Genomic DNA, 117730 nt, shown 5'->3' with positions numbered 1-117730 from the left:
TTCTCTACCCACTAGTCCCTAGGCGCTGCAGCAGGCTTTGCTCCCAGCCAGCCGGAGCCAGACCATGGATGGACACCTCCAAGGAGCACGTTAGCAATGGTTCAGTACAGTCCTGTACGTGATCGGTGACACAGGGCTGTGGAGATGCTGCCTGAAAAAACCCCCACACTTGGAACCATTCCAGTAACTATTAGTGCTAAATCCCAGGGATTTTCAGAGGAGACTGTCCTGGTCACTCCCAGGCTGAGCTGCCTGGCAGCAGCACTCACCCTGCCCCAGTAAGCCAGAAGCAGTTTCATCATTAAAAACATAAGCTGGTTCAAACTCTCAGCTGGCTGCTGCCAGCCCAGGGCTGGGTGAAGCCTGCAGAGCTTCCCAGCAAGCTGGGGCTCTCTTGGAGGAGAAATCCTGGAGATGTTTGTGTTAATGTGTGCCCAGACACACAGAGGCTTCTCCTCTGCAGAGCGAGATCCTAAGGGGTTTGTTTTCCCTTCGGTACATAATCCCCAACTGCCTGAAAGGAACTTTTCAGTCTGGGAGTGACCCCACAGAGCTCCTCTCACCCGTGCACCCCAACTGCTTGCAGAAGCTCCTTGGCGTCTAGGCACTGGCCTGGATCGTGATCTTCTCAAGCACCAGCAGCAGCTGCTACCTGCTGTGGCGTGTGGGGCACATCGCTCTGCCCTCCGCCAGACCTTGCAGGTAGCCCACCAGCGAGCCACAGGGCCGGGCAGCGGAGAAGCTGCGAGCACAAACCGCTGGAGAAACCAGAGCACGGCCAACCGTGAGGGATCGCCCGCCCTCACGCAGGGTTTGGTCAGGCTCAGAGTCAGCAGCTCCCGTGCCGTGGGTAGTTATACGCAAGATTTTGGGAAAGACGGTTAGTTGGGCTGTTCGCCCTGTAACTGCTGTAAGGAAATCCAGCGTGATGGCCCCGAAATCCAGACGGCAGCTGGGCGTAGAGCACGGGCACACTGTGCGCAAAGCCTGCAGACGGGGCGCAGAGCTGAGATGAAGGCATCGCACCTGTCTACGTGCACGCTTGTTTGCGCTCCAGTGACCTCTCAGCAGCAGCATTTCTGCACACACTGACAGCGCTGCAAGGAGAGACGTTAACCTCTGAGCTATAGCTGTTGACAGTTTTCAACTAAATAAGCACAGAAAAGTTTTCTTCTCCAAGGTAAGAGATCTACCTGAGGTTTTATGGTGGGTGGAAGAAGAAAAGGAAATGAAATCCAGTTCTTCCTGCTCTGCCTGACCAGTGGACTATCCTTCCCACCTCAGAGCTGCACTTTAAACAAATACCACCAATTGCCCCATTTCCAGGAATGAGACTCCTGCAACCCCAGGGCACGGAACCGTGAAACAGCTTTTGTCTCGGAGCTGGCGTCTTTGTTATCAAGGTGAAGTCAACATGAACAATTGCTTTCCACACTTGCTTTTCCTCTCCATAATCAGCATTGTTTGCTCATGCTGCAATGCCCCAAGCCAGCAACTGATAGGGGTTGGCAATTCAGGTGAATTGCACCCATATTTGTTCAACGGAAAAACCTGTAAACCCTACTGCAACGGGGGCAGGGGGAGGATTCTGGGCACAGCCAGCAACGTTAATTACAGTTCTTATTGCTAATGGCAGGGGTGAGTAGGAATGAAAGGACCAGGAAGGGGAAAGGTAGAGCCAAAGTGTATTGAGGGCCTCCGGATGGGTGCAGCAGCAAAGGGTAGAGAAGAATAGGCTGATTATTGTGGGTTTACTGGGATAAAGTGGGCAAGGATGGTGAGATAGGTGAGAATCATTCGGAGCTGGAGGGCTGCCAGGGGCTGTGAGCGGGACGGGGCTGTGCTGAGGGCGGGCGGCTAGGCACGGCACAGCATGGCACATGCACATTTCCATCTTACAATGGCCAAACCCCATAGAAATCTGCAGCAGCCTTTGAAGGGCTGAGGATCAAGCACTCCCTCAGCAGCTCTTCCCAGATCTCCCCTGGCAGAAGAGTCGGGATGTGCTCTCAGGATCCGTTTTCCACACGGAGCCACGTGCTGGCCACGCACAAAGCACTCCAGTGCTACCTGGAAAGCGGCACCTTCCCCTCCGATCCCTTGTAGCCTGGGCACACATCACTGCATCGGACCGTCACAAGGTGCTTGCTTCACCTTTGTTTGCAGTCCAGGGAAACAGCCGGGCTGCAGGGGTGGGCTTCTGTGTGGCTCACATTCCAGGGGACCCAGAGACAATGAAACCATGGTTTGTCTGATTGGAAGCATTGCAAAGGGCTGACTCACAGCTGCTGACACTTGTCACGCTGAAAGCATTTTGATATTTATGGAAGGCTGCTCACATCCGCAGTGCAGGGTACGGCAGGGCCAAATGCTCCACATGCTTTCTCCACCCCTCAGTCCTGGCTGCGGTGCCCTTGCCTGACTGCTGCCGAGGCCGCGGGGCTCCTACGCTGGAAAGGCTCCTGCCCCGCTCTGCCCGTGGTCCCCCCATGAACTCCAGGCTGGGCCATTTCTCAGTGAAAGAGGCATCTCTTTGTGCTGGCCAAAGCCCTCGATACAAGTCCCATCCATCGATCCATCCATCCCTGTCCCACATGGTCCTGCAACACTTTGGTTTCAGGCTTTGCCCTTGGCTCAGGGATGCAAAGGGCTCTCCAACTGGGATGTAACTGGGAGTAACAACACGATAGCACAGGCAGCTCACAGCAAAACACTAGCGCCCCTGAAACCCCCTCTGCAGGGCACGCAAATGCCCGTCAGACACCACTTTATTAAAAATCTCTTGGTTTTTACGTGTGGAAACCCATCGCTCCTTCTCTTTCAAGTCCTTGCCTCTGCTATTGTCCAAATCTGCAGGAAAAGGAAGGAGAAGAGGCCCCCATGGTTCCTTCCGGCACAGAGACACGGCTGCCCGCAGCCAGGGCAGGTTCGGTGGGGCCACTCTGTGTGCGCCTGGCTCCTCTCCACGCCGGAGATGTGCTGCGAGCAGGCTCCAGCCTCCGGGACTGCCACGACAACACCTTTCAGCAGTGCTAAATTCACTGCAAGGCTAAAGGAAAGCAAGCTGCTAATGGACTCTAATGGAGTTGTAGTGATTCTCCTGGGAGGCAGATGAGCTGTCCTGAAGAAAGAAGCAGCGGCGAGCAGATCACTAGCACTTCCATGGTTGGTCTGGCTGTCACTCTCAGACATCCCCTGGGGGTCACAGCTTCAAGAAATTATAACAGAGGAAGATTTGCAACTCCAGGCGTGACCACCAAGGCAGGCAGGATGGGGAATCCAGGTGTCGGTGCCACCGCTTTGGAGAACTTGGGGTACATCACGTTCTGCCTTGCCAGCATCCCTGTTCTGCCAGGTAACACCGACATCTTCTGCAAAGGAGCTCGCTGGTGAGCTGGAGATGGATCCTGGCAGCAGGGATGGGCCTGACCCATGTGTCAGGCGTGACGTGCTGCCCTCTTTAATTTTTATCTTGCCATTAAGGAATTTTCAGTGCTTTTCTCATGATACGGATGAAAACGTATCATGGGAAAACAGAACAAACTGAAGAGAGATGCTCAGCATTTACCAGAACAAGATGGTTTGCCTCTAGTTTTGTTTGTGAATTAGCGCTTGCTTGCTTGCCCCTGTTCTCCCTCCTGCCCTGACCGTGGAGAACCCCTGATGTTACAGCTCACCAGCCGCACGACGAGCAAAGAATCAGCTCCTAGACCTCAGCCAAGAAACGAATGGCTCCAAACTACAGTGCCCTTCTAGCGCACCGCATGCAGGTCATGGTCTATTTATTGGTTCATTTCCATACCAGCAAGGGCTGCATTACTACTTCCTTCCCTGTTAAATTCAAGTGCCACGCTTCTGTGCCAGCGACACAGGCACGAGAATGAACTCATGACATTGGAAATACATGCCCAGCTCCAGGCTCTGCTCACACTTCCTAGCATCACCTCGGACTTAATTCTCTCCCTCTGTAACACACACTTAGAGCTTGGCTCTCATTTCCAAAGGGCCCTGAGACCCTCAAAAGGCACCAGAGGAACGTAAATCCCAACTCTCCCACCTTGTTTCCTAGCTGGGCTTTCCCACCATGTTGTTCACGGTTTGTAGAAGTGGAAATTGTGCCTCAGCGGCCACTGACAGGACACAGGGAGCCAGGATTTATATGGTGCAAGTCTGTGTTTAAAAAGAGAAGACACCGACTCTGCCAAGAATGTGTTGTTTCTGAATTTCTTGGGCATTATCTGACTCCCTGCAGCAGCAGCGAGAAGGGAGGTTCTAACAGCATTCGCCTGGGAGGTACGAGGACATTCAAGCATCAAATCGAGCTTTTAGACCCTTTAAAAAAATAATGAAGGGCACCATGCTGTTCCACTTAAACCAGAATAACAGGACACGCAGCTTGGAGAAAGATTCAGAAACTTTTTTTTTTTTTGGGGGGGGGCGGGAATAACATAGAGAAGAAAACACATAAAAGGCTAATTAGGGCTCGATCTCCCCGGCACGCTGCAGCTCCCTCATCTTTCTGCCGGGCTCAGCTTTCCCAGCAGACCTAGTCTGCAGCAGCGGGTTTGCTTTCCTTCGCCCTTCGTGCTCATTTTAGGTCTGCGGCAGCTGGGGCTGGCAGCACTGCCGTGCTCTGCTGTTGCCCTCCAGCGGCAGCGACTCACCGGGCACGGCCGGGAGACGAGGAGAATTGCTGCCCCCCACCCCCCCCCGGTGTTAAATATGCGGCTGATGAACACAGGGCTAATGAACACGGGGGTAACTCGCCCCAGCAGAGAAGAGCCATCGATCCTCTCTCCCTCCGCTCCCCAGGCGCATCCCAGCCGTGCACGACACCGGCCAGCTCTTGCTCCATCACCTGCCCGCTCCTGCATCTCCACGTGAACCTCTCCGGGAAGCGCCAACACCAGTTCCAGTTTTGCAATGGGAACGGCCCGATTTGTAAAGCTTTTTCTTCTGTTTCAGATCCTTTCTCGGAAGGGCCGGGTGATCGGTACGCAGCACTCCCAGGGCGGTGATGTTTTCACCGCAGGTGCTGTGGCAGCACAACCAGCCACGTGCAATTCTTCCAGCTGGTGCTTCCCTCAGCACAGACAGAGCCCAGCCGAGAGCTTCCCTTTAACCCATCAGTCCACAACACCCTATTTTCTGTTTTTCTCACCAACTCTTTCCTGTGTTTTCTCCGATAAAGACCTCCTAGATTAAATCTTACTTGGCAACCTTGCTTACTAAAGCATGGATCCCTGCGACCTGATGCAGATAACGACATTATGACAAACCCAATACCGTGTTACGCAGCCCACCACGGGAGACGAGCTCAGGGGAGCACAGCTCCCACCACCTTGGCCTGGTCAGACCCGAGGTGCCCTGTGTGACCTCCCCAGCATCGCCAGGCACCTCCTTCCCATTGCCAACCCCATTTTCCCCTCACAACAGCCCTTTTGCAGCGTTTTTGCAGCTCCCTGCCTGTACTGCCGCACACCCCTTCACAACCCGAGCTGTGAGGGCAGCGCTGTTTGTAACTGTCACCCATGCGGGCCCACCCCGGGGCCACCCAGCACCCTCAGCGGGGACAAGGGGCCGCCACAGGTACAGGCAGTCTGGTAGCAGCCCCAAACGGTCACAACCCTCCGGTACTCCGAAGGCCCTGGCACTCCGGCTGTCTGTACGGCCCCTGCGCTGCGCCCAGGCCCCACGACAAGCCCAGGCTGCCGTGGCGGGGGCTACCCGGGTCCTGCAGGCGGCACAGGACACAACGGGGAGAACGGAGGACTCTGAGGTACCACAGCAGCCCCCAGCCCCGTCCCGCCATCTCCCCTCCACAGCGCCGGACCCGCCCTTTAAAGCCCGCACGACCCGGCCGCGCCCCCTCGCCCGGACTGCTCCAAGTCGCGGGGGTGGCGGGGTCCCTCGCCCCGCTCCGATCGCGGACGGATGGTGCCGTGCTCCCGCCTGCCCCCCCCCCAAAAAAAACTTGGCGGGGTGGGAGTGGTCAGGCCTGATCACGTGGCCCTGCGGAGCCACCGCCCTCATTCCAGCGCTGCGGGCGTCGCGTCCCGCCAAGGGCCGCCAGGGGGCGCCGCGCGGCAACGGCAGGTGAGGGGAGGAGCGAGGGCGCCTGCGCGCGCGGGCGGGGGTGTGGGTGGGCGGTGCTCGCGGCGCGCGCGTGATCGCACGCGGGTACGCACGTGTGAGTGCACGCGTGCGCGCGCCTGCGGGTTTGCGCCTCCGCGCGCGTGCGGGTGCGAGTGCCCGCGTGTGCCCCGGCGTGTGCGGGCGCGAGCCGGTGAGCTCGCAGCTGCGCGTGCCCGTGCGCGCGCGCACAAGGGTTGGTGCGAGTGTTAAAGGTGGGCGCGTGGCAGCGCACAGGCGCGTGCGCATGGGGAGGCGTGTGATTGCACGTGTTTGCGTGTGTGCGCCTGTGCTCGAGCCCGCGTGTCTGTCTGCGTGCAGGGGGCGCGTGTGCGCGGCCCCGCGTGACTCCTGCAGTGCACACGAGGAAGGCGGGGGCAAGCGTGCGACGGCGTGAGGGGATGCTGTGCGCGGGCGGGCGTGTGCAGTGTGCCCGTGGGGTGTGAGGGGCGTGCGGGGGGGTGCGGGGGGGGGTGTCCCCTTCCCTTCTCCGCCGCGTGTTTTGGCTGCCCCGCCCTTCGGGACCCATCGTGGCGTGGGGGAGCCCGACACCGAGCACGGCTGGCGTGCGAGCGATGGCGGCGGCACTCCACGTCCTCCCCAAAGCGCGGCCCTCGCAGCGCTTCCCGGCGCTGGCTGCGCAGACACGGGCGGGGGGCAGCCAGGGTGGGTGCTGCCTTCCCGGGGGGAGCAGCTCAGCGATCCGTGGGGGTGTTGATCCAAGCGGCTGCATCGCTGCTCGGTGTCTCTGTTCGCCCCCGAACGCGCGTTCCCCCCACCGGCACGCTCGCCCCCGTGCACGCGTGCTCGTGCGTCGCTGTCGGGCGCCGGGCTGTCGGCACGGCTCCTGCCTCGCCGCGGCAAAGCCGCCTCCCGTGGGGATGCGCGGATTTGGCGGTGGGAAGGGTTGGGCACGTTTTTGTGTCTGGAATGGGGTGAAACGCTGGGGGCTGCTCCGCGTGGCAGGGGCTGGCGGGGGGCTGGCGGGGCTGGGCTTCCCTCCGCCTGCTGTGGGAAAGGGGGTGACACGCGGAAAAGGGGGGTGCCGGCAGCGCCGCGTGTCGCTTGGACGAGTCCGGAAAGCTTTGTGTGCTTGTCACCCGAGGTGCCGTGGGGAGGATGCGATGAGAGGGCAATGGCGGTCGGGTGCTGATGGGATCCCGACCTGCCTGGTGGCGTTCGGCACGGCATCCCGGCTGTGGGTTTGCAAACCCTTCCCAGAAAAGCGATGGAAACCTTGCGCTGCAGAGCTCGGCAGCCGCCTCGCTGCCTGGAGGGTGTTTATTTTCGTCGTTAAAAAGCAAGCATGTGTTTCTCTTCTACCCTCCTACAACTGCCTACTGGGGATTTTAAATTATTTTTATTATTTTATATTTCATTTATGTCTGGAGCCTCTCTCGTACCAGTCTGTACACACATAGTCCGTCCTACTGAGTTTACAACCTAGCCAGACAATGGATGAGAGAAATTAAGTGTTAATGGCCCCGTTTTATAGCTTAGGAATGGAGACCTGCTGTTCCTCAGTGTTTGGTTCTGGGATCCCGCAGGGAACGTGTAGGCAAACTGGGAAGGGAACCAGATTCCGAGCTGTCAAAGCTGCAACCGATGCTTTTAAATGGTTATTTTGCAGGGAGAGCTGGTGGATGCGTGTTGTCCGGGAGCACCGCGGCAGCGGAGAGCACTTCACCCGGGAGACGAGACTCTGGAAAACGTGACAGGTAAGAGATGGGATGACCTGCTCGAGTCCTTCGGCATCGCTGTGTTTGCTGACAGCGTCAGGAATCGCGTGAGGATTGCCGTCGCCGAGGCGAAAGCTGTGGGGAGCGGGTTGGGAAGACCCCTTGGGGGTCGGTACTGGGACCGGTGCTGTTCAACATCTTTGTCGGCGACATGGACAGCGGGATCGAGCGCACCCTCAGCAAGTTTGCCGATGACACTGAGCTGTGTGGTGCGGTCGACACGCTGGAGGGAAGGGATGCCATCCAGAGGGACCTGAACAGGCTGGAGAGGTGGGCCTGTGCGAACTGCATGGAGTTCAACAAGGCCAAGTGCAAGGTCCTGCACGTGGGTCGACGCAATCCCAAGCACAACTACAGGCTGGGTGAGGAATGGACTGAAGGCTGGCCTGAGGAGAAGGACTTGGGGGTATTGATTGATGGGAAGCTCAACATGAGCCAGCAGTGTGCACTCACAGCCCAGAAAGCCAACCGTGTCCTGGGCTGCATCCCCAGCAGCGTGACCAGCAGGTCGAGGGAGGGGATCCTGCCCCTCTACTCCGCTCTGGTGAGACCCCACCAGCAGTACTGCGTCCAGTTCTGGGGGCCCCAGTACAGGAGAGACATGGAGCTGTTGGAGTGAGTCCAGAGGAGGCCATGAACCTGATCCGAGGGCTGGAGCACCTCTGCTATGAGGACAGGCTGAGAGACTTGGGCTTGTTCAGCCTGGAGAAAAGGCGGCTCCGGGGAGATCTAATTGCGGCCTTCCAGTACCTGAAGGGGCCTGCAGGAAAGATGGTGAGGGACTGTTTATCAGGGAGTGTAGTGACAGGACAAGGGGGAATGGGTTCAAGCTGAAGGAGGGTTGATTTAGATTAGATGTTAGAAAGAAATTCTTTACTGTTAGAGTGGTGAGGCACTGGAACAGGTTCCCCAGAGAGGTTGTGGGTGCCCCATCCCTGGAAGTGTTTAAGACCAGGTTGGATGGGGCTTTGGGCAACGTGGTCTAGTGGAGGGTGTCCCTGCCCACAGCAGGGGGGTTGGAACTAGATGATCTTTGAGGTCCCTTCCAACCCAAACCATTCTACGATTCTATGAAGAACACAGCAGGGACAAGCAGGGTCAGGCCACCGCTGCTGCCACCCCACTGAAGTCCTGTTGTCCCGACAGCTTGCCTTGCAGCGCCTGTGCCCGCCCCGGGTGCTGGACTGGCGTGGGTGATAAAATCCACATTTCCTGAGCGGTGGTAGGACTCACGCTCAAAGCGTGACCTTGGCTGCTCAACGGGCAGACCCAGCGTGACCCTCAAAGGACTGCGGTGGTCTGTCGTCCTGTAGCAGAGCTTTTTTTGGGTGTCTGCTTGGACATTTTTTAGAAAATAGCAGGAATTCCTCGCATCTTGCATGTATCCTAGATTTTAATGGTCTTTGGAAAACGTGTAGCGAAACATCTTTAAGGCCGAAAAGGGATGTCTGATTCCATATCTGTCGCGCACGTTCTGGTTTGCGGGGGAGAAGCGGGTTGGCAGCATCTCGGAGAACAAAATATTGAAGTGTTTTTGTAAGGGGGTGTGGGGAAACTTTCCTTGATAACAGATTTAATGTCACCGTATGTTTATTTCTTTTAAGGTTTGGGTAGGTGGAGTGTGGGCTGTGGGCTGTATCCCTTTCAGGTAAAAGCCATCTGCTTAGGCGGAGCGATCTTTGTTGTTTTTGTTCATTTAGCTTCTGCAGAAAGCCACAAAGAAAAAGGACTTCTTTTCTATGCAAACAGGGGAAGGAGGCATTATGGTGCCAACCCACATGGAGCCAGGGAGGTTTCAGTTTGCAATAAGCATGTTTGAAGGTGAAATGGAGGTAGCGACTTCTGGTGCTGGTTACGATTGAGAGCACTGGGATGCGCCCACCGGCTGGTTTGGCTGGTGGAGCCCCCCTGGGATGAACGGGGTGTTTTTTTGGGAGTGAACACTGGAAACCTGTCCGGTGGAGGAGTTTTGAGGTATGTGCTGAAAGCAGCGATCGCCCCAGTGTTAGCCTCCGTTAAAAAACAAAAAAAACAACACACAAAGTTAAATTACGCATCCCGCATACTGGAGGAGCGTGGAAGCGTGGGCTTCACAGGAAGAGCATCCAAGGGGTTTGGCCACCCCCCTGAAATAAGTGCCTGATATAAGCACGTTTCTCCGCTCTGTGAGAAATAAGCTAATTCCGTAGGTTTTCCTGTGCAATTTTTGCTGACAGGTCTAGGAATTGCTCCCTAACGTAACGCCAACAATTTTGTTAGTATTGCTGGGGTTTTAGGGAGATAGAAACTCTCCAGCAGTTAGCACAGGTACCGTCTGCTGTGGAAATTTCTGTTCTAACTTCTGCCGGCTGTGGCTTTCCTATGGTGCAAAATTTACACCTCTGCTGAGTGTGTTCTCACCTCCATAAGAGGGACTAAGTCTTTGAGTCATCAAGTGCGGCCTTGGCTGAAATGACACGTTTTTTTTCCTTGGTTCATCTACAAAAGCTTGGAAGCTAAGGCTGTCCATTATTTCATAGTGACCAGGAAGCAGCGCAGGGGCTCGAGGAATTTGGCTCGTTGTGGGGTTTTGTAGAAGTTGCGGTTATGCTCAAGCAACCGTTTTGCACCGAGCTGCTGCCGAAGCGCGGGTTCCGGCGCTGCACGTGACAGCAGAAATTGAGCTTTCCACGGGTGAGATGGGGGAGTGATTAAAAAAATCAGTGAGGCCTCGTGGGGAAAAAAACGCGCCTTTGTGAAGTTAACTTAAGAAAAGCTTCTTTCTTCAGCTGCCTGAAAAATCACCGCTCCCTCGGTCGGGAAGGGGCCGAGCCCCGCTCACACCACTGCTCGTGCAGCTGAACCCAGAGCAGTTTCCCGCAGGGTTGTGAACGGTCGGAGGTGATTGGAAAAGGCCGTTTACGTTTTTCAAAGTTGTTTAGGAAATTTGGGTACGGAGCTAGTGGAAGGTGATACCTGGAAGATGTCATTTTTACGGGAAGATGCGAGAAGCGTTATGAAGTTTAGCATTTAAAATGGATTATCGAAATCGCATGGAAAAGGCATGGGCAGTCTGATTCTGAGGTAAAAATAAAGTGAATGAAAGCCATTTTACAGTTGCTTCCAGTACATTTAAATTAAACCAAACTAAAAATACTCTACTTTTTAACCTGATTACCCATAGAGGACTTTAATGTGATTCAGATAATACTATTTGAACCCACACCTTTGTTTCTGGGGTAAGTTTTCCCGAGTTTTTCCCGCAGTCCCGGCTCGGTCGGTGCAGGGTGGACGTCTGCAGTGGAGCATTTCTCAGCCTTTCCCACATGGTGTCAGCATCTCTCAACGCCGTGGCCGCGGTCGGTCCTTGTTCGCTTGTGGATTTACCCAGCCGTAAGCGGAGATCAGAGGTTTGGTTGGGAACCTTCTCCCAAGAAGAATGTGCTTTTCCATCTGCTGCGTGACTGAAGGGAAGGACGCGGAGGAGATCATGTTCCTGGTCTCTTAAGAAGTCAGAGCTTTCTGTTTCCGCACAGTTACCGGTGTCGTGTGATGACCACAGCCAAAAGGGGACTGTGACCGTGGACTTGTTCTGGATGCGCCGTGGGTCACTTGGAGCCTGGCCGGGCTGTCGTGTCTTTCCTGGAGCCTGGGGAGGTCGTCAGTGCATTGTGAGAGTGCCTTCTGGTACCCGTCTTTGCATGTAATCTGTATTTTTGGTCTTCAGATAGCGTCCCCTTGCAGGAAGTGTTTTCATCTTGGTTACCAGTCACCGAAGCTTTGTTCCAGAGCATGTTTCAGGCCACGCGACCGACAAGCTTGAGGCATGTCTGGAGGAGGAAATGCCTTGTGAAAAAAGACTCTTTTCGTATTACTGATCATAAAGGGAATTAATTTCCAAGCTGAAGATCACCGTTATCGCTTGGCAAGGAGATGCCTCCCTCCTCCCCAGAGTGCCGTGCCGGATCTGTGAGGCATGACCAGGGCCAGGAGGTCTTGGGCACGTCCAAGCTCCCCTCTGCTTCCACTTCTGCCCCCTGCCCACCATGTGTGCTTTGTGTGGCTGGAGGGAAGGTGCGGTGCTACTTGTGTGCAACGCGTCTGAGACACGGCTGGGTTGTGACTGCTCCTACCAGGCTGGCTAGACCATGATCCCCGGGGAGAAAGACTAAACCTCCCCAGGGAGAAAGTCTAAACCTCCCCAGGGAGACGTTATGTGTCCGTCACCGGGCTGCGAGCAGGGAGCTGTCTGCTCCGGGTGAGCCGTGCAGACCAGGTTGCAGTGCCCTGCGTGCTTCCCACCGGAGCAGGTCTCTGGGGTGGGCATGTACCAGAAGCCCCAAGTCCCCAGAGAGGAGCAGCTCTTCTGCAGAGCTGGTGTCTCACTAGTGCATCGTCTCCGTGCACTCTTGTGCAGGAGCGGCGGTGGCTGTGCTGCTGGAGCTGGTGCCACTCGTGGCAGGAGAGCTGTGTGGTACGGCTCGCGGGACGATGCTCCACCATCTCCTGGGGCACAGGGTGAGCCGGCGTGGTGGGCTGCAGCCCTCGTAACACCCCAAACAGGACGCCCACTGAGAAGGCAGGTGCTGGCAGCATTTCAGGTCTCGCTTGTGGTGGTGCGGAGACCTTTTCTGTTGTTTGTTATCTGCAGCACACTTAAAAACAGTCTCCACGTCTCCGCCTGCACGCCTCTTGGCTGTTTGCTAGGTTGTGCAGGCAGCGCTGGCACGTGAGGCTCATTTGTAGATGGGTGTGGAGGCCTGCCAGGAACTGCTGGCAATAAAGACATTTTAATGAGCCTTGTAAGGATCTGGTTACTTGCCAGGTCTGCTGCAAGCCCACCCAAAGCCTGGTGGAAGCCACGTCTGTTGGGGTACAGCTCCGTGACGTTCGGTGACTCTCACCCCCTGGATGCGGCAGGGTCATCAGGTTTGAGCAGAAGTGTTGTAGCTACCTGCGAGCCTCTGGCGAGGCAGATGAGAACCGACTGCGAACGTGTTAACCTCTTCAAAGCAGTTTTGTGCAACTCCCTGTTAAAGAGCAGGGCTGAGCTGCAGAGTGGCAATTGCTGCTGGCTGTGTTAGTCATCCAGAAAAAGACTTGTTTTTCCTTCTCCCCCTCCCCGCCCTGGCACAGGGGTAGAGATTCTTTCTCACTGCTTGGTGTGGCCTAAAGAAGAAGAAACGTGTTATCTCCAAGGGAATCAGTTAACTCTCCCCTAAAAACACAAGCTTCTATTTGTGCAGCTCCGGCAGCGAGATTTTGCTCTGGTGGTGTTGAATTTTGCTGCGATAGCCCCCGGAGTCTGAAACTCCCAGTTTTGCTGGGAGACCTATGCAAACGTGAACGCGCGTGTGTGTTCACACCTCCCTCCACATTAACGTTCTCGTGTAGATGGGTGCTTCCCTGACAATAACATGCAAAGCAGTGGGTATTCTATAGGAACCTGCAAGGTTGCGCTATCTGTGCTAATTACAGCAATAAACCGGAGAAGGGGGGGGGGGGGGCCTTTGTACCCGTCACCCTCTGCTCCTGCTGCAGAGGGGAATATTTACTTTACTTTTCTTGTAATTAAAATTGGTAAACCAGAATGCCTGCATTTGTAGACCACAAGAAGACCCGCGGGATCAGGATCGGAGGAAGTCACCAGTGATACCTTGGTCAGACAAAGGATTTTTTTTTTTTTGGATGTCCAACTCGCCGCCTTCATTTTCAGACAGCTGGGTGGGAAATAGGTTGCCTTTGTTGGGTGTGTGAAATGTGAAAGCTCTGGTGTCTCTTGGAAATGAAGGCTTGAAGGAGCCTTTGGAAAAGGCACTTTGACTTGTGAGTCACTTCTGCTTGTGAAGATTTTATTTTTCACTCCCTGGTTAGTTACGAGCATTTAAGAGCACCTTTTTCCTTCTCTGGAGCATCAGCCACTTGGAGTTTGGTTGTTGTTTGAGCATAAACCGGGACGTTGTCCCGTAGGAGTGCAGCTTTTGGGTCTGACGCTCCTGCGTAGCCTTCAGGATGGGTGCAGACTGAAAAGCAGACAAGAATTTGTTACCGACCTGTCACTGCACAGGGCTTCTGCAGCAGTTTTGCGGTTCTTTGAGCCTCAACACCTACACAAAATCCATCTGCTCTTGTTGCAAAGCCAATCAAACTCTCAGCACCTAGGGGAGAACATACCAAATGGTTTCTTTTTCTTGTGTTGTTCCAGAAGTACACTTGGTTGCACATGTATCGCCGTTGGGATTTTACCTCCTGTCCTCTCTCGTGTTGCACAACGTGAAAAATTCATGCCAGCTCCCCAGGTAACGCAGAGGCTTATCATATAAAGGTCCTCTTGCCATCAGTGGATTCTAGACCATGCTGCTAGTTAATGAAGAAGGAACTAGAATCTGTGGGAGTTCTGATTTTGGTGCGTGCAGATTCTGAATCCTGGAAGGCCTTTTGGACTATTTATTGCGCTGGAAATTTTGGGGCTTTTCCTCTCCTGCAGGAAGATTCTAGACATAAGAATTGGCCTTCAGTCATAGAAATTTCCTAATAAAGCACATAATCACTCAAGAATCAGAGGTTTGTGCAACAGTGGTCATCAGCAAAGAAAAGAAAGTAAATATCTGCTTGATATCTTATTTTAGACAATTGAATTAAAAAACCAAAACAGCAGGAAGGGAAGTTACAGAGTTTCAGTTCCTGCAAACCGAAGATTTGCATGGCTTCAGCAATGACAAATATATAAGTTCATGCTTAGATTGACTCCATTTCTGCCATGCATGTGATAGAGGTGAACTGAAAGTCTCCGTACTTGCTAAAACCTGCATAAGGCTTTTGTAGCGAGCTGTGGCAGGGGCAGGTGGTTGTTTAATACCAAGAAGATTTGACACTTTGCATGGGTAATACTCCTAGTTCTGTGAAGAACTGGGGTCTTACTTGAAGATGAAAGTGAAAAATAACTTTCAATGCAGCTTGAGGATAGGTTAGATAGGTTAGCCGGCTGCTGAGACCTCTGCGTGCATACTTGAAAACTTGCAATTTCTACAAAATCTAAGCACATGAGGTCATCTTTTTTTGTTTGAGGGAGAGAGTGGGAGGGTTCCCATACGTGGTACTAGTAACAGAGCTCGGTACTCTGGTTACTACTTCTGCAAAGTGACGTTTTATTTCTGTTTTAGTGCTTGGGGAAGAAGTGCAGGATTGACTTGAGTCGCTGAGGAGCAGAGCTAGGGATGCGACCTGTATCTTCTAAGTCTTGTCCGAAGTTTTAACCGTTGGATTGGACTGAGCTTCCTTTCTCTTAAATAATGCCGCTGGAAACGTACAAACATTCAGGCTACCTTGGCCACGTATCCTTTGGGTAGAATTGCTCAGTGCCAGCCCGGAGGTTCACACCAGCACAAAGGGGCATTCGAGCAGAAGGCCAGGTGGAGAGCAAATCCTGCTAGGACATCTTTTTTTTTTTCTCTAGTCAGCCACCTTAATTTTTTCATCTTCTTCCATCTTTGTCATTCTTCCCTTTTTGTACTGTGCTTTTAGCTATTTAATACAGATCGCCGCAAGGAATAAACTGCCCATTTTGGGAAGCGTGTCTCACTCAGCAAAACCCTGTTAAGATCCCGTCCCTTTGTGTATCTTTCCTTTTTATGGTCAGCCACATCTGAAGCTAGAGTTATTCATTATGTTACATGTCTGTTCTCTTTTCCCGCCCCCCAAAGCATACTCTCATCACGCCAGGGTCTAGCAGTGCATGGTGCTCCTGTCATTAAATGCAGTATGATGCCATTTATCTACTTATTTTTCCTCATATTCCACCTGCCTGCTCTTGTCTCGTCCTTTGTGCCAGCGGAATGCTCTGAGCTGGTCCTGCCTTCTTCTAATCCATCGAAAGTCTGTGCTTTTTGGTCTGGTCAGGCCCTTTGATCTACTCGCTTTGAGGTCACGAAGCTACTGGTGATGGTACAAACAAGGGGTGGCTGAGGTCTCGGCTGACCTAAGTTTCCCCAGACCCATCTTGCAGCAGCTCAGGAAGGAGGGGAGAGATCCCCTGGCGTGGAGGGAACCCACCACCGGCCGCTTTGAGGGGCGTTGATGCCCCTCGGGGAGGTGGCCCCCAGGCAAGGGCAGCTCTGCTGAGAAGCTGGGGAGGAAGATCGTTGGCCATGCAAGAAGTTCTCCCCCGAGATCTGACACCTCCACCCCTAGAATAGGAGTTTGAGTTATTTTTCCTTGTAAAAGAAGATGTGGGGAGAGGAAACCGTAGCCCACTCTCAGCTATTCTGATTGTAGCAGCATACCACCACCCTTCCTCATCACCCACGTGCATTATTTTTAGGGTTTGTTTGCATCACTTAACTCCAGCTCATTCTTTCTTCGGGTGACAAGGACTTCCCGCCTGCAGCTACGCAGGTGGCACATCAGAAACCACAGCCATGCCTGGAGAAGCTTCCCCTTCACCATTGTATTAATCAGTTCATTCACCAGCAAGTGATGGGAACCAGCGCCCGGGACAGCATGGGGAGGGAGAGGACAAACCAGTGCTCTGAGAGGGATGGGGGCAACTGCATTTAGTGAGGCCTTGTTCCAGTTTACATCCCTCTATTTCCAGTTTTCCTCCCTTTAATTCCAGTTTACCTCCCACCCAGCCCAGATCCATTTGGCACTGAGGGCTTTTAAACCGTGACTTAAAAATACACACATGCACAGATAAAGAACTGCCAGGGAAGGAGGAAGGGTTAGCAGCGATATTTTTTGCAGAGCAACGAGGGATTCTGAGCAACCAAGAGGTTTCCCACAGTGATGTGGAGAAGGGATGGCAGGAACCACCTGGGGTCCACATGACTATGAGTAGGTGGTAGGTGATGTAGTTTATTGCAGACCAGTAACGAGGGCCAGGCTTTTAAAATTGACTTTTAATTGACTTTTTAAAGAAAATTTAAAACTGAGATTGGTCCCAGTCCCTCAGTGTACTGTAAAAGGAAACTTCTTTCTTTGTCTTTCTGGTGAAAGGTAATAAAATAGGTTAAATCCATCCCAGAAATACACTTTCTTTTTTTTTTTTTCCTGTAATAGAAACTGTGTGATTTGGCTGGGATGTTCATGGCCTAAGGTGTGACCTTGGATGGTTGCTTGGTGGGCTGGTTTGAATCGGGGCTGTAAGTTGGAGTCTCTGTTTTCTTAAAATTCAGGAACTCCCATGTTTAAAGGTTTGGCATGTGGTCACCCCTGAGAAGTGCAGGGAATTGCTAAAAGCATAGCACCTTCCTGCAAAGCCTGAGTTCTGTTTTGGGTGCTCTAGTTCAGAGCTCCTGTTTCAGCAGACAGTGTCTCTTACACAAATGAGCCCCTTGGACTCGGGGCAGCTGAAACTTCTGACCTAGCTGCAGTATGTGAGACCTAATGTTTATTTAGGGAGCCTTGAGTTTAGGCTTTTATAGCCTAGAGTTGTATTGTGGTGCTGTGCTCTTGAGATGCTCCTTATCGCTGCTTGAACCTGTGGGCCAGGTGCTGAAACTAGCAGAAAACTCTCTCTCTAGGGAGAAACCGTGAGACGTGCCTTGTTTGGTGAAAGCAGAAATGGTCCTTAGTTTTGGCACTCCAATGTCAAGCTTCTGGTTTTCTTTGAGGTTTCTTTCTCTTTGATTCTGTGGTTGCAATTATAAGATGCTTTTTGTAAAGGATATTGATAGTTCCCATGTGCCTTGAGGCGTAAATTAACTGGGGAAGTCAGGAAGAAATATTCTGTACGCCTAAATGATGCCACGTTGGCTGGTTTGAGTTGCAGAGCTGCATGAGATGGACAGCTCATCTGAATTAGCGTGGCAATTACTGCTCTTACCTGCATGTTGGTGTGCCAGCCACCAGAGCTGTGGTCACTGCTTCTCCCCGTGAGCAATTGGCACAGTAATATGGTATTTCGTTACTGACTTTTAAAATTTTAAGCTGAACAATAAAATGTTACAATATAAAGGCTTTTCACTTATACCTGATGGTGACTTACAGGTGTTTATCCAGGAGTGGAGCAGGGTTAAGGCAGTTGGGTTGATAGTTAAAATAAAGACTACTGCTTCATCTGTTGGATGACTTGTTTCCTATATAATTTATCAACAGATGAAATAAACCAACTTTTTTTCTAATTAATTTATTTTACATGCTTTTCTTCCTGCAGGGCAGTACCAATATAAAGCTAAGTTGATCAACAAACAGCTCTTGACAGGACCAGAAGGGCAGGATACTAATTACTAGAGACGATACATCTTATGGAGGAAACACAATGGAAAAACAAAGGTATTTTTTTATATTGTTATAATTTATTTTCCACAAATGGCAAAATACCATCAGTTTTCAGAGTTTCAGTAGGGAATCTGAAGTTAGGATCTCAGGCCAGTGTTAGCATGATGCATCTAACCAAGTGGCAAATTTGTTCTGTCTGTCAAATTGGGGGGGAAAAAAAAAAGCTATGTACTCTGAAGTCACCGCTGTCTCATTGAGGAGGCACTAGATGCAGCTGTCCCAGGTGATGCTTTTAGTATCTCATCTGGATAGAAGCAGCTGCATATTTTCTTACTTAGAATACATCTAGTCAATAAAAACCTGAAGACTTCTCAGCCCGTAGAAGGGGAATGGCTTTTATCAAACAGGAGACAAGTACGATTGCATGCTTTGGTGAAGCAACTGTCCTTGCTAGAATAAGTTAGGTGAATGTATTTTGCATAAAAAGTTTCAAAGCAGTGTATTTTCAGGGTACATTCATGTACGTATTTAACATTTTCTGTGTAAAGCAGCTTTACATACCTGAATATACATTAAGAATGTATTGTTACTGATGAAGAAAACAAAAAAGACCCTGTGTTATTGGGTATTCCTTGCTCTGGAAAAGTTCTTGTTAGGTGAGTGTCTTGCCTGAGTAAGGACTATAGGAACAAACCAAGAATAAATGACTATTCAGTGTCAGTCATAACCCCCCATTTCATAGGACAGAGAAGCAGCACTTCTGTACACATTACACGGGCATTATAGAAGAAAATGCATTAAACGGTTGGATGGGATTGTACTTCAGCATAGACAGGTAACGCGGAGCAGAATGAGCTTTCTTCCTGAATCCCAGCTCTTGGCAAAATCCCATACCCCAGAGCCAAATGGTTTGTGAAGAAGAATTTATTTAATTATGATGGCAGCCAGCTATATAACTGGCATGTTGTCTGAAAACCAGCTAATTGAATTCTTTTCCTTGGAAGGCTGTTTTCAGTTCTCATGTCTCTAAAGCAATGGGGTTTTTTTTGACCTGTGATCCAGAGCGTTCCCTGTATCACTCCTAATGGATCCACGCATGGTACTGAAAAAGGTATAAATGTCTTTTCAGTAAGCGTGTTTTGCTCTGCGTGGCTCTGTACGTCCACTGAACAGAAAACTGTTCACCTGCCGCTCTGGGGTGTGAGGCTATGCACCTCTGCTGAACCAGCCCCTCCTGCCCCGCTCCGGTTCCTGGCCAAGACCTTCTGCCGTTGATGTCTGGCTTTGGGGATCAGAGCACGCAAATCAATCACAGACGCACAAAAAACTGCAGCAGCTCCTCCCCAGTTGCCGTTCAGATGTCCCACGACAGCAGTTCCCAGGGTGTTCATCTGTCAGCAGGAATCTTCGCTCCGAGTAAATGCACCAACTGGCATTACATTCTGGGCTTCTTTTCAAGGTCTTATTTTACATGACAATAATCTGTTGTTCAGCTGCCGTGTTCCTTTCACGTACGTGACCCTGGCAGTAATCTTCCACACGTGACTGTCCTTTGCATTTAAATCAAACCACAGTGAATGACATCTTTATTAGCGCTGACAGCACGAATGCAAAACAAGTTTTCGATAGCTTATAAGTGAAATATATATCTGTCTCAAAAGCCAGCTGCGAAAGTCCTTCTAGAAAGACGCGTTCATTGGGAAGGGAGAAGAAAACCCACATTCGTGTTTATCTCTTGAGGTCAGCGAGCAGCAGCGCAGAAGGCCCCCACACGTATGTGAAAATCGGCAGACTGCGTTCGCAGCAGATGACAAAGCTAGGTATGAGCAAACTTCAGATGCTGGCGGACTGAAGTGGTTGACCATAGGCACAACTGTATGCTGAATTTGAGTGTTTTGCCTTAAGAAATGCATATGTATTTGCCCTGGGTTTGAATCTTTAAAATTCTGAGGATTCTGGCACCTGTCCACTAAAACACATGCTTTATATCAAGCGAGTGAGTAAACAGTCCCACAGCATGTCAGGAGTAAGGACGGTACTGGGACAGGCTGGATGGCTGGGTGATAAAAATGTATTTTAAGCACCTGGCAGGATTGATGCAGAAGTATCTGTTTCTTAACCAATGTCTTTCCAAATTTAAGCTATTTGGAGCTTGCAACTAACTTTTTCCTTGTGCAAAAAGCTTGAATCTAGGCTGTGCTAGCTATCCCTGCATCAGCCTTGAGCAGGCAGATGCCCTTTCAGAAGCTAAAGGAGACTTTAATTCCAGAGTGGAGCAGCATTTCTAAAGAATTCAAGTCGATATCGGGATGCAGTAACTTGTGCTCCTTAGGACGCGCCTTCTTTATTGGTGAAACACCAGCTATCATTGTTACAGGCAGCAGCGAGGTGCAATTTGTATTTTGCCTAGCAAAGGTAAGAGTTGCCACAACAATATACAAAGTTATAGAAATTATGTATATGATATGTCTGGATTTGATATTAGTTATGGAAATTTCTCACGGGGAAAGGCAGAGCAGAGAGGTGTGTGCTAGGAAACTTCATTGCTGTTTAGTCTTGGAGACTGAGTCAGTGCAGCAGGGATCATATTTTTGTGGATATGGAAGAGCAAGAGAAGTCTTGTTAAAAGCAACGTTCAAAGCAAGGATGATGCTCTTGGAAGTTTAGCTCTAAACCAAGCAATTCTGTTGCACAAATGTCTGTCTCTCTGGGTGTTTGTTTCTTTAAAGGAAACTGTTCTACTCTGAGCATTTCTTATTTTGATAGGAAAGACTAAACTAAAGGTGAAGTGGCATGATAAATTCTAGACTCACCGGTCTCCCTCTCCCTTGTTTTGCTATTAGTCACAGCTTTACTGAAGTCTCTCCATCCACGGGAGTGTTGGCTAGCAGTGCTAGGTGCCTGAAACATGGGGAGGCTCCTGGTTTTCCTCTTGCAGCTGCCTTTCCTGCAGTAGTGGCAGGTCTCGCTCTACCAGTAGTTCAGAATAGAAGAAGTGTACAAAACTGCTCCACCTTGGTCAAAGCCTGTGTGGAGCTCAGCTCATGGGGAGAAGGTGGTGGTTGTCTCTGTCTCCATGGCAAAGGAAAATCTCTTGCTCTCACGGCAGGTGGACAACTGCCAGAGGCGCTCCTGGCTCAGGCAGCCCAGCTCCTTCAGAAGCTTGAAGAGGTCGTTGCGGAACTTGACACCGATGAAGGCGTAGAGGAAGGGATTGAGGCAGCATCGGAAGCAGGCTAGAGTGTAGGTCACGTCATCCGCCACGTCGAGCTTCTTGCTCTCCTCGCACGAGCTGGTGTGGTTGAAGGCTGAGATGGTCTTGGCCAGCATGACACCGTTGTAGGGCAGCTGGAAGACAATGAAGACAATTACCACAGCAATGATGACCTTGATGGCTTTATTCTTCTCAAAGTTGCGGGCCTGGAGTAATGTTTTGATGATGATGAGGTAGCAGACAGACATGACTACTAGGGGAAATAAGAAGCCGAAAACCATTTGGGACACTTTGATGCCAGCATTGAAAGTCTGCAAGTCATTAGCGATGATGGAACAACGGGGCTGGCTGTTGGAGTTATTTACACCACTGTGAACCAGCTCAGGGATTGAGAGGATGAAGGCCAGGACCCAAATGAGGATGCATGTGACTTTGCTAATGAATATCATCCGGGGACGGAAGCGGTGGGCCGAGGCAGCCTGGACAATGGCAAAGTATCTGTCGATGCTGATGGACAGGAGGAGCAGCATCCCACTGAAGAAACTCATTTTGCAGATGCAATAGACGGCTTTGCAGGCAAACTCCCCAAAAAGCCAGTGTATGGCTGCGCTTGTGGCCCAAAAGGGAAGGGTCAGCAGGAAGAGGATGTCTGCCAGAGCCAGGTTCAGCAAATAGATGTCTGTCATGGTCTTCAGCCTCTTGAAGTAGATGTAGGTGAGCATCACCAGCCCGTTCCCCAGCAGCCCCGTGAAGCAGATGAGGGAGTACATGGCTGGGAGGAAGGCGGCACGGAAGTTCCGGACTTCTTCCTTCTCGCACAGGATCTCAAACATGGTGTAGTCGATGGTGGTGTTGGAGTCATAGTCATCGGTGACGTTGTTCCCGGCACAGAGCTAGAACAGGGAAGAAGAGTGTTTGGGAGGAGGTACTGTGCCCCTCCGTGGCCGTGTCGGGAAGGGAGCCTGGTGCTGGCCGGTGAAGCAGGCTGTACTGCCCGGCCCCAGAGAAGTCCCAGGGACTTCCCGAGCATTGGCTCATGCCAACATCGTGAACAGAGTTGGCAAGGTCTCGTGGCTGAAAACGTTTCCCATAAGTATGTGGGGTTTGGGGGTTTTTTGGGGCTCAGGGTGGGAATTCCACAAGGAACGTTTAGGGCTCAGCCAAAGTAACACCTGCGAACTCTGAAACGCATGGCTGCTTTCCAGAATGGTTCAGGACCCACGTACAGCTGTATGTACATAGTCAGCTGTCAGGTAAAATGGGAAAAATAATACATCCTTCAGCCCTCTCCTTCCCTCAGCAGGGATAACATTTCCTCTTGACTGACTGTACTCGTTAGGCATTTTCTAACTCCAGTATCCCCTCCCTTCTCCCATCTGAGATGCTCCTGTTGCTCGTGCCCCCTTCTCACTCGTGGCAGCGCTAGCAGCGGGCGGCAGCGGTTGTGTCTGTGCCGGTGTCCTCCTGGGCTTCCCGGTCCTGCTGCCGCCCCGTCCCCCCCCGCAGCGAGGGGTGAGCAGCAAAGGGCTCCGTGGGAAGATGAAGCCGTAGCCTCCCTGGGCTCTTTTCTCTGCTAAATTAATAGAGGTGTCAATGAGACTGGGAGGAAACACAGCCAGTAAAGCAGGAAGCTGTTACTGTGCTGGCATGGACACGTTGCCGGTGTCTCATTCAGGCCCCTGCCCCTGATTTAGGTTCTGATTATTCTTGTTTCATCTTCCTACACTGCCATAACCTACAGGGCAGAGTGAGCTTGTGGTATCTGTGCCCTGCTTTCTTGTGACTTATTAGTCTCCAGTACCTTCTCTCCATTGCACGGAGATGAAAGGTTTCCCCTGGATACCTTTGCTTGTTATCACTGAATATCTTAGCGCGCGCTCTCCATCTCAGGCACGCTTGGCTTTCACCACATCCTGCCTGCTATCTGGAGGCATGTCACCAGAAGTGAAAGGGAAAAGAAACAGGGTGCAAAACTCTCCCTGCTGTGCTGGGCCTCTCGGTGAGCCTGAGCTGGGGGCCATGGCATGGCTGAGGCCGCTCTTGTGGTTGCGGGAGCGTGAGCAGTTCAGGAGTAGGTCACGGTACGGCTCGGTGCTTTGGGTTCTCCTTCCCGCTTCAGATTTACTCTGAGCAGGAACAGGTGGAGGAAGATGCTGAACTCGTCCTCCCTGGGCATGTCTTCTCTCCAAGCCCAGCACTTGGAGCAGCTATTTGCAAAGAGCACGAGCTGGCTCCTCACCAGCACTTGGTGTGGGATGCTCTTGTCTTAACTGAAAATGCTCCCTTGGTGCTAGAAGGGGACTTGGTTCTAACAGTCCAGGTCATCTTAAAATAGCAGTGTATGTCATTGTTTCTGTTCTCTCTTTGCTCTTGTTCCTTTTGTTTGTTTTGCCTCTGGCCTCTAGCACCTCTGTGCCCTCTCACCGCCCGCCTCGGGCGTGCTGGATCCTTGGTGCGAGCAGCCGTGGCCCACGCATCTCTGCAGGGCTGTGGGTGGCTGCTCTTCGCCCGTGAAAGTTGTCGAGATCTTTCTTTACCCACAACACAAATGCAGTGGGATTTCAACAATGTTGTTTTTAAGATCTTACCTGAAAAATTAGAGGAAGGCTGAAAACAAGGGTGACCTTTAACTGCTTGCCTGTAGAAGAAGGAGACGCTGTGTTAGTGTTAGCAGTTAGGAGGGGGTTTCCACATGATGCTCGCTTTGAAAAAGCAGTGGTAACTTACTTGACCATGGCATTCTCAACCCTGCAAAGCTCACCACAGCTGGGTAACTGAAAACCCGATGAAAACATTAACAGGATAACCCAGGGTCACGTAGCAAGTTACTGTCAGAGCACAGATTAAATCTGAGGAGTCTGGCCCCTTGTCTGTACAGGCCGATAGCTAAGGGCAGTGAGCTCGTGCATGGTGTACCCATTTTTATTTTATACATTTGATTTTGTTTTCCTGCAGTCAGCAGCCCGTCTCCTGTGCCCTGCTCTGGGCTGTGAGGGTGTAGCATACTGAACCCATGTAAAACCATACAGCTGTGAGCACAATAAATTTGGCCCAGCTGTTCCCCGACAGTGCCGTGGCTGGACTGCAGAACAGGAAAGCTCTGCTCCCTGCAGGATGCACATAACCGAAGCTGGCTGAGATTTATTGCTTGTCTCCTAAATGTCAGAGTTGGCTTCTGCTGCCTTTGGATGTGGAGATACAGGATGCTGACAGCTGGGAGGAAAAATTAAATTCAGGGCCAGATGCGATAATGATGAGAGCAATCTCAGACAAACAGTTCTTCCTGCTGTGGTTAATAGAGGCACAGAAGCCAGTGAAAGCTTTGTCTTCACTATTTAAAGCACACAACATCGTCTCCCCCAGGCAGTTCTAAGTGAGAGCTGGCCAAGCTAGAAGGTGATCTGGCAACTGTGAGGAAGCCCCCAACTCTGCTCTGAGGGAGGGTTGGCATCAGCTCTTTGGAGCATCACGCTGCTCACCCTGGGATGTCTCTCTAGGCACTGGCTAGTTCCCTGCGCCGCAGCCCTTCGCTTCCCTGCTGATTACCTGGTCCAAGGCTGGGGCAGGGGCAGAGGCTTCCAGCTGCCTGTTCTAGGGAGTATGACTTTCTCCTCATGACCTGTTCATTGATAAATTTGACTAATGCCTTTGGCTCTTGTCCTTAGCAGTCTGTTCTACGCTGCTCTGTTCTGTTTCCTCGCAGAGTCCATTCGCACCCTTCCCTCCTCCTGTTCAGGTATTGCACTGGACCAGGATGATGAACTTCCACTACTTCAGGTAACTGCGACTGTTGTGGCAGTATCCGCACTTTGTCACATGCAATATTGTTAATAACAGAAATACTTCGGTATCTGTGATTGGAGATGCTTGTTTATATGTGATGTGTGGGTGAGAGATCCTCAGCCACATGTGAAAATACTTGTACTTATCTCCAGAGCCTGTATGTGAGCTTCCTGCTATGACTTGTAGAAATTTGTGCCTTGCCTTCCCTCTTTTCATCTCTTATACTCTTATATGTAGCTGGGTCCTTAGTTACGTCCATACACCCCTCACCTTCTCTGAATCCTCCTGGGGGGGATCTGAAAAGTGCAAAAGCGCATCATAGTGCAGTTTAGTCAGGGATGGAGTATGCCAAGGCTGGATTTGAGGGATAAGGGGGGGAAGCATGGCTAAACGCTTCCGTCTGTGTTTTCGGTATGCCCCACGACTTTCACTCTGACCAGTCCCAGACTGCAGGAAGAGGTTTGGTGTGCATCTGCTGCAGCCATCTCCCTCCTTCAAGCTGCTGATCTAACTTTTGCATACAGGACATAAATGGAAAGCCCAAAGCACTTAACCCAGTAGGTTTAAGCAAGCCTAGAATTCAGTTGCCCTCCCTGCCTGGGACATGGGCATGGGGTGCCTGACCTCTGCAAACCTCCCCCCCGCTGCCAGCCTTTAGAGTCTTTAGTCTTCTGTTCCACTTTCTCTGTAGCACCTGGAGTTGGTGCTTTTGATGGATAATAATTACTGCTGCTGGTCCGTCTCATCCACGTTGGGCAGGGGCTGAGGTCTCGAAGGCAATTCACTTCCTAGAAGGTGTATAAAAGGAGGCAGGGGAGAGGAGGCACCAACCCCAATCCATCAGTGCCTCGCTCTTGGCATTGCCTGGTTTGCATTTTTCAGTCGTCCCATGCCAAGGACACTTTGCTGCCTGGTGCCAGGCTGGTGGTGCAGCAGCATGGCTGGGCACTGCCCCTGGCATGGGACCATCTTCCCCTGCTGCTTCTGCATCTCCCCTCAAGCACCAGCCCAGCCCCTGTTGAATCTGAAAAGTCAGGAGTGCGCAGCCCTGGCAAGTTGCTGATCTTTTTTTTTTTTTTCCTTATCACATTATGAAGTGCCTAACGAAATAGTGACTGATAAAGTGACTCAACTAACGATCCTGAGACAGGTCAGTTATGTATCATTCCTTTGAAGATCATCTCACTTTTTTTTTCCTTCTCAGTTGCTGTTTCAGGTGTCTTAAATGTCAAATGATTTTTTTTTCAAAATGTAAAAAAAAAAAGCTTGCGCTGTTTCTTCCTCTCATTCTGTGCCCCCACCTCAGCTTACACATTTGCGAAGGCATAACCAGAGAGGCGATGCGGCCCCGTGGTCCTCCCGCACGAGGTTGTTGCCTGAGTCCCTGTGTCACCAGTTTCAGGCAGACTGGGAGAAACGTGCTTCTCCCTGCAGCGCTCTGAGGGGTCCAGGGCAGCGCGGGGGAGCAGAAACAGATGAGTTGCAGAGAGGAAATGAGACGTGCTCTGGAGTTTAATAGGCAATTTTAGGTAGCTTTCTTTACTTTTCATTTTTTTTTTTTCCTCTGGCAGTTCTCTGTTGTGGGTATTTTCCTAAAGTTTTGTTCCTCAAAATATTAAGAAAAAAAAACCCCTCTCAAAAGTCCCCACAGTTGAACTAGAAACCTCACTTATAAAAAGAAAACACAAACTCATTACAGCAAATGAGTCAGACTTGTCGTAAAGCCCCATGTCAGCCCCCACGTCCCTCAGCTGGTGCTGCACTGCTTTGCTGCACGTTCCTGTCCTGGGAAAACGGGGAAAGGAAAATTACTCCACGCCAATGACAGCGGGAAGAGATCTGCTCTCTGCTGCTGATGGCAGGGTGCAGGGGAGAGGGAACAGCAGCCCATCACTTTGGAACATCTTCCCCCATAGAGTAAGCCCAAGGGGTGGGATTCATCCCACTGAACTCTAGCCCTTGACATCTGGTTAGTTGTTTAGGCTCCCTCGATAGCAAAGGGAAACACAGGGGTGCTTTTAAGGCATGGTTCAGCTGCCGTGGGGTGGGCATCTGGGGTGCGGTTCATTCCATGCTGCAGCAGAAGGGTTGGCGAAGTTGGACAGATGAATCCCAGCCAGTTTATCTGAATCTCCCTCAGCATCAGCAACCAATCTTACCTCAGATAAAAGAAGCTGTAGTAGCAGTGCATCCCCCAGGTATGCCCAGAAAAGCTTCTGACAGTAAGAGATATTTGGTAGCAGAAAGGAGGAGAGAGGAGCAGAGCCACAGCCGTGCAGGATGGTTAAAACTGGACAAGCACCATCCTGCAGAATGAAGCTCTGGGTCATTCTGCCCGAGCGGGTCGGGCTCCAACCGGGGCCAGCGCGGAGCAGCAGCTGCTCACTGCTGCCGAGGAGTGCGCCGAGTGAACAGCAAGAGTCGGGAATGCTTTAGGGAGTAGTGGAAAGCCGAGCAAACCTGCTGTGGCTAAACCCTCCCGCTGTAACACTATTTTTCTATTGGCAAGAACTGCAAAGCAAAAGTTTCAGTCTTGAGCACCTTAGCACATGTGTAGGCAGTGAGTAACGTACTGTTTGTATCTCGAAACGTACTGGTTTCTAGTGCCTCATCGTCATCTGTATAGTAGGCTCTTGGGGAAAGAACCAGATATTTCTGAGAAAAAATTAATCATACATAAATGATATACTGACTATTGGCAGTTAACAGTTTAGGGCTGTTCTCCCCCCTCTTTCCCCTCGACTTCTCACAACTGGCAGAGGAAGGATACCATCATTTCAGGAGTGAACAGACCCAGTGATACCAAGTCATACTCTTATTTCATGTGTTCATAGATCTGTTACAGAAGAAAGTTAATAATTATCTGCCTCCACCCTTTTTAGGAAACTGTGAATCAAAAGAAAAGATAAGCAGAGATAAGCAAGTTAAGAATGAATCTTTTAAGTGAGCCAATTGTGTTTCCTACATAACTGCTTTTTAGAATAAAGCAATAATGCTGTGCATCCGAAGTGCTATGAAATATTTCTTTTGGAATATTCTTCTGAAATATAATAGTAGGACAAAAAACCCCCAGACCCAAAGCAGGAAAATTGTCATACTCTTTTCATCAGGTTCTCACTAATTCTTTCTTTTTCCTGTCATAGTTAACCTTTACCAATTAGCTAAACTCAGAGTAACAGCCGTTCCCGCCAAATACTGAACCCCCTACAATGTGCCCGCGTGATATTGCGGAGGCCAAATATTTAAGTGAGATAAGACTGATGGGTGGTGGAGAGACCCAGCTGGGTGATGTGTTGGTTGGGACGCAGGGATTCCAAAATTCAGGGATTTTTCTAAGCCGTTGCTGCAAGGAGGCATCCGTGAGAACATCCTTCCCTGCTTCTGCCCGGTGGGTCCTATGGCACCCAGGACCTCCAGCCTGCACCCCTGGAGCACCCCGCACCCCCGGCTGCTCGTCCCCATTGTCACTGCAGAGAGACCCCGAGCTCCCCCTTCCTAATTCAGAGCAGGGTTCAGCACCAGCTGCACCGTACATGGCTTCACGTTCAGACCCTGCCCGTGGAAACCTGTCTGCTTAATCCAGACATCACCACAGACCTTTCAAGAGGAAAAAATCCCTGCCTGGGAAACGACGACTAGTTTGGGGGCTGAAACAGCGGACAAAGATAGAAGCAGCAGTCACTTTCCCGGCTGTACCAGACTAGCTCTCTGGGTGAGAGAGATGGCAAAAAGTTGCATGAGCCACTTTAAGTTTTTGCATCTTAATTTCTTCAAAAAAGGAGAGGGCAGTAGTCCCCCTTCTTGTGCTACAGCCTAAGGCACCTGTAGTGAATTGGGCGCTCAAATCTCAGTGTTTTCACAGATTATCTCGAGTTCTGTCTGCAGCGCTTCACACAGGACACCTACAACTCCCAGCCCAGGGAAATCACTCCCTTCCCAGTTAATGTAAAGCTTTGATTTGAAAATGTCAGAGCAAAAAGGCCGTGACCCCTCCCATTTCATCCTGCTGGACCACCCCTGGAACAGGGCTTTCCTGGGATGAACGCTGTGGATACGGTCCCATCCCTCTCCCCACCCTTATTTCAGCTCTGACCGTGCTCCCCGGCATGGAGAAGTATTGGTTGTGTTCTAAACCCAGTTTGGTTAATCTGGTTATAAACTAACTTACCCACCCGAGCTATTCCATTTGTCCCTCTTCCCTGCACCCCCCCCTCCCCAGTCACACGGGGATTAGTGTTTGCAAATATTTGAGCAGAAAAAAAACCCCCAAAACAACAAAAAAAACAAGTGAAAAAGGAATAAATCATGCGGTCTCAGAGGAACAAAGAGCCTGCATATTATCTGCCACATCTCCGACCCACAGCACCGTTCCCCTCCTGTGGCCGCCCACCTACTCAAGCTCCTAGAAGTAGGTGCCCGCGGAGCACTGGGTGCGAAACAACAGCAAATGGCAAAAAGACTTTGAAACTTTCAGCAAGAAACAGGAACAAATTGTCATCGTGCCAAAGCAGAGAGGCTTCTCTCACTTAACTTGCTCTTTTCTGCGTGTTTCGGGATGGGGTGATCCGTGGGAATCCCGACCCGTCCGAGTGCCCTCGCCCAGGGCTGGTCCAGCTCCGAGCCAACGCAAACCCGTAAGTTTTGCAGCAAAGTTTTGTTGCTGCAGTGAAGATATCCATTAATAGAAACAGTTTGCATAAGACTGGACAGATTTAGCCAACAAACTCAGATATGTTTGGTCGTAATTCCTTGGTTTATTCACTGAATTAAAATATTACCAAGGAGGTAGTATTATCCCTATTTTTATTTATTTTTTTTTTAAGAACATGGAAGAAGAGATACAAATTATGAGAACTCATTTGCTACGGGACAGAATAGCTCCTGAAATCCCCTCCAAGCCTATTTTTTCTGTTTCTGAAGTAACTGATTTGAGTTTTTTTTAATATTGCGCCTTTTTTTTTTTTTTTTTTAGTAATTATGAGGAGATGAAAGCCTTTTACATTGTTCAAGTACTCTGTTAACAGTGCTTCGTCCGCGTGTCATAGGGCATGAATTTGGGCATTATTAATAAAGCTGAAGAGAGAGCCAGAGGCTGCAGAACAGGTACTCACCACCATCCATGGTCTTGTTTCAATCAGAGATGAAGTCACAAGCTTAGCAAAAGCATCGCATGTTCCAGCGCAGCCTCAACGCGCAGCAGCTCCTGCCAGAGACCCTCTTTGGGAAATTGTCTTTTTATACTTCCTGTACCTCTTGAGGCGTTGCTGACATTTAGAACAGCCTCCTCCTCTTATCAGGGCAGGAAAGTTGTTCTGTGTGCCATGCTGCCTTCAGGCACTCGGGGGGTTCAGGTGCTTCCTCAGCATCTGCAGCCGATCGCTGCTCACACACAATTTATACCCAGACCCTGTAAAGTGAAGTGGGTTCAGCTTTTGCGCTGACACGTGAGAAATTGTGGTGAAGGGACAAGAGGGAAGAGTCTCTTTTCTTGTTATCTCCTCTCCACAGCAGATCCTGCTTCATCTGCCAGAGCATCCCCCCAGAACCCAGTGCTGTGGGAAACGGGGAAGATCCCGTCTCCTCCGCCAGACCCTTCCTGGGGAAGGTGTTCGACTACCACGTGACAAATCTCAGTGTGCAGTTCTGCCAGCGGCCAGCATCCCTTTGCCCTTCCACACGCTCACAGCATCCTCTCTAAATTATCAGCAGCTCAAGCAAGTAATTGGACTTCCCCCCGCTCTTTCTGCTTTTGGGTGTTTGCTGAATATCAGCATGCCCCATCTTCCTCAAAAGGTTTTGCGCTTTTTGCAGTCCCATGCCTTCCCCACCATCGCGTTACTGCAGGAGTTTCAGACGTCAGGACGCAGCCCTGGGAGGTTCCGCAGCACTCTCAGCTCTGGTCCCTGCCTTGACAGGGAGTTGCTTCATCCCGTCCTCTTCCTGGACGGATCAGCTTCAAGAGGAATCGGTGGCTTTTGTTTAGTGGCTGTCCAAGGTCCCCTGCTCTTGGAACAGACTCCTCCAACAGGTAGAAGCATCATCAGCTCCTCCTTCCAAGGTGACTCAAGGCGTTCGCTTTGGCACCTTGCGGTCTGCATCTTCTCGCAAGATGTCAAAGCTGTCACTGCAGCCAGGACAGATGGAAAAATAAAGCGTCACGGGATGTATCCTAGACAAAGCTCACCACCCCTGACAGGTTCAAAAGCACCTGGCGCTTTGGGGCTTACCCTGGGTTACACACGCAGGTAACCTGCTCCGGAGGAGCTGGAACTGCTCAGGATGGACCCGAACCAGCCAGGTCACTGAGCAGGGGACTTCCAGCCAGAAAGGCCTGGCTCATGGGAGAGAGATACAGCAACGCAGGCAATGCTTGTGTGCCTGGGAGACACCTAGGAAGGCACTATTCTACTTCAGCAAATTGAAATAAAGGAAAACTTGTCCTACCTATGATGCATTTAGGCTAATTTAGAGATAATCCATTACTCTGCATCAGACAAATAACCATGTAATTAAATAGCTATTATAAAAGGCAACTGTGCCAGACAGCCACTGTCTGGCTCTAATGAATCACTCTCCTTTTCAGAGTAATCAGTGTCTTAATTATCTGACCATTATATGGGATACGTATGACAAGGAGCAGATAAGCTGCACTAAATGAGTCCATCGGTTACGTCAGCACCAGCACCTCATATAACCCTCCGAGGCAGAATCCAGCTCGCTGCAAGTGCCTTCAGCCAGCACCCGAGCTGAAATCATTTGGTGAAGGATGCCTTTCCTACGCATTAAAACACCATGACCACCGAATGTCCGGTAGCTCTCGGGAAAAGTAAACACTTCTCCCTGCTGGGGAGAGCCGACTCGTTTCCCCTCTAGCATAGTTCAGCGCTGGAAAACCTGAAGATTTTGTGTCATTAAAAAAAAAAACAAAACACCCTACAGTGGGATGTTTCTGTTAAAATTATTTTAAGAGAATGTAACAGTTAACCACAGCCGAAACGAGACTTCAGTAGAATTTGAGTACAATTAAGAATCTGATGCTAAAACTACCGATCGCTTGCTGCCTTTAACACCGATGTGGAGCCCGATGCTTTGCTCCCTAGCTCTCTCCAGCCCAAAGTAAATATACCTGAAGCCGAGGAGCCCGCAGATGGTCTCAGATCCCATGTAAATACCCGGCCGCAGCGTCAGACCCCCTCAGACATTGTGCCAGCCCAGCTGCCACTTCAAAACCCTCTCAGTGGGTCCCGATCCCATCCCGGGGTACGTAATGTGCAGGATGCCGGATCCCCACATCCTCACCCAAAGTCAGGGCCTTGAACACTTATCAGTGTTTTTATCTGGCTTCACAGAAGGTGACCTGCCCTTTCGTTAGCACACATCTCCGGCTTTTCAGCACGCTTGCTTTTGACTTATCTCGGTAGGCATGTGCAGTTCACATCTCTGCGGCTCTATTTATTGCTCTATTTTCCTTTGTTCATCAATTATCCAAGCAGGTAACGCTGCCTTTGAGAGCATTATCTTTTAACCACTTCCGCCGAGCAGGACTAGAGATGAAAGCCTTCTCTTAGGTACAGGCAGAATACTTAGAAATGGTGGGTGTAAAGCCTTTAAACATAGTCACGGTGCTGTCGGTGGGGGTGAGGGTATGTAGAGCTCAGCACCGTCGCCTAGATCTCCTCGGTCCCCATGCTGCTACTCGCAGCGTCCCCGTGAATCCATCCCCAGGTCCGGGGTGGCTGAACCCAAAGATGACAAGAGAAAGGAGGCGGGCAGGAGGTTTGCAGTTTTTCTGACATACTGCCAAGCTTTAGCTTCAGAGTTTTGGTACATGCCAAGTTCTCTGTTGTCAGAGCCAATTCAAGCAAAATGTTTTCCTTAAAAAAGAATGGGAATATTTTAAAATAAACAATTTACTACATCGTTATGACACTGAGTCTTCTTGTACAATCACATTTTGTACTTAGGGAGCTCTCCAAACATTTATTAAAGCTTTGCTTAATTTGATTGTGTATATTTGCAGACTATTCCATGCCTTTGTGATTCTGTCTCTCTGACATATTCCCTTTCACACGTGTGCTCCATGAGCTATGTTTTACAGCAATGCGACCCTGCACGAGCAAACATACCGCACTGCTCAGCTCTAGGCCTGATCTATGCCCAAGAAAGCCACGCTGTGCTGTTTGCTCAGTAGGACGCAGTTCAATTTAAATTATCTGTAAAAAAAAATAATAATCAAGTTACCAGGTATTTTCAGTCTTACGTTAGAGCCTAGATTACTCTGCTCACCTCCACTGCAAGAGTGGAAATCAGTGATTAACGTTTGCTGCCCAGGTCGCAGTGCTAGAGCTGGATGGTAGTTGTGCATCTAGGAATTCTCAAAAGAAAGTGCAGCTCCCACAGGAAGTTCTCTCAGAAAGAAAGATTTCAGTTCACATTGGTTCCACTTGAACCGAAACATTGAATTTGCTGAACTGAATTGAAACATAATCTTGAGTTGATCTGACATTAAATTGCAGCTCATTCAGCAATGCAATATCTCATGGCAGTGCAGTTTCTGTGTTTCACACCTATGCCTCGCGTGTAAAATCCGCAGGCTGTCCTTCAGCTCGGACGTCCCTCTGCGGGAAGGATCCCAGTGCCTCAGGAGCCGGTGTCTGGCCGCGCACGGGCTGTACGATCTTAGAAAGCAGAACCCATAAGGCTCGACTGCACTTTAGCAAGTCGGAATTCATTCTGAGAAAAGCACAGCACAAGATGTTTTTACATCCTGAATGCAAAGCCTTCCTCTATTTCCCACTAATTTTGCTTTAAGCAAATTGAGATGAAAACAGACTTTGAAACATCAGTTTCTCAGCAGCTGGAGAGTCCACGCAGCTGCAGCCAACGCTGCCCGTGGCTGCACGAGAACCCCCCGCGCGGCGCGGGGCGAGCAGTTTCGGGAAGGCAAACTGACAGTACTGTTAGCCCAGCTTCAGGCTGAGCACTGAAGGCGGTTTTGCAGGCAAGTAAACGCATCGGAGTTCAAATCCAGGTATCATAGGGCCCTTGCGATCTGCTGACCCGTCCTTCTTGTCCCCTGCACCCTGCCACAGGACAAGCCCCGACGAAGGAAACCCCAGCTACGTCCCCCCCCCGCCCTCACCTCTCCTCTTCTGCTCTTTCGCTGACCTAAGCCACCAGCGAGGGTTTCTCCCCGTCGCTGTAGGAAGTCAGGGTCACCCAAACAGAAGCGCTGGTGAGTTAAGGGTGAACCTTCCCCAACTGCCCACTTCCCAGTAACGTCCCTCTTACGTCAAGGAGGGACCCTGACGTCTCTCCTGCTGTCATGCTGTGCCCGGCAATGCCAAACCGAGATACCCGGGATCTCCCACATCCCGTTTTGCCCTCTGCCCAAACACCCCTCTCGGCTCTCGAGCTACCGAGGTGGCATTTGGGATGACGCGGGGAAGTTTGTGTTGAAGTCAGTAGGTTTTTCTCTGGAGGGGGCATTGACACAATGCACAATGTTTTCTCAAGCAAACGAAATAGCAGAAGTGAAATTGTCAGTAAATTCCTGACATTAAGAGTGGTACTGACCTGGGATTCTTCACCGAGAGGACTTCTTAGAGTGGTTGTAGGGGATGCCCTGAAAAAAAAAATCTCATGATTGTGATCTCACCATGAGGTTATTAAAAGATCCTTATCCTCCCAAGAGAGGAAGCAACCTGCGCAGCAGGCAGGCTCCTATCAGGGACGCGCAGTTGCCCGCGTTGCCTGTTGGTCAGCCGCAGGAGGGAAGGGCACATGCTGGTGTCACTGGGAATTCACCTTCATGCCTGCATCATGTCACAGGTGATGGCATTTCTTTTTTTGGAGGGGAAAAGCAAAAAAAGAAAAAAAAAAAAGCACAGTTTTACTAGATTTGCATCTGCTCTGCACTAAAGCAACTTCCTCGACCTGCAGTCCAGGAATTGAGCTGCGATGGAGGACACGTACCCAGAGACGTAAGCGGGGAGAGGTCAGGTTGGCAGGAACACAGACCCTCCGCTTGCCACCGCTGGGGTAACCGGCCACTGACCGTGCTGCTGCTGGTTCCTCCGTGCCCTCGGGGCTCGTGGCACCCTGCGAGATCTGCTCCGTGCTGTCTGCCCACGCTACCGGCTCCGTTCGTACGCGGAGGAGCCTGCGATGGACAAACGGATCCCTTCTGCCCTGAAATAACGTGAAAGAGAGAGTGGTCACCCCAGAATGACAAGGGGGGAAAGGAGAGGAGAGGAAAAGTATGAAGAAAAACTCCTGGGACGTTACAGGAACCATGCTGGGGAGGGCGCACGACCGCTGGGTACGTCCGGAGGGTTCTGAAGCCTTCCCCGCACCTTGTTCCCACACAGGTGGGTAAACTGTCGGGAGGTTCCCACAGGATATCAAACACCAGGGAGCAATGAATTGTTTAGGGAGATAAAGAGAGGGCATTTTGCCTCCTAAAAGGATTGAGGGCCAAAGCGTGTGCTGACCACCCAGCGAGCATCCGTCCTTCCCGAGTGCCTGCGTTATCATATTCAAAAGGCGTAAGATTTAACACCAGTCCCTGTGCTCTTCGAAACAAGGCTGGATACAGAAACAGGGAATAATCCCATCAGTGGTTTCTCCAAGAACAGCTCATCAGTCCTTTCTATCACAGATCTGACATTCTTCATCCCTGGGCTTAAAACCAACCGAACAAAAAAAAAAAAAAAAAAAATCATACTGCAATTTTTAACTCGGTTTCTGTTGTTACTGTCACGCTTTCTGGTTTGCCCCCCCCCCCGCCCTGAATTGGTGCCAGAATTAAAACGGCTTTTTCTCTCCTTTTTAATAGAATCAAGTGGAAAAAAAAAAGCAAATTGAAACTATCTGTTTACAGAAATTCTAGACTTTTATAATTCACAGGTGAAGCTGTACATGATAATTTAAAACAAAATAAGGCATCAGACTAATAACTGCAACACCACTTCAAAAAAAACCCTTGAAGACTGAAAAAAAAGCGTCAAAGTGAAAGAAGGGAACTGAGAACAAAAACACTGAGGCACAGTCCTAAACCAGAGCAGGATCCCTGCTGTCCAGCCTACGGTCTCGTCACCGATCTCCACTTGGTTACCGGTACAAATCCCACTGGGGAGAGATTTGCAAGAATCACCGGCAATAATACTCTGCGTGCACAGGGGAGACCTCGGAACCGGGAATCAAAGCACTTGATTAAGCGTTCAAAACCTCGATCAAGGGTTGCAGGCTCCTTCAAGGCACGAAGTTACGGCCGCAATCAGTGTAGGATGGAGCTGGGACTCGGGGCATCCCTGCCCGGGAGAACGGAGCGCAGTTACAGCTCCTTCGTCTGTCTAACGTGATTAAACACCACCCTTCTGCCGTGCAGCAGTTGCAGTTTATATCCACGGTGCCTAGAGAGCTTAAAGCTGATTTCTAGCCTCGGCTGGAGTTGTTCCAGCATCTGTTACACTCTCACACCTGCCTTCCTCCGTCGCGGTAGGCAGCAGGAGTCACCGAGAACAGACAGCAAAGCCAAGGCGCGAATCCAGAATTCCCGTCTCCTAACCGCGAGAAGAGCCGTTCCCGGTAGCGGTGGGCTTATTGAACACCACACGCGCCTGGCCCCTTTCCTGCCAGGAAGCAATTTAGCAGAAGTAGTGCCGTGTACGTTACGCAAGTACTGAATTAAAGATGTGGAGCATTATACCCAGTTTGGTGGAGAAGGTCCCCACAATGCAAGGCTCGCAGCCTGAAGATGGTTTCTGCTCAAGGCGAGATCCACGACAGTCACAATAAACCACATTCTAGCTCACTGCAAGTCAACATGCGAGTGCAAAAAGAAATTAAAAAAAAAATCTGCAAAGTCCTCTCTCCAGTCCTTTCCAATCTGATGGGTTACCGAAGGGACCTACCGAAGCCACGCGACTGCAGGACGCTTTGTCTGTGGCTCCTTGCGAGGTGCTGCGGGTCCCTCACACCGCGGCCGTCTCCCAGTAAAGCCCTGGGAGGACCCAGCTCCGCAGGTTTTAACGCAATACAGCTCAGAGACGGCAAACCTGGGGTGTTCGTGCTAACTCTTGCACCCGCACGGCTCATCTCGAGCCAAAACGCTGGTGCAGCCTTGTTACTTTGCTGTAAAATCCTGCCCTTCCCCAGAGGAGACAGTTTGTGGTACAAAACATTGATAATAAATGAAAGTTATTGAACACTCGTGCTGAAAAATCCCAGACACCGTTACTGACAAACTCTGCCCTCTGGATTAATATATTTTTTTTTAAAGTGTACAAGGATATAGTGATAAATGAACACGCATGGACTAAACTGCATTAAGCCCATACAAAGACAATCTTATTCAGAATTAAGGTGATCTTAATTTACTTTAGCTTAATTCACATTGAAGGTTAAATTAGTGTAACTACAAATTACCCTTATTGACTAATTGCATCAGCTGTGGCAGGATTACTGAGCAGGGTCATGTCAAGTTATACAGGAGCAGAGTGGAAATTACATCAGCTTGCCTGGGAAAACAGGTCATTCCTGCAGCGAGGCTCCGACTTCGCCCTTTCCAAACAGGAAAACACGTGCTGGGCTGCAAGATTCCTATCGGAGCTTTTCCTGGGATCAGCCCACCCAAACCTTTGGTGGTGCAGAAATGGTTTTGCACGCTTCTCTCCGGTCACATTTATCCAAGAGCAACTTAAACATAAAATCTAGGGCTTAATACTTGAATTTCCGCAGGGACATGGCTTCAGATTGGTTCCATCTTCTGGACAAGACATGGAGAGACTCATCCCACCCTCCAGCACCCTTTCCTGAGTGCAGCGCTGGAAGCCCGAGCCCTCCCCTTGGCATACACCACCTAAAGCGTCCACTCCAGCAAAGCCTTTCTCTCCGCTTCTCCTTATGAGGTGCCTCATCTGTAAAGAGCCTTTCTCAATGCCCCTACACACAGGATTCTTCCGAGGGGTCCCTTTGTCACTGGGGAAGCATTTCTCACTGTAGCTCGCTCCTGTTAGAAAGTTGGAAAAAGAAAAGGAAGACGGATTCCACACTTTTTTTAATGCTTTTAATTTCTGTGTGCCATAACTTATATGAAGCTAGAAACCCGTAACCACCCCCCAGTCGTAAACAGAGGCACGCAGTAAGCCAGTTTGCGTGCGTTACGCGATGCGTTGGTACAACCAGCAGCCGTACAGGGTGGGGGGGAGTTAAATCCACAGCCAGAATAATTGTGTAGTTTGAAGCTCTGAGCATAATCATAAAAAAAAAAAAAAGCGTGCTGCAACAAATACTGTCGCTGCTGACTGGCACTTAGTAAGTGTTACACAAAACCAAGTAAGAACTACTAGCAATTTGCAACCAAGAGTAAGACCGTATTTTTCCCGTAAGCCATCTCTGGGCAGGCTGGCGGCGGGGAGGTCGAGAGACTCCTGGTGGCAGCGCTGGCTCCAGCTCATGCACCTCTGCAAGCACACAACCGGCACCGAGTCTCGTCTGGAATCGGTGATGAGGAACATTTTTCCTCAATATTCCAGCAGTCAGGACTGCTGGGAGCACTCGGCAGTTAGGAGGATGGAAGGAGAGGTAAGCAAAGGAGCAGAGTAAGGACATGCAGTTTTAACGGCACTGTGGCAGCACAGGGTTTTTAGATTGCTGGCCAATCTGAAGGCATTTTCTTTAAGTAGCTTTTGATAAATTGAGCAAAAAAAAAAAAAAAAAATCAAAGATAGCTGTGCTTTTTTTTTTTTTTTTTTTTTTACACATAAAAAGCAAAGCCTGCCTAGCTGGGGGTGGAGGACAAAACCTGGGAGGAAGGAACCACCACAGATTCCCTGAGACAGGGTAGGCACAGAAGCTGGTCTGCAAGCAGAGCACATCCAGCCGGTGGGAACTGGAGAGAATGCATCACGGGACAGCTAGAGCCGTCGCCACATTCCTGCTTTGACCTGGGCAGGGAGGGGGATCCTGCTCACCCGCACCCCCTGCATTGCTGCACAAGCGTGCGTGTCTGGAGTTAACCCGCTCCCGGGGCTCCAGACCTGCCCCACCTCAACCTCCCCCCCAGCTTCGCCCCGCTTCTGCTCTAAGCCGCTGTGTGCCACCACAACACGTCGCTTCCAGCTCCTGGTTCCTTACACACAGCAACCTGCCCTGGCCTCCCATCTGCACCAGGGTTTGGTTTTACTTTGATTTTATCTTTTTTGATTTGTATCCCTCTAAAGCTCTATTAATCTGTTTTATTTCTTTCTATCATAGGGATAATCCTTTATGTAAACACAGCTTCTACAGTTGACATCCTTGTTTTGCTTGAAGTAGATGAGCTTTGCAAGACTATCCCATGTGATGCACAGGTGATTTTTTTTTTTTAAAGCCTTGTTTAGTTTCTCTAGAAGCATTTTTTTTTTTTTTTTAAAGTTTAGCTGCTGCACAGACAGGAGATTTTTGTCTTTCACAGGAGGCTAACCTCAATCACGTACATAGGTTAGTGCTTCAAAAGGGTCAAAAGGGTATTTAGGTGCATGAAGTCCTTAAGGGGCAAAGACCTGCAGATTTCACTAGGAGTGAAGCATGGTGCCTGTTGAATTGCTTTTGAACAATCTCACAAGGTGCCTAGTTCATACTTTGATAGCTAAATACCTTCCAATATTTACCCTTTGGGGCCTGCTCCATGCTGTGTACTTGTTATTATATTTCAATTTTGTAGGTCTGCAGTTTTTTTGGGGGGTGATAAAATCTGAAAGTTACATTGATGCAAAAAAAAAAAAATCCAAAAAACTTTAAGAGCAATTTTTTTTAACCCAGGCTTCTTAATAACTTTTACTAAGTGTGTTTTTGTGGTGAGATAAAAGCATATTTTTGAGAACTACCCAGTACAAAAGAGAACCTTTGCCTACTTGATTTTACCTGCAGAACAAACCAAACAGCAAAGCCACAGTTATGTCAGAGGTCACAAAGCATGAGTCAGACTCTCAAAAAACCAAAAAAGCCTGTATTTTCTTGAAGAGAAAAACAAACCAAAGAAAACAACTCCCTCGCTCTGATGCAATGTCTTGGATTCGCCTCTGCATTTCCTTGTCAGTCCTCTGTGGGTGTGAAAGACTCACCAGCTCTCAGCCCCCGCACCCAGAGGGACCCCAGCCTGTCTCCAGCAGCACAGGCACCCTCAGTGGTCCCCACAGCACCCAGATCACCAGCCTGCACCCACATCATCCCCCCCCACCCACAGGACACTCACCACTGTAGGAGGAAGGAGCCCCAGAAGCTTGCACCCCACCAAAACAGACACTAACTCCAGTGAACCCAACAGCAGAAGCACAACCAGCTGGTGGGCTTTATCTGCTCCATCATCCTGGTGGGAGGGTTTCAGGTCGTGCTGAGGACCTCCAGGTGGGTGTGTGGGCTCCTCCGGAGCTCCAGTTGGCCGCTCTCTGTCAGAGGTGGTTGGCAGGGGGTCAGCTGGGGGTGCCAGGCAGGTGCCAAGCTCCTGGGAGCTGCTGCCAGCTGCAGCCTAAGGAGCAGCGGGGCTGAGAAAGGGCTGTCGCAGGAGCACGGCAAAGGAGCCGGGTTTCTCGCGAGGCCGGTCCTCTTCGAGGAGGTCTTTCTCCTGCACCTGGTCCCCGATGCTCGTGTCCCCGTGGGCACCTCTGCCAGGCACCACGGGGGTGGTCAGTGGTTCAGGTGCTGCCCACTGGGCATATGTTCAGGAGGTTTCCATGTGCTTGGAGGAGTTACTTTACCCATGAAGATGACACCTACTCATTTGGGTACACACCCTTAGCTGCAACACGCCTTGTCTTTGCTAATAATTACTGTTATTTACATATACCTTGAGAATATATAGCAGATGAAAAGCACAAAAGGCCTTCAAAACCAAGGCTGTTGCAGATAAAAGCTGTTGCACAACAAACGTTTGCAGCACCCAAGGTGTGGAGGCTCCTCCTGCCCCAACCGATTCCACCTGAGCTCCTGTGTGGTCAGGCCCCAGCCCTGGCAGCAGCAGGAACCATTTAAGAAATCAAAGCTTTACGCTGGCAGCAGCAATCATTCAAGAAAATGATTTTTTAGAAGAGCAAAACACAGTAAATAAATCTTCAGATGTGTAGCTTCAGATGTAAAGCAATGTTGTCTATAATCAAAATGGTTTGTTGAAGGGAGCTCGGCTGACGGGATCGACGCTTCCATGAGTTTCTGCATGATCTGGAACACTCACAGATCCCGGGATGGAATTAAGGGAACAGAACAACCAGGAGTGAGTGATCCCATTTGTTCTTTTAAATCTGAATTACCTTTCTGAAAATGCAACAGGGTGAAGAGAACTTCAACTTTGAACAGAAGGGCAACAGCCTTGTCTTTTATGGACTTCCGTAGTTAAAATAATGTGACTTTAACAGAGAGCTCCTCGCAATTCCAACACAAATGCTACTGGTTTCTCAGTTAAAATCGGTCACACCACAGCCTACTGCAAACCAGTTGTGTGTCTTTGAGCAACCAAACAGGCTGAAATTAAAGGCAAATAAATCTATTTGATCTTGATGGGTTATATGAAATTGTGAGCTATGAGGCAGATTGAAGAGGCTATTTAATACGTGCATGAGACAGCACTGATTTAGGTGCTGTGTATGTGAGATGGTGCCTGATTAAATAACCGCCTCCAAGCAGAAATAAAGGCCCAAATCAGCGCATGAAATCTTGTGCACTCAGGGAGAATGACAGCAGTTAATCAGCAGGAAAAAAAGTATGGCTTCAGCTATTCAGTGTTTGGAGCACAATTGCATCTTCCAAGAGTGAAACGGTGTAAATTCATGCCTCTCCACCCTTTAGGTAGGAAATTTGACTTGGTTTAAAGTAACATGGAAATTATTTCTGATGGTTTGGAGGGAGGTGGTTAAAAACTTACAGGCAAAGGGACTACAAGTTCACTAATACTTGTATTATTTCCTTTACAGATTGTCCCACGCATTGGCTTTTAAAGGCATTACCTTAGAAGACAAGAACCAGACCACTGTAAGTTTAAAAAAAACCAAACATGTTGGATTTTATTATTTTTAGACCGTTTAAAAAAAAGACCAAAAGGATTTAAAAAACATTGCCATCTGATATACCCACTATTCTGTAAAAACATACTAGTTTATTGAAGCATATGCATCATGTGTTCTTTTATAGTTTTAGTCACAGAACGGCTTGTATCGGTTGTTAGAATTAAGTGTATTTTTCCTGCAGTAGGGCTTCTGCTTATATAGGGCAAAAGGTGGCATTTTCAGTACATTTGTAGAGTTCCCAGAGGTTCTGAAAGCTCATGGCAAGCAAAGCTACTATTTTTTTACCATTTGTGCCATATTAGTGACTGCCTGCTCGAAGAACACGTTTAAACGCTCTCCTGCTTTGTACTTTGCCACCTCTCGGGCTGAGGTCACACCAGGATACCTTAGTAGCAAATAAAGGAGTTAAATGGTAAAGCAAAGCAAAGACTGTGTTTGACAAGAATCCTGCATCACAGAAAAACCCCCTAAGATACGTTGTTTACTTCAAGATGCCTATACTCAGTCCTTTGGATCTCCTTAGATGTTGCATGCAGATGAGCAAGTTTCCATCCCTGTAGAACAGCTACTCTATAAAAGACAACAGATTACACAAAACCACCCTAAGACCTAAGTCTTTCAGCCTTACTTGGGAGTACTACTTGTGAGTACTGAAAGCTTTCTTTACAAGCAAAGAACCAGGCAGCATCTCCGCTCAATACCAACGTTACCTTTAGGATGCCTCAGCAATGTTCTAATCTCTCCAGGAAGTGAGCGCCAATAACCACAGCCCAACCGCACTGCTTCACCAGCCTCGCATAGCAGAGAGAACGTTCCACTAACCGGGACGTTGGGGCAGTCAGCTCCTCAGAGCTGGGTCAGGAGGGCTGCACCAGAGGTGATGCACATCTGCATCTCCTTTGGCCACAAGTGAACAGGAAGGGCCTTTGCGGGAGACATTTGCACTGCGGTCATGTAACTAGAAGAAAGGGAGAAAGCCTGATTTCTAATACAAAAACCAAAACCAATGCTATCTTTCTAGGGAAGAAATCCCAAGCGATAGTATCTCTCCATATCATACAGCTGTTTAGAGACACAAGGTTTTCTTTTGTGTCTGCGGTAAGATATCCTTTGCCTCTAAAGGCCCCTTTAAGTCACTCTGCTGATAATCTGACATGTTATTAAAACCCAGTATCCTTTGGAGACAAGTGATACAGGCAAGGAAGATACAAAAAGCCGCGTAGCACACTTTGAAATCAAACCAGTACTTTAAAAAGAGACACATGAAACGAGTCAGTATTTATTCTTTCTTCTCGCTATCCTCAGTGATAGGGTCTGCAGGAGGCTCCTCAACTGTCGCGCTATTGCTCTCCGAACCAGTGTTGCTATCACTGGTTCCCTCCTCCGCAGTGCTATCGACCCCTTCTTGACCACTCTCCTTATCATCTGGGGTAGATGTTCCTTCTTCACCATTCTGCTGGTTCTCTGTGCTCTCTTCTGGGTGAGGCTCTTCTGTAATAAGAGATTTCTCAGTGTCATTTACATGCCAACACATTTATTTAAACTGTGCAATTAGAATTTAGTAAGAAACAGAACCCATAATAAATCCAAGTATTCCCTAGCAATTATTTCTATCACTTAGAACGTGCAGTTAACAGGCACGCAGCTCTGAAGACCTCGCAGTGCGTAGAATGTACGTAGTCCTGCCACATGGCGCTCCGAAAGTCACCTGCAGCTGCCCGACCTCAGAAGTCCAGCCACGAGAAAGCAGTTAGTGCCTTGTTAGACCAGAAGCACTAGAATTCAAACTCCTTGGTACCCCCTGCCTTGTGCTCATGCTGTTATGGCAGCGACTCACTGAAATATTAGCCACTGGTACTCTTAAAAACAGTATTTTCTGATGTCACTGTACAGAACACAGCACATGTAAATCAGCTTGTAGGAGCAGCACAGAAAGAAGTGCAGTTCTGTTGTCCTTGCTAGATGCTGACACTGGGACAAGGAAACACTCCCAGCTGCTCCTAGCTAACCCATGTCTAGAAGGGGACTTAGGTTTAAAAAGCAAATTTTTTCCCTTGGGTACATTACGCACAAAGCATTAGAGAGGGCTCTGTGGTATCTTGTCCTCCCCCCTTAAGAGGGGCAATTTAATGAGAAGAAAGCAAACTTCTGTGTTCATCAAGATGAAGCTAACTATTCTGAATGTTGTTCTTCTGAAGCCTTTCTTCCCACTAACAGCAAAAATACAGGGCACTCCTCCTGGCTAACTGAGCCTCTACAGAGATGCTTTAACGCTGATCCTTTGAGGACTCTGAAGCTGCCCTTCAAATGCAGTTACCTGTCTCCATTGGAGCACTCTCCTCTTCTTTCTTCTCCTCGATCTTGTTGGCTGTCTGATCTTCCTCAGCTGCTATGTTATTTTGACTGCGTTCAGCTTGCTCAGCTGCTTCTTTTTCCCTTTCCTCCTGCCTCTTGCGAGCCTGTTCCTCAGCTTGAGCAATTTCAGCTGCAATTTTTTCCATATCCACTTCCACCTTCAAACTGCATAACTAGCAATTAGAAAGAGGAAAGCTCTTTTACTACCCCAGTTACATTGAAAAACAAAACATCAGTAAAACCCAATTATGAGTTGAATATTTCTACAGGCAGCATAATTCTTTAGATTTGACCAAGTTTATATTAAAAGCTTCAGTAACCAGGGAGGGAGATAAAAGCATATTTAAAACAAAAAAAACAAGGGATAAAGAAGCAACCTAAACCTTGTCCTTTGAAGGCAGCCAAGGACAGAGCAAGGTTCTCCATAGGGGCTTTAGGCCACCTTCCTTGAGCTGCTCTCTGGTGAGCTCTGCCAGCCAAGCCTGAAGGCACTTTTCAGCTCTACTGGCTGAAGGTTACCACTAAAGGTCAATGAAGGAGCAGGAAATAATACAAATGCTGTGTGGTTTCTAACACCCTCACACTAGGACACTGCAGTCAGTCATGTAATTACACGTAATTGAATAGAGAACTAAACAGAAGCAGGTAGAGCGCTTCTACAAGTGGGTAACTAGCACATTCCTCAGAGTAAGTGGAGAAAAGTGAGAGCTGTACCCTTTTAAGCTCGTTGTTAAAGGATTCTGTGCTTTCCAAAAACTTCCTCTTCTTTTCCTGGTGACGCTCTTCAATTTGCAGAAGCTCAGCTTCTAGTTTACGCTGGAAATGAAATAAATGTCAAGAACCTTACTACACAGTCATCTGAGGAACTGGACAAAGTTTACAGCTATGTACAAAAATATTTAGACCAATATTTTAAAATATACCCATATAAAAACATCCCAATGCCTTCCTTGATCTAATACCCAATAGCTAAGAAGTTCATATTAAAAAGTATGAGCAATAAATGGGTGTATGTAATAACTGAGGATCGGCTAGGCATATAATAAATGAAAACCAGTATGTACTGGAGTTGAATCTTCCAGCATAAAATCTAGGCATTTTCTTTCCTATTATGCACCCCATAGCTATATACACATACACACCCCGCTTCAATTACATCTCGAATGCAGAAAGACCACAATTTAAAGGAAAGAAGGGATACCACCCCCCTCCAACCCCGAATCTTCTTTTGCTAATTAAAAAAAAGCAACAAATTTCTATCTAATTCTGGTGTCTTAGTTTTCTTCACCTACCTGCACACTGGCTATACTGACAGGGTTCTTTGGAAAATACAGGCTTATGCCCAGTCAAAGCTAGGTGAAACGTCCAAATGTGACCTCACCAGATTCCCTTGTATGCATGTAACTTTCAATGAAAAAATGTTACAATAAGAACACTTTACTGTACTAAAGAATCATTACAAACAAGATTGTGAGTCATAAGCTACCTGAAAGTCACAACTCTACCTGTACCTATTAAACAGAACCCTACATAGTGAAGGGTTATGTATAATAATGAAGAGCTATGGAATTAATACTTAAGATATCCTAAAGAACAAAATACAGTTTAACATGATTCTCAGTAACAAAATAGCACAGGAGTGCTTGCAGCTCCCAAGAAGCCAGGGATTAGCTAATCGAGCATACAGAACATTGACACCCAGCAAGAATAGTCATGTAGATGATCCAATGATCTGAGACTTGGAGTACAGCCCAACACCGTTATGTTTTAGCTGCCTTCGTATCATTTATCTTTACCTGATGAACCATTAAAGATTGAACCTGGCGTTTAAGAACTTGCATTCTAGCTGTAGTGACAACAGAGCGGACATCGGGCACCACACTTTCACTCAGTATCTCGCTGATGAGACGATGGTTTCTTTGGAAACGAGCTGTGGCTGTGTGCTTCATAGAAAATCCATCATCGTAATCTGAAACAAGTTTTAAGAACAACTGCTTTAATTCCACAAAATGAGGACCAAGTCAAATGACGCTGTACCCACATTACCACTAATTAAAAACCAAAATATGCCCCTAACACCAGCTGCTGTCATGTCACAGAGTTCATACTAAGAAATATAGAACGTCCGGTAATCAGAAAAAAAGACAACACGAGGACAGAACACCATTTACCCTGGCACAGCTGTAACAGCAATGATTGCACATGCATTTCCCACATGGCTGAAATTTGGATTGACCCAGTTATCTACTGTGTTGCTTTCCACATTTCCAGAGTAAGAGGGGCTATTAATACACCAAATAATGAATCACATTCCTGATTAATCATGTTACCAGAACAATATCCAGCAAAATACCAACAGGAGAGTGACTCCTATATAAATAAGCTTTGTAGCAGAGATCAAAAAAACTTCGGTTTTTTAAACACTGAGGAATGAAAGCACGAAGCAGTGATACATGTTTACTCATCACTGAAAATTCATTGTAACATAATAAGAGTATTCTTATTAAAAGTATTGGTGAGGAAACAAACTTAGAAGAAAAAACTTCTGTGAGTGTAACTGACATTTAGTTGAGTATTAAAATGTTAAGCAACAAGTATGAATTGCCTTCCAGAATGTCATGTAGAAAAGTCCAGAAGTTTAATTTATTTTACACCAAGTTTTCCTACTAGAGATTACTCTTCAACTACTCACAGAAGTCTTAAAGAGAATCCCAATGTATCATGCCCAAAGAAGATAACTAGTTTAATGAAAGCTTCTATCTGCTTTATTTCAAAGTGTTATGTTCAATTTCTCATTGAGGTATCTGATTAAATGAAAAGAGAAAACTAGTGCGACAACTATAGATTTGCAAGAGACAAAGTACTAAGCAAATTGGTCCCCTTAAAGTCGTGCCTTTATCCTCTTAATCCTCTTGGATTCCTTTTGTGCTAGAAGTTCTTGATCCTAGTGACATGCAGGATCAGACAGAAGCAACATTTCTGTCCTAGAAAATAACTTGCAGTTTGTCCCAGGTGTAAACAGATGCAATGCAGGGCCTAGTGCAGCTGGTTCTGGCTGAGTTCACTTGGCCCAGGTAGCACAAAACAGAATTTGAAGTCCCCAAATGACAGCTACTGGAACACACTAAATGTATTTACATAAGTTCTGCAGTTACCTCACACTGGGGAAAGTGCTGTTTGTCATGAGCTTTATCTCAGGGGTGTGCTTTTACAAGGGGGAAGGGAAAAAAAAAAAAAAAAAAAGGGTGTAACTGACTGAGTACATTTTTCATCCTCAGGTTTCAACAAGTATTTGGTCATGACTTTAAAAGGAGACATCAGGTGTACGAGTCTCAAGTTCTCCCACTGGGTGGGGTGCATTTCCTTGCAGTCAGATAAACTTTCAGAATTTTCTCATCAACTTGTCAACAGCAAGGGTAACTTATTTGCTAAACAATCTCACAGTTGTTGAACACAAAGTTCAGGTGCTCTTAATCGTACCAGAACTCTGCCTGTCAGAATTATGTGCTTTTGGTAAAACAGCGCAAAATTCTATTCAAGCTGGATTAAAACAGACATCCAAGCCTTTTACAATGCATATGTTAAAGCCATTATAGAGCTTTAAGCAGACTTATTTGTTTTGAACTGTAAGCATTACTTCACACATAATTAAGGGTTGGAATAACTTTTGCCACTGGTTTGCCACCTTACTTTTTGGAAACAGGACAAAGTCAGCTGTTAGCCTTATAAAATAAAACATGATAGTGAAAATCAGTATTAAAGGTATCAAAATAGAAAAGAAGTCACTTGAAGCATCGTGAAAGTTGTACACTGGTAGTTTTCCGTATCTGGTGTCCATTTCTCTACACTGTCAGTCCTGTAATGAGACTGTCTGACGGGACGTGCATACAAATTCCTTTCTGCTTACCATCTGGATCTTCTGCTGGCTGTATACTCATGTAGGGTTCACCTTTCTCCATGCGTGACTGCCTTTGTCGGCTTTCTTCTTCCAACGCAGCCTCAGCACGACTTTTTGCGTTGATGTAGGCAAGGTATGCAGGAGAGTTATGGTAGGCCTTCATGGACTCATTGTACTCTATCTGAAATGTGACCAATATGGTTTGATTGCACCATTGGACGATTTCAGATCTGACATAACTGTAGTCTGTATAAAGCAAGTTGTAGTTACACAAAGCTATTCTCAATCATCTGGCTGATACATGAATGACAATATTCTCTCAGTCTTTTTACAAATTAGAACCTCCTCTTCCGTAGTCATTCATTTCTTAAAAACACTGGCTGGGCTTTTAGGTACAATTCAGTTGTAATACCTGAGAAGTCTTAAGATAGCTTTGGTTTTTGATTTAATAAAGGACAAGGCATTTATGATCAGATGAACTCTGATAAGATAAAAAAATGAGTCAAAAATATTCTCAGTAATTCTCTGGAGTTCTAACTAGATCTTTGATTCTGATTTCTTCTCTTTCCTTATTCCAGTACATGATGAACCAGTTTTCAAAATAACTTACGATTTTTCTGTTCTTTGATCCATCCCTGCACTGGGATGATACAGAATGCTGCAGCCAGACTAGTCTCCTCCTGGTAGCAGGACTGCATCACTCTTTTCACCTTCTTTCAAGTATTCTTCCCCCTTGAATTGCTTTCTTTAATCTCACTTTTAAAATTTGCCAAGTCTAGATTTTGTACAGTGATTTGAGGTATTTCCAATGAAAAATGAGATATAGTCTACAATATTGTTTAAAGTACCTAAAGGTCTTGTTTTCTTTACGATTAGGACTGGAATCCTTCTACCTAGGCACTGTAAAAATATAAACAAAATGGCCCCTGCCCCAAGGAGCTTACAATCTAAACATCATTACCAAGTTAGAAAATAGAATTCCTTCATTTTTTTTTCCTCCAGCTAAGAGCATCTGGCTTTGAAGTACTTCTATTGACTTGGAATAAAACCAGTTTAGATTTGACCAGGTTATACACAGCCTCAGATGCCTGCCAGGTTTCAGCACAACACAGCAGCTGGACAGTTTTCCCTTTGTACCTTAAGATCACCGTAACAGTCTGGTAAAGGTCCTCAACACTTACCAACCTAGACACACGAGGTAGCCGTCATCTTTTGTCATGAAGATCAATAAAAACAAAACCACAAGAAAACCCTGAAAGCGGTAGCATTTTTCTAGTAAGAAACAAAACACTATGCCATAGCATGGAGTTACACCAGATTACACCATGAAAACCAAACCCTACGTGACTGGAAGTCTTTTACGAACACGTTCATGACAATAGCAGTAGTTGCAGAGCACCAGTTTTGAAAGAGGATTTTGGTGTTGAGACAATCTTTTCAATACTGATGTTGTACAATCAAATCCATTCATTAAACAGTTAAAATCGACACTCAATTATAAATACTTCATTTTGAATTAGGTCTAAAAACTGACCAGTCACAGTTGATGTACAGTTATTTTAAAAAAATCTAAAAGACGTGTCAGGACATACTTCCATTTAAGTTACATACAAGTGTCTCGTGAATGCCTCATACACCACTGCATGGGTAAGATGAATTTTTCTTCTCAGGCCAGTTCCTAGAAGAATCAGCTGTAATAAACATCCCAGATTTCTTCCATTTACCTTTTCAGCTTCATATTCATTCAAATACTCTTGCTTCTCTTCATCAGTGAGATCTCGCCACATTCCTCCAATAATCTTGCCAATTTCCCATAACTTCAAATCAGGATTGGACGCCTTCACTTGGTCCCAGACCTTAACAGAAACAGCTGGAGCTTTACTAATGATATCTAAATACTTCCAAATTAAACATTTTATATTGTCATCTCAGTGTTCTTTCTGGAATCACCATGAAAAACAGGATTAAGTTAGGAATGAGTCTGGCTAAACTATCTCGATTATTTTCTGGGGCAGGAAGTCAGTAGGAAGCCATCTACTGAAACAGGCAATTGCTGAAATGGCTTTGGTTTCATGAGAATATTGCCTTTAACCCTCTTAATTCTCTTCTTAAATGCACATCGCGGCATCTCTGGGAAAAAATGCTACTGAGTAAACACATCCAGCAGTAGATTACGATAAAGAGCACTGAGCTTTTCAGATCAGAATGTAACATTTCAAAATATTTTTCAGTCTTGCTGATCAATTTGAGTTCCAACAAGTTCTGACTCCACCAAAAAAGTTTCTAACTTTATAGGGAAGAAAAAAAAAAAAAAAAAAAGGAGAGAGCTGTCAGTGTTATTTCTTGCTGCGCCACTTGACTTTTTTTTTTGTTGATGGTTTTTTGCCTAAGACAGACATGCTGGTAAAGATACTTTACCAGAAGTGGAAGAATTTCCTTCTGGCTCACCCGCTTCAGACAGGCTGACATGCCCTCCCCATGCCCCATGATTTCAGACTCCACAAGAGTCTCTCTCCTACTTTCTGTCAAACAGTTCATAGAATAGCGAAGCAAACGTTGCCACAGGCTAGGTTGGTGAAGGAGAACATGCAAAGTCCACTCATTGCTACTCTTCAGTCCAGCTACAGCACTGTACCAAGCCCAGTATACTGCAAGGAATACTTCCTTTATATAAAAAAGTTCTGTCAGTAAGTCACAGGCACTTCTGAATGTGGCAGGGTGGATCCTTGTCAGCAGAGACAGTGGTAGTAATTATCATTTTAGAGAAAATTTTCCCCCCAGAAATTGGCAACTGTATGAACAGACTACTGCTGCCTTTATTCTGAAGGGCAATGCATCTGTACTTTACAATTCCCTTAAAGAATGTGCAGGCTGTTAGAAGTAAAAGTTTAGAAGCTGAAACTAAGATAATAGCAATTAATTGTTAGCACATACGAACACTAACTTTTATTATTACTTGTTTGACACTGTATACCCACCTTCCGGCTGTACCTCATGTAGGGCATCAGGGGCTTGTCTGGGGGTTTGGGGGGCTTTGGGATGGTAATACCAGAGGAAGCCTACAAAAGAACCGAATAAATCCATGTGTTAATGCGATCGCTGGACAGTTTCTGTACACACCAGTTTTGGAAAACACGCATTCTTGTGCAGTTAACAAACAAGCCACACACACCCCCACCAAGAGAAGCAAGCAACATCACCAAAAAAGTTACCCAAACTGTGAACAGGTACTAACTACAGCTGGTCCTCACAGTAGTATTTTTCAAATTTAAGTTTGTCCTTTTATCTGTAAGTTTACAGAGTAGTAACTAGCTAAATCTTCAAAAGGGCTCCATATTCTTAAAACTGAAATATACAGCTTAGAAATTTACATGGAAACACCAATCCCAGTAGGTTGTTTTTCTCACTTCTGATGAGCAATTTATTTTACCTGTTTTGACAAATTTAAAGTTGCTAGTCTACAGGTGAAAAAAGATAAGCAGAAAGTTTAAGGTCATGAAAACATGTCTCTAACTTCATTTTTGAATCATTTTAGCAATGTATTTGTCTGCAAAGTTTGGCAGTGGTAATTTGGAGCCAATTAAACTATTAATTGTAAAAAGAAAACAACCCAATGCAACTGATCTGTCAATGTGTGCATTATTTGTATCCAAGCTGTACTTAATTCTCCAAATTAGCCTGTAATATCCTTCTGCGCTCTTATCTCCCTTTAGGTTTGTACACTGTCAAGCACATAGCTCACACCAAACAAAAGGAGACTGAGCACCAAGTGTTGCTGCATCCCTCTTGTCCCCTCCATCTACACAACGCCCTGACAGGGTTTTCTTCTAATACTGCGGTAGCCTTACAGACCCTGTCAACTGCAGGCTCTGAAAACCTCCACTCTTCAAGCACTTACACATGCGAGGAGCTCTATTATATTAAGTGGGAGCATTTTCATAAAAATATAAAGCAGTTTCAAGATTTTTCAGGACTATGGCCACAGACAAGCAAATAATTCCATTTTGGCCAAGAAGGCTCATGTTCAGTATCCAGCTTTCAAATTCTTCCTCTTAATGTTTTTTGTTTTGCTGAATTTATGGAGCTCTATGAAACAATGCATACAGAACTGTGTATAAATAATGTACATGAGGTATATGCATTACCAAAATGTATACATATATACACATACAGATGGATTTGAAAAACATTAACAGAAATTGTTTAATGCTTTTAAATTAACAGGAATTTAAAGACACCATACATATATTGATATATGCATGGCAGAGAAAGCTGTATATGCTTATGACATACAGAAACAATGAAAGTTCTCAGACAAAACCTTATTCTTGTATAAGAAAAAAAAAATCTATGTTCAGACAGTACAGTATGTTCAGTCAAGTTCCAGCTTGTACAGGGAAGTATTTTCTGTAAACGTTTTAACAAGCCAGATGAACTTCATGTATAAACTTTGAAAGAATGTTTATATGAGTCATAAAAAGAGTACACTTCATTAAAAGCACCATGTATCTATTCCCTGAGAAATCTTTCCTTACATCACATTCCAAACTAATCAGATGTTTTGAGATAGAAAGTTTTACATGAAAAACCTTAAAAGTTATGAGAATTACAGAAACTTTAAAAAAAATGATCAGGGATTTCTGTTGTGTTAGTTAGGAAAGTGTTACACTTCCAGAGTCTGGTTTTGTTTCCTAACTGCATCCAATGCTCAGGACTTGATCTGTATTTGAAAGAAGCTGTCACCTCTCTCATCACCTGACTGCACCTCACTTTGTTTACTCCATGAAAAATGAATTAATATCCATTTTCCACACATTGATATAGTACATAAGATCCAAAAGGATTCTATTTTATTATCATCATCACACTTTTGTTGAAAAATAAAGGCTTGCATCTCTTGCATGGCTCAACAGTATGATGCAACTACTATCAACGATCTCCAGTTTGCACAGTATCCTTCCTTATTTTTGTGCCAATACACCTCAATAAAGTGAGCAGTTCCCTCCCTCCGAGAATTTGTCCCCATGCTACAGAACTTTTTCCTAAGCATGCAGCGGTCACGGAAGACCACAAAGTCTGTCTTTTTCGAGTTCTGCATCATACACGATTACCACATTTTTTTTCTCTGCTGAGTAGAAGTCCATTTTCCTGCAAAAGGTTTCAGAGTGAAAGGGAAGGGGTAGGGGTGGGGAATAAGAATCAGACGTAAGTTTTTGTTTTCATAAAGAAGTGGCAGCAGCCGAGATTCAGAAGAACCTAACTCTAAAGCCAATTCTGGTCAATTCCTGCTGTTTGCCGGATGATGTAATAGTTGATTCTCCTACCGTGACCCGGCTGTTGGTGCCCGGGTTCCCTCCCAGCCTGTAGTTGTTGTAGGCCAGATGGCTGTATGGATTGTATCCCACAAACCCTGGTGTGCTGGGCATTTGCTGATGGAAACAAATGAGACAAAAACACGAATGAGAAATGAGCTCAAACGAGGAAAACACAGAAATGAAAATGAACTGCAATATGGCATGCAAAAGCAACCAGAATTTAAACAAGCAAATGAGGTGTAGCAGTTGATATCTTCTCAACACACAAAACTTACTCCAGTATAAACCTATTAAGGAAACATGATTTTTAAGCAAATGTGTCACTACAAACTTCTGTCTGAAGTTGGTGATTTTGTTTCTATTCACTAACTCATTTAAACAAGTATTCTATAAATCCAGCTCATGGCTAATAAAATTTTCCAACATAAGCCACCGAGTAATTCAGAAAGACTCTTACATCCAAAGAGTTAAGCTTACAAGGCAACACAGCACACAGTAATAGGGTAGAAATCCCCAGCATCAACATTTACTATACCAATGAAAATCCCTGTCTGTTCTTCCCATCCTTCTGCCTTTCCAACAAATATTATACTATCAATAAACAGGGAAAAAAAAAAAATCTCTCAAAGCACCATCTCTGCATCACTACCAGTATCTGAAGACTTTCCTGGCGGTTTGCAAAATTTAAGTATTTTGGAGAACTGGGATTAGACAGCTGGGAGAGAAGACAATTCAGAGATACCCTTCTGTTATCAGGTAGGTTGCAGACTGAGAGAGTTGAGGAACCACTGCAATAAGATCTACAGGTTAGAAACTACAAACTAGTGTTAACAGATCACTGAATCTGAGAATTTCAGAAATTAATCAACAAATCTTCATTCATTCTTGAAAGCAGATCAATTTGTTCTCACCTTGGCAACGTAGAGAAGAATCTAATTTCCCTACAATCCCTTCTTACCTATCACGTACATACAATCAAGGATCAAAAGGTTCTCTGTATTCCCCTCCTCACATAAATCTCTCCTGCCTTTTTCCATTATATTTCACTTCCCAATCAAATTTTGTGGGGAAAAATGGATCAACTGTTTAATAATAATTGCGATCAAGTCCTGACTGTGGTGGTCCTATCATTCCATTAGGATTCATAACATCCCATAATGTTTCTACACATTTAAGTGCCATCCGCACAGCATCCCACTCTTTAGTAGCACTTTGGCCCACATACTCCAGTAATGGTCTTTTAAAGTGATTGCTGACTGGACCCATCCTAGACGGCAGTTACAAAAATTCTCCAAATAGGTTCAGGACTCCAAGAACCCAGGTATGACAAATACAGACACTGAACAAAAATTACCTATAAACTAAATTACATGAACTTGTTGAGTTTTCAAGTATACATAGACACTGTAGTTAGTTTATTTCTAAACATACAGAGAAAAATTATCCTTTAACAGTCAGCCTTCAAATATCTATTTTATTGTCAAACTTTAAACTCAGTCACAGCAGTTGACACTTACTCAATCTGTATGCCTGTGATCGTGACATACACATTCACTATTTAATAAGACACCATGTTACTAAAGTTTTCTGTATTACCATAAAAACAGGTTTTGGATATGTTGAACTACACCTCTTCAATAAAATCAGATGACAATTGTAATCTCCGTCTGCTTAATTCTTTATTTCTGCAAGACAGGATTTAAATGTTACAAGGGAACTACCTTGCATTACATGGAGAATTTTTACGTCAGCTGTAATACTGTAGTTATGAGAACTACTGGTATTTTGTTGACTGTAGTAAATGGAACTGGCTGTGGAAGAACAAGCAAGGTTATTTGTCTACTTTTATGACTTGCATTAACAGAGCACAGACTATCATCTCAAAGACTGTATAAAATATAAGTAATACAGAAGATGCTTGAAAGACAGGTAATGCGTCTCACTCGTTACAGTTTTGAAATTTTCATGTACCCTTCCGAAAACTCTACCTTGACTAAAGAATGTACCACAACAATATAAACCATTTAACGACATATGTATCCGTGCTACATCCCAAAGAAATCACACATGTATCTGCACAGCTCTCGATGCAGGAATCCAGTTGCAAGAGTGGATGCCGTCATGTTCCTTCTAATACTGGCACAAGTCTATTAAGCTCTGTGCAAAATGAAAACTCTGAACAAACTATGCAAATAAAGTTTTATTTATGTAAACTTTTAAGAACATAACTTGTATTTATACATGAGATCATTTTCAAGCCTCTTTAAATGTAAAGCATGGCACAGTAACTTTGAAGGATCACATTTCCTCTAAATCCCATCATGCAGTTTTCATCCCAGATACGGAGATCAGGGACACTCTACTGGATCACAGCTTTCAAATTTTCTTGGGGAAAAAAATTTCAGGTGTAGCATCTTTGCTTATTCTTCTGTACAAAAGATTTGTATTTTCTCATGCGAACATGTTACTCCCAAAATGCAAGCTATTTAGAAATGTGAATGCTACAGAAGAGGTGCGTTTGCTTTCAAATGCTTTCCTGGCCACAGCATACTGGTGTTTCAGGACCTTTTTATACATGCATGAATGCAACTGCACATGATTCAAAGCTACTCTTCGTGTTTTCCTTAGTGTCATGCCGTGCCATTTTACTAGAGAGTAAAACATGTCTCATGCCATAGACTCCAAACTACCAGTGATTTCAAGAAATTTGAGCAAGACTGGCATCCTGAGTGTTTCATTACTCTGACCCAATATAACAGAACTGTGTGTTCTCCTGCTTTCCACTGAAAATCAGCTAGGTACAATAGAAACATGGAGAAAATGCAGTTTGCCCACGATATGAGCACAAGTTGAGTGCGAAGTTTTAGAATTAAATATATCAGTTTGTTCTTAAATATTCCAGTGTACTGTTGCAACCCACTGTGAATATAATTTTCTGTAAGCAGTCAGTTTGTCTAAAATTAAGTATCTGCAGGGTCTAGCCTTAAAGGTGAAACAACTTTATTCAGCTTCTCTTTCACAAGCTGCTTAAAAAAAAAAGAAATTAATTTAAAAAATGCACTTTATATTAATAACAAAATAGTAGTTTGTGTTTCCAATACAGGAAGGTGATGCAACTCCACAAGTATTGTTCTGGTATGTTATTAAAGGCTATATTACCAGCTCTGTTTTAATGAGAAAAATCACTATACTTACGGTTGCAGGAGCTGGGGTAGGAGGTGGGGCATAAGATGGCCTTTCTGTTAAGATATAAATGTAAGCAAATTTTTTTTTTCCTTGGAAATTTGAACAAATTCTTTATAAGGTATCTGCTGTGGCAAACATTTTTAAGCAATCTACAGAAACAAGACAGAATTCCTGCTCTCAAAGACTTTGCATTTTGCCACTGAAGAGTGTAAAACAAAGAACACAAGAGAAAGAAAAGAAAAAATTTAAGACCACACCATTGCTATATTGCTAGCCTTTTGTTTAGGTATAAGACTGAAGAATATGAAATTCATTTATATGCACATCAATTAAAAAGAGGGTAAGCAAAAGTGCAGTGAAACAGCATTTAGGAGAAGCTGTGATATCTGGCCCTCCTATGAAAACAATATGCCAGAAATCAACCACAGCAAGATTTAAGGCCAAGAGTTCAGTCAGAAATGACTACACTTCCTATCATTCCTTTTAATGCAAGAAATAATAGGATTATCTCACAAACAGGTTCTGCTGAACCAGATCTTTAATTCATCAAGTTAAAGGAAGAAAAATCTGAGAACTTACTTGACATTTTGATAGGCAAATTTTCAGCCACCTGACATTATATTTGTACTTCTGAAAGACAAAAGAATACCATGGTATTAAGTATTATGCTTTTGCTTCCCCAAATCTTTGAACCTTCAATTATTACAGTTACCATTAATTACCAAAACATTTGCCAATTTTGAAATAAAGACAAAAGAGTTCCTAAAAACTGAAGCATTATCTGTTTGAAAAATGAATGCACTTTCCAAGGAATCTGGCCTTAAATAGCTGTGAAATAATACTCAGGTTTATGTCATCATCACATTAAAGGTTTTAAGTGTGTGTATATATATATTTCTCTTAAGAAATAAAAAAAATATACCCCACTATTTTATACTGTTTCAGAAAACCAGTACGAATGTATGTATAAAGGACCAAATTAAATATTACCTCCCTTGCACAGACACAACAGCAGCCCTATCGCAGGCCATGGGCCTTGAGCACATGTTAAATGTTAACATGTTAAATGTTGCTTTAGCAACAGGCCCATGGGCGCGTACGGAAAAAGCACTGTAACAAAGCAACCTGGGTTGGTTTTTTTCGGCCTTTCTCTTCAAATAGCTGCACCGCAGTTTCAGCAGAGGCCGAACCTCCTCTTGAAGTTCCCGATTAATAACGTGCCGAGCTCTGGCCTAACACAAACTCTTCCGCACGGGACTGCTCGGGAAGTGCAAGAACAGCGAAACGGGAGCAGGCCCGGAGGCGGGAAGGGGATACGGGGGTACGGCAAGGGCAGGGCAGCTCCAGCACCGCTGCTCCCCCCCCCGCCTTCGTGAGAGAAACGACGCCCGCCATGAGGGTCCCTCAGCCTCACCGACCTCCCTCCCCGTGCTGCGCGGCGGGGGCCAAGCGCACCACGCTCCTCACGCCGGAGCGCCCCCCCCGTCGTGACCGCGCGGTCCCCCCTCAACCCCAGCGACTGCTCACGGGGAAGGGGCCAAGCCCACCCCGACTCACCCGCTCCAGCGCCGGCCGCGCTCTCTTTGTTCCCCACCAGGCCGGGGCGGCGGCGAGGAGGGCGCCTGCGCGCTCTGCTCCGCACTTTCGACACGCCACCCCCACCCTCCTCCAACCTGCCGGCGGCGGGTCTCTTGTTTTAAGGGGGAGGCGGTTTAGCCTGCCCTGCTCGCCCTGGAGCCCCCGCTGGGTCGAGGCATTCCCCGCACTCTTCCGGAAACGGTGGAGGCCTGAAGGGGTTGCGGCGAATCTGCGGGACGCAGAGGGCAAAGGCGATCCGGGCGTGGGGTGTGGCCCCGCCCCACCGTTACTGGGAAGGAGGAGCGGCTGTCTCGTCCGGGGGGGGGGGGATGGTGGTGTATGTGTTACCGGCGCTTCTGAGGCATTGTGCGGGGCGGGCCGTCTCCACCCCAGGGTCGCAGGTTCTAGCACCAGGCTTGTCCCCTTTGCCTCGCCACAGCAAGGGGAAGGTGCGGGCGGGAAACTGCCTGCTTTCACGTTCCTGTCAGCACTTTCCACAGGAAGGCGAATCTGCTTCCCGCCCTTCCGCCGAGCCGGCTCCCCGTTGGGCAGCCCCGGCCGCTGTTACCATGCCTGCAGCGGTCGGGCCGGGAGGAGCGGCAGCGCTGTTTCCCGGTGGCGAATCTGCGGTGGAGAACGGGGAGGCGGGCGGCCGGGGCGGCGGTTGGCGCCTTTTTTCTCTCAGGGAGCGCGCGGCGGCGCCCTGAGGCGTCCTGGCCCCAGTTGCTTGGGAGGCCTCTGGAAAAATGCTGCAGTGTAGTGTTTGGGCCCGAATAAATCCCGTAAAGGCAGGCGATAAAGTCAGGTGAACAGTCCTGGAAGTGCTGGGGAGCCATTTGTCCGTGTAAAGTGCAGCACGGTGCTGAAACGTTGATTTGGGAGCGGCATCTCTTTGAAGAGAGATGGAACAGGAGCAGGTTGTGGCCCTTGGTCCCGTCGTGCTCACCATGATGTGAGGGGAGCCAGGACTGTGCCAGTGTGGCAGTAAAAGGGCAGAAGAAGGCCTAGAGGAAGCAGTCAGCCTGTGGAGTGGTGTGAAGGAAAGGTCATATGGGGTACAGGAAAGACCCTATGTTTTAAGTCTACATAGATCATAACTTTGAACTAAATCAGCCTGACACTGTATCACAGAGGGTCAGACATTATGGAGTAGACTGGCAGCCTAGAAACAAGTTTCTTCAGAAATGTGTCAAGGTATCACACATGGAGGTGAAAAGCTTGCAAATACAAACCACGGTATAAACCACCTTGTGGCTCTGAGTATCTGAGGAAGATTAAGAATTTTAGACCTCAGCATTCAGCATAAAAGTCTTTTTATACAGTGAAAATTCTTAAAGTGACTGAATTAAAAATGGAAACATAAAGTTTGGCATTGAGATGCTGTCATATGGCTAATAAGATACATCCATAAAGGAGGATTGTGGTGGATCTGGTGAATGTGACAGATGAAGGAAGCCAAACAGTGAATGTTCATGACAAAATAGTGGAAATCTCTTTGACTTTTTTTTAACAAAAAAAGATAGATGATGCCTACTCGACCCAAAAAGACAGTAGAAAGGGAAAAAGAAGAAAAGCTAACTGAATATGATACTGGGTTGCTGCAAGTTAGGCCCATTTCTTCTTGATGCCTACAGCTTGTCTAGCCCAGTTTGCTTTAGTTATAAAATAAGCATGTTTTTATGAACAAGAGGCAAGAACTCTGCCCTCATCTGCTTACAGTGTGCTACCTGTGCCCACTATGGAAATTTGTTGACACACAGCACAATAATCTCTGACTTCAATTTGATAATTAAAAGAATGTAAGAATTGAAACAGTTCCTCAGCCAGCCAGCCAAATACACCTCCTGTAGTCTACACTTTCACTTGGGCAGAACATTTGTAAAGAAAAGGTGAGAAAATACTTGTTAAGAGGTAAAAAATAACAACCTGTTTTTTCCTCTGGTTTTGACCACTTTATGCATTCATCTCTATTAATAACATGCTTTGGTTGATAGTGTTAAAATGCATTTAATGTTGTTAACGTTAAAGTAAATTCTAAATTTGCGCAGCTTATTGAGATATTTATTATGGTGTTCAAGTACATTTATTGATACTCACTTTCCATGCTAATAGTTCTGAACCATTATATGTGTTTTCAAAGCCAGCAATGTATTGCTTACTTTGTTTTAGATTTGTTTCTTTTTTACTTTGCTATTTGCCTAATTTTGCTGTTGTGATAGTGAAAGATTTTGCCTGTGCACACTTTTTAATATAGTATATGACATAAGTAGTTTTACTGATTTAATAGGATTGTTTATACTGCATCATACTAACCAGGGGGCTCTAAATAGTTGGCGTTTATCCAATTGTTTTAATTAGCAACAGTTTCATGAGCTTTGTAATGAGGACAGATATATTCATTGGAAAGTAGGTTGAGACAATGACACTTGTTTTTACATCAGACATTTGCAGGTATTAGATGGCAGCAGCTCTGGTCTGAATTTAATTAGCAGCACAGAAGTGAGGAATTCTTTGCCATATTATCAGGCTTCAGTGTTATATTTTTTTAATTCAGCTTTAAAGTGACCTAAATCAGAGTGAGATGTTATTGTGAATACTTTTTTTTCCTATGCCCACATGGAGTTCACACTGACACTAGTGGAAGTTTGAGTACTGTATGAACAAAAGAGTAAGCTCTTTAGATTTGAAGAGATGGAATTTGTGAATAATGCAAAATATATATGTATGTACTGTAATGGGAGTTAAAACCAGGATGCACACTTGAACCATGTCTAGAGTAGCAGCAATTCTTAATGCAGCTAAGATCCATCTGACTTAATTCTTAATGCAGCTAAGATCCATCTGACTTAAGCTGACTTAATTCTTAAGTCAGTGTCAGGAGGTCCCACAGGGAGAAAATAGCCTTGAGCAGGTAAGAGCAGGCTGCCTGCAGAATGTCATGTGTTAAAAAAACAGCTGTTAAACTGCAGGGTTTTGTTGTTGTTTTTTGTTGTTTGGTTTTTTTTTAAGAGCATCAGGTGTCATGATAATAAAACTGTAACTGGGTTTATGCCAGTTGTTTCAAACTTCAAACAGAAGCTGTATATTTCCTGAGCAGTTGGGTCCAGTGTTAAATAACGGCAACTTCTGTGGGTGGAATAGATTTCTCATCACAGGACAGCTCAGGATGTACTTGTGCTGTCATTGGGGTCAGGGAGATGGCTTCAGAAACTGTGAGGTCAGACCATTACATGGATGAAATTACATATATGAATAAGGTCAACATTTTTTTCTAGTTACTTAGTATCCCAGACAATTTTTACTATAGATACACAGTAATTTTTCTCTTCTAAAATAATATGGAGAGTGTACTTCAAGTCAAAGTCAGGTACATGTTCTGTACTATGCTGGACAAGTTTTCTATCATTAGGGAAAAAAAAATCTAGAGTTATACTAGAGAAAATAATATCCCAAGTAGGTCAGAGAATAAGCCAAACACCCCCTGGTTAAAGAAAAAAAAGTGTCTGTATGATGATTCCATTACTGTTTACTGTAGAGATGGCAGTACCTTCCATGTATTTGTATAGTAATTTTCATGTGCCTATGCAAGCTCTTCCTGCACAAGGAAGTCTGTCTCGAGCAGTGTTAGAGGTATACCTATTAAGCTAAGTTTCTGTTACGTATTTGCTTGCTGTTTATCTTTGCCTGTCCGCTTATCTTTTAGATTGTAAACTATGTATGCCCTATGTATGTCACATGCTGTCTTCTGTTCGTTCTTGTGTGCTACTCAGAACGAATGACTTCAGATCTAGTCAGAGTTACTGGGTTTACAAAAAAAAAGAATAATTTTTGCAGCAGGAGGACACTCACCTTACATGTTATGATAAAGATTCTTAGGGAATTTGTGTCTTTCTCATTGTAGAGGAGAGCTTAGAAAACACTTGATTGCAGCACTACAGATTTTCTTTTCTACAACTTTAATTTTGTATTTCTCTGTTACTTCTTTCCTTTTAAGGTATACATTTTAAAACTCACAAAATAAGCATGGGCAAACTCAATTTTAATACCTTTTTATTGTAGTACTATCATTTACTTTGGTAAAGTTGTATCCCTGTTTAAAGTGCCTTAAAGCAATTAAAACTTAGTTTAAATTCAAGTATTGTAAAACGTACAGAGTATAAGCACAAAAAATGCTGCATAGTGAAAATACTAGAGCAGGCTAATACATTCAGGATGCCAAATACTCAAGTATTAACAACACCAGATCAGTATTAAGGTTAATGATAGTTAGCCAGCTTCATACAGTAGATACAGAACTGTGGCCAATATAAATGCATTGTTCTTACCATTAACAAAAGATAGAAGCATAACTTAACACTGAAAGAATTTGTGGTATCAGTTTTTGTAACACATGCCGTAAGTAATAAGGCAAATACTGACACTTAAATTAATCTTTTACATGCTGCTGTGAATCCAGCAAATACGGTACATGATTGTTCTAGATCCTGAGCCCCTGCAATCCTAGTGATTTTGGTGAGAGTTTGTGGCATCCATGCCTCTTAACAATCCTCATAAACATTCATTCTCATCTTAATACAATTTTGTTTGAATTTTTGTTTGAAATTTGTCTCATAATGTTATAAAGAAGTGTGTCTGAGTTTGTATTTCTGGTTTTTTTCTGTGTAAAGATGCAAGATCATCTCCTGTACTTTGTATTTGCCCATAGCTACTTTGAGGAGTAGTGGGGAATACTGAATGGGTATGGTAGAATTTTACTTTGAATAGGTAGCCCTTATTTTGTCTGTTTAATTTGAAGCTATGATAGTTGTACCCTGGTGTAATAGTGACTTGTTATATGTACTAGATCAAGACATGACTTACCTATAAGATCCATCAGAAGAGGAATTTGTTGACAATATTTTAATTCACATTGTTATCATACACAAAATTAATTAAATACCAGCATTAAAATGGTTGATTGACTCCTTACATTTGAACAAGTTAAAGGGTATAATTTTACTTGCTATGGCTAAGAAAGTTGTAGTAGAGATATGTGTGGCCAAATAAGAGAATGATTGATTTTCAATGGAAATTACTGTTTCAAAATCAATGGAACAATATGGCTAAAATATTATTGGTTTGTAACAACACTTTAAAAGATGTTTGTATAATTATGTAAGGGAAAAACATTTTTGCTCAGTTGTTGCCTAAAAAAAAATAATTTAAAAATACCAGCCACTTTTAAAAGAAAATTCTTCATTAGTAGTTTATGTATTTTAAGAGCATCTTTGTATGTAATTTTTGCTGTTAGAAAGTATTATTTTAAAATATATTTCAAGAAGTATGACAGTTGTGATATAAATTATTACAAGGATTCATCAGTCATGTGGATGCAATATTGAATAATTAGGAGAATGAAATATGCATTTCTCATTTCCAGAAAGAGAAAATAAGTTCTCTTTTACAAAGGCAGAATATGTCAAAGTATAAAGTTATAGTTTAATTTTTGTACTATTTGGTGAAATTCTACAAAACAACAATAATGAGAAAATTAAAGGGCTGCACCCGGAGTATAAAACTAGTAGAAGTTAGGTTTCTTGGAATCTTAACTCCCTTGCTCTTCTCCCTTTCTTTTAAAAGACTTCTATGTTTTTATTGTATTAATCAAAGTACTTAGTAAGATTTCATAGTTGTAGCAAGATAGCAGGCCATGTAAGTCCATCTACAGTTTATTTCCAGAGCTCGTTGGAGATGAGCTTTGGGTTAATTTGCTGTAGGTTAAGGTTTGATAGAAGGAATACTGCAAGATCTCCTCATTACCAGCCTGACTTCAATGTCGGGAAGAGTTTTCTTTTTAGTGTGTAAACATCCTTCGTCCGTTGCTGCTAGGTGGAGATCAAAGCGCAATGAAACTGATTTTTTCCTTAAGCGAGGGTTGTCCTTAAAGAAAGAACCTTCCCATTCTTTAATAACTTCATCCACTTTTTCTGTCCTGAAACAATAAAGCAAATGTATTTATGATCCTTCAGGCAATATGAAATGTTTATCTTCAGGACTGCTTTTAAAACATAGAGATAAATTGCATAATAAAGTCTCAAGTTATTTTAGATGGGTACTGAGACACTAGAATTTTCTTTTTTTCCCCACAGGTTCATCTCCAGAAAAGCTAAAGAGAGGGTGAGGATTCATTATATTCTTGGTTTTGTACTTTTAAGTAGACATGGATACAAACCCACTGCTCTAAACACAGCAGGCAGTTTGTTTCCAAGGAGAAATTTTGGAATCCAGGCTCAAAAACTTTGCAAGAAACCTCTGTACACCAGTGGGCACGACAGAATTCCTGTATCTGAAAGCCTTCAAAATAGGGAGGAGAAAAATATAGTTCAGATCCAAACCTTAGAATGTTGATCTACTTTAAATTAAAAAAGAAAAAAAGGGCAGAAGTAAAATACAGAGAATTGAAAATCCATCTGATTCAATAATATTTAGGTACTCAAACCTTATTGATTTAATCCTCTAAGTATGTGTCAGGATCTGGATCTAAAAGTCCAGCTCTGGGGCTTTACTCAGGTAGAGTAAACTACCAGCCAAGCGGCCCTGTGCAAATTTGACAGACTGTGTAAGATGAGCAAAGCTCATGTATGAACATAAGCTTCAGGTATGGAATGTGTACGGTGTACCGTATGATGACATTAATTTTTAATCAGGATTTCTACATGTTTTCAACCGCTCATTACAGTTAAGTATTAATGACATGGCACACTACAGTTTGTTTTAAATGTAATGCTAAATGCTAGTCTACAAAAGAGCTTGAAGAGCAGCAGAAGAAAAAAAAGAATGAGGCAATCCAATACTATTAAAGTAATTTAAAGTCAATAATACAAACTAACAGTCTGTCACTTGCACACTTAGGAGCCAAGCTCTCCGTTCTCTGTTTGGTAATTGGTGAAACGTAGGACCTTCCAAATAGCAAGTTAGAGCAGCCAAGCCTGAATTTACGTGCATAAATATGCCCCAGAGAGACTTTGCAAACATGCTATGGGCTCTTTTGCTTTCAGCCTTAACTAAATGAATTATTCATAGTTTCATTCTTGACAGAAATAGAAATTACAAATCAGAAGCATCATCATGATATTGTTAGCTTATGAAGTAAATGCTAATAAAAAGAACTTTAAAATTTAATTTATTGTGAAACATGCCATTCAATACACCTTCAAGGACTATCACTGTTCTTCTGGAGCTTCTTGGCTGTGTGGGTATGATATAAGAGAAACTAAACAAAGGAAAACTCAAAGCTACTGAGATATAATGCCCACCATTTACTTTTAGTTGTTATTTTGTTAAATTCACGTTTATCTTACTGTACAGTGCCATGAGCTTCAGTGCTTTCCTTCATAATATTTCCATCTAGGACTGCTTGTTTTGTCATCAGTTCCACTTTCTCATTTTCATGCTTCTTCACACCATCTGTAAAAGAAAATGCAGATATACTAGGCAGGCAGAAGAGTAGGTCAGGACACAGGACCTAGAGGTATTTTTCTTCTTCCTGTATTGGAAGAAGATAATTTTGTAATATCCAGTAATTTGTCAGTAGTTCGGAACCATCTTTAGGGCCATAATTCCCTAAGGGGAAGGTGCCCAAGAACTCACTCAAAGGCAGTGTAAAGGCAATCTTGCTAGTGGTAGGCTTTTTGTCGTCCTTCTGATCAGGTACAGAGCAACGAAACCTGCAAAAATAAAAATTATTACAGTCATCTAATAATATTGAATTACTTTAATCCAAAACTTGTCTTATGAACAGCTATGAAAAATCTAAAAATAAGAGCACCATGAGAAGTTCTGTTTGCTTGTAGTAACTGTTAGGATTTCTCATTCTGAGTATAGAACTGAAGAAAGTTACTGAAAATATCTATGCAATTTCATCATTCCTTTCTGACAGTTTTTAATTATAGAATCGTAGAATGGTTTGGGTTGGAAGGGACCTCAAAGATCATCTAGTTCCAACCCCCCTGCTGCGGGCAGGGACACCCTCCACTAAACCACGTTGCCCAAAGCCCCATCCAACCTGGTCTTAAACACTTCCAGGGATGGGGCACCCACAACCTCTCTGGGGAACCTGTTCCAGTGCCTCACCACTCTAACAGTAAAGAATTTCTTTCTAACATCTAATCTAAATCGACCCTCCTTCAGCTTGAACCCATTCCCCCTTGTCCTGTCACTGCACTCCCTGATAAACAGTCCCTCACCATCTTTCCTGTAGGCCCCCTTCAGGTACTGGTAAGTCAGTTTGTTGTGTTGCAGGGAGACCTATTAAATTTTATTAAAACTGAATTGTGTGTATTTTTACAGAGTTAGAAGCGTTAAATCTGAAACTGACTCCCCTGTCTGGAATCTTCTTGTGCAAATGTGTGAGGTTCCTGGACTGAAACCCTCCATTTTCTGTAGAAAGGACTGAGGGAGGCAATGGTCCACTGAAAGATTTCAGAATCATGCACCTGATTTGTGAAGATACCAGTTCTGAGTGCAAGATGCAATATTTTGCCTTTTTCTCATCCTCTTGGTTGTTTACCTTTGTATAGCTGCCTCTCTCAGTCTACATTTCAAAATACCAGTGTTTGTGTGCCAGGGAAAGGGCAGACATGGAGTTACAATCCAAGCAAAATCTCACTGGAAGGCATATCCTTCGATAGCGTCCTAATGTGCCTTAACACACTTTGAATACTACTGAGTGGTATGAACTCCATGCAAATGGACATCTGTCGTGTGATGAGATGTGAACTCTTCTCCCAGAATGTCACGTGTGTGGACTTGCTTCATCAACGGTCTGAGACAAACAGAACCCGTGTCAAGCAGGTAATGGGTTACAAAGTCTACGTCAACATGCAGTGCCTGGAGTGAGGATGCAGTAAGCATGCTATTATCTGCAACACATCGTGGAGATACTCAGCTCCAGAAAGTGCAGAATCAGTGAAGTTAAGTTATGATCCTTACATTTCTAAGGATTTTATACCGTAACTTTTTAACATTTGGTTCATTTATTTACAATTCGAATGATGATTTCAATGAGAAGTTCTGAAATAGAAGATTAATTTGAGTACTTTTGCTCTAAACAAGAAGTACCTGTTCTCTTCTTGCTCAAGCAGACTGCGATATGTTGCTATCTCCTCCTCCAGTTTCATCCTCGTGTTCAGGAGAATTTCATGCTCTCGAAGCTGTTTCTCAATACCTCTTCTCACTTCCAGTAGCTCTTTCTCTAAGCATTCAATCTCAGCTTCTAAATGTTGCAGTTGCATGTGGTACTGCTGCTCTGTGGCACGCAATGAACGTTCCAAACCCTTTTCCTGTGAAATTTAACTCATATTTTAAGGTTTGGAAAGTGTATGTGTAAAGACGCTATACGTACTTTTCATTAACAAGCTGTGTATTTTTACACCAGTTCTTTTAAGAATATTCTTTAGGAGCAGAAGTAAAGCTTTCAAGATAATACTTTTGCTGAGAAATTTTCCAGTAAAGTCTGTAATAATTTAAGATAGGATAAAAAAATTTAGCCTTCTGTTGTACCAGCAATCCACTACCATTGATTTTATATATCTCTGATTTTACCTGGATGGTTAAAACGATATCCAGCTCAGCACTATGTGAAAACTGAGTGGTCTGTGTGCTCTTGTAGCTTATCTATATTACTGACTTCAGTAAATTGCTGACATATTTTATCATGAACGAATTGATAAATTTGGTCCACACATTCAAAGAAAGGTATAAACCTGATGTGAATTCGTTAGGCAGAATGACTGGGAACTTGATGAGGGAGTATCATGCAAATACATGTTTGGCAGGTGTGAAAACATGAAAACACGTGTATATTGAATGGCAGATCCTGAATCAAAACATATGATACTCTGAAATGTGAGCAAATGCCTGAGTTCTTGCTTGCTGGTTAGTGCTCTGCGTAACGAGCTGAAAATCCACCACAAAGCTATGTGTTTCTGTGTTTGTTGTATTTCTGCTGTGTAGTGGATGTGATTGTTACATGAACTGAATTGTGGAATAGTTTACGTCAAGAAAATATTTTTTTTTTCAAGGAGATTTCAAGTTTCGTGTTATGATGCTTACCACAGCGTGGAGAGATTCAATTTCGATCTGCATATGGTGCCACTGCCGTCTCGCTTCGCAGAGTTCTGCTCTGGCTGCCTTTAATGCTTCTGCCTCTTTGTCCATTCTTATAATTGTAGCTTCGTCTTGCTACAGGGGATATAAATAACATAATAATTTTTAAAAATAGACAAATAATGAAATAGATGCATAAAAATCTCTAGTTGCAATTTTTTTAGAGTCATAAATTTGTTAAAGCTAATACTGCTGAGTTAATACTTCATGTACCGTGTAGATGGGAATCCCTTATCCTGCTGTGTTTGATGGGCAGTAGTTGGCCGCATCTTTATCCCTAACGTATTTGTTGTAGAGGAATTCCCACACAAATTAACCAGATGTATTTAGACCTTATTCACCTCTAGAGTAAATAGGCTTAACTTCATGGAAATTAGAGGAATTGCCGTCAGTTCAAGCCTCCAGGTTTGAATAAGGTTCTTTGGGTTTAATGTATTTTTGATTTCTAAGAACAGCTTTATAGAGAGGGAGCACTTTTAAGCAGTTGCATGCATGTCACAATTGACAATTGCTCTAATTATGGTTTTGCCTGATATAGTCATTGACTAGATTTCAAATTGCCATTTGAGAGGAAGTACCTCCATTGATTTAAATATGAATAGCATCTTTATCCAAATCTGCACTTTTCCTTGTCCTCTAAGGACAGGTTATTTAAGTTTTACTTATCACAGGAAGGAAGGCATTGGTGTGTTCTCTGAGTAGATGCTGTCACCCATGTTAAGTGTGACAATTCAGAAGTGAAGTGCCTGTTCTCAGTTTCATGCTGATCTAAAATATTATTTGAGATAATTTGCCATCCTTAAGGCTGAAGCTTTATCTTGGCAAAAAAGTAAATACTCAGACAAGCACTGTATTGTGTTTGCAAGAAAATGTGGAGTTTTGCCCTTTTTTTTCCCTATTGAAAGTAGTTTATTAACTAACCCTGAGGATGTGTGGGGTCATTTTAGATTTGGGCTCATCTTTGATTTAGATAATATGTTCATGCATTTAACTTCCAGAATGATTGTTTTGCTAATGAAAGTTATTTACCCTTTTTGATTCTGAGTTTTACTGCAAGTGGTGAAGATGCAATAAGCACTGGAAACAATACATGCTCTTTTGCATATGTTATTGCTTTATGTAGGTTCTTATGATGCCATCAACTCTAAGGAAATGAACTCATTAATCCAGGTCTTATGAAGCAAGTAAAACAAGTTTCTTTTTTACCTCCATAACATACCTACCTATTGTAATTTTACCATGCCATTGTTTTGGTGAAAAATCTAGATTTGGCTAATCCACAAGTGAACACTCAGTATTCTTTGCTTATCCTTTTTTGCCTGGGTACTGCAGAATTTATGTCACAAGATTATATCAGCACACGTTGTCTGCTTTGTGCCAGACACAAACATAAACTTGGCTTAACTATCTACTGTACAGCTGCTGTATGCCATTGGATTACTGTGTAGATTAGCCAGATTGCAGCAGGAGTCTGGCCTGTGGTTAAAAAAAACCTCCAGAATTTTTGCAATACCTAAGAAGTACAACAGGGTGATAGAATACCTAATTTTCACCCTGAATTTCTTGACATTTGATGCTCAAAAATTGTTTTGCCATTTTATTTCAAAGTTCAGTTGGCTTTTAGACATGTTTTGTATGTAAATCTCTAACAGTAGCATTGTGTGTTGATAACATTTAATCAATCTGTATGAAAGAACAAATTATATTTGCTGAAGAGTATGACATAGTTTTAGTGTGAACAATATAAAATAGTTCCTGAAAACGTACAGTTTTCTTTAATACAGGTGCTAAAAATGGTAAAGCTTTCTGTATATAAATGGATTCTTTACATTGCCTTTGATTTTCAAGATTCTCTTTTCCTCTGGGATAACTAAATGGTGCTAGAGGTTACTATGTTACAGCATATGTCATCATTTTTTAAATCACAACAATATCACTGTTGCAGGTACAGAAAAACATCCAGATGAATTACACAGCATTCTTTTAGTGTGAATTTCATACCCTACGCAAAATCTATTTCCATATCTTCTAGTTCACATCTTACTGCAGTAAAATCAAAATCCCTTCCCCAATAATATGCTGCATTGAAAAGGAAATACTGTACCTCATAGAGGCCGAGGGAGGAATTGTATAGACAGGGATTGTCTCCTTACTCTGGAAGGTGTATGTCTGTATGAAGTCATTACCTGGGTCCTTGCTGAGATGATGGTCTTTATCTGATTTCTGGTGATGAGCGTTTCATACTTTGCCCTGATCTCATTGAGGAGCTGGGACAGTTCCATTCTCCTCCCATCCTCCACCTTGGCTAACCGAACCTTATTGATAGGATGAGCCGGCTGCTGCAGAGCCTTCACTGCCTGCAGTGAGAGAGAGGCAGAGAAAGCACAGGCGGGTTTTAAAGCTGCAGAGCTTTATTTTTGAGGATGCACTGGAAGGTCAGGGGCTTCCAATCGTTTCGAAAAGCAAGTTTAGTAAAGCAAAGGTCTGCCACTTTTGCAGCGATTAAAAGAATGATTCCTAAATTATGTGCTGAAATGAATATATACAATGTCTTTATGGTTTTGTTACACTAGAACTTGTTTTTTTTATAATCTCAAAGATGTGAGGATAAGAGATACAAAGTAAAGGACAAAATTCCAGCAGCACAGCGTGAGGGTGCAATCGCAGAGGGGAAGGGAACAGCTTCCCCACAATACACGTGTGTTGGTGACGGTGCTGCTGGAATGTGCCTTCACCAGGCGGTTGTGCAGCGCTGGAGCAGGTCATTTGGGATGTTACAGAATTTCCATCCTGGAAGGTTTTTAAGACTCAGTGAGGCAAAGCCTCAGGTGTCTGACCTGATCTAGTGTTGAGGACTGTCCCCCTTTGAAAAGGAGCCGGGCTCCTGGACATCCTCTCCCCCAACATCTTGGTGGTTTTATGGGCAGGAACACAGAAAGAGGGAGAGGAACCAGCACTCCTAGTGGTGAAGAATGCTTGTGCACCTTATGGCGAGGGGTTTGGCTCCCCTTCTGCAGAGTGCAAAGTTCTGGTGAATTTACACTTAAAACATAGCTAACTGCGGTCAGAAGAAATGTCTGGTTTGTCTCTGAAGGTGTTTACAGCACCTCTGCCATGCGGCAGTGTGTGCAGTTCACAGAATGTGCAGAATAGGTGAGATTCTTATACCTTTCCTGACAGCTACCAGGGACATAGAAAGTATAGGTTGTCTGCCGTGCTGTATTTTCTGCAAATAATTCTTCATTTTTGGGCTCGCTGTAGCTACCGTGTGATCCCAGCGATCTTGTCTGCTAAGAATGGCTCTTGCCTATTTTTCAAAGTTTTTTCAAATAATGGGCAATGCAGATATTTAGTTAAAAAAACAGATTTTAGTAAAAAATAAAAAATCACTAAGTAGAATGCATTTTTAGACTCCAAATAAGTATATGTAAAGTAAAATGAGAAAAAACGACGGTAAACTTTTACAAGACACTCATCTTTTTAGAAGTCAGAGTATTATACCACTTAAAAGTCTCCTTGTGTGCATAATGCTTCCTTGTTCTTGGCTCTGTCTGCTGGCACATGTAAAAGGATCCTGTGTTCTGATTTTATTTTTCTTAGCTGGCTGTTTTTCAGCTGACCTGGGCTGAGATGAGAATGTTTTGTTGTCCACTATCTTTTCTACAAGTGCCTTAATGATTCTAGTTTTTTGTAACTCTAAAACCAAAATATTGACAGTGTTTTTCATTGATGGTATGATACCAGTCACATAATAAAAACATTAGGAATCCATCAGATACTACCTTAGGAAAGTATACGCATTAATAGGAAGATCCTATGTATTTAAGCAAATAAGAACTTGCAATGTAATTTAAAATCTTCCTGTTTCTTTGCATTGCAATGCTAATTGTTTACAGTTTCCGTTCAACTCCCTGGAACTCAGAATGGTTTCTGTTTCCATCAGGCAAAATCAAGGCTGTCTAGCACCCAAAAGTGTCTCAGTTTGTGATACAATATAGAGGTCTGCAGGGAAGATCATAGGATCATAGGATATCCTGAGTTGGAAGGGACCCATAAGGATCATCGAGTCCAACTCCTGGCTCCACACAGGACCAGCCGAATCAGAGCATATGACTGAGCGCGTTACCCAGATGCTCCTTGAACTCGATCAAGCTCGGTGCTGTGACCACTTCCCTGGGGAGCCTGTTCCAGTGTCCAACCACCCTCTCAGTGAAGAACCTTTTCCTACTATCCGACCTAAACCTACCCTGTCGCAGCTTCATGCCGTTCCCTTGGGTTCTATCACTGGTCACCAGAGGGAGGAGATCAGTGCCTGCTCCCTCACTCCCCGTCGTGAGGAAGTTGTAGGCCGTGATGAGGTCTCCTCTCAGTCTCCTTTTCTCTAGGCTGAACAAACCAAGGGACTTCAGCCTCTGTTCATATGTCTTCCCCTCTGGACCCTTAGGAATCTCGGATGTGGTCCCACAAACGAAACTTTATAGATCAACAAGCATCTATGGATGAATGAATCTTCATATTACCAGGAGTGAAACATTTGGCAGTTGATCAAATTTTTAAAAGCTTTTAAAAAATAAATTAACACTAATGCTTTCTTTTCCCTTCTTTTTTTTCAGATGTAAAGGGAACATCTGGCTATGAGATCCTTGAAGACTAAAGGTAGGTGGGTGTAAGCAATTGTATCTTTACTAGAATTTATGTGCTTTTGAATTCTAGCTACTTTCAATGCTCATATTTTATTACAGATGTTGGGTTTTAGTTAACTTTATAGTTCAGATATTGTGCGTCAATTATTTGGATTCAGTGATACAACATAACAATGCTGTAGTGATTGCAGACTGCTTTGGTTTACCATTCTTGCATTCTCACAACACAATAGCTAGAGTGGTTTCTAGATTTTACGTGCATCAAAACTGCACCCTAGGTAATTCTCAGTCGTCTTTTAGATCACAATGTTAAATTCAGGATCAATGTGTATGTAGGTAAACTGCATGATTATTCAGTGGAAATCCACGTTGAACGATGTAGGGAATAATGATTTCACAGCAATCACAGTTGCAGTCCTTGAGATATGTACATTATTTCATCTTTCTTTGTTTACATTTATACTGAAAGTGTATGTGTCTTTGGAAGAAGAAGGTGAGACACACACATTTTTCTCTTCAAAATGGAGATGTTGTCAATAATGGTGAAGATATTATGGTTTCGGGTTTTCCAAATAGGAGAAAAACATTATGGATAGGAAAGGAAGAACGATGATGAATGCTGTCCTGTCTTAGGAAGAGAAAAAATTTCCTTCAACCTATATTCTTAAAATTTCTCTATAGTGATACTGTTGATAATCATACCCAGCTACATAAACAACCTCAATTTGTCTATTTCTGATATTGTTATTTGAATTTATATTGTAATTATTTTAATTTTAAAATGTGGTCTGCACACATTTTATTGGAATACATCACGTGTAGTAAGATTCTTTTCATTTATTTATCCACATTGTTTTTAAAGGGGAAAAAAAGAGATACACTTGTGTTCCATGCTTTTAGAAAAGAAATTACTTCCTTGAACTGTTGAAGATGGTGAATTTACTCAATAGGTTTTCAAGTTCTTCCCTCTTTGTGTTGGTATAAATAGAAGATTGTTCTATTTAATTCCTTTGGGTTATTTATCACAGTGTCTTTTCTTTAACTGACTGGATTTTAGATGTTGCAATTCTACCATGCTGATTTAATTCTTGGATTATTGTTTTAATTACCCTGGCTTTTATTGGTTCCAAGTAGGAAGCAGAAAAAATGCTAGTAGTGGATTTTACAAAAGGCAGAATAGAGGCACAGCATGAAATCTGTGCTCCCATTAAAATTTTAGTTGGGGTCAAATGATTAAGGGAACGGATAGAATGTGCAGAGTGTTTGCAGTCTAGAGACACCGTAATATACATGTCAGAGGTCTGATTAACTTTCTTGTCTTATCTGAGAATCACACAAAAATCATCAACGTTTCGGCCCGAGACAGAGGCTTAGGTGTAAATCGTAAGGGGATTGTGTTCCAGTTGGCAGTTTTGTTTTAGATGAGATTCCTTTCACTAGTGAGTTGAGTTGGCCATCAAAGCCAAGAGTGGGTTGTGCTTCCACCAGAGGGCACTCTGGGCCGGAAGTTCCCGCTGTGCTTCCAGCCTCTGCAATGTGTTGTTCCATTTGCCATGACTTCTCTCTTAAATTGATAGCTTTAAATGATAAATTACCATGTATTCCTTTAATCCCATACTTCAACAGTTTTTTTAACATTTGCACCTTCTAGCATCGGATTAAGTTCTTTAAATTAATGGGGAGCACTATACCACGCACGTAGTATATGGTAAAGCAAGCTACCCAATGAAATGGCGCATGTGGATCAGGAGGAGCAGTCCTAAATGAAGAATAAAGGGAGGCTAATATCTTAAAGCTTGTCAAGTCCTTTTTATTAGTCAAGAAAACTGGAAAATGAGGTTAGAATAGCAAAATTACTTTATCTATTAATTGCTAAAATAATTAAAGAGCATAGCTAATTAAATGCCTAATGTGTGCACCATATTTCTAGCTATTGAACAAAGAATTGATGATATATTTGAAGAACACCATGAAGATAATACAGGTAATACCAACAGACTGAAGCAGAAAATATATTGCATGACTGCTACGAATAAAAATGCAGGCTTTGTTTTATATAAAAGACTCTTAGTAAAAAGCTAATCTCTTTTGATCACTTCATACAAAAGAACAAAACTATTTATCCATTTTGGCTTTGAAAGAAACATGGAGTGATTGGATCCTTTGCAGTATCAGATTGTGCCTTATATCTTCTCTTCAACTTCCTTAACATGGGATGCAACAACTTTTCCATCTACCACTTCTTCGACAATTGTCTTGATCTTTCTAGTTTTGGTAGGATCTAAACATCATAAACAAAACAAAAAATATTTATGAAAGTGTTAAAAATTATAAAACAGCAGCACATGTACATGAACAGCTATATCCTTTTCCTTTCAAATTGGCTTCTTGTTATGATGAACACTATGATGTAGTTAAACAGAATAGCATGTATTATTTTATTTGTAAGAATGACTTTAGAAACAAAATGTTATTCAATGAAGTTCTACCTACCCTGAGAAGAATCCAGTGATTGTGTTTGTGATTTGGACCCTGTCAAGGATGAGCTTTCAAATGTAACTCCCTGTCCTGCGCTCCTGAAAGTGAATCAGAGACAGGCAATATTGCAGAATGTTTGTCAGGATCAGGAGAAATTTCATTATTTTAAATACTGAGCAGAATGGTTTATTATCTCAGAATTATTTCAGAAGCATTGCATGTACCTTACTGTCTTTTGGTGAATGTACCATTTGTTTTTACCTCTTTTTTCCTGGAAAGGATATTGCTACACAAGATAAAACAAAGGAGATAATTTACGTAAATTAGTTACTTACACAAACTCGCCATCCAGCAAGCGACGATAGGTTTCAATCTCCATTTCCAGACGAGTCTTGATGTCTAGAAGTTGTTGATGCTCTGCATTCTGGCGCTCCATATCAGCCCTGACCTGGAACAGCTGAGACTCCAGGTTCCCAATCTGAAGTTGGATTTGTGAAAGCTGAGCGCAGTAACCTCCTTCTGTTTCTGCTAGAGTGTCTTCAAGGGATTTTTTCTGTGTAAGAAGGATATTAAGTAATCTCTGATTGAGGAAAAAAAATTCTTTACAAAGACAAACCCAAGTGAAATAGTTTAATGGGAGTAAGTAATAGCCTCGTAACTTAGAGATTTTTACTTTTTTCTTGAAATAACAGTTTGAAATCTGGCCTTTGCTGCTTCACTGAATGTGAACGTGAAAGTTCGTCTGCTTTATAAGAGGCTACTTGCAATCCAATTACATAAATTACTACTATTTAGGAACTAAAAGAATGCAGGATTTGATAGGAAATAAATCCTGTAGAATACTAGAAGATCTAACAACACTTTTGAAGTTGGAAAATTTCTTCTTGACTAGTTAGCGGCTTCCTCAGAACATACCATGGCAAGCTGAGATTGCAGTTCAATTTCCAGGCTCTGGAGAGTCCGTTTTAGATCTGTGATCTCACTCTTTCCTGACTGAAGCTGCTCAGTATTGGTGGAGATTTCCCTTTTCAGCTCCCCACTCTGAAATGACAAGGAAGAATAGAGTGTAACTTTACCATGCCCAATACTTAACTCATTTTTATATGCATTTCACTGAATTTGCTATCTCTGGTTGTTACTTTTTCATTGAACCATGCTTCAGCCTCTTTACGGTTTTGCTCAGCAATGACTTCATATTGTCCCCTCATGTCATTCAAAAGCTTGGTCAGGTCAGTTCCTGGAGCAGCATCCATTTCAACGCTGACTTGGCCAAGTGCACTGCTTTGGATACCCTGAAGCTCCTGGAGATGTTTAAAATAGAGAAAAGTTTCTGTTAGTACAAGACAAAATAGTTCTACCAAAAATTAAATTTAAAGAAATATATGTCATATAAATTCTGTTTCAACAAGAATCTGTAGCTTGTGTGCATATTTCTTTTATTCTTTCACTTAGTAAACTCACAAAAGAACAGCAAACAAAACAAATAATGAAACCAAGGAACTGCCACTGGCATAAATAGGGGAATAATTTGATATCTCAGAGTTCAATCTGCCTTGTTATGAATTCACAAACAAATGAAAAATTACCTCTTCATGATTCTTCTTGAGATAAGCCAGTTCTTCATTCAGGCTTTCAATCTGCATCTCCAAATCAGCTCTTGTCAAGGTCAGCTCATCAAGAACTCTGCGCAGACCATTGATGTCAGCTTCCACACTCTGGCGAAGAGCCACTTCATTCTCATATCTGTAAAGAAAGACATTAAATATGATTTTTTACATGGTAAATGAAGTCAAATGCATATTATTACTATGTACTTATATAGCTTTTAATATGAAATCTTAATACACATTATTATTATAATATTGTTTAATAATTATGTTAAAGCATTCTACAAGGAAAGAGATTTTTTTAATACAAAATAGTTTTTTCCTCAACATATTACTGAGAGTTTTTATAATATTAAGATATACTTACTTCAGTCTGAAATCATCAGCAGCCAGTCTGGCATTATCGACCTGCAAAATGATTCTTGCATTGTCGATAGTTGCATTCATGATCTGGAATACAAAGTTCAGAGAAGGATTTTATAACCCAATGGCTTTGCAGCTCAATATAGCTATTTACGTAACTGTAATTCTAAATACAATTATAATATTAGATGTAATTTGTTAGACTCTTTACTATGAAAACATATAGGACAGATTTTCAACTTCTGCAAATCAGCATGCTTCACTTCATGGTAGAATGCTGGTTTGCATTCTATGACTAGGTAGCTTATAATCTCTGAAGACCTTGCAAGGTAGTCTGTCTGTTTCAGGAACTGAATTTGTCATCTAAGAAATATGAAACTTATTAAAATTCAAACTTTGTAATCTACAAGAGTTTGTAGATCTAGATTCCATCACTGCCTTCTCCTCTATTCAAATTATACCAAGTCACACAGTGGTGTGTAATATAACAGAACTGCTGTTAATCTACAAGAAAAGTTCAACACATGATACCAGTGCAATGTGACAGATGTTGTTACAAGCATTGATATTGTAGAATAAATTTGTTCTTGGTTTCTGAAAGGAAGTTGTTATTTTTATCCAAAATATTGTTAGGTGAATTACAAATGCAAAGATATGTTAAGAGCATTGCTTTGCTACCTTGTTTCGAAGATCTTCAATTATAGGATAATATTTACTATAGTCATTCCCAGATCCAGGGATGCCAGCTCCAGAGCTGTTTTTCTCATACCACTCGCGGATTTTGCGCTCCAAATCAGTATTGGCATCCTCCAGAGATCGTACTTTGTCCAGATAAGCCGCCAGGCGGTCATTGAGGTTCTGCATAGTTTCTTTTTTTGAGCCAGAAAGAAGGCCACCATCCCCAGCACCAGCAGTGCCAAAGCCACCTCCAAAACCAGATCCTGAGCCACTGCCAAAGCCACCTCCAAAACCAGCGCCTGAGCTGCTGCCGAAACCGCTTCCTAAACCTCCCCCAAAAGCACCGCCTAAGCCACTTCCATAGCTACCACCTAAACCACTACCAAAGCCTCCACCAAAGCCGCTACTTAAGCTGCTTCCAAAGCCTCCACCTGAGCTACCCCCAAAGCCCCCACTGAAGGCAGAGCCTGAACCAAGCATCGAAGCAGCACCAAAACCTCCGCCAGATCCACCACCAAACCCAAGTCCGCTGCCACCAAAGCCTCCTCCACCGCTAGAACTAGACATTCTCAGAGATCCCCCGCCAAGTCCACTTCGTGAAGAAAATTGCCGGGATCCACCACTTGTGCGCACAGAAAGGGCCATGGTGCTCGAGTACCCCGAAGTGTTACACGAAGCGTCCAGCACAGAGCCAGGCACATCAGAGAACAGTTTAGCCTTTATATGGGGAAGACAGTGGGTGTTTCAGCAGTAGTCCCCACCTCCTAGGAAGACCTTTAATTCTTTCTTTCTCTTGTTCGGAGGGGAAGTCAGTTTAGTATGTCCTGACCAAACTAAATGGTACGCTCCAATCTAAATTGCCAATGGGAGTGGAAATCTGGTAGCCTCCAGGTATTTGCTCCATGAGGGGAAATGGGTGGAGTAGAGCTAAGACATCACGATAATGTTTTGCCATGTGCAATGGAGCACAAAAATTTCTTTTCGCATTTGAATCCTTCTTAAATAATTTTTTTGTCATTACATATTCATTGCTTTCTTGGTTTGGGGCTATTATTATAGCATTACGCTTAAGTCTGTGGAATGATCCCTTTCCTATCATACTTCCCCATGTGCATGTCAAAAATGTATTTCTTTTCATAATACTTTTCTGGCATGAACCTCTGCCAGATTAGTGCTCCCTGTATGTTTAATAAGAAGCAAGGAAAGTGATCAACAAAAGCGTATGAATAGGCATATGGACATTCAGTGATCTGCAGGTTGACCACTAATGTGAAAACATAAACAGACTTGATTATACCGAATATAATTTGTAATTGTGTTTTCTGCCCTAAACCTTTCATCATGGAAGTATCTCTGTGTAATATGCATAGCCTATACCAACAGTTTATACTTTGGAGCTGAAAACTGACCACTGTTTCTTCTAAATAGTGTGCTATAATCTCAAAATAAGGAAAAAGATTTCTGTATTTTATGCTGTTTATAATATAAATCTAAAGATCAAATACAGCTCTTCTGTTTGCAGGTTTAGGCATGGAAACTCTTCAAAACCAATATACTTTTCTTTTGAAGTTATTTTGGTAAACAGAAAATTGATTTTTCTTTGTCCCATCCTTTGCTTAATTATATAATTTGATTTGACCACTGAAATGTATTCATTTTTAATTTCTCTGCATCCAGAAACATGGGTGCTTTTTTGGGCGGAAATGTGTTATGAGCAGTAGATCAAAGATTTAAGTAAAGCATTTATGTAGAAATTAATTGATAGCCCGGTATCATTGACTCATGATTGTGAAAGCAAAGGATTATTTTCTTTGGCAGCTGTTTATGCACAGTAAATAAACGCACTGGACAGGTGAGATTTCAAAAGGAAGAGTTTTTTGTGTTTATGTTGTCAAGAGGAAAATGTCAACTCCTTGAACTGAAGATCCAGGTGTGGCATAGGAGACTTACACTGAATGCGAAAGGGTACGTGCAGCTATTGGTAGAGAAAGGCTTAACAGAGATGGTGGTCTTTCCGAACCGAAAGGCAAAATGTATTCTTATTGATAAAATATCTTTGCTTGCTATAGTCTCTGGTGATATAAACATTCACAGATAGTGAAAAATAATAAACAGGCTTCTTCAATTTATTTATTCATTTTAATTTATTATGAAATGCAAATTGACACTTCCTATTTATTTGAAAATCAGTTTTTACTGAAGTGAAGCTGCATTACATTTGAATGGTAGTTCAATTTCAGAAAAGGTGCACTGAATCAACATTTTAATGCATTTTTAAAAACAAATCTACTCTAAATGTGCTAGCATGTAAGAGAAAAACAGATTGCTAAACTTTGGATTGCAATTAAACTAATGTATTTGATAGAGAGTGTATCATCGGTATTTGGTAAATTCTTTTTTGTAAAGTTTTGATGAGGTTTCAGAAATAGCAGTTCTCTTCTAAAAACTTTTCATTTATTAATTTGTTAAAAGTGTGAGAAAAGTTAAGACACCAGATGTTGAAGTGAACACTCTGAAAAAATGAAAAATTTCCCATAGTGCTTTCAGAAGAGTCCATTACTATCAAGAGCTTGTTAAGCATATGATCAAATTTTGTCCCATGTCTTCATGTAATGACTTTCACCAGCTTAGTGCTTTGAAACTTCAACAGTAAACATTGCTTCAGTATTTTTCTAAATTTAATTTAGATTATTTTTAAAATGATAGTAAATTCATGCTATAAGTCATTTGACTTTCTAATTTTTACTGAGCAAGTTTTTAAATGTAATTTTAAGACTCTGATGTAAGTAAAAACTAATATTTCAGTTTTTATCTGTCTTGGAAACAATTATACATTTATAATTTGTGGGTTTTTTTCAATCAAGGTATTTAGTTCACTGTGTAAGTAAACCCAAAGTCTTGTACTTTGTAACTTACTGATTTTTATTAACACTCCCACACAACAACAACAAAAAACAAAAAAAAAAAAGAAAAGAGAAAATAAGAAGATTGTTTGAGATTTGATTTGATAGTTTGGCATTTTACAACCCTTCTGGGTTTTAGGGAGCGTTATATTGGATTCTTTCTAAAGTTTAATCTTTTAGTTTTGGCATCAGCTCCAAGAAGCTCAGAGGCGTCTCCTCTCCACTGGTGCCTTTTACATCTTCTCTTCAATCTCTTTGATCTCAGAGGAGACAACCTTGCCGTCAACCACCTCCTCAACAATTGTCTTGATCTTCTTAATTTTACTTGATTCTGGTAATGAAGTGGAAAGAGAATTAATTGAATGCAATGTATATTGACAGAAAAATATTACTGTAGTACTAGCAGCAATTCCACCAATGAGAAAATAGATAACTATCTACTAGCTGTGCTTCTTTTCAGTGCACAGTTATCGTGAAGTAGACTTTTGGGGTATACAGGGTATGATTTCTCTTCCTTTGAACAACCTGTATGTTACCCATAATACTATAGTGGACATTGTGTTGAATAACTATCCCTCCTTATAGTTTTGCTTCAGTTTAGTATGAACTTGTAGACCTAAAACCTGGGAATAGTCTTACTTTGAAATGAATATTTTGCTATTAAACTGGACGCTTTATTTAGGAGCCTAGTCTCCCTGTGTAGTCAGCAGAGAGAAGCAGATGCTTCTGCAGTCCTCCAGAGGGAAATTCAATAATTCTCTGTCATTCTCTTGGCTCTTTGAGGAGTCTGTGCTTTTACTGCGGGCACCTGAGTTATACAGATAAAACCAGGCTTAGTATAATCCCTCTAGGTTATCTATTCATGCAGTTGATTGCTTTCTTGATGTAAGATGCCACTGGTTATTTGCTCTGAAACTGTGTTATTTTGTATCAGGCTACTTAGTTCCATTACATTTCAACAGGCAGCCATCAAAAAATAAGGAAGTTGGAGAGACATACCTTTTTCAATTTCTGCTGTAGATACATCCACTTGGACATCTCTGTTCAAATTATAAATTAAAAAATATAAATATATGGCACCTAACATATTGAAGAAACATCCTTGTACATCTCCTGTATGTTTAATCAAGACAGGTAATGTCCGTTCATCAAGACCTTTAATCAGGTGTTTAAATGAGTTTTCTCTGTTAAACTTGCTAAGCATTAGCTGTAGGTGAAATTAATCTGCAGACTGGTTTCTGCAGTGCTATGACTTCATGCAGATATGCCCAGTCTAGCTCCCGAGCAAGAATAGCTGAATGGGCAGAATAGTGGGGGAAAATACCACTCTCTGCTTGCCCCGCTTTCATAGCTGTCTGCTGTTTTCACTACAGAATGTGGGATACTGAACTCTGAATATTTAGTGTCAGCTCACTTCCACTTCTTCAAATTTTTAAGTACCTTGGCTACTGGTGACAAAGGTAGAGCAGAGCATAATCCAGGGCAGGCTGCAAAACTTGCCATGGACTCAAGAAAAGATGCATAGGCTTTTGTTGAGTGCCTGCTCTAGTGTGACTAGGTGCTGTGGTGTCTAAACCAGGTTAAAAAAATCTAGCCCAGGTTAGCCCAGGCCTTCAGAAGCTGCAGTCATTACAGTTATGGACAAGTCGATCCAAAATTGAATTACTGATGCTTATGTAGCGTGAACATCTATCCAGCTACTCAGTTTACAGAGTAACAGTGTGTGCCTATGCAGAGGCTGAGAGACAAACTCAACCAACTTCCACAGCAGCTTCTGAAACCCAGCCTGAGCTGCAGCCCTCTCTGAATCTACAGTTCAGAACTGAGCAACAGATTTCTCCCCCCAAACCACCTGGAAAGTGACAGATTTTACACTTTCACCTTCTATGAATAGAGGCAGTATTTGCAACGTTGTTTGCTGTCATGTGGAACTAAATGGACAAGCAAAGTGCATGTATTTCCTCACCCGCTGTACTCTCCTTCCAGCAGACGGCGGTACGTGGCGATCTCCATTTCCAAGCGAGTCTTGATATCCAGCAATATACTGTACTCGTTATTCTGACCTTCCATATCAGCTCGGAGTTGCCTCAGTTGAGCCTCTAAATTGGCAACTGCTTCCTGTATTTGGCTTAGCTGATAACTGTAATGGGCTTCAGTTTCAGCCAGAGTGTCTTCTAAAGACTTTTTCTGCAGCCGATGAAAAGGACAGAGATGTATTATTCACTTACATTTTTACATTTAATGTTTTGATTGTAAAGCCTCTCAGTTGCTATATTTGTCTGTGTAACTGTCTACTAAACACAGTCTTTATTTCAAGTACTCTTTATTATTTACCATGTTAAGCTCAGACTGTAACTGTAGCTCCAGATTCTGAAAGATTTGTCTCCGCTCTGTGATCTCTCTCCTTTGGGCTTGAAGCTGTTCAACATTGATCGCTACTTCCTGGTTCAGTACTGCTGTCTGAAATGCAAAAATGGAAGGACTGTAAACTGCAGCTAAACATGACTGAGGTTCCTGCTGATGTTTAAATAATTGACCTTACCTGCTTTTCAAATTGTTCTTTGGCTTCTTCACGGTTCTTTTCTGCCATTTCTTCATATTGCTGTCTCATGTTTGCCATAATAGTTGCAAGATCAATGCTTGGCACAGCATCCACCTCTACAGTAACTGAGCTGCCCACCTGTTTGCGCAGTCTGTCAACGTCCTACAGCAATGAGGATTGTGTTAGCATCAGCTACAGGGGACTTCCAATCCTGAATATTTGGAGCAAATTCAAAATCTACAGACATAGAAGTCATTCTTAAATAGCACCTCCAGGCAAGATAACTTAATCACCTTGAGTACTGTTTAGTGCACCTCATGTTAGAACATTTTACTTATGTTGTAGCAATGAATGCTATATCATAGATAAACATATTATAAAAAGAGGATTTCCTCAGGACCAGATCTATGGAATGAGTGTAGAAGTCATGGTTCTCATTTGGATACTTTTGTGGGGTAGCAACTCCTAAACCACAAAGTATTCTTGAAGAAAACCTTCATTCTGTAGTTTCAGTTTCTGGAGCTGTTCAGCCTAATAGCTTGGATGTCAGTTAGTACCGTGCAGTTGTGCTGCTTCCAGAAACGATGCAAATGCTTCAGTCCTGCACAGCACAGTTTTAAGTAGTTGGCTAGGCTGGCTGTTTTTCTAGGTTGGCTCTTTCTAATACAATGCTTAACAAACATATTTTCTGCAATGTGACAAGGAATTTACACTTTTGAAGTTGATAGTATGACACTAAGAGGAAACCTTGGGCATATCCCGTAACTGAGATTTTCTTAGTGTTTAACAGCCATTTTGAATTTAGGATTTCAGTTTGTGTCTTTACTTGAAAAGGGGAAATAAACCATGGTTGTCTAACATTCTTACCTTTGTAGGTCTTCGAAACTATAAATGTAATCCTGAGGGTGAGGTTCAGTTTGAGCTTAGACTCCTAGAAGATGGCTGGTACACATACCTACCTTGTAGGTATCTCTGCATGAGCCAGAGCTCCTCTTACAACCAGGAGGGACCAGAGGGTGTCCCTGCTGAGCAGCCATAGGAGTTTGCTCTGCAGTGAGCTGCATCACTCCCTAGGCTGTGTCTGTTTTACTGACTGTCTCTCAGTTGGTTATAATAGAACTGTAGGCACATTCACGTAGATAATATGAGTAGGTACCTAAATTTGGATGTGCTAATCTGGAGCTGAATCCCACCGTAAGTGTAATGTTCTTTAAGATTAACCATGAAGATTTCATTATTCCTAGTGAGGCTGAGTTTATGCATGCCACTTTAAAAAAATCCCTCCCTGACTCTGTTCAGCTGCTCTCACCTCCTCGTGGTTCTTCTTAAGAAAAGCTAGTTCTTCATTCACACTTTCAATCTGTGACTCCAAATCAGATTTCGTCAAAGTCAAATCATCACGAACTCGCAGCAGTCCGTTAATGTCACTCTCCACACTTTGCCTGAGCATGTATTCGTTCTCATACCTGTAAAATAGGGCTTGTTTTGTCACCATGAAGATGCAACTGTTTCACATAAGTGTTAGAATCGGTAACTAGGACAGCCTTAGTTGTAATTTTTTTCTTTTTATTGAACTTTACATTAGAAAATGTTTACTTCTCAGCTTTGAAACTAATAACTAGAAGCTTTCATGAATAAGAGGAGCATGAAAGAGAATTTATGAAACTATCATGGAACTTACTTCAGTCTAAAATCATCAGCAGCCAGTTTGGCATTGTCAATCTTCAGGATAAACTGTGCATTTTCCAACTGTGCAGCACTAATCTAAAAAGGAATGGTTGAAAAGTGACGAATCTTTGCACATAAATGCACACTTGATCCATTTCTGGAAATTAATACTGCACGTGGGCTTCATCTTGCTTAACTTCAGCTGTCTATTAGTCATCTAAGTTTAAGCTAAGTTTCCTTTGAAGTGCATAGAAGGAATTACGGCTTTCCAAAAGGCAAATTATCCTGTCATAAAATAGGGATATAAAATAGTTAGGGTGAACTGCTCTCTGGAAGGGATCTGCTTCTAAAGGATGGGAAATAGAACTGGTGAAAAGTAAGAGGGGAAAGATTAAGGAAGTTGACTGGAAACATAATTTGACAAACCTGTCAGCTGATTGCTGTGGGACTATTTTATTGTTTATAGTGGTAACTTACTATTTCAAGTAGTGATCTATTATTTTTTTCTGAGCATTGGCAGTCTTCTCTAAAAAAAGACTTTGAAATCCAGAGATGCTAAACTATATTTAGATACGTAAATTACTATCAGTGTTTTCACTAATTAAAATTACCTAAGGCAAATAGAAATAATTAATTTTGATTCAAAGATTTTTCATGTATGAGATTACTCACATCTGCAGACATATATCTCGTATTACAAATTATGTAAAATCTGTCACTAATTTGTGTCTGATCCAAATAAAGCATTTTTCTTAGCTGAGACAATTGCAATTTGGAAAAGTACATTTTCTACAATAGATTATTATCTATCTCCCCAATAATTGCAATTCATATCTTTATAGATGGCTATATGATAGCTTACCTTATTTTGGAGATCTTCAATTGTTTTAAAGTATGAGCTGTAGTCATGCCTTACGTCTGTGGTATTCTTCTCAGCCCACTCCTTGATCTGCTTTTCAATCTGGGAGTTTGCTTTCTCTAGTGAACGCACCTTCTCCAGATACGAAGCCAAACGGTCATTTAGATTTTGCATAGTTAATTTTTCATTGCCGGTGAGCAGCACATCATTACCAGTAATACTGAGTTGGAACTTCCCACCGACGCCTTGTCCATAGTTGGTGCTGGTAGATATGCGGGTGCCATAGCCACCAGCTCCCCCATAGACGCTAGGTGCCTGGATCTTTTGCATGGCTATTTTCCTGGAGGTTACACCACTGACACTGGGTGCAGTAGGTTGGAAGCGGGTGCTTGTACCCCACTGAAAGCTTTGGTTAGAGAATGCCATTTGTGTTCTTTGTCTTCTAAAATGAAACCGCTAAATCTAAAGAGATAGCGAGCAGCTGGAGTGAAGAGCAGTGTGTGCTCTGTAAACCTTTATATTGTGTTTCAAAGAGGAAGCACAATAGTTGTAAGCCCCACCTCTGTTGGTGGGGTTTATTGCACATTATTACACATAATGTAACTGGTGTCAGCACAAATAGCACACAGCATATTGCCCCCACACTCCCTATGATGCAAAGGCGTTTCCATCTGTTTATCTGTATTTGAGGAAAACTCCCCAGGTAGTTTGGCTTGCTTTGTTATTATTTTGAATAAAAGATAAAACACAAATAAACTGTTGAATCATTTATAACAGTATACCTGCAGCCATAGTCTCCCTAGTCCTTTTGAACAAACAAGTAGATTATAACTTCCATGTGCAGTGTTTGAAATGGAAAGGGGAGTTGACTGTATGTGACAAGAGACTTAAAATATTTATGTTTGCAATCAAGTATATATTTCTGTTGAGTTAGCAATAGTTTGAGCCTCAGGGCAGTCTAGAACAGTGTATAAATTATTAGAAAGGAGGCATCTGTAACTACCATGTTAATTCATTTTATAGTAAGCACAAAACAATATTCATACTCTAACTGGAAAGTGAATGTGGTTGTAGTTAGCTTGCATTGAATATGCATTCAGTTAGTATTTGAAAACCATTACAACTTGAACTCTAGCTTTCAGTACAGTTGAAATTAGGCAGAAAGAGTATTACTTTGTCCATAAATAAAGTAATAGGGACAAGAACATTGGAAATCTTCATTGCCCACTTTATTTCACATCTAAGATGCTGAAGTCCATAGAGCAACAGGAGGCATTGAGATCAAGCTTCCAGCATAACTAGCTTCCAGCCCTCCTGTGTGGCTGAAGTTAAAACAAAACAAGTATCCCTCCTGTCTCATCAATATTCCAGACAAAGAGAGTACCAGCTAACGAGTTCCACTGCTGGGCGGTCGGTCACAAACCCGGCTGCCACAGTCAGTAACAGGAAATCATCTGCCTTTGTCTAGTGCATGAAGAAACCCAACCATCCTACTTCTAATGGTACTGAGGTTCCTAAACTGACTATGGTGTATACTTTTGATACAGAAAATGCAGAGATAAAATGGAAAGCGAAGGAAGAAGCTGATTCCTGAGGGGGCCATTAGTACTGCAGGAAAGCATGTGGCAGGTGTGCATTGGGGCAGTGCGTAGGTATAGTTCCTTGGGGCATTGCACTGACAGTACTTTAGTGTATTATTAATGTACAGCTAGTCAGGTAGAACAACTAACACATATTGCTCGTATTAGTGAAAACAGCTGCTGTACATACTGATCTTCAACCTTGGGGCAAGGAAATTGGTGAGACAGTAAGCTTTGGAGGCATTAAACTGTACATTGGAAGCATCTTCAGGTTTCTCAGAACACCTAACCTGGGATATTAGGCAATGAGTACTGTTAAGTTTTTTAAGTTACTGTGCTACAGGTTAGTCTAAATAGTATTGCATCAAGGCAAAGAGTTAAGCTGTCATACTTGGCTATTCTGAAAACATGCCTCTTCCAAACCAAAGTGATCAGCATTCAGGGCAGAATTTTTTGCAGGAGGATGTTGTGAATTGTCTTTGGACCTTGAACTTCTTTGGGTGTAACTGGTAATGAAACACATTTACAACAGTTGAAACCAAAGTACACTAGCCATATCATTTGAACTGTCACTATAGAACCTCGAGGGGGATCATTTTTTGTTCATTAAAAATACTCAGACTGAGTAAGAATCAGTCATGGTAGTAGGGCAGAGCTTACACCTTTAAAGCTGTAAGAGGAATACAGCAAGACATCCTGCTGCAGTTACACCTCTTGGCTATGTGTTTCACTGCCTAGATCTCTGACAGTATTTTATGATAGTCTATTTAAGAGTAAACATTCTGCTTTGTCTTCTTAGTATTTATTCGAATTAGTTTCCATGTTTCCTTGATGGTATTTTTTCTAAACATCACATGAAGATTCCATTTTTTCTTTTATTGAGCAAATGACAAAGGTTATTTGTTAGCTTTCATGTTCGCCTATAGATGCAAAAAGTTGTCATCAAAGGTCTAGATGGGCTTTTGTGGGTCAAATTCCTCATCTTTGTATTCACCACTATCCCACTTACATATGGAGAAGCAGCTACATAGTTTAAATATCAAAAGCTAATTGTGTGTGTTGTTAATGTCAGGTGTTTGAAATTTACAGAAGCTGGATACTAATTAGAAATGTAAGAATAATATAAAAATACATTTCAGATTGATAAAGAAATAAAATTCACTGATACATACAGATTTCTAAACTTTTCTCTAACTTCATCTTATAAGTGATCTGAATTAAAGTGGACATCAGGATTATGTCAGACATTTGCCTTGGTTCTCGTTCTTACTTTGAGTCAAGCTGAACCTTCAACAATTATTTTTCTTCCAGAATCCTCTTGACTATTAAGCAAAAGTGTTCAAGGTGTATGCAACTGGAAGCACAGAGCAATACCATCATGCAGACCTAGTATGAGAAGATATTGGGCTGAATTTTCTCAGTGTTCTTTTACTTTTCTTCTCCGAATTGTTTACTGACAATTTCTCTGGTCTTATAATTTTATATATGCTTCTATCCCAAAAAATAAGGTGGGATATTTGCAAGAATATTTACTAAGATCAGGATAGGGATTGTTCATACCATAGGTGGGTTTTGCTCCTATTTTTTGGTTCAATACATTTTTTTCATGGAATTTATCTTGAATGGTTGTATAAATCACTGGAACCTGCGAGAGTGAACACCAGAGACTATATCTATACCGGTGAATGAAACAAAGGCAATGCCCATGCACTAGCTGAAGGGCAAGTGGCTCGTCATAGCTGACATCTGCAAAGCTCTACAGTTGTCAGCTGGGAGTGGTCATCAGCCTCCACTTCCTTTGAACTATGCCCACGTATTGCCTGAAAGAATATGGGCTGCCTTATTTTTATTTTTATTTTTATTTTTATTTTTATTTTTATTTTTATTTTTATTGGTTGTAACAGCAAGTTATCTAAATAGATGTTGAGCACATATATTATCTGATATCTGCATTTTAATAAATGTTAAAGAAGTGCTGTTAACACTTCGCTGATGTTTTAGTTTAACAGTGCAGTTTCCAACTGAAGACTCAGTTGTGAATACTCTGTAGAGGACACTCTGTGGATTCACACTTAACAGTCCTTTTTGGTGATGTGCTCGGTCACAATGGTTTGTGTGTAGCCATAATAAAACATTCATAGCAACACTAATAAATTGTTTGATTTCATGAAGAAATCTCACCTGTGTGACAGAATTTTAATGTATATTAGAGAGCAATGAAGATAAGTCATGCAGGGCTGTGATAACATGTGCATGCCATTTAGCATTACTCACTTTTACTAACCAGTAATGGGTAACCAGTCTTAAGGGTTCAAGGAAAAAAAGACACACCCAGCTTTGGTTCTGCAGTTATGCTGCCTTTAGGTGGAACGTATGCTTTTATTTTAGCTGAATTAAAAATTTAAATAAAGAAATGTCTTTTAGTTCAGTCTTTAGTGATGATCCATTCTAGGAGTAAAATCCAATGCCTGTTTATTAGCGCCTGTAACTATGTTGCTCAGTTTGGGTTTTTGTCATAAAAATTTGAGTCTGAAAGATCTCTTACAATACAGTTCTGAAAGGACTTCCTCTGTACAAAGTGCATTCAAGGAAGAGGAATTCCATGTCCAATATTCCAGGCATATTCCAGTATTCAATATTTTTGTGTCTGAGAAATCCCTGGCCTTCTGTTCTTAATCTACTTGCGAGAAGTTACTTCCTGATTTATGCCATACAACTGGTTTACAACCAAGGGAACAGTTGTAAGATGAGCTTTCAGGGGAAAATCAGAGTCAATTTTCATGTAGATGTGAGCCAATAGGAGATTTTTAATTAAGATTTTTCTGAATGAGTGGAAAAAAGTATTTAGGACAATTCTCCACCCTGAAAACAAACTATCTTTACACAATTTGTTAATGCAAATGCTGCACCCTTGAAGACTGCTCTGTCCAAAGAGTAAAGAAAGATGGTTTGTGTTTTGCTGAATGTGATCAGATGAGAGGAAAGTCCAGATGATGTCATTAACTCAACTGGATTCACTTAAGCCCTGAACATTTGCAGCACAAGATCTTACACTGTCTTCCTCACATATATGGTTTTTCCTCATTTCCCTCTCCTTTCTGTCTTTCGTCCAATGAAAATATCCTAGTTATCAGATCACTACACCTTATTTCTTTCTGCTTTGAGCTTTTGACCAGAGAGGTAGAGTTAAAACCTTACTTTAAATAGTATGATACTTAGAGAAGTGTTCCAGACCTTGGAGTGGTGCATAAGACAATGTGTTGGTTACATCCTTCCCCAACCACAGGTTGAAAATGAAAGTCAGGAGCTGCCTTTCCTGTCTTAGCTACTCTCCGCCAACAGAATCACATTTCAGTGCCAACAATAACAGCTGCAGGCCGTACAAATGAACCTTCTCTTTTTTTCTCCCCTAAAAGTATCATTAATATCAGCTCTAATATAATCTAAAAGACTACCAGGCAGATCTTTTTCCTTTGTGAGAATTATGTGCAACTGAGGTGTCAGTGGAATGAGAAAACCAGTAAGCTGGAGAATATTTCAGCTTACTGTTTTCTTAGTTCCATAATGCTGGAATAGCTCAGTATCCATGAGAACATATTATATATTTATATGATTCAGTAAGCAAATACAATTTTCATGGTCCTGTGCAAATATATGCACACGCTGATAGTATGCCATAAAAGCTATGTGCAAACACACTGTATTGCATGTATTCGCATTTGTGTGGATTCTTTTCGCTTGTTTTAGAAAAAAAAAATAACCCTTGTAGTTTCAGGGACCTGACTTGTATCATGCTTGGAACCCCCAATCCAGCAGAAAAGCTTAATTTTTTGTGAAGGGTATAATTGCACTCATAACTGCCAGGAGCTGCCTGGGCAGTTGCGTGACTGCAGCTTTTTGTTTGGGGACCATGCTGGTAAATCAGTCTTTCAGTGCATTCTAGTGACCACGTGGCATCCCCTCTCCCAGTATTTTTATTACCAGAAACAAACTATGGGTTGCTTGCCTTGTAAAGACAAGGAACTTTATAATACTATCCCAGCTTTAGGACCCATGTCAGGAAATCAGGTATCAAAAAAAAACCAATCAAAAAAGAAGGAATGAAAACAGGCTGAAAATACATCTCAGCACTACCCTTGAGAAAGTTGTGCGCTTTTAGGAGTGTCCATACACAAATACTTAACAGAAATTCCCACTTAAAAGCTGTTCTCTAGCCGTAAGAGTCTCAGGGAAGGCACAGCTACAAAAGGTGTGGTTCCTGCGGCAGAGCTCAGTCAGAGCAGTCCCACTCGCAGAAGCACAGTGTGTGTGTACCTGCTCGTCACTAGAGGCCACCACACACCTTCTTAAAAGTTACGTGGGCAAATCTACGTGTTACTTGCTACAACGGGAGAATCCATGCTGGAACCTGAACATGGTTAATGGAATTCACACATTACATAACAAAATTGCACATATTACCTACTGTTCTGGTCCTATATCCAGAAGAAAAATTTTTTGCGTAACTCTTGTGGCCAAATGTTTAAAGTAATATTTATCTTCACAGCCACAAGCTGTAATTACAAGAGTTTAGTGTTGTGTATGGCAGTGAGTTTGTAAGCAATGGCAACAAGTATTATCTATCTCTCTAAATCTTGAAAGCTGAAATTTTGAGGACAGGAATGTTCATTATTCCTTTGAATTATGCCCCTTTCTTTATGACCGATGCTTGAGTATCTTAATTTTTAGACAGCAATAAACTTTAGACATTAAAGAAAGGTTCCTTTGGTTTTGTTTTTATGGGTTTTTTTTCTGCATAACAGCAATGTTATTTCCAGTGGAACATGTCCATTCGCAACTGGCTTGAGGCTGTTCTGTGGTGAGATTCACTAAGCAGCAGAGCTTGGGCACTGAAATGGCTTCCAAGAATCGATAATTTGTCTCACCAATGAGATAATGAAAAAGCAGGGTTTTTCCTACACTGATAACTTTAAAATCACAATTCCTCTCTACTTGCAGCAACATTACATATTTCCTTCTTTGAAATTGCTCGGGCAAGAGTTGCTTCCAGTGCATTTGTTTTATGCATTTTGTGCTTTAATTTCTTGTATGCATGATTCAGAGGTGTCAATCTGAGCCAAAGCTGGTGCTTTTGCTCTAAAAGTACCAGACTTTTAACTTCTGTTCTAAAGAACTACTGTATAGTTTGTTAGCTACTTCAGCTTGTTTGTTTCTCCTTCTTTTCCCAGTCTGCTCCAAATAATTACTCCTCTAAACTGAATTACATTTTTCTCTAATTAAATTATATTCCTCATTTTTGTTGCTTTCTATAGATCCTAATAACAGCCTATCCAATGAACTCCTTTTGACTTGTCCTTAGGATGTTGGAAAGCAAAAAAATTAACCCCTGAAGTCTAGATAGTTATTGGAAGTGTTTTTACCACAGCTGATGTTATGGTTTTATGCCTTTAAGCTTCTGATGCATATTCAGACTTTCAAAAGGCAAATTAATATGTCCAGAAGAAGCAGCCATGCACCTGTTTCACCATTAGGTCATGTCTTGTGCTTTGTCAGCTCTGAGCTTCTATCACAAGGGCAGTACAAATTGACATATATTGACGCTTATGTTTAATGTGATAGTTTTGCACACAATTCATTTATGCCAAACCCTAGATGTGGGCTCAAGTAGGTCATTTCAGTACAGTCATGCAATTAAAAATATCGTAAAAATGCAACTTGAAAAGAAAAGACAAATTTTACGGAGGAAGGAATTATGAGGGAGCGATACACAGTAAAAAATTACTTGGCATTTCAGAAAGCCAAATGTACAAGTACAGTCAATAATTAAGATGCTTTTGCGGTATAATTCAGGATGTGGGGAGGACGGGGGGGGTGTGTGTGTGTGTGCAGGCCTCTCAAGCATTATTCTTTCCTTGCTTCGCTGTTTTTAGATCCTTCTCTTTTCTAAATGATTCATACGCAGGAACAGGCATCTCCCAGCAAAACTTTAGAAACCTTTATAGGTCAGGGTGTGGACATTGTGAAATGCTTTACCAGCTCTTCTACCTATTCTCTCTGCTTCAATAATGGCATGCAAACAGTGTTTTTAGCAGTGTTATAAATGCTAGATTTTCTTTTCTTCTCTTTCTGAAATTACTTAATTAATTTTGCATCTCTATTAGCAAGGCAGGCAGAAACCAAAATTCTGCATTCTACTGAAATTTCGTGTTCATAAATAAGAAAGAAACCCACCAATGTGTGGCCACATCACCAGCAAGAATGTGTGATTAATAGCACAAACCATTACTGCATTACCTCATTGCAAACTTCTTCCAGAGGATCAACAATTCACATACTAAAGCTGTGTATTGTAATATACCTTAATAAGTTTTAACATTTCTACAAGTGAAATGAGCTGTGACTCATACACATTCTGGAGTGCATTCAAGTCTGTTATAAATCACGTTGGAGGATTATTTAGTGCAGAACTTCCTTAAATGGGAGGTGAAACTGCAAGAAGTAGTTTGTGAATGCGGATGGTTTCAGCCTCCTTTTATAGACTCTCAGTTCCTGTGCCTCGTTAGTTTGCAAAAGTATTGTTACATCATTCACTTAGGCTTAGAAATGACATTATCTCCTACTGATATTTTTGTGCTATCCTATTCCATTTATGGGAAATAGAATATATTCACTTTGAGTGTGTTATTTTTTATGATACTTCAAATTTTAAAAATTGTGGTTTCTTTGGGTCTGGGTCAGTTACTGCCTTGATGTTGAAACAGCACTTCTGTGTATATTTAATACTGAAGTGGAATAAATGCCAGCTAGCAGAGTTCACTCACTTTTAATACAATGAATTCATAAAGTAATTTTTAAAGCAATACAGATTTTCTTTCCTTCAAGACACTGTTCTGAGGCTAAAAGAAAGAAGCACACATGCCATCTCTTTTTTAAAGTTCCCCAAATACTACAAAACCACCAAAGTCACCCAGGCATAGTGTTCTGTACAGGACTAATTTTAGTAGGGCTCTTGGCACACATAAATGGAAAACATCATCAAAGTGTGTGCAGGGTCTTGACCAGCAGTACACACTTGAATCAATCGAATTATCTCCAGCGCGATCAGATACAGAAAGGATTGCTGTAACTAGAGAATGGCTCTTCGCGGAAGTTGTATTATCTAATAGCTGGGGTAAGTGGAAGCTGTGAAGTGATGAATTCTAATTTAGTCTCTATCAGTGACTTTCTTTGCAGCCTTGAGCAAGTTGTGTCATCTCTTTTTCCAGTTTCTCAAGCAATAAAATGGGAATGATAATACTGCCCCCATTCATTATCTTCCTAACTTCATCTCTCAGTGTGTTGTGAGAATATAATGTTAGCAGTGCGTGCAAGGGTAAATATTGGTATCATTATTTATTAATTAGGGTGCAGACCTACCCTAAGTATATTTGGAAATGCATAGCTTATCTACCAGAACACAAATTCAGAAATAATGAATAACCACTGGATATAGGGCAACATATGGCCGGTGACACACTGTCATAAGCTGTTCAACAAAAGGGAAATCTGCAACAATACATTGTATTCTAAAGCCATGAAAAATTCTCCAGAAATAAGCAAGTTTTGCCATAGAATGCTTGTTTTCATTTAGAAAACAGAATGTAGTGTAACTAATATTTAGATGTTTAAGGACTAATTGGTTTACTTCACTTACTAAAAGACAGCAACTTAAATGGATGTGTTAGAGCCATCGATGCATGATGATGGTAGTAAACAGAGTGAACTATGAGGTCAGCGTTGTGAGCTGTACTGGTCCGAGCATTACAGAATGCAATGACAGTTGTCAGAGAAGTTAAAATCATCAGAGCAGTGGAGTGGAATGGGAATTCTTCTTTACGTCTCAGCCAGTACCAGTCGGACCATAGCTGAGGGTAACAGGAATGCAGGGAGTGCATCTCTCATCTCTGCACGAGAGGACACAAGGACAGCCAATGCATTGCTCAAGAATGTGAGAGGAGAGGCAGATTCTATAAATCACTTCAATTGCTTGTTTTTCCTTCTTCCTCTCTTGTAGTTTAGCACAGTCAAAACCTAGCGCAAAGCATAGATGCTTTCCTTTGATTTATAAAGAAGGGCCTACTTAGAAGTTTTTAAAATTATTTGCGTCATGGCAATGCAGTTATGCTCTGTAAATTTGATAAATGAATATAGCTTTAAATAACATAGAAAATGGTTCAAGAAAACCTAGGCACATTTTGTCCAGATGCTATAAACACCAGGTCTGGCTTGTTGGATCTGGTAAGCCATAAGGAAGGACATTGTTAATTAGCCAAGAGTTACTAATCCTGTATTACAAGTTTTACCCAATTTAAAGAAACCATTAGGTAATCCATTCAATGCTTTTGGGATCTCTTTGTGCAACAAGGGTGGAGAGTTGTGGGGGGAAGTGAAGGGGAATCATGAACTGGTCCTAACATGCCGGTAAGAAAACATTGTATCACAGAGATGGACTTTGTTTATTTTAAATCTGCATTTTCTTTGAAATTTTCGCTTTCTTTTGTCAGCCTTGTTTCAAAGCGAAGCCAGTAACAGGAATCCTTTATGAAAGTCCCTTATGAGTAGGTATGAAAGAGTACAATGACAATTTTGCTCATGAATACGAGACTGCCCTGAACACCCTGTTTTATATGCAGACATTGACTTTGGAATGCAAATCCGTACAGACACTCATTATGCTCCATTTTATCTCTCTTCCTTCTACTTTACAGTCTTCCTTGTCTAAACAGTTGAAGTAATATTTCTCTTGTTCTTGCTCAGTTTTTAGCCTTGCATATCGCTGGAAATTTTCCTCTTGCTGTTAGGGTCTCCTGCTGAGTTGGTGATTGGGCTTATGTGAGAAAGGGGAAGAAGCTTGGACTTGGCTAAAGAACTTGGGCCTCTCCCCTTACCTTAGTATGCATTGTGTGCACCAGTCTATCGTGACTTCAGAACTCACCAACAAAAACAATGATGAGCATTAATGTGAAAGCAAATAACTGAAATGGTTTTTCGAATTAAATGGGTCACTGAGAAAGAATGAGAGTATCTGGAAAAGTACTTACTGTCTTTGAAGGAAAGTGTGTAAAGGCAGTTAAAGAAAATTTCTATAAAGCTGAAGGATACAGAAATGTTTCTAGGGTGACTATTTTAGTAAAGTGTACTTTATAACAACCCTACTAATAATGCTGTTTTAAAAGGTGACATTGAAAAGTTGTAAATAGGGAAGTCTAATAGTTTTGCTTATGTAAATGTCACCTGTAACTCATGTCACCTCTTTTCTTCTTTCTTGCGTTCTTCCAGTTTTATACCTCCTGAGACAATGAGGCTTTTGCAGTCTTGACCTATGTCAGTAACACTGCCACTGTGGGCTGGTGCACATGTAAGAAAAGGCAAAATCGGAAATTCCAATGACCAGAACAAGTAATGGAAAAGGATTTATTGGCTGCAGTGAGGTATATGGTGAGAGACATAAGACCAGGAGAAAAGTTGAGAGATTATTCACTTTAAATTATAGTTAATTTGCAGAGCAATAAATGAATCACAGATGGAGATTCATGCCCCAGTGAGATGTGCATAATACATATATTACCAGCTCAGCCAGTCATTCTCATTGAATAGCTTTTCTTCAGCGTTTTGATGGCTAAAAACTCTTTAAACTAACAATATCAGCTATACCTAGCTCTGTATGGCACTTTTCATTATTAGGCTGCAAATAATTTTAGGAGAGCTCACTATAGCATCCCTATTTGACACATAGGGAGACCCACATACATGCACAACAGGGCTGTCGGAGCTTAGCCTGCTAGGAAAGCCAGTAGTTAGCAGAACCTTTTACATCATGCTTGTTGGTGGATCTCATTGATGGTGGAGGATACCACCTGCCCGTTCACACTGTCATGGACAATTGCCTTGATCTTTCGATTGGTCAGCCCAGCATGTTCTGAAAGTAAAAGAAAGGCTAATTAGACAAGAAGCAGTGCTGAGACAAGATGATGCAGGGAAAGCTTCATTTACAGTAATTTGCCAGCTACCTCCTCCACTGATTTATCTTTACATGTTTCCCTTTAAGTCAATATTTACTATTGCTCTTTGTGAAACATACTGCCAGAAAGTCACCCTGAATTTTGTCCAGGTCAGGGCAAATGAGTAATGCAGCTACATCCCAGCCAATGCAAATCTAACTTCAGAGCAGATTAACCTAAATGTGTCTGTAGGTCATGCTCATGCCAGAATATGAGTTTCCAGACATGCAGATTTTCTGTTTGCTCTCAAGCCCTAACACTGTTTTAGTCACCAAATGGAGTCTGTGCCTCCTCATATACCATGAAAGCTTCAGTCTTGAGTCTGAGCTTTGGATGTGTTTGGCTAACAGAGGTCAGTCTGAAGTCAGTCCACGAGTGGGAAGACACAGCAGAATGTGCTCTGAAGTGCAGCTCTTCACAAGACCGATGAATCACTGAAATTATTCTCAAATATGGCCTACACAAGAATTAACTGCCATGCAAACCTTTCATAGTTCATTCATGTAAGGTTAAAATTATTCTGAGTAAAATTTGATTGGAAATGACAATAATTAAGAGTCATTATAGAGAACAAGATAAGGGACTTTTACCTTTAGGTTTTGATTCAGATTTTCTTGCTATCCTGTAAAGACAACAAAACAGAGAAAAAAAAATGATTATACTGATTTCAAGAAGTTATTCATCCCCCTCTTCTCATTGATTCTAAGGTGATCTCATATCACTATGAAAAGGGATTTTTTTTTTAAAAAAGGGGTGTTGTTTTTATACCACAAAAACTTTTCCGCTTCGGTAGTCTTATGTACAGATACTCTCACCTTAAACTGTTCCTGCATACATTCATTATTGCTTCTACTGGGGACAGTTGCATTGTTTCTCATATGTTCTGAGTTGCTCAAGTTGATCCCATTTTGGCTTCTGAGAAATAACCCCATACTTGGTGCCATACTGTCCTGCCTCCCTGAGATTTTCAGTTATAAAGACAGCTAATGTTCCTTTTTCTGATTTTGTATAAATAAGACATACTCTGTATATAAGATGAGAGAATAAAGAATAGAGAGGCCCAAAGATTCTGACTGCAGAGATTTCAGGCAAAGCAGAGATGGGGAAACCAAAGAACCCATCAGCAGAGGGGTGTGTGATACAGATTGTGTGTGCTGGTGTACGTAACTGCGAATTGCTTACCAAAAAAGATCTAAACTTGTCTCCAGGCTTCTTTTTGATCTAGAACTTGTTTTGAGGATAGGAAATTACTACGAATTTTACTGAAGTTGGCATTTTTTCGTATGCTGAGACAGGCATGCTGGGGGGCTTAGATTTTTTTTTTAATAAAAAGTTACATTACTTTAGGTAATCCAAATTACATGGGTACAAGTTTCTCTGTATACTAAGTGGCTCAAGCTTTTTATGATGATCCATCACATTAAAATACCAACCCTTGATGTAGTATGGAACTCACAAGCTTTGATTAAGCACAAACAAACAAACAAATAAATAACCCGAATATGAGAACTCTCATCTATTCCAGTCAGGGCGGCTTTGCCTTACCCGTCAACATTCCCTTCCAGCAGCAGGCGGTAAGTGGAAATTTCCTTCTCCAGGCGGGTTTTGATCCCAAGAAGAACCTTGTATTGGTTATTTTGCTGCTTAATGTCGTGACGAACCTGGCTTAGCTCTTCCTCACATTTGGAGATGATGTGCTGCATGTTTTGAAGTGCAACAGCATAGTAATTCCGAGTGTCAGCCAAGGTGTCTTCCAGCATGTGTTTCTGACAGAGCAAATAATACCAATACTATGATTATTATTTCTGTGATAGATATAACACAGAAATGCCAGCAAACTTGGTCTCTAGCTAGAAGACAACAAAATTAAGAGCGTGGTAATTTAAACACTTATGCATTTGCATGACTGTTCATGTGAAGACAGCAGAATCATGAAGCTGTGTTGTGTGTGAGAGGCAAAACCTCAATAATTTATCCCTGCCACATTCTTTCTGCTCCAAAGCTGCGCTCCTGTAACTGTTGAGTCTTCTGCCAGTTTCTGCATTTACTGTCCAGAATTGCTCCAAAGTGTCCAAGTCATGCATATGTGAGCTTTAACCTGTACAGGAGCTGAGAAATATTTTTGAAGATTCCCCACCAACATTTTTCAGAGTTCAAATATTTCATGCTTTATAATAGAGGTTTTAAATATGAAATTTGTGTTACTATCTGTCTTCTTGGACTTTTTTTTTCTTTTTAGATCATGGAGTCAGCTATCCCATCTCTTCTTTTTCTTCTCCCCATATTTTATTCTAAGGAGAGACATGAATTTTTCACTTTTTGGTGATAGTTGCTGAATCTATTTTGCATATTCTGGCAAAGTCAAGCATGGCCCAAATTCCACTTTCACTGATACTGTAGTAACTACAATAAAGTTATGCTAAGCTGTGGATTTAAGTGAAGAATTGGTCCATGACAATTTATGAGAATATATGAAGTAGCAGTGACCGTCCAGGGATGTCTACAACATATACCTTACTCATCTGTGCCTGCAGCTCGATGTCCAGGGACTGTAAAGTGCGTGTTAGGTCCTTGATCTCATTCTCATTGCGCTGTATCTGTTCTGGATTAGGGGTTGCTGCCAGAGCCATAGCTGCGCTCTGCAGAGCAAAAGCAACAGAAAAACTTACTGATTCTAGTCAGTCAGGTACAGCAACAGAGATCCTTGAAATGAGCAGAAAATAACTGTTACCTGTTCTTTGTACCAACTGTCAAGGCTTTGACGATTCTTTTCAATTATGGCTTCATAGTCTTCTCTTATTTCAGCTAGAATCTTGGCTAAGTCTTCAGGAGGTGCTGCATTTACTTTTACATTGACTTTGAAGTCCTGTGATGAACGATTTGCTTCCATATCCTATTCATATATTAGCAGAGGAAACAAGAAACTTGTTCATGAAAGTGGAAAGTTTTCATTCCTGTCTTTTCAGCTCCATCGTCTCACAATACCCCAAATATTTTTTTCATTATGGTAGGTTAATTGTTAGATATATTCAGTTAACACAATTTGGAAAAATTATATATGGATAATCTATGACATGATTTAAACCAGAGACTTTTATCTACTTCTGTGGCAGAACTGTGCTAGAGAACTCAATGAAAAACATGTGAGAAGATCTTTTCATGTAATGTTTCTGGAAGATATATACTTAATGAAGAAGCACTGACATTTTTTATTTATTTATCTATTAGGAACCCAAAACCTTTGATGAAAATCTAACAGTAATTTTGTATTTCTTTACCATGTATGTTAATATTTATGGAACTATAACTAAGTTTACAGGAGAGTAATGTAAAAGTTCTGTGTAATTGTTAAAGGAATAATTGGATTAAAGCATATAATTACTGTGTAAACAACATAATTACAGGACAAGTCAAGCAGGTATGGTAACATTCCTTTTGGTGCAGCACAATCTTATGTGCCAAGTACCATTTTCAAAAGCACCCAGGCAAAGTAGCATTTCAGGGTATGACATCACAGCCTCCAAAATGCAGATCAACTGGACACACTGATGTCTCTGTTGGTTGCCCTGCTTCCAAGAATTGTGTTATAATAGCTGTTCTCTTGCATCCTTGGCTACAAGGGGATCAGCCAAAAACAGCTTCACCTGCTGCTGTGGAACCCTTGTGTCTCTATTCTCCATTTTAATGATCCACAGATACGGAGCAGGGTGTTTGGTTCTGCACTAGGTAATAATAACTGAAAACAACATCAGATCAAGCAAAATGAAAACAGCATGTTTTCAAGCAGTGGTATTATCTATGTGGGAAGAAGAGAGACCACTGTAGTATAGCTGTGGAAGAATTCACAGCAGCATGTTTTTTTGACAATTATTAAGTATTATCTAATTATTGTGCTTAGGATTTTGCAAGAATAAGTACTTTTACTTGACTTCCCCAACCATTCATTTTAATTTTGATCCTTCAAGAATTCAAGATCTGTTTAGTCCAGCTCAGCCTGCTCTAGGTGAACCTGCTTAAGCTGGAGGTGGACAAGATGACAAGAGGTCTCTTCCAACATCAGCCACTCTGTGCTTCTGTGATTCTGTGAAATGATAATCCAGAATTGTGGGGAAAGCCCGCAAGTAACATTTCCTATTTACTTGAAATCTCTAAGTATTTATATCTAAGTATTTCCGAGAACTTTTCTGCCGAATATGTAAGTTATTTTTAGCTATGTGTGACAGATGGGTAGGTGACTAGAAAAGAGTAGGAGAAAAATATAGTAATTTGTTATCCTTTCTGAAATCCCAATTTAATTGGTAAAGCAATACACAAACGTTTTGCCTCATCTGACTCTCATTGGCTTATTTAGAAACATGATTAGGTTCTGAATCATCAATCCCATTTATAGATTGTGGATCTTACTCAAAGTTAATTACATGGTAGCCAAGATTTGCGTGATAGGATTTTACCAAGTGGAACTTTTTCTACCTCCTCATGGTCTTTCCTCCTGAGGATGTGCTCTTCTCTCAAGCCTTCAATTTCCATTTCCAGGTCTGTTGTAACAATGGTCAGGCCGTCGAGCTCCTTACGCAGGTTCTCAACATCAACCTGCACTCCCTGCCTGCGAGACTTTTCTGCTTCATACCTTTATGAGGAAAAAGAAGATAAAGCATGCTTGTTGAGAACAGACTGCTTCTAGCCTCTTGTATAAGTCGGATCAAAGAGAAGTAGACTTGCTTAAGTCCTTTATGTGGGAAACTAGAGAGAACAAGAAAACAAGGAAACAAATTCTGTTTCTAAAATATGTTCATTGCATATTCTTCAATAGTCTTAAAAATAAGACAGGTTTCATTACTGTTTTTCTTTCATCCTCACAACTCCTCCTATATCATTTGAAATAATTGCTCTTGAAATAATTTGGCATCTGTAGTGAGCCAAAGTCAGGAAGACCCTGCCGTATCTTCCCTTGGGCATATGAAGCACTTTTGCTCCTCAGAATCTCCCCCTTTACTTCCTTTTTGTGGGCTCTATTGATGTTTCTACATTCAATCCATCAGACTCATTCTGATTCCAGTCTCCCAAAGTAGTTGCACTGTTTCCTTTTTATGAGACTGTTGAATGATAAAGAAAGGAAGGCAAGGCTAGGTAAGGCTTACAGTGTTCAGAATCTTTAAGCTGAGAAGTTTTTTTAATAGGTGATCATCATTTGTGGAAAATAAGACAAATCTTCCTCATTTCTAAGAAGTCTAACTTACAGAAATGTAAATTCCTCTGCCTGGAAGTTTTCTGTCCAAACATTTTGGCTTTTTAGTTGGTCAACAATGTACAGAAAAATCAAACTGTGTACTGGTAGCTGAGGAAGCACTGGCCCATTTACTGAGGCAAAACTTAGAAGAATCCAAAACAGAAGATACCAAAGGACGGGTATTTCTTGCGGAGCTGGACAGAAGAGGTGAGAAGGACAGGAAATAGATTTGGGCTGGACTGGGGAAGCATAGTGCAGAGAAGGGTTAATTTGTTTTCCCAGATGACACTTTTAAATGCCTTTTGTCACAAGTATCAAGTGTTGGCTGTAAAACCTGCTCTTCAGGACCTGAACTGAGTATCATAAACAGGGTGACTCAAGATTGTTCAGCAATCATTTGTGGTTTTTACATCCTTTTTATCCTTTTTTTTTTTTTTTTCCCTGTTCTAGATTGGTTTTATTTATCCAGTATCACCAGAAAACCTCAGTAAAATCAGTTTCATATTGGATTATCAGTAAAAAGCTTAATCCTCTTTCAAACTTAATCAGGAAACCAAAGAAGCTTACTTGAGCCTGAAGTCTTCAGATGCCATGTTAGCATTATCAATTTGTAAAAGGATACTCGCATTGGTGATCTTGCTATCCTCAATCTGGAAAACAGAATCCAACAGAAGACTCAGCATTGCCATATAGTGATGGTGAATAACCTGTGCTGTTTTAGACTCCCGCTGCTTGTAGGAAGCATCTAAATAGTAGAAGTCCCGTGTTAAGGAGGGCAGCTTAGTTTCCTGATTCATTTACATGTTTCTGAGGCTTTTGTCCATAATCTTACATTTCTCTTTGTCTTACTTTTCTGGATATGAAGCAGGAGGAGTCATCTTATTCCTGGACAGGAATTTATTGTGAATAATATTACACAAACTTCATGGTATATTACAGAATAACAATCACTGTCTTCCTCTTTTTTTTTTTTTTTTTTTAACTGATTTTGATTCTGTTTAGCATTCCTGGAAAAGCAGCCTTGGTCATATTTTGTGCAAATTTCAGTAAGAACCATTAAACTGTGTCTGAGTACAATCAAAATGCTGGAACTAATCATATGCTAAAAAGTAAGCATAAGCATGTGCATAAACACCTTGGTGAATCAGTGTGTGATGCAGAGGCGTAATGATGATGGTAGGAGTAACTCATGAGCAGGACCCCTCAAGTCCACCCTGTGCTTCATTCTGGAGTCACATGGATTGTCATTCTGAGAATAGCACTGGCATCTAGTCGTAGTGGTCCATTCAGTTATTCACCTATAACTGTACTGAATCGTCCAGCAGCATGGAGTGATTAATTCATGTTTCTGATTTTGCTTCGAGATGTTGAAAATTACCCTAAAAGGTGCTTGAGAAAGTGCACCACATCATTCATTTAATGTACTCAGCATGCACAGCAAAGACTTGTAAGTCCCTGTTAGCATGAAATAGCTTTGAACTATTGATCTGGATATCAAAAGCTCAGTATTCCATTCAAAATCTTTGAAAGAATTCTAGCAGGAACTCATACATAATTAGCAGAAAGTAACAATTGTGGGACATCATGTCCTTTTCCAACAAAGAGGAAAGAGAGGCATGGTTGCAGTTCCAACAGCTGCCTTCACTCAACACTTACATAGCAAAACAAGGTGCATTATGGCTGTGCAGAAATCATTAGCCATTTACAGAGCTCTCAGCACCTTGAAGTGAAACTTCCCGCACCTAAGTGAATCATAAAGAAACAAGGAAATGACAAAATTTTCTTGAAGTGTCAAAAGTTTACCTCTCATAGTAAAAAAGAAGGTGCCTGTGGAATGTTTTAACTAATCCGTTAACAGACTGTACATTCTTGGGCAATTAGCAGCACACCTCCGGTACTGCCCTGGGACGTGATTGAGGCCAGCTGAAGAAGTATAACAATACCCTAAATGTGTCACTGCCTGGAATTTGTTGTCAGAGAAGAAGGAAATCTTGAACCCATCCTTAGAGAATGGTAAATTTTACTATGGAAGGTAATAAGGCAATGAGAAAGCAACATGTGAGTTCTTCAACTTTGTGCCATTTCATAATCATGCTACACATTTAGATAAATACCTTATGACTCTTTCTGTCCAGTCTGAAAGAATAAAGAACACAATGAGGGAGTTACAATTGTCAGTGTTTTGCCAATTGCTATACGATATTGATTGCAATGCCAGTGAGCATTTCAAATGTGGACATTTATCTGTTTATAATTACACAGATTTCTTCACTACATCCATCATAAATATGGGTGCAGCACTAATATCAATCTGCAAACTTGCAGGTAACTTAATTAAGAACTCACACATTATTAAATACAAAATACACTCAAATTTCTTCTTCAAAGAGATTTGTTTTCAAGAAGGCTTCCTGCACTGACTTCTTCCTCAGTCTTGTGTCCATTGTCCAACAGTATTGATCCTGTCTCCTTGAATGCTCTGTAAATCGGTTTGCTTATTTACCTGAAGAACTGGTGCTATTTTACTTTGTATCCAGGTTAGAATGGAGTCAGGCTGGAGCAAGGCAACTTGCTGCTCCATCTGGCATGTTCATCTAGAATTCAGGTATGCAGTGTGGTGCACAAGGTAGGACCCAAATAGTTATATGCCTCCAAGTTTAGACAGCCAGTACAGCACAGACTTTCTGGGTTATTGGATATAGGATCCTAAATTTCATCTAACCTTCATTTTAGGAGCTAAGTTAGTTTCATCTTTTTAATTGATGGTTAATGAATTTAATTATGGTTAATAATTAGATGCTATATTTTCACTCATTTTACTGGCAGTCTTGGTGCTAATTGCAATAATTTACAGAGAAAGTAAAAATTCTGGGTTAAATCACTGAATTGTCACATGTAAATAATCCTTTAATAGCCATCCTCCCCAGTATGAGAACCACATTCAGGACATTCTGCTGAGACAGCCGCTAGTCTAACAGGTGCCTGTAGCCAGTGGTAGCTAGTTAAGTGGTGAGGTTAAAAATAAGTGTTTGGGGTACAGCTTTTCAAAAGTCAGGGCTTTACCCCAATCACCATTACGTTTTTAGTCTTATTGCCTTTCTAAATCTTTCTCATATATTCATTCCAAATCAATGTGAACACATTTATATTCTTGATGAACAAGTTTTTATCTCTGGATCAGTTTAAAAAAAAAAAAGTGCTCAAGTGATACAGGTCTGGAGGCAGATGACCTTTCTTTATCCTGAAAACAGAAGTAGGTGATGACAATTCTGGCTCTCCTTACACATTGTCTGTGGTCAGAGTGCCTCATCTTCTGCCTGGAGGCAACACATTTAACAGCGAGCAGGGAGTTTGATTAAGCCCTGGCCTCAATCAGCAAAGATGCAGGATAATATCATTTCCAAGCCCTTTTGAAAAAAAATTCTGAGAGTCTTGAGAATGCCAAGTAACCATATTATAAAAAGTGGCGGAAAAACTACAACACTGCATTTGGAATAGCTTTGGGTTTTGCCCCATATGGCTATGTAAAGTTAATTACACTGATTAGTCACACAGATGGTTGCAGTGCTAAGTATGTTCATTATGAATACAGATTAATATTATGCTTAAATTTGAAGACACGTGAGTTTGGGAGATTGAAAGAGTTACTGTTGAACGTTAATATTAACTACTGGCAGGAACCAGAAATTCTCCTTTTAATTATAGTGAAAACATCCACAAGGAATTTGTCGCTGCTATTTTCTTAATTACAATGAAGTATTTTTCCATCTGATTACATAAGCTCATTGGACCCAAAACTCCTGTAGTTTCATTGTCTGCTACCACAGGAATCAAAGAAATGAAATGCAACAGTATGTCTAAGACAGCATGCATGAAGGAAGGCAGTCTCTTCAGTCTGCCTGCTTTGGAATTTGCTTGAGCACATGTCCAGTCAAAAAGACCAAATTCTGCCAGACCTGGTTACTCAAACCACAGTTTCATGTACAGAAATGAACGCCTGGCAGCAGACAAATCTCTTTATACTACCAGTCTTTGCAGAATACCCCTTGTCTCCTTCCAGCCTTTCTCATATCCCATTCTCCTCCTTGTGAACACAGAGAATGCTTATGCCCAGCTCCTGTAACCACTTCCATTAGTATTTCTAACATTTTAAAGGTTTTATTTAACTCTCTTTAAAGGAAAGCCATCAGCATAAATGAGTACCCAGATTCCTTAAAAGAGCACAGAATGACACAGTCACTTACAGCTCTGACTTACCTGTCTTTGCATGTCAGTGACGTTTTGCTCGTATTGGTTGAAGTCATGCCTCTTTCCATGAGACTTTGTCTTGTGCCACTCTAGGATGCAGCTTTCCAGCTGAGCGTTGGCTGCTTCCAAGGAGCGGACCTTGTCCAGATAGGCAGCCAAACGGTCATTCAGATTTTGCATAGTCTGTTTCTCATTCCCACCCAGGAAGATGCTTTCCCTGTGGTGCTCGCCGAAGCCTCCCCAAGGTGTCCCTCCTCCGGTAGCCAGCCAGAGGGGTCTGGCAGAGGAGAGAGAGGTGTGTGTGCTGCTGGCACCACCATCTGCACTTGAAGGTCTGTAAGAAGTTCCTTGCTGGGCCAAACCACACCCTGAACTACCCCTGAGGGACCCAGAAAAAAATTGAAAAGGGCCTTGGCTGGTACTCATGTTTAGCTCTGTTGTGAATCTAACCCAATGTTTGACTGACTAGCACTGAGCAGCTTCTTAGCCTTCCCTAAGCGGCTTTATGCCTTTTCCTGTGGGAGTTTCCCTTCGATGAATGACTACAGCAACAAGATTGTGTCATCATGAAACGTGCTTCCTCTTGGTCAATTCTGAAGCATTTATGAGCCTGCACACACTGTTGTTGTTATTTGGAATCACAGCCGCATACCAGATTGCTTTCCTTTTGGTTGTTTTGGGTTTTTTTCCTTTTTTCTTTTCATATTATAATAGTGAGGTGTGGCTAAAATCAGTAGGTGTGGAACAGGATCAGCTCTGCCTCAGAGTTTTTTCTAACCCTGTAGTTAATATGTTATGTTTTCCTGCTTAGGAGGGGAAGAGTTTCGTCCATTACAGAACAAATGGAGAGCTGGGGCAGGGATGGATCTCTCCAGATTCTTTCTGTTGTAATTCTCAGGCTTTGGAATTACAAGTCTGTGAATCCTGAAACGCAGCGTGTCGTATCAAGCTGTCATTAACGTAGCGAACAGCTTCAGCCTGTATGAGACATGAGGCTTTAATGAAGTTATCCAACCTGTGCCATTTGACTAAAACTCCGGTCCAAAGTAAGGCCCAGCTATTCCCTTCAGCTGCCTGTTTCTGGTTGAAATACATGCGAATTAGGTACTTAATCTTTTCTAGTGATTTTTTTCATGATTTGAGGTGCATTCATATTTCAATAGTCTTGTTGAAATAGGTAGTAATGAAGGAATTTCTTGCTGTTACTAGTATTAATACTATTAAGATATTTATATGTTTAGCTGTAGAAAAAATTTAGAATATGAGTTCGTAACATCACTTGAAAAATTCAAGTGATTATGTAAAGCTACCAGCCCTAAAATTGACGTGGCAATCATGCAGAAATAGTCTTTCTCAGAAGTTTCAGTAACCTTCTGTCAAACTTTTTCCATCAACTATAGAATGGGCAAGTCTGGCTTCTGCAAAGGTTTTCATATTCCTCATGCTGAAAAGCAGGTGGTAAATTGCGAAGCGTTCCCATGGCAGCAGCTGGGGTTATCGGGTTTGCCTTGTCGTGCAGTCGTCCAGACTGCGACTGTGGGACAGGCTAGATCTGGGGAGAGGTGGAAGGCTGAGCGGGCTCTGGGAAATGGTGCAGCTGCTTTTCTTTACAGCGGCTGAAGGCTCAACTCTTCAACAAGATCTTACGTAGCCCTGAATGGCGGGGTTGGAGAGACTGTACACACCAGAGTTACACTGTCCTGGAAGAAACCTGGAGGAATCTTTTTCTCTGTTTGTTTCATGTGAAGTTTTTCAGTACTAAAGAGTTGCTGCGTTGGTCCTTTCCTGGGGTGCCTCCTAGGCCTCAGTCTCTGACTAGGGCAGGATTTGAGCTCCTCCTCGTGGCTCTGTGTCAGCTCTGCTCAGCACCTCTTGATTCTCTTTTTACCTGTTACATTTCCAGTGAGTACATATTTCTTCTTACATGCATTTAATTTTCTAGAAATGCTAACATTTATAATTGTGTGGGGAAATTAATCATTGAAGATACAATTTTCCAATAAGTACAAGGTATAGCTATTGCAAAATATTCTGATAACAGCTGCTATTAATAGCCACAGTTCAATATCAGCCCTGCTACTTGACAGTGAAAAGAGCTTGAAGCACCACAGAAAAAATGAAAGCCTAACTTGAAAAAACCCCAAATTATAGTAGAACCAATGCTATCCGGCTGTTCAATTCATCGCACCAGAGATTAATTTCAGACTGCAGCTTCTAGCCTGGCAGTTCAGCAAGCTAATATTCTATGGAATATTACATTGGAATATAAATACATACATACAGACATAATATTATGTGAAATAAAATAAATAATTTGTTTCACTTTGTTTCAGTGAGATTCACAATGTGGCTGGCAGTGAGGCTGGCAGTTTGTGAGCCTGTCTTACTCCCTGATACTTTCATGGAATATCATGCCATCATGAAAAACAGATTTGTATTTTTTCTAGCAAGTAGTGCAAACCAAAGGTGATCTGGCACGTAGGACATGTTTCCTCTGAAGCTCAGCCTTTTCAAATTGAAAAAGATGCCACACAGTTTTCATCAACACATGTTGAGGATCCGTGCAAAAGACCAAAAAACTAACTTCAGAACCAGTCAGTGCTCTCCTTTGTCAGGCTGGCACTATGGGACTTGTGCTTAGTCGACTTTTTAATCCACAGAATACAGAATGATCAGAGTGAGCAACTGAACCGCTGTCAGCAGATGGCAGCATTAGATGGTGACTTCTCTTTGTTTTATTCCAACTGCTGGCTGTAAGCTGGGGCGCTGCTTGGCAGCTGAACGCTGGTCGAGGGCGAGAGGGTCGGTAAGGCACTGTTCGGCCCCTTTTGGGGTCTAGGCGAGCCCGCAGCCCCAATGTGAGTGGGGCTGTGCGAGGGCCGCTGAGGGAGGTTTCAGGCCAGGCACCCATTTTGGGGCTGGCACCTTTGGCCTGGGAGCAGGGGCTAGACGTTTTCAGTTTGAAGGCTGGAGTTGCTTTATTTGGAAATTGTACTTGTTTTACTAAACTGGAACATGAAAAGCAAACTGAACTGAATTTATAGACTGTAGTTTAAGTACAGGCAGAATATTTTGACACCTACGTTGTACAGGTAAATATTCTGCAACCATCACTTCTTGATTCAACTCCTCTATCTGAAATACAAATGGATAGCTGCCTTTGGCTGTAGAATTTCTCTTGCTTGCTGCCTGAGTGATACATATAATAGTCACTTGATTTCTGGATCAGGAGAAAATATCATTTGTACTGTTTGGCTTTTCTTTTCTGATAGATTGTGATGTTGCTGTGCTGAAGTTGCAAGAACCTCTTCTCAGTTCTTCCCCATGAGAATGCCAGCAGTATGTATGTTTAACAGTGCTGTACCAATGATCCTGCAGCCTCCTTCATGGCTACACTCTGGGGCTGGTGCCAGCAGGGTAGATTTTTTTTTTAAATGTCAGAAAAAAACAAGAGAGAAAAATAGTGACTCTTAGGAGATTGGAAGGAAAATAAACTATGTAATTCTAGAAATGATATAATTTTTGTAGATCATATTATGTGGATTGAAATACCCAGTGATGAGGCTGACAAAATTTTCCAAACAGTTTATGTTAGCAAAATACAGCATTTATGTAAATGTTTTATATGCTTCTGAAGCTGAGATTTACCAGCCTCCTAAATCTTTATAAGCATCTCTCTTCCATTACACTGGTGTAGATTTGCAGACTAACTTCAGAAAAGGCAACATTGCTAATACAACAGCTACAGTAATGACACAGGCTGGCAGGTTTCTTCCTTGTGTATGAAAACCAGAGTAGTCACAGCCAACTCTGCTTCAACAAGCCATTTCACACAGACCTTGCCTAGTGCTTCCTCAAGAGCTAAGGAAATTTGCCTTTGTGCTGAAGGAAGTGCAGGAACATGTATATCTATATGCAAAAATATTTTTTTTAAAGAGGTGCATTTTATTGATGCATGAATTGTAGTCATGTTGTGCACTTTAAATTCAGAACAAAGAGCTGAAGGATTTTGTGCGTTATCTTCTCAGTTCTTTATCAGTATTAGCTTCAGATTCCTGGGAGAATCTAAAGGCACTTTCTATCTGTCTGTTCATCATCATCTTTATTATTATTATTAGTTATTGTTGTTAATGTTGTTGTTATCTACTGAGCATGTCTTGCTTACCTGAGCACTGTGTTAGGGAGGATGTACCGTCATGTGTATGGCAATACCATACTGACTTCAAAAAAACAACATTAGACTGTATGTATTTGCACAAGCAGAACAGAAACTTTATTATGTGGGTTCTTTCATAAGGAAACTATACAGCTACTGACAGAAAATATGCTTGTTATCTCTGAACCATAGAGCCAACCTATCATGTAAGGAGGGAGAGCAAATTTGAGGAAAGACATCAAGCTGCTGCACATTCTTGGATTACATTCTTGCGATTTGGCGAAAGTAAAAAGCTATTTGTCTTAGTGTTAGCCAGCGTGTAGGCTGCACTGTTTTTCTATTGTGTCACATGCAAGAGAGGATTCAGTATTTCTTTACTGGAATCTCCTTTCACGAGTAGAAACAAGTTTTCCATCATCTTCTATGCCTATGCGAACTCTTCCACTCAGAGATGCTGTTGGAGGAGAAAAAAAAAATCAAGTAGGGAAAGAAAGAAATGTACTGCTAACACACTGAGAGCTGTGCGATGGGGTTTTTTCACATATCAAAGGGGGAACTGCCTTTGCATCTTCTCTCCCTGCTGGTCCACATCCAGTAAATCTTAACAGTGCACATCACATGTCAGATTTGGATGTATCTTGTATGTTGTGTGAACCAGCAGAGGAACTGAGGAATCTTTGGAAGATGTCTGTATTTCAGAATCCCATGAGGAGTATGTGCAATCATTTTGGCAAGCTACTGGTTTCAAAAGTGCACATAAGATAAAGTATTATATTTTTGTCTCTAAATGATAAAGAATGTGGTCATTGTGGAGAGAATGTAATCTGTGTTAGTAAGAAGAAATCCTGAGCAAAAAAGATAGGTTTATTTAATCCTATTTTGTCAATTCATTTCAGCCCCTCTTTAAATGAAAAATTTTCTTACCATCCTTAGGGTTCACTCCTGACATCCTGTAGAAAAAAAGAAATGTTTGATTAATAACCATCACTGACCATGACCACCGAAACCATTGATCCATTTAGGAACCACTGTGTGTGAATGGCCATGATTTCACACTGCTTCTTTCACTGGGTTGTTTCTGAGGTGTGTTGTCACCAGTATTATTGTTAAGGTGCTTCCTGCTCTGAAGGCCACTCCTATGTGCTTGATGATAGGAAATATGAACAGCAGTCACACCAGTTCTTGGTCCTGATATGTCTCTATATACTTCTCCTCTTCTCAAAATGTCATCATCTAAATATAAACACCTCATTCTTCCTCAGAAATTAAAAAAAAATCCATCTATAGATCAGATATGAGATATGGACATTAAAAGGCAGATTTTACTAAAGTAAGCCATGGTCTGTATGAAGTTCTTTTCTAGTTGAGAGTACTGGTGTATGATGATGAATATTTTCATCTCTGTGCACAAGTGTAGAAAACCAAGAGCTAAAGAAATACTGAGAACAGGTTTTTAGAGGTTATTATTCCTGTGCAACAAGAGGCTTAAGACATACATATGTTGCCTGGTGCCTGCTATAATTCATTGTGTCCAAAATGGTTGCATTTATATTTTCAAATCATCAGCACAATTTGTCTGGAGATCTGGTTTGAGTTATAGCAACACCTGGGACTTTGCTGGGCATCTGTTTTGCCAGTACTCAAAAGGCTGCGTGTGCAGTGAATGTAATTTAGTAATCTGGAGTGAGTTTAGCAACCACAAATTACTGCTTTACAATGTGTCATGTTATTAACCTTATCTAATCATCATAGGATTTGTATATAGTAACGTACTGAGAGTCCTGGCCCTCCAGCAACTGGCGGTACGTGGCGATTTCCTGCTCCAGGCGACTTTTGATGTCCATGAGCATTCTGTACTCCTGGTTCTGACGCTCCATGTCGCATCGAAGTTCACTCAACTGCTCCTCCACGCTGGTGATGAGAGCCTGAATCTGTGCCAGCTGTGCACAGTATCGTCCTTCTGTATCTCGTAAGTTGGCTTCCAGTCCAGCTTTCTAAAGTGGAATAACATCAGAACAGGTTAGCGTGCAGGTGTGGCCCGCAGAGGGGAGTCTAAGGAGAGGCAAGGCAGAGAGAGAGGAAGGGGAGCGTGTACTAGTAATGACTCGTGAAGTGCATGGGACAGCTCCATACCATGCTGAGCTGCGACTGGAGCTCAATCTCCAGGCTCTGGAGTGTGCGTCTCAGTTCTGTGATCTCCGATTTGCTGGTCTGTATCTGTTGTGTGTGGGTAGCTACTTCGCGGTTCAGCTCATCAGTCTGAAAGAAAAAAACCACTGTAAAATCACATACATATCGTATAAAATGAGGCAATGCATCAGTTTGCTGTTTATTGGCGTAGCTATACCTGAGTGAAGAACCAGGCCTCGGCATCTTTACGGTTCTTCTCAGCCAGAGCTTCATACTGTTCCCTCATCTCGGACAGAATTCTGGTCAGGTCGATGCCAGGAGCTGCATCCACTTCCACATTGACTGTTCCACTTAGTTGATTTGAATACTCTTTCATTTCCTGCATGGGCAGAGGACATGCAAAAGATTAGGCTCTCTTTTCTCATATACTTTCTGCCATCAGCAATCCCTGCAGAGGCACGCAGTACTTCAATTATCAAGTATCATAGGGACAACCCACATAAAAACGTTTATCAAATTTTATCTCTCATCATACATGCTTTTCTACTCTCTGTATACTCACACGCACATACTTACATGTAACTTACGTGTATCTTCCTTTTACTCAGCTTAACTATCTCAGTGACCTGTTAGGTCTGATGAATGTCAGACGGAAACTAATAGGTCTGAGCAGTTTGGAATCAGAGAAATGCTTCTCAGGACACACTTTGGATTCTCTTAATATTACAGTTTTCTTCTTATTAAGCTGTAATGTTGTCATTCTGTTCTTTTTGTTTGGATTTCCCCCTCCCTGCCCGAGGGGCATAAATTTGAAAGGGAAGTAATTTCCTCTCTGCTCTGTTATGGACTCTCACCTCCTCATGGTTCTTCTTCAGATAAGCCAGCTCCTCCTTCAGTGTTTCAATCTGCATCTCCAGGTCAGCTCTGGACAGAGTCAGCTCATCCAGGACTCTGCGCAGGCCGTTGATGTCGGACTCTACGCTCTGGCGCAGGAATAACTCATTCTCATATCTGCAGTTTAAAGAAGAAACAAGCACTGGAATATGTACGAGTTTGTATTCAGTAGAGTTATAAAACTATGAAATTTTATATTGAATGTAGGAGGAATGGTGGACTGTAAATGAAAACATATATATTAAAAAGAAGTGTAAAGGGAGTAAAGGTGTTTTTTTCCAACATCCTACTATCACATATGAAAGTAAGTACATGCATTGCCATCTGACTTTATTCTTGAGGAGTACATGACATTTCACTTTCCAGAACCTAATAATGATTATCAGCATCGATAGAAAAGTTGTCACACAGGACAGTCCATTTGCAGTGTCCTCTCAAATTCAGTGTGAAGAAACGCACTGATTGCCCAGTTCTGCCTAGGGCACTAGAGGAGGAAATATAAACTACAGGTACACCACTGCAAGAGAAATCAGTTGTGCAAGTATCTGTGTCATCTTTTCAGCAGTGTCTGCTGTACTGCTGAGTCCATGAGCTGGATAAGCCCAAAATTACTCTTTGTCTTTCTTTTCTGAATTTCAGACTCAGTGAGAGGGAACTACTGCGACCGAACAGTGATCTTGTCACACCATTCTGTTCCTTTTAAGTCAAAATCCCAACCTATTCCTGTATTATTTTCCCCTCTGATTTAGGCTAGTAAAAATAGTTAAGAGCATCACTCAAAAAAACCAAGACATGAACTATAATTTATTATGAAAACAGCTCAGTGATCTATAATGTGTTCTATCAGTTTTATATTCCAAATTCACCCTTCGTCATACCAATTCTGTTTGCCAGGGTTTTTTTAATCAGAAATTATCCAGGAAAAATACCTATCCAGAATTTTGAAATGTGTCCTTCAGTGACTGAAGAACTTTATTTTCTAGATAAAAAGCAATACTAAACTTAAGGAAACTGTTTTGAGAGAGAGAGAGAGAGAGAGAGAGAAAGGAGAGAGAAGACGAATGTGCTCCAGGTAAACTTACTTCAGTCTGAAGTCATCTGCAGCCAGCCTGGCATTGTCAATCTCCAAAATGACTCTGGAATTGTCAATAGCAGCTGCAAGGATCTGGCAATTAAGAAACACAGAAAAAGGTTCCTGTGAATAATGGGGAAATATCACGATCCTGAGTACGTTGTAGGTAGTTATTGAGGCTGTAAACTGTCAAGGCACATAGGAAAAAAGGCACCTCTGTTGTGATGTCACTGGCTAAACACATGTTTTAGATTGCAATAGCCATTTCAATTTGTTATGTTGCCCTTTGGTCACACTGTAATTCTTACAGCTTTTATGGAGAAAAACCAAAAATGCTAAGCTCTTTTCCACATTCCATATGCAAACCAGAGAGCTGAGATACCTTGTGCAAAAACAAATTAGAAACATAATTAGAAAATACCTTTGTACAACACCCAATCTTATTTTTAGCTTGGAGATCTATTTTTTCAGAATTTGAGGCCTACCTGTCACAGTCTTTACTATTTGATTACTGAATAAATATATTGGTAATTCTAAACACACTTTGCCATGTTTTGCTAACTTTTAGTGCAATCGTAATTTCAACAAAGGTCACATTTTCAGGATAACATATTTGCTTTTTGAATTAAGAAAAATCTACTCTTTTCTGCTAGAATGCTCAGAACCACAATATATTTGGGTTTGGGGAAGTCAATATTTGTTTTTTAATTAGTTTCATTTATTTTAAAGAAGTGGAATATGCAGTTCCATGATTCTAATGCATTCTTAGAACTCCACATATGAATGTCATACCTTGTCTCGGAGATCTTCAGTTATCTTGTAATAATTACTGTAGTCCCGGGCTGGGCTGGTGGGAGCTTGCTTCTGATACCAGTCTCGGATTTTAACTTCTAAATCCGAATTTGCCTCTTCCAGTGCTCGTACCTTGTCCAGGTACGAAGCCAGGCGGTCATTCAGATTCTGCATAGTTATCTTTTCATTTCCAGAGAGAAGGCCATCACCACCACCAACGCCACCACCAAATTCAAAACCTCCACCAAAGCCAGCTCCTCCACCAAAGCCAGCTCCTCCACCAAAGCCACAGGCTGCGCCACCACCAAAGCCACCGTAGCCTCCTCCATAACCACTACCAAAACTAGAACACAAGCCACCGCCATATCCGCCTCCTACAGAGGAGACATACCTAGCTGAAGAGATGGAGACACCCCTGCCACCAGATCCTCCATGTATGCTTGGAGCTCGGCAGGTTCCTCCTGTTCGGACTGAGGAAAGGCGAGAGCTGCCGCTTCCAGCACCCCCAAAGCCACCACCATAGGTAGAATAAGAGCTCTGCACTAAGGAAGAAGCCATAGCTGCAGCACAAAAAGGTGCTAAGGTCAGTTATTCGGCTTGGTGCAGAAGAGGAAAGTATGTGCCTTCACTGCCCTTGTGCTTCTTTTATATCCTGAAGACAGGGTGCTAGGAGCAAACCCAACCTGTGGCCCTCCCTCCAGAAATTCTCCTCCCTAGAGGTGAGGCCAATTATGATGACATTCCTCACAAAGAGAGCTGGCCGTACATCTCAGGGGCTAGGGCTTGAGTTTTCTTTTTTAATTAACAAAAGGCATGAATCAGATGAGTGTTTTTCCTTCAGGCTATAGTTCTGAAACTTGGAGTTTACCTCTCTGACATTTAAGAATGGAAAAACAAAGTGAGTTCAACCACACCCACTTACCCATTTACAGCAGTCATCATGGTTATTTTAAGAAAATCAACTTTTTCTAAAAATGAATTTTATGTAAAATTCTCCTTTCATTGAAAGATGTACAATCATCAGTTCATCTCACCATTATTTCTTCTTTTATATCCATATTTTTTCAAGTTAAAAATTTGGAATTTAATTTGATACGTTCTTATTCCTGTTCTTTGCTTGGAATTAATATTTAGATTTTGGAGTCTGAATTTTTAGTACAAAAAGCATATAATCATAGCATTGCTTGAGGAACAATTAGCATCCATCAATGTACAAGGAAAAGTGGGCATAGTTAATTCACTAATGCTTGGGAAATAGTCAAGAA

At 42.8% G+C, this 117730-nt stretch overlaps 7 protein-coding genes and 1 long non-coding RNA gene across 18 annotated transcripts; 1 reads left to right on the top strand and 7 right to left on the bottom strand.

Annotated features, from left to right (window-relative positions):
- Positions 1-7762: 7762 nt before the first annotated feature.
- On the top strand, positions 7763-47912 carry LOC142605125 (uncharacterized). The gene is made up of 5 exons (XR_012838876.1): positions 7763-7850; positions 18004-18122; positions 24986-25059; positions 42015-42072; positions 47741-47912. It is a non-coding gene; the product is annotated as an uncharacterized LOC142605125 (long non-coding RNA).
- On the bottom strand, positions 18126-30684 carry CCR7 (C-C motif chemokine receptor 7). 2 transcript variants are annotated; one of them, XM_010300165.2, is made up of 3 exons: positions 30177-30684; positions 23871-23920; positions 18126-22175 (listed from the first exon to the last, which is right to left on the bottom strand). In XM_010300165.2, the coding sequence occupies exons 1-3, from the start codon at positions 30184-30186 to the stop codon at positions 21111-21113; spliced, it is 1125 nt and encodes a 374-aa protein (XP_010298467.2). In that variant the 5' UTR covers positions 30187-30684; the 3' UTR covers positions 18126-21110. The 2 variants fall into 2 exon arrangements, with proteins under 2 accessions (XP_010298467.2, XP_075631572.1); XM_075775457.1 differs by lacking the exon at positions 30177-30684 and adding an exon at positions 27225-27320.
- Positions 42074-61853, bottom strand: SMARCE1 (SWI/SNF related BAF chromatin remodeling complex subunit E1). Of its 6 annotated transcripts, none has more exons than XM_075775454.1 (12): positions 58419-61853; positions 57441-57491; positions 56871-56914; positions 55272-55360; positions 53622-53789; positions 51339-51419; positions 50085-50216; positions 48370-48541; positions 46259-46431; positions 45177-45278; positions 44425-44635; positions 42074-43598 (listed from the first exon to the last, which is right to left on the bottom strand). In XM_075775454.1, exons 4-12 carry the CDS (start codon positions 55272-55274, stop codon positions 43387-43389), a joined length of 1254 nt encoding a protein of 417 aa, XP_075631569.1. In that variant the 5' UTR covers positions 55275-55360; positions 56871-56914; positions 57441-57491; positions 58419-61853; the 3' UTR covers positions 42074-43386. The 6 variants fall into 6 exon arrangements, with proteins under 6 accessions (XP_075631569.1, XP_075631571.1, XP_075631566.1 ...); XM_075775456.1 differs by having other exon boundaries at positions 53685-53789; XM_075775451.1 differs by having other exon boundaries at positions 55306-55360.
- A 619-nt stretch (positions 61854-62472) lies between these two features.
- KRT222 (keratin 222) lies at positions 62473-70906 on the bottom strand. Of its 2 annotated transcripts, none has more exons than XM_010301002.2 (6): positions 70772-70897; positions 68532-68660; positions 67539-67759; positions 66069-66145; positions 65780-65885; positions 62473-64410 (listed from the first exon to the last, which is right to left on the bottom strand). In XM_010301002.2, exons 1-6 carry the CDS (start codon positions 70865-70867, stop codon positions 64197-64199), a joined length of 843 nt encoding a protein of 280 aa, XP_010299304.2. In that variant the 5' UTR covers positions 70868-70897; the 3' UTR covers positions 62473-64196. The 2 variants fall into 2 exon arrangements, with proteins under 2 accessions (XP_010299304.2, XP_075631574.1); XM_075775459.1 differs by having other exon boundaries at positions 63029-64410; positions 70690-70906.
- Positions 70907-75411: 4505 nt separating this feature from the next.
- LOC104634473 (keratin, type I cytoskeletal 12) lies at positions 75412-78999 on the bottom strand. Of its 2 annotated transcripts, none has more exons than XM_075775449.1 (8): positions 78355-78999; positions 77681-77763; positions 77293-77449; positions 76846-77007; positions 76622-76747; positions 76042-76259; positions 75722-75804; positions 75412-75509 (listed from the first exon to the last, which is right to left on the bottom strand). In XM_075775449.1, exons 1-8 carry the CDS (start codon positions 78997-78999, stop codon positions 75412-75414), a joined length of 1572 nt encoding a protein of 523 aa, XP_075631564.1. The 2 variants fall into 2 exon arrangements, with proteins under 2 accessions (XP_075631564.1, XP_075631565.1); XM_075775450.1 differs by having other exon boundaries at positions 76048-76259.
- A 1470-nt stretch (positions 79000-80469) lies between these two features.
- LOC104634472 (keratin, type I cytoskeletal 20) lies at positions 80470-86752 on the bottom strand. Of its 2 annotated transcripts, none has more exons than XM_010300999.2 (8): positions 86330-86752; positions 85481-85563; positions 85109-85265; positions 83800-83961; positions 83592-83717; positions 83224-83444; positions 82257-82297; positions 80470-81588 (listed from the first exon to the last, which is right to left on the bottom strand). In XM_010300999.2, exons 1-8 carry the CDS (start codon positions 86750-86752, stop codon positions 81491-81493), a joined length of 1311 nt encoding a protein of 436 aa, XP_010299301.1. In that variant the 3' UTR covers positions 80470-81490. The 2 variants fall into 2 exon arrangements, with proteins under 2 accessions (XP_010299301.1, XP_010299302.2); XM_010301000.2 differs by having other exon boundaries at positions 81491-81588; positions 83233-83444; positions 86330-86656.
- A 9522-nt stretch (positions 86753-96274) lies between these two features.
- On the bottom strand, positions 96275-107872 carry KRT23 (keratin 23). The gene is made up of 8 exons (XM_010300997.2): positions 107431-107872; positions 103741-103823; positions 102417-102573; positions 100678-100839; positions 100460-100585; positions 99492-99712; positions 98537-98568; positions 96275-97864 (listed from the first exon to the last, which is right to left on the bottom strand). The coding sequence occupies exons 1-8, from the start codon at positions 107845-107847 to the stop codon at positions 97761-97763; spliced, it is 1302 nt and encodes a 433-aa protein (XP_010299299.2). The 5' UTR covers positions 107848-107872; the 3' UTR covers positions 96275-97760.
- A 3899-nt stretch (positions 107873-111771) lies between these two features.
- On the bottom strand, positions 111772-117023 carry LOC104634475 (keratin, type I cytoskeletal 19). Of its 2 annotated transcripts, XM_075775018.1 has the most exons (9): positions 116969-117023; positions 116466-116926; positions 115684-115766; positions 114562-114718; positions 113925-114086; positions 113711-113836; positions 113351-113571; positions 112502-112527; positions 111772-112031 (listed from the first exon to the last, which is right to left on the bottom strand). In XM_075775018.1, exons 1-9 carry the CDS (start codon positions 117021-117023, stop codon positions 111952-111954), a joined length of 1371 nt encoding a protein of 456 aa, XP_075631133.1. In that variant the 3' UTR covers positions 111772-111951. The 2 variants fall into 2 exon arrangements, with proteins under 2 accessions (XP_075631133.1, XP_075631132.1); XM_075775017.1 differs by having other exon boundaries at positions 116466-117023.
- Positions 117024-117730: the final 707 nt, after the last annotated feature.

The sequence above is a fragment of the Balearica regulorum genome, chromosome 24, assembly GCF_011004875.1.
Source record: "Balearica regulorum gibbericeps isolate bBalReg1 chromosome 24, bBalReg1.pri, whole genome shotgun sequence".
In the NCBI taxonomy this organism is placed as follows: Eukaryota; Metazoa; Chordata; class Aves; order Gruiformes; family Gruidae; genus Balearica; species Balearica regulorum.
Note: the sequence above shows the minus strand (reverse complement) of the source record. Positions and strands in the feature narration are given on the sequence as shown.

Bases quoted from the DNA above. Each gene is read 5' to 3' on its own strand.
- CCR7 (XM_010300165.2), bottom strand. The intron at 22,176-23,870 runs GTAAGATCTTAA...TCCCTGTTCTAG, and splicing joins GCCTTCCTCTAATTTTTCAG to CTCTGTGCCGGGAACAACGT.
- SMARCE1 (XM_075775451.1), bottom strand. From the start codon at position 56,902: ATGCCCCACCTCCTACCCCAGCTCCTGCAACC. The intron at 51,420-53,621 runs GTTAGGTTCTTC...GTTCTTTTGTAG, and splicing joins TGACCAGAATTGGCTTTAGA to GCTTCCTCTGGTATTACCAT. The intron at 46,432-48,369 runs GTAAGCAGAAAG...AACTTGTTTCAG, and splicing joins GCCAGCAGAAGATCCAGATG to ATTACGATGATGGATTTTCT.
- KRT222 (XM_010301002.2), bottom strand. From the start codon at position 70,867: ATGGAACTGTCCCAGCTCCTCAATGAGATCAGGGCAAAGTATGAAACG. The intron at 65,886-66,068 runs GTGAGTTCTTGG...TTTCTTTTACAG, and splicing joins TGCCTTTACACTGCCTTTGA to ATGGTGTGAAGAAGCATGAA. The intron at 64,411-65,779 runs GTAAGATAAACG...TTATTGTTTCAG, and splicing joins GAAGCTCATGGCACTGTACA to GACAGAAAAAGTGGATGAAG.
- LOC104634473 (XM_075775449.1), bottom strand. From the start codon at position 78,999: ATGGCCCTTTCTGTGCGCACAAGTGGTGGATCCCGGCAATTTTCTTCA. The intron at 76,748-76,845 runs GTAACAACCAGA...TTGTCATTTCAG, and splicing joins AAGCATGGTTCAATGAAAAA to AGTGGGGAGCTGAAAAGGGA. The intron at 76,260-76,621 runs GTATGTTCTGAG...CTTCTTACACAG, and splicing joins TGCAATCTCAGCTTGCCATG to AAAAAATCCCTTGAAGACAC.
- LOC104634472 (XM_010300999.2), bottom strand. From the start codon at position 86,752: ATGGCATTCTCTAACCAAAGCTTTCAGTGGGGTACAAGCACCCGCTTC. The intron at 83,718-83,799 runs GTAAGGTCAATT...TTTGCATTTCAG, and splicing joins AAGAACAATTTGAAAAGCAG to ACAGCAGTACTGAACCAGGA. The intron at 82,298-83,223 runs GTGAGGAAATAC...TAATTTGAACAG, and splicing joins CTGGAAGGAGAGTACAGCGG to AGATGTCCAAGTGGATGTAT.
- KRT23 (XM_010300997.2), bottom strand. From the start codon at position 107,847: ATGAGTACCAGCCAAGGCCCTTTTCAATTTTTTTCTGGGTCCCTCAGG. The intron at 103,824-107,430 runs GTAAGTCAGAGC...TCTGTTTTCCAG, and splicing joins TCACTGACATGCAAAGACAG to ATTGAGGATAGCAAGATCAC. The intron at 98,569-99,491 runs GTAAGGCAAAGC...TTGTCTTTACAG, and splicing joins CTGGAAGGGAATGTTGACGG to GATAGCAAGAAAATCTGAAT.
- LOC104634475 (XM_075775017.1), bottom strand. From the start codon at position 117,023: ATGGCTTCTTCCTTAGTGCAGAGCTCTTATTCTACCTATGGTGGTGGC. The intron at 114,087-114,561 runs GTGAGAGTCCAT...CTGCCCATGCAG, and splicing joins TGAAGAAGAACCATGAGGAG to GAAATGAAAGAGTATTCAAA. The intron at 112,032-112,501 runs GTAAGAAAATTT...CTCCTCCAACAG, and splicing joins AGGAGTGAACCCTAAGGATG to CATCTCTGAGTGGAAGAGTT.